General features: G+C 42.8%; 2 protein-coding genes across 3 annotated transcripts; both read right to left on the reverse strand.

Moving 5' to 3' along the window:
* Positions 1 to 4092: 4092 nt before the first annotated feature.
* On the reverse strand, positions 4093 to 24531 carry ISM2 (isthmin 2). Its single transcript, XM_036383160.1, has 6 exons — positions 24364 to 24531; positions 10296 to 10556; positions 9419 to 9794; positions 8491 to 8631; positions 7928 to 8005; positions 4093 to 7469 (listed from the first exon to the last, which is right to left on the reverse strand). The coding sequence occupies exons 1-6, from the start codon at positions 24502 to 24504 to the stop codon at positions 6952 to 6954; spliced, it is 1515 nt and encodes a 504-aa protein (XP_036239053.1). The 5' UTR covers positions 24505 to 24531; the 3' UTR covers positions 4093 to 6951.
* Positions 24532 to 26706: 2175 nt separating this feature from the next.
* Positions 26707 to 104195, reverse strand: SPTLC2 (serine palmitoyltransferase long chain base subunit 2). Of its 2 annotated transcripts, none has more exons than XM_036384208.2 (12): positions 104106 to 104195; positions 92957 to 93151; positions 85953 to 86107; positions 84766 to 84914; positions 84312 to 84436; positions 79559 to 79652; positions 76776 to 76881; positions 75724 to 75943; positions 73762 to 73888; positions 39998 to 40133; positions 37853 to 37982; positions 26707 to 32777 (listed from the first exon to the last, which is right to left on the reverse strand). In XM_036384208.2, the coding sequence occupies exons 1-12, from the start codon at positions 104193 to 104195 to the stop codon at positions 32658 to 32660; spliced, it is 1647 nt and encodes a 548-aa protein (XP_036240101.2). In that variant the 3' UTR covers positions 26707 to 32657. The 2 variants fall into 2 exon arrangements, with proteins under 2 accessions (XP_036240101.2, XP_036240100.1); XM_036384207.2 differs by lacking the exon at positions 104106 to 104195 and adding an exon at positions 103654 to 103674.
* Positions 104196 to 119783: the final 15588 nt, after the last annotated feature.

The raw sequence follows: 119783 nt of genomic DNA on the forward strand, positions 1-119783 counted from the left end.
ACTTCCACCAGTCTGCTCTACAAGAACGACAATCATGCAAACCAGTGCTAGGGAAACTCCCACCCACAGAATGGTTCTAGAAGGTTGTGGGGCCCAGGGCCAGCTACCTCCAAGAGCTTCAGGCCAAAGCAAACTGGTTTTTTCAGAAATAAATCCTGCCTCCATTTAGAGTCTACAGGGTGCAGTTCTTTTTGCTCATCATACTTCAGCTATTGCTTTAACTGGTGAGGAAGAAAAAAAAATGCTTTGTTCTCACCTGTTAATACATTAGTTCCTGGAGCTGTCTTCAAAAGCCATAAACTTGTTTATAGGAGGGGTCAAAATCTGATCAGAAGTGTCAACTTGCTTAACCTTAAGGGTGAGAGAAGTGCTTGGTTTTCTTTTTGAGGCATGAGCTTCTCTTGTATACTTTGTTTTTTCCTAGTGTTTTCTGCAGAGCTCCTCTAGTATGCTAGAAGAGAGTAATGTTATTAGGTGAAATTTACTCGTTTGGGGATTTTTCTTGCTTTTTATTTTTTAAAATCTGAATTGTATGTGGTAACTGTTCCCTTCAAGAGAGGAGACAAGAAAAAAACTTAAGTGGTTGTTTTAAAAAGGACCCTGAATATAGTTGTTGGAGTCTCCTTTTAAACTATAAAGAGCATTCTGCCTGTTCTCACTACTTCAAAGTGCTGAAGTATGAAAAAATCATGATATAGTGTGTACAGACAGACATCAAGAATGCAGCATATACAAAATTCTGTAGTGTGTACTTTTCCCTGAGCTGACCTGTGAGAACAAAGGAAGTTGTACAAAGAGGCAGCTGTAGATATGGTAGAGCTTCCCTCTGCCATGCAGGATTGTCTGCCCTAAAGCATGGCTGGCTGGGAAAATGGATGCAGGTGTTTTGCCAGGATTTTTGTGCACAGATGAATCCTGTACACCCCTGGTAGGCTGTGGGGGGTGGGTAATGTGATGGAGCACACTGATCCCACTGTACAGCCTCTATGCTTGGTTTTCTGCTGGGGAAATCCTGGACAGCAGTGTGGGAAACCTTAAACAGCAGGGCTAGCAAGTGAGTTCACAGCCAAAAATTTGGTAAAAGGAGAGCAAAATTATTTAAACACTGAAAAAAATGAGCTTGTTCTAGGTCAGCTTGAGGCAAAGGTGACAGCTGAGTTATGATGTCTCTGCTGTGCTTTGGCAGCTATGCTGTGGTAGCAGTGCTCGCCTGCTGCAGGCTCTGCTGCCACAGCTGGGCCAGGGCAGCAGAAGGCAGGCCCTGCTAATCACCTGCTGCTGGAAGGTTAGGAAGTGGGACAGGAAGGCAACTGAAGTGGAATTTTAATTGCCTTCCTTTCAGCACAAGCATGGTTTACTTCAGGCATCCTGCTGCTACTCTAATAGGGCACGCTTTGGCCTCGGCCAGCAACCCACATGCGTGGGGCTCATGGACTCAGGGCTTTTCTCAGAGGCCATTTGAGGGCTCTTCCAGCGAACTGACTGCCCTGGGTTATGCTGGTGCTTCCCCAGCTGGCTCCCTGCCCTGCAGGCTGGAAATCACCATCCCCAGGGCAGCAGAAAGGCTGTGTAATGTAGCCATGCCTTGGCTGCCGTTCACACGTGAATCTCTTGGACTGACCCAGCAGTGAAGGAAAGCTTGTGCTAAGGCTGTGCCAGGCTGTGCCAGCTCTTAGAGGGCACAGCAATGGCAATTAAGGCCTTACACCACTTCAGACATTGACTTGGTGAAGGAGATCTGAGCCTTAAGTCATGCTAGAGAAGGTCACTGCACTACATCTGCCTACTGCCAGCAGACACACACTCCTGCAGCTACAGCTGACCTCCAGTGCAGCTGCACGATGCTAATGAGAAAGCCCAGACCTCTGCTTTGCTTGGAATTGCTGGAAAACAGTCACAGTTTAGTAGTCCTTCAGCTATTTGGGGAAGGGAGGGATGTATAAGATTAGGGAGAAAAGCAAGGTTCAGTATACTCTGGCCCAAAGGCTCTTCAGGAATCTGACAGGGAAAAGTCCTGTAAGTTAAAGAAGACAAAGGTTAAAAAACCAGAAAACAGAAGTGAATTTTTCACAGTGATGGAAGTCAGAGGTGGATCCTCACTGACTATGCTGTTATGAGGCACATGGAGATGAGTAAGAAGCAGCCATCAAACAATGACCAAAAGGGGTCTTTGAACCTTTTTAAGACTGTAGGCAATGCTCTATATAACAATTTTATAGTACATAAGGGAAGACCTAATAAACCTGTAATGAATCCAGTACATTTCGGTATAGAAGATAATATACTTGGTAACTTAAAAGTAAAAAAAAATTACATTACCACTGGTGCTGTAAAAGACAAGTTTAGGAGACAAGTCTAGAATAAAAAATTATCTTGACTAAGTGGAAAAGTGAGGTCAGCAGGACTACAGCTGAAAACCTGCAATGTGCTGGGGTTTGGGGTTTTTTTCTGGTCTTCTGCTCCAGAGGTGTGCCACCAGCACAGAAGACCAATGTAGCTACACAGTGAGGTGTGTCCCTTCACAGGCCAGAGAACAGGGGTGTCTGAAAGGTTTATTTCTTCTCTGGAACTACAGTTTTAACTCAAGATCCACAGACCACAACCACACTTTGCTCTTTCCTAGGTTGATACCAGGCATTGCAGTTCAGACCTGCTGCACAGGCTTTGGCTAGACTCTCCTGGCATTATCATTCTCTTTTCTCCTTCCAGAGGAGATCCTTCTGGGCCCAGCTGGGCTTTTTGTGTGCTTTCTAAGAAGCAGATTCCTGGAGCTGGAGCCCTGAAAAAAATCAGGTAATGGGATCTCTGTTGCTGTAAACATGTTCCTACAAAATCTCATGTTCATCCCTGAGAGATGAGCTTTCCTCACCCTACCTGTGCCCCAGCAAAATCTGGGCAGGCTCTTCTGTGTGCAGACAAACACCACTGCACGCTGGGTGCCAGGGGACTGGTCCAGCTCAGCTCCAGTCCAGGCTGGCAGACTGAGACAAAAGCAACCAGTCAGGAAGTTTTGTGCTCAAAGCAGCAGGAAAAAGTGCAGTTTAAGACTGCCACAGACTCACTGTATGATTTCAGGTGACATCTCCAGGTCCTCAGCACCTGCAGAATTAGGGCAGAATTCTCCTGCTTCCATCCTCTGGCTGTGGGATTTCTATACCCCAGAAGTTTCACAGCAGGGTCCATCATCCAACACAGCAAGGACCTTGTTGCAGAGGATAAAAGCACATTAGGCATGTTATATACATAGCAGTAACTGCTGCCTGCTCCTCCAGGGAAAAAGTGACTTTCTCTGAGCAGAGTGGAGCTCAGCCTGCTACCCCTGGCTTGGGCTCCATGCAACAATGGTTTTGATGTTGCAGAAGGCCAGCAGGAAGCCCCTAGCATCCTTCACTGAGAGGAGTCACCTGCTCCCCCAGGCAGGGGCCAGCAATGGTGCCAGGCAGCTGTGAAGCAGAGTCCCATGCTAGAGGAGCAGATTAACCCTTGACAGATGTGCAGCCAGCACAAAGCAAAAGGAGCAAGAGAGGACAGGAAACAGGTGGAAACACCAAAAGCTTGGAAGTGTTTATGATTTACACACTAAAATAACAGCAACAAAAAGTTGTATCCCTAGAAAGCTTTGCAAACCCCCCTGCTATAATTAGCTGCTGGCTCTGGAGGTGGTTTGCCAAATCAGTTTTTTAGCTGGGATGATGCTGGGGTTTTTTTCCCCCTGCTGTGGTGTGCTGGATCATCAGCCAGTACCCAGCTCTGGCCAGGCTGACCATGGAATAAAACCCAAGGTCAGGGCTAGGGCACAGGCAATGCATTTGCTTCTCAGCACTGACCCTGAGGGTCTTCTTGTAGGAGGCTCCCTTCCCTGAAAGCAGAACTTCACATATCCCATGGGCTCCAGATAGTCTTTCTTACCTGTGACTTTTGCAGCCAGACAACTTCAAATGCAAACGTAAAGGGAAGGAAGCAAAGCCACCAGGGCCCCAGCTAGGGCTGGGAACCCAAGAGAGACAGTGTTAAACATAGCATCATCCCTCTCAACCAAAACAAATAGCAACACATGTTTCAGTCACAACTGAATGACATCAGCATGACATATACATATATAAAGTGCTTTATTGCAGCATCAGATTAAAGAATTCTTCTCTGTGAAATTTTGTAGGAATAAAAGACATTTTATATATATATTATATATATAAAAACCCAATAAACTTAAGGAGTGAAAGCTTAGAGATTCATTACTTAAATAGCAGTGGGCTGAACAGAATCTTTGATGGATATAAAAATAAACGCTTGCTTAATGTCTACTTTTCTCACGGTGTTCTGCAGAGCCCCACGGTGAGTAAGGTGCTTGTATGAGGAACAACAGTGCCTGTTTCTCATGCTCCAGTTCGTGCCTGTATTGTCCAAAACACAGAGGCAGTAAAGCAGAACAGCTACTTGGCTCTCAACTAGCTTTTGTGGGGACGTCAGGGAACGGGGGAGTATCAATGCAAGAAAATTTTTTACTTGCCCTTGAACAGGAACTCCAGTTCCTACAGAAATTACAAGTTTTTTTTTCTGGGGGTTAGACTGGTTGACATAGCCAGAGTAAAGAGGAGGGTAAAAATCCTGGATAACACTCTCACTGTAAGAGCACTTCCTTAGAGAGCAGCCAGTCTAACAAACAAATTGGCTGAGCTTTTGCAAGCCTTCTTCAAGAAAGACTGTTTGTAAAAGTCCTGCTTTCATGCTTGGGTCCAATACTGAACACTAGGCATGTTCAACAGGAGGTTCTTTAAAGAAGTCTGCACTGATGGTAAATAAACTCCACTGGGAGTTTGGTGAAGTTAATGATGGTATATGGCATGCAAATGGCAATATGCTCTGCTGAATGACTGCAGCTCACAAGCTCATCCTTCCATGGCTTCAGACACTCATGGCTTCATTTGCTTCCATGTCTCTTGCTGAGGCTCCTTGGCTCCCAGAACCAAGCCACCAGATCACTGTGACCCCTCCTGACCACCTCTGTATGACCTACCTCTTTGCCAGAAACTAGTGAGTGAATGACCATCTTGGCCAGGGAACATGCAGTGATCATGGAAATGTTCCAAGGTCTCCATCCATGATTATTTGGTTCTCTTCCTTCTCACCATTTACAGAGCACTGGTCATCTCAGACTTCATGTCTGTTGGGAAATGGATGATGTCTGCCTGTATTTTGATAGAACCCATATCCAGACTCTAGGGATACAAGGGTGCAATAATAGTTGAGTAAGAATAATTCAGCGATAACTTCATTAATACTTTTGTTTTACCAGCTATGAAGTCTTAGGTATGGATGACCAAGGATGCAATATTCTATCAGTAACCAAGGCAAATGGATCAACATACACACAACAGATACAAAGACACCACCAGAAAGGCTCCCCAAAGAGCTTTCAGACCAAGAATATTCACTGAGGCTGGAGAAAGCTCCTGTAAAAAGGACAGACAGTACAGGATGGTCAACTAAGGACCTCTGCAACCAGTTTTTTCATTCAACAGTGCCCTGCAGAAGTACATGGAGTAGCTAGCAGCCTTGCATGAAACCTCTAGAGTAGAAATGACTCTATTCTTCTTTATGTGTGCTTGACTTTTATTTCCCCTGATGTATAAAATTTCTTAAATAAAAGCTATAAATTTTCTGCCAGTTCAGCAACTGAATGTCCAGGGACAAAGGTGCTCAGCCTAGTTTCTCTGCAGAAAAGCTTCCAAAATATGCTGGGAGACACTGCCATGGACCTGTGAAAAGCTGAATAAAACCCAGGCAAGAGCAGTGTCAAAAGAGTGCATCACGATCCCTGATCTGTGGACACCAGTTATTGACATTATTAGCACATGTGTCTTCCTCCTCTGGAGCCACACTTATGAGCGAGCCCGAGGGGTCCATGGCTCAGTTTGTCTGGGCTGCCTCCAGGTGGGGGACCTGAGCAGACACAGACTGGAGCAGCTGGGGACATGGGCAGACTCAGCACAGAGCAGGGCTAGCTTGGCTCAGTGCTTTTTGCTCCTCACCAGCAATGGCATGAGCAGTGGCCGAGGTGCCTCCTGCCCCTGGCAGGGCTGTGAGTGGGAAACACAGGACTTTCTTTTGGGCTGTGTCACAGGTGCTCCTGAGACCCTCTGGGGACTGCCAAGGGGCCAAAGCCTGGCAGAGGGCTAGTGCTGTGACTTGCACAGATGCTACCACCCTGTTCCTCCAAGAACCACAGCAGAGGGGCTGAAATGCACACAAGGTGGTGTCTCCATGCTGACCTCCTCTGAGGTCCACCCATGTGTAGCTTTGGCAGCCAAAACCCTGGTGCCTAGGCAATCTTGCCAAGCAAGCCCAGGCAGCCAGTGCCCCTCCAGCCCACTTCCCCAGACCCACAGACCCATAATCCTTTCCCTGTTCCTTCCCAACCATGCATGCACAAACCCAAGGATGGGGGGCCTGGCTCTGTATGCCTGGCTGGAACAGCCCTGCACTCTCTAGGAAGACCTATCCCCAGTTTCAGACGTAAAACAGGGCAGGTGTACAGACCAGAGCAGGCAGCGATGCCTGCAGCAGCTCCTCAGGTGTGGTCTGAAGCCAGCAGGAGCTGAGCCCTCTTCAGCCTGTGCTCAGCTTTCAGGCTGCATTGGAAGGTCATAGAGAACAAAAGCAGACAGGAGCAGCCCCTTGTTCCCTTTATACCTCCCAGCCTCTGCTGCTTTCCACATGCCAGGCCAGGAGCCCTGGACTGCAGGACTGCCCTGGGTGGCACGGCAGGGCTGCACCACAATAACCTCCAGCATCCTCAGAAATCGGAGGAGACTCCTCTGAGGGGATGAGACAGGCGGCGCATCCTCCCCGTTTTGCCTGGCACCACTGAGGAGCCCACGAGCAGGGCAGGGTTGGCCAGGCTGCGCAGGGACACAGCCAGTGGCAGTGGTGGCCCCTTTGAGAGCGGCTGTGCTAGTACTCCTTGGCCTCCTGCAGCTGGGACAAGTACTCCTCCTCGGCGGGGTTGTCGGCACAGCGCTGGCCATTGTTGGGGGGCCGGACGGCGTGATAGCGGCTCCAGTCCCCCTTGCAGAGGATCCAGGGCAGCATGTCCACCTTGTAGTGCAGCTCCGGAGAGAACTCGGTGCTGATGAGGTTGGGGACACCGGCGCCCTTGCCGCGGGTGATGAGGCGGGTGTGCTCGTCGTAGCAGCAGTGCTGGGCAGCCAGCGTGGTGCTGTCCAGGGAGAGCATGGAGCGCAGGCAGAACCGCGCCGTGGGCTTGTAGATGTCCAGGCGCTCCTTGGGCCCGCTGGCGTCCCGCCATCGGAAGCTCTTGCCCCGCTGCTCATCGCGCAGGTTGACGGCGCTGTAGACGGCCTCCAGCGGGTAGGAGCAGGGGCAGCTGGGCAGGTCCGTCAGCACCTTGCTCAGGTACTTGGTGAGGAAGTCGCTCTTGCAGTTCAGCCACTTCTCACAGCTGTCCACCTCTGGGGAGGGTACCAAAAGGGTGAGGGCATGCACGCTCTGCACCCCACTTTACCCGGCAGCCATTCGCCTGAAGCCATGCCAACACTGCCAGCAGAGCCTGCAACCCACAGGCAGGAGCAGCCAGGATCCTGGGACGAGCTGGAGCCAGCACCACCCCCAAGGCAGTGACAGAGGAAAGGGGTTTTGTGCTGGCAACATTCCCCTATGGGAGAGGGCACGTGGCAGGCTGGCTTTAGCCACTGAACCTCCAAGCTGTGTCATAGCAGGGCTGCAGGAGCAACTGGGTTTCCCAGCATGACCACTGAAGCCTGCACATGGCAGTGGTTTGGGTGACTTAGGTCTGGACACCAGACACAGGACCCCTTGGCTGAACCCTGAACCCTCCCCACCAGCCAGCTACAACCTTCCCAAGGTCTGTCACTGAAGCCCCCAGTGCAAAGCAGAGGCAGAGGCTGACCTGAGTTGAACAGCTCTGTGGTGTTGTCGCTTTTGAAAGGTGTCTCCTCTGTGGGGAAGACCATCTCTCCTTCTGCTCCTTGAGACAAAAACAAAACAAAACAAAGAACCTGGCTGAACACGGGAAGAAAGGTGATTTTTCTCTCTGTATGTGCACCAGACACCACTCATCTCCCAGCCCCTCTCCTGCCACTTTGGTAACATGACCCTGTGACTGGAAGGAAGGGCCAGCAGCAAGACTGGCCCAGCAGAGGCTGTTAGTTATGTAAATCCCAGTGGATAGAGCTGGCTCTCAACATGCCTCTCAGGAGAGGTTTTCAAGCTCCCAGTATGAGAGAGGTGCAAGAAGTCACACACCAAACTTAATGGCAGCCCACACAACTGCCCATGGAGCCATGAAACCCAATCATAGCTTCTCTGGGGAAACAAAGCCCCCTGGTCATTAGCCATGACCACATTAAACATAACTAATTCTTGAAGCATGAGCAATGCCCAGCCTCCAGCAGTGGGCCAGCCCACATCAAAGTCAGACAGTAGCCAAGGACTGTTCTGGCAGGGGCTCACCAGGGCAGTGTGTCAGATCACAGGTCCTCGACTCTGTCGCTGTGCAGGCATAGCCACAGGAGCGGGTCCTCTTCTGGTTGCCACTGCCACAGGTGATGCTGCAAGGGGACCATGGGCTCCACTCCTCCTCATCTTCATAATCTGTGCACAGCAGGCAAGAGGCAGAGAGTGGCAGATCTCAGCAAACCTTTAGCAGCAGGGGAGACAGCAGCCACCTGGGACCTCCCTCAGCTCTGCCTCCATCCCTGAACAGGGACAGGTGCTGCCTGGGGCACACGGAGGTGCCCAGCCAAGCAGTGCCAAGGGCCAACCCCATCCTCACTGCCAACCCCAGGCAGGCAGCCCTGAGCAAAGGCTCTCATTCTCACAGCTTTGCTCCCAGTCATACCAACACAAACAGGTATTGCTGCCCACCCCCACATGGCCTAGCACACTGGTCATGATGCTGAACACCGATATTAGCAAGGCTGACTGGTTTTGGGGTCACAGGCCAGGAAGCTGCAGGCAGGAGCTGCTGTGGTGCCCCAACCCATCTGCCCACTAGAATCTGCCATCTCTGCAGCTCCTCTCCTGGGGGGAACCCAGGTCTGTGGAAAAGGCTGCTGGCACTGATGTCACTACAGGACCTGAGTCAATGGCAGCAGCACTTGCCATTAAACATTTATACTGTATGTCTGATCTGAGCATGCCTTCGCTAGAGCCCATGCTCCAGTGTGACTACATGCAAGGACAATTCCTGCTGGGACACTGGCATGTCTGACTGCTGGCAGCCCCAGCGAGTGTGCTGGCCTTTATCCTTGGCATGCCTGCTTATTTTGTAAGTAGGAGCTGAGCACCAGTGATCCCTGGTGCAGGGCTGCAGGCCAGGCAGGACAGTGCAGACCTGCATTGCTGGTCTGCAGGGCAACTGCATGTGCCAAGAACTCACCGTAATTGTATTTTTCCTTATATATCCAGTTTTTCTGCCCCGGCCATCGCTGGTCCCAGTTACCACCTACTCCACTAAGCATGGACTCCTCCTCCTCATAATCTGTTGTGTAATCTTCCTCTTCATCATCATCCTCTTCTTCTTCTTCCCTGTCCCCTACATCCAGGTTGTCATCCTCTTCCTCCTCTTCCTCCTCCTCTTCATCTTCCTCCTCCTCCTCCCCCTCAGCAGGGTCAGTGTATTCCCAGAAGAGGGGCCAGAATAGGTCCTTGTGAGACAGCCACTCAGAGGATGTCAGAGACCAGTCATTGCTTGTCTCCTTCAACAAGTCCATCTCCATCTCAGCCTGAGGATCATCCACCACTTCAATGGTTACCTGGTGGGCAGATATGAGGCAAGGCAGTGGGCTGGGGCACAGCCCTTGACAGACCCACCAGACCACGCCCTGGCTCCCAGCCCAAGCAGCCACAGACACTCAGGGCTGCAGGACTGTATGAGGAGCACAAATGGCATCTTCTCACCCAGAGGGACTGAGCAGGGACAGAGTGGGAAGCACAGGGTGGCTGGTAGTCACCCACAGGGGCCAACGCCACCCTCAGAAATTGAGAGGTCCCCCATGTAAGGATGGTTTACTCCTGCTCTATGAAGAGGGGGTGGGAAGGCCAGGGGAAAGGCTCTGAGCAAATTCCTCAGTCGAGGAGCTTCTCCATGCCAGCTATCTGCAGCAGGTAGTCACCAAGAAAACAGATGACAGCGGCCACACAGACCCTGCTCATGAGATCTTTTCTCTTAAGGAACCAAATGAGGCTGGAGAGCACCACTTTCACCACAGCACTCACCCACATCCCCCCGTGGCCCTCCCAGACCCACTCCCCACCTGGATGTTGGGGTTCTGGGCACTCAGGTCCACGTTGGCCAGCCCTGGCAAGTTCTGCAGGTCCAGCATGAAGGGCAGGCTCTCCTCCTGGCCAGCAGCACTGGGCTGGGGCAGCACAGGGCTCCTGGCAGCCTGCTGAGCCAGCCCTCTGCGCCTGTGCCGGCGCGGGCCAGCCTGCCCGCTGCGCCGCAGCCCCCGCGCCCTGCCCGAGGGGGACAGCTCCTCGTCCCCTGCTGAGCGCGGGCTGGATGACGCTGACACCTGCACAGGGAAGAGTCACAGAGAACAGCTCTTGATGGTGCTGGTGCAGGGCAGGGAGCAAACCACCACCCAGCAAAGACAGATCTGGTCTCCTGCCCCAAACAGTTCCTCCACTCCCATCTTACTGCAGCATCAGGAGAGCAATTAATACGTTAATCAATCAAGTTGATGCCAAGTGCCCTGTGCTGTGCCAAGGCTCAGTTCTGCTGCACCTGAACCTACAGGTCTATTCAGACTGGTACTTCCCAACCTCATGACCACCCTCCCTGCACCCCTCTGCTGTCCCATTGCCCATCTTGTCTGGCTTTCCACTTCTCACTCTCCCTTTTTAGCTATTTCTCAGTCCCTGGAAATGGGTTAACAGTGAGGGTTGCTTCTGGTCACAGAGTTACCTCAGATCATGTTTAATACTTTTATACATTTATATAAAAAGTTTACGACCAGGGCTTTATGACAAAGGGGAACACCTCACCCAAATACGTTGTTCTGTGGTACTGGTATTAGGGCAGATGACTTCAAGCAGCACAGGTTTAATTGAAATTTCTGATGGTACCCAAAGGCAACCACAAAGACGGAAAGAAACTGCTGGCAGATATAACCCAGCTACCTTTAGCTCTTTGGTAAAGGGAAGATTCTCAGCCAAACAAGTCAACAAAACCCACTTGTGAGTGCTGCCAGTGGCTCTCAGTGCTGCTGCTGCCACTCCAGGGGCACATGGCTAGCCCTGCAGTCCCAGGAGGAGCAGGGCTAGCAGACAGGGAGCCCTGCCCGAGAGGCAGCACCAGCCAAGGACTGCGCTTGCCCCAGTCCCACGTTCCCCGTCCTGCACTGGCAGCACAGAGCAGCGTGACTCCAGGGGCCAGCAGGCTCCAGTGTGCCCACGAAACCCGAGATGGGAACAACTGGCAAAGCCCCCCCGAGGCACGGGCGTCCTTGGGAAGGTCTGCAGGGCCCCGCAGCTCAAGGCTGAGAGCAGAGGTGCCCGAACTTCCAGCATCTCCGTCAGTGTCTGCCTTTTCTGGCTGCCCAGCTGAAACCCCCCTTTGTTCCCAAGCTCTCACCCTTCGCACCAGCCCGGCCGAGAGCTGTGGGATTAACGAAGAGCACGGAGTGCCCCCTCCCCACAGCCGGGCGGGGGGGACGCAGAGAGGCATTTCTACCTGCAATTAGAGCCAGATGGTTTGGGGAAGGACTCCCCTCCCTTTCATCCTGATCACTGGAGCACTTCAAAGGCAGCTGGAGCCTAGCCAGACTCTCATGAGCGCACACAGCCCGTCCCCAGCCCTGTCCCTCTACATCAAAGCCCACGATCCCTCCATCCCCGGGGGAGGGAAAAGAGCAGCAGGGACGCTGCTGGTCCCTTGGCTGCTGCCCAGGGCAGGCTGAACGCAGGGAAGGGCCGGTGACAGACTCCACCAGATGGGCCCTGAGCAGAGAGGGCTGCAGAGAGGACAGAATCTGTGCTGCCCAGAGTCCTCCCTGGCCTGGAGGACTCCTGTGGCACTGCTGGTAGCAAACCTGAGCAGAAAGACCCCTCTGCACACACCTTTCCCTCCCAGCTCCCCCTCTGTCCCCATCCAAACCACAGTGGTCTGGGGAAGAATTCATGGGAATGATGCCTGGCTCTCTCTCAGCCTAGTTCCCAGTACCTTAGCCCCTTGCTAGGCCTACTGTCATGTCCCAGGAATCCTTGACAAGAAGCAAGGAGCCCAGGTGGAACAAAAACAGCAAAGGGGGCTGAGCAGACAAACATAGCCATGTCCCAGTGCTGGCTGCACAACACTGCCTGCTGTGCGGGGTTTGCTGCCAGCTGCACATGCCCAACACAACCCCTGCACAAGAGACTGGCAACAGCCAGGAAAGGCTGGCTTTCCTGCCTAATTTGCAAAGAGCTTATTGGGCTGGGTGAGGTCGTGTCACACACAGCCCAAATTTAATACACATGGAAAGTGAGGTCTCCTCTAGCAACAAGATCTGAGCTCACCCAAGGACACCAGAGCAAGCAAGCCAGGAACAGACTCAAAGTCTCCAAATTTACACTCAGTGCCTAATTCAGATTTTACGCCCAAACAAGCTCAAGAAATTCAGAGTACTGTTCCCACAGGGAAAATGTAAAACTGCTCCAGAAGAACTGGCTGCAAAAACATTGCAGGGCAAACAGAACTCCCTCAGCTCCCAGATACTCTGGAGGCATAAGAATGACAGGGGTGGCCACCCGGGATGGCCAAGAGCCTTTCAGCAATGGTCACTACAACGTACCACCCAAAACTTCCCTCCCGTTGGCATCTGCATCACTCTAAAGGCTTGCTGGGTTAAAATCTCTCCCTGCATCAGATGTCCCTCCTGTCTAAGGCTCAGTGCCCTGCCCCAGACAGTCAATCAATGGATTTAACAAGCTCTTAGAAGGCCCAGGACTCCCTCCAGGTGAGAACATCCATGGCATGAGATGTGTCTTCTCCAAGTCATCAAGGGTCCCCTGACAGCCACACGAGCACCACCTGAAGTTTGCACCCCTGCTGCATGACACCCACCCTCTCCTCTGCACTGTCCAAGGAGTAACTGGATAAAGCCACCAAGGATGGAGCTCAGCCACTGCAGTGGGCTAAGGGAAGAGAAGACTTTGCTTGTCCAGAGGGAACACTCTATTCCCTGCTCTCTGTAGAGCACAGGAGAAAGCCTGCAAACCATTGGAGAGCTCGTCATCATCAGCAGCTCCCTTCTCCTTCCACCCCCATGGAAGCAGAGTGCAGCGCTGGGGAGCCATCAGTGTCTTCCAGCTGACTTCCAACCTTCTCCTGCAACCAGCCAGCACCAAGCAAAGGAAAAAGCTGAACAAGGAATTGCCACAGCTGTTCCTGCTTACACTTGGCATATCCTACCTGGCTGGAATAAGGGCAGGAACCTGAGAGAAACTCTGGGGCAGCACTCAGGAAAGAGCATGGAATTTCCCTTTGTGAAGATCATGTTTTGACTGAAGGCTGTAAGCAGGATCATACCTGCCTACCTACCAGCCCAGGAGCCCTTCCCACATAATTCAGGCTGTCCCACATGTAGGATTGACCACTGAAACACCTTGAGGCACAAGCTTAGAAGAGAAGTTTGGAAGGGGAAATAACTCATTAGCAATTCACCCCAGTGTCATGCCTACTTTGTACATAACATGGGCAACAAGATGTGTGGAAAAGGTGTGGGAAAAGGCCATACATCATTGCTCTAGAGGCCAAAAGCTGACATTTTTCCATTTCTAGTCCATACACCTCTGTAAGAATTGCTCAAAAATCTGGAGATGATGAAGAGAACAGCCACAAAAACATTTCAAGGGATGGAAAGTCTTGTACAAGTCTTGTACAAGTCTTTTCCAGTGAAAGACTTGTACAATTCAATTTGTTTCTCATGCTGAAAAAAGAAAGCAATGACTCAGTTTGCCAGTTCTTTAAGGCAGTAATCCATCAGGCACCAGAGACTATAATCCAGAACAGAAACACATAATAGGAAGCAATGTGCCCAAGTCAAAGCCAAAAAAATTTAACTGAGGAATAAGGATCATGCTTTTAATGCCATAGGTAATTAACCACAGGAACAATTAAAAAGAAAAGTGACAATTTTTCTTGTGGAGACTGCCAAACCCACATGACTGGGCTCAACACATGAGTACTGCAACTGCACTAGGGAAGAAATTCAAGGCTCTAGTAATTTCTTCTGCTCTTAAAATTTGTGATTTTGCTAGAAATGTCCGTAAGGCTTTGAACTAAATCTGGATTAAGGAAACAAATGACCAATGTTCATGTGCTGCAGCTCTTACTATTAGAGACATGACATTTCAGTTTAAAACCTGGAAACATCATCAGACTAGTTCCTGTGCTGTACTGCACTTTGGCAACCAGGGACACCACCACCCTGCCACTTACACAAGCACAGGTACTTGTCCCTGCAGCACGTTCCTCAGCCTCCCTGCAGGAGCTGCAAGCTGCCAGAGCACCCAACAGCAGTGCTCTTTGTAACTACACAGACTGCTGAGCAGAGCTGCCCCTCATCATGGGGTTACACCAATCCAAGCACATTTGAGAGAACCCCCCTGGCAGTGAAGCACTGCTAGAGCATCAGCAGCCAGTGGAGCAAGCAAGTCACCAGCACAGGACAAGCTCAGAGGATGCAGCTTCTACCCGCACCTATCCCAAGCCAATTATCGAGCACATAAACTCATTCAACTTGAACCAAGGAAACCTGTGCCCACGGCAGCCAGATCAGAGGCAACATTGAGGCTGTGCTTTGGGCTTGTTAACACTGCAGTGAAGAAAATGACGTATTTGCTAAAGGCCGGTATCACACTGAGCTATAATTATAAGGAATGAGGGCTTTTGTTGCTTAATCATTACTGCTTGTGTTAGGTTTCCTTTGAACAGTTTTACCATGCTGTATTGAAACAAGAAACCACCAGAAGAACTATTGATCTTTTCCTGAATAGACCTTCCTTCCCTTTCCCCAAAGCTTTCCAACATTATTTTAAAATCTGTCTGTTGCAAACTTGCCCACTTATGAATTAGTCAAGTACAATTTTTTTTAACCGTAAAACTTTTCTTTTTGTATTTACCTAAATGAGCTGCAAGGATCTGGAGAAAGTATTAAAAAATTATCTTTGGACTGAAACTGGGTAGGAACAACTCCAGAGTAGGATTTTACTATAAAGCCATACTATAAAGCTATGGAAGTAGAGAAGGCTGGTTGGTTGCATTAGAAGGAAGCCCAGCATGTCTGGGGTTAGCTCTGGGGCTGAAGTTTGCAGAAAGGCCCACGACAGTTTTTGCTGGTGGGATGGGGAGAAAGGGAGGTTTTTCTAATGCTAACAGGTAACACTGCTGTCTCTTTAAAATAAAGTAAGGTTGAACAGCAGGGTGATCACCAGGAACAAATGCAGTGTGCCATGATGCCTCCCTCCCATAGAACCTGCTTCTCCTCTATGAGGCACTGCCCAAATAAAGGGCTTTTTTAGCCCAGCCAGCAGAAACCCCCATGGCCTCCTGAGGGCTGTAGTTTGATCCTCCTGGCTCATAAGCCATCTACCAGCACATAACCTGTCTACTGGCAGGCTTTCAGCCAGATGGAAAATCCATGGGACGCACATTAGGCAAGTGACCTCTGCCATCCATCAGCTCATCACCCACTTAAGGGATTTCCCAGAGCCCTGTCAGAGCACAGCATCTTCTAGAGGTGACAAGAGCTGGGTGGGTACCTACCAGATAACAGGGAAGGCAAACAGGCCGCTCAGCTCCTGCTACTGTCTGTAAGACCTTCTGAGCCACAGTCCCAGCCATCAGATCCAACACGTTTAGACTTACAGGCAGGGGGCTTAGCAGGAGCTGTCACTCAGGATTTTGACATGTGAGCTCTGGAAGATCTGCCAGAGGTAATTTAAAGAAGTTAAGATCTCCAATTGCCTCCCTCTTCTTGTGCTCTGGGTTACACTCCTGCCCACAAAGGGGCTGTGGCACAGGTGGAGAGTAGAACTGAGACTTCCCAAACACTGTACTATATCCCCTCCACCTCAGGATCAGCTTACATGGGTGTTGGGAGGGGTGTTATTGGTGTTTGGTTTTGTTGGTTTGTTCTTTTCTTTTAATAAAGACTCCCTTTAGGTTTTAGGAGAGTTCTACAAGGCTCAAGAACAGACAAGGCACTTGATTATCATGCTTACGTGGGCAGATCCTGTTTATGACAGACCAGCAGGAGCCAGCAGCAAACTGTGGGCTGCACAGATAATTATTATGCCCTCATGATTATAATTTTCATTCAGTTATCAAAATACTTCAGATCATATGGTATCACTTTCTTTTCTAACTAGCTTCATTCCAACTGTCTTGGGTAGGGAGCTGCAGGAGGCAGCATCAAAGGCTTCCTCATGTTTCACATTTATTTTCATGTCTCACAGTTGCAACAACTGTAATCTCAGAACTCTTTCCAAGGTCGGTGACTCAGTTGCCCCTGAGGCACAGCCAGCCCTGGAGCAGAAGACACCACAGCACAGCACGGAGAAGCAGCAGCACGCAGCACCATGAGGAGCAAGGACACAGCATAGCTGACTTTGTGCAAGACCAAAAATGAGGAGGTCGTCCAGGCTACTGAGAATGCTCCTCACCATGGATCCCACTGGCACAGCCCAGCCCCTCTCACCAGTCGGCTCTCCTGTGGGTGTGCTCATGAGTAACCTGCCCAGGGAGTCCTCGCTCCCCTGTCACCTGTGACACAAGGAGGAAAAGCAGCAGCCTCGTGGCCTTTCGCCTCACCATGCCAAGCTGCTGACCTCCTCACGCAGATCATGGTAGTTTCACCGGCAGATGTTTCTCTACCATAAACATCTTCTCCTGTTCAACACTGAGAAAAATTTCTTTGTCTGCAAGGCTCCCATCTTGCAGACAAAGAAATGACACACTCCTCGGGTGGCCTGTGGCCAGGCCAGGTATACAAGGGGGTCTGCCATGCTGTACTCAGAGAAGCTCTCAAGAAGGTTCACCACAGCTCAGCTCCTTCTCCCCTCCTGCCCCCAAGGGGAACTGGTCTCCTTTCTACACAGATGAACCAACCACACAGGCCTTGGAGTGGAGGAGCTGGAGCATATCCTTGGCAGTGCTGATACATCCCAGCACAGCAGATGGGGCTGTCCTCGCACCAGAGACCCTGCCCAAGCACACAGGTCCCAGGGGACAATTCTTGATGGGTGGTGCCTGCTGCAAGGACACAGCTGGTGGCAGGGCACCCACTACCTGAAGATCCTGAGACTTTGGCTCAGTCATGGGTACAGGAGCAAGGCCTCCACAGAGATTGCATGGAGAGGTCCCCAGAGAGATGAACAGACACATCCACATCCTCTGGTGCTCTCTGGCAAATGCTCCTGCTAGGGCACGTGGTTTCTGCTAAGATAGTTCAGCAGTAATACACATAAGCTCCCAGTGCATCAGAGGGAGTCTAGAACAAGCTGCTAACTTGTTCCAGCTCTAAACCCCATGTACTTCAGTAACCATTAACTTGTTCCAGCTAAAGATCTGCATTTGCTAGTCTGCACACCATAACTCTCCCATTGCTCCAGCTGCTGCTTCCTTGCCTGTCACAGCCCAGGCAGAACTGCAAAAGGAAGAAAACCCCAAATAGTGCAAAGCAGGTGGAGAAACTGACAGGACCCGATCAACACCAGCCTCCCCCTGCCGGCTAGAAGAGGTGGGGAGGGAATCACAGGCAGGAGGGAGTGCAGGGGACCCCTGCTCCCCTTGTCCCACAAAGGGTGCACAGACTGCCCCCTCCATGCAAGCAGTGGGGCAAGGAATGCAGCCAACCAAACAAATGCAAATCCACCTGGGATCCCTTCAACAGCAGACAAAATGGGCACCTGGGCTCACAAAATGAGCCAGACTTGGAGTATCAGTATGCCCTGCACAGGAAGGGATCCAGGCAGGGATGCTGCATCTCGTCCGCCTGAAGGGGCAAAGCTGGGATGACTCCAAGCCAGCAGTCCCTGCCCCAGGTGCTTGGCTGCAGCTCCCCAGCCTGGGGTCAAGCTCAACTCCCCTCCCAGGCAGCTTTGATTTTAAGGAGCCAGCAGCCTTAGCATGTAATAAAACCACATTGTCTGCAAGGGGAAGGTGTTGGGAACTGCATATGAAGATATCTGTACAACATCTTGTTTCAATGGAGGTGCTCATGGTATGGCACAGTGCAGCTGGAATTCCCTGTGATTTTGGCTGCTGTGGGAATGGCTGCAGGTGAAGGGGAGGGCAGGGAGGATAGCAGGAGGAAGTGCCAAAGTGTTAAGGAAGAGATGACATCCCAGGGGAGGCAAAGAGAGGTTGATTTTCCACATGGGGCACTCCCACAGCACCTCCAGGCCACCCAGCAAACACTGCCTCCTCAGCCAGCAGCACCTGGGGCTCAGGGGCTGGGAAAGAGCCGGGGCTGCCTTGCTCACCCTAGGCCAGAGCTGCAAGCTGGGGTGGAAGGGGCTCACCTGAAGGCCATGCCATGTGCCAGCCTCCTCTCTTGGTTTGGGACATGTTCCCACACATGCCTTGCAGCCCGAGTCCTGAGTGCTAGATAAGAGCCTGAAAGACCAGGCCAAGCACCAGCTCCTAATCCAAGACGAACCCATGCATCACCACCTCTTCCCTGCATCAGGGATGCTTCCTGGCCATCTGCAGCCAGGTCTCTCCCCTGTGCCTGTCTTGTGGTGCCAGGGGAGAGCAGAAGGCAGCAATTGACTGCATTTTGTTCCTTTGAAGTTCTATCTTTGCCCTAGAGACTAAACCAACCTGAACCCCAAGAGGCATTGGTGCCCTTCGTGCCAAGGCCCACCTAGGACTCAGAGCCAGGCAGGTCACCATAGTTTTGGTGTCTTCATCTCATAAGTCCTGAGATGAAAGTACATCTCAAAGAACTTCTCAGAAAAGCCCCCAGAGTCCCTACACTGAAGGAACATGGAGACACTGAATTGCTTGGAAGCAACACCATGCAGCCACATAAAAGCATCAGGCTGCCCAATGAAGGTTCCTTGAAAAAACATTCTACCAAAACAAACAAACAAACAAAAAATAGTCCTTACACTGCATTTTTGCAAGCTTCTGTCTGAAACAAATCCGATCTAACACTGAAATATGCTGCAATCTCTTCCTTGCTCCAGTATACTCTACAAAACCTGAGCCTCTGGCTGATAAATTTGCTTTGAAGGAGCTGGACAGCACAGGTACACCTTGGTGGCCTGTCTGCAGCTCAGACTGTCCTCAGGCTCCCCTAAGGGAACTATCAGGCTCCCTGTTTTGAGGATTATTCTGAGAGGAAGAGTACTTACTGCTAATGTGGACCAGTTTTCACTCCCTACCCCTGAAACACTGACAAGAGCAAAGCAGGAATTACTCTCTAGCACGCTCCCTCTATCACCCCACCGGGAGGATCATGGCTGGAGGCAGGATGAGTTCCCCAGTTTGACTGTCTTTGAGGAAAGGGTCTGCACGAGTTGGACAATTTTGGGAACCCAGAGGGAGTGTAGGGCAATACCCTGTGGGGCGATTTGTGGCTAATCTCTTCCCCTTATATGTGCCTTTTACAGGAACCCCTTTGATTGGAACAATGGGAACGCAGCAGACCTATTTGTGCAGTAAAAATGGAAGAAGCCCCCTTGTTGGGCAGCTTCCCTACACCCGGCTCTCCTTTGTTTCTGCTGCTGTCTCAGCCCCAGGGCGGGAGGGTTTTCAACTGTGTTGACTAAGATAATTTGGCACTTCTCAAAAGGAAATTTGCTACAAAGGGCGAAGTACCTCCCCGCGCACAAAGAGCCCCTTTCAGAGCGGAAGGATGCTTCAGTGAACGTTTTGTACCCACAAATCCGACCTCCGCCAAGGACAAAGCCAGGGACAAGAACGCTTAATTGCTGAAGAAATGAAAAGGTAAAAAGCACATCCTCAGGCAAAATGACTCTGCTACTGACACAGCCCGCAGTGGCGGCGGGGATCTGGCTGTGCAGGCAGCCAGCACCGAGGCAGCTGCTCGCTCCCGAGCAGCCCGGCAGGAGCTCCCCGCAGGGCACACACGGGGGACACAGGCTGGAGATCCACAGCAGGCGAGACGGCTCCGGGGACACCGAGATGCTCCTCTTGGCCAGAGCCCCGGAGGAGTCAGGACGGAGCAAGAGCTGGGCGGGAGGCATGGGGCAGCCCCCGCAGACCTCTGTGCCTGTGCAGCCCATCACCCCCGTGCTCTCCCCAAACCAATGTGTCTAGGCTACATTAGGGCTCCCGAATGACAGGGCTACCCCGACTTACAGCCTCCTGACAAACTCCACTCAAGCCCAGCTGAGATTCTTTAACACTTTTTTAATCTAGGACAGCCACACCACATCACCTTGGAGCTCCTTCACCTTCTGTCTGCTGGTATCTCAGGCCAGGCATCACATCACTGCTATACAATTAATTCTTAAATGATTTTTAATCAGGTGTAGACCTTTAGTTTTACAAGTAGCTTCCTACTGCTTTTGTCACTGCCTGGTTTAACCAGTAAATAATGTGTAGTGTTGTTACTTGTTTCCTTATTTCTCAGGGGCCAGGAGCCAGTCATATCAGGTGCTGCACAAACCCACAGATTTGCAGCCAACTCAGCCTTTATGCTACGCTTGATATTTCTTTTGTTGCCTTCCTTTATCTCTTATCGCAGATGCCAGATTTGCTTTGCTTACAGTCTCAGACCAGGGGAAATCCAATAGCAAGTTCCAGCCTGGATCTGCCCCCTATCCCAGCCCTGCAGTAACATTTGGAGAGTTTGCTGACATTGCTCTTGGGCTGCTCTCTCAAGAGTGGCTCCCTCCTGCAAAAGAGCACTCACCAAGCCCACCAGAGCTGGACTGGGTGGCCTGGACCCTCCATAAAACACTGCTAGCTTGCTCACCCCATCAGCGCTGAGATGCTCCAACACACCATTCCTGCAAGCACGGTTATTCCAGTGCACAACTACTGAAACTCTTGTGCCAGTTCACACAGATTTAATCACTCTGAACATTTACATTTGTAGCATGACAGTACTGTGGCTGTTTTCTGTTTACCAGAAGAGCACTGTAACTGATTTGTATCAGCTGGAAAGAATCCAAACATCTATTAACAATGTTCAGGGCCAATATTTTGAAATCCAGTCAGTTTATCAAAACATATTTTTCATTTATAGCTCTTGACTTCATAAATAAATGAACCATTAAGTGATGTGATGAGCAGCACCTTGTCTCCACAAGGGACACAACCTTTTTCAAATATTGTTACCCAAATCTGAATAGCCACTTAACTCAGTGCTCCATCCTGCCACATTTCTGCTCACATCAAAGTATGACACATCCAACCTGCAAAAGTGCTTCTTATACCCTGCTGTATACTTGTCTGCTGTTTCTGAACCCGCCTGCCTTCCCAGGCATCACCAACAAACCTCCAGAGGAGCAGGTACCTTCTCTTGTTAGAGTCAAGTCACAGTTTGGAAAGAAAACTGCCTTTCAATTTTTCCATCCTGACTTTTCAACTTCTAGTCAAATAGGCTGAAGAAAGACCAAAATATTCTCACTACATCTGTTGTTTATGCTGAGCACAGTATAATTTGGGCAAAACTTTGCTGGCCTGTGTCATTGCTAAGACAGTGTAAATACAAGTACTTGCTCCTTTGGTAATGGCTGAAAATACTGGATCCTGACTGAGGTACAGGACTTCAGACATACTCATAAGGCTAAGGCCCAAAAATAAAGCATGTGTTCCCTACATCCTTCCTACAATAATAAGAACACTTTCTATCTCAAAAAAATTACTGAAAAACTTATTTGTTTGATTTTTCTAACCTGTTTTAGTATAGAAGTGCAGCTCTAAGGCTCAGCGCAGATTACAAAAAAACCCATTCAGGTTCTAAACCTAAGGAAATATGTTATTTGATTTAAACAAAGCCATTAAATTTTAAAAAGTCTAAGTTATGTAATTGCTTAATGGTTTTGATTGTCTATCTGCTCTGCCCTGTCATTTCTATTTTTCTTCTCACAGCCCCCTTCATTCTACCCACATCTGTAGGGCATTACCCATAGTGTAACCAATACTCCAGCTGTGGCTGCCCTGCTGCCATAGAGACAGGACGGATCAGTGCTGCAACAGGAACCATCTGTATGTATGACCCAAAATCACTCTGGATTTTTTTTAACCACCATGCTGCTGTGCTTGTGCTCTCTGCTTTAGTTCAAACAGCTGGGCATGACTACTCTCAATTGTCTCCTGCATGCACCAGAAACAGAAGATTTCATCCCAAAACGCAGCCAGCAGACACATGCCAATACCTACTGCTTCCTCCCTGCCATGGGAACTGTGCCCCTAGTACTCTGAGGGATGCAGGGTGCACAACAGACTGCCAGAGGAATCCATTCTTCAGCTTCCTCCTTGCTGCTAACCTCCACCCTCAAACCCTTGCCTGTACCCTTCTCGCATGTTTGTCTTTCTGCAAGAAGCAAAGGTCCCGGGGACAGAGGCGGCGCTGTGTAAGTGCCGTGTGTGATCCTTGGCTGGCCGCACAACGCTCCCCATTCACAGCCATTCACAAACCGCGGCTCACAGCAGCTCACACGCTCTCCCATGGATTTCAGATGTCAGATAAAAAGGAGCCTGAGACTTCACTGCAGGGTCCCGTGGTGAGGGCATGCACAACTTCCTAACAGACAGCTTCTCCCTATCCTTGGTCCCTGCCACAGGGCTGCAATACCTTCCTGGATTTCAAGGGTAAATCTCTACTCCTTCTGCAACTGGAGTCTGAGGTCACTCTGCCTGACATTTGTCTGGCAATTGAACCAGCATGTACATCTATAGTTGAAGTTTCGGTAGCAAAGTACAGCACCAACATGATATTACCAGCAGTACAGCACATCATCCCCAGCAGTTCTCTTTGCATCTGCTCAGTCCACACTCCACTCAAAACCATCACCAGGCTTGACTAGTGGTACTTGGCTGGATGCAGCCTGTGCCCTCTCTTGCCCCTTAGCCAAGCATTCATGTGGCAGATTCCCTCCTCACACTTGTGCCCTGGACTTCCTGCTGGAATGGAGTTTAGTGCATCCAACTGGAGCTGCCAGCATGACTCCTCCACAGAACAGACCCCGTTTTGGCATTAATCTGCAATACGGTGTATTCCCATCACTTTGCACCTCCTCTCCCAGTCTGACTGACACTGGAGATCAAATCTGCTGCTTTCTGTACTGCTGCGTATCGCCAGCGAGGACTGAGCTGCTCGAACTGTCCGGCTCAAAATCCTCCTATCATCACTTTTCTCAATCATTCATTTCACCTACTTTTAGCAGCAGTATTCTTTCAAAGAGTACTTTTTGAACACAGCTCTACTCCTGAATGACTTTTCCTCCAGAGAACAATTTCAAGATGAAAAACAACTTCTTTTAACCACCCAATAGTCTTCCTTACTTCCATCTCTCCCGATGGTTTCTTTTCCATTCCGTTCCTGTCATCCCCATCAGGCCCCACCAGCTGGTTCCCAGTCTGACCAGTCCCTCATCCCCTGCCACGATCCGCTCTCGGCACTGAGCGCGGGCCAGGATCCGGCGCTCAGAGAGCGAGAGGCGCAGCCCCGGGACATCCCCTCCTCCCGGCCCAGGGGTTCCCAAGGACGCCTGTCCCGGGGGACACTGCCAGGGCCAGGGTGCCGGGACGAGAAGGGAGCATGGCCGCTCCGGAACCTGCCCCAGGAGCAGGTTTCGGAGGGGAAGGGAGGGGAGATGGTGGCTGAAATCTGTCGTGTTTCTGGTAGAAGAGATATGGCATTCCTGGCAGGGCACCAGCTGCTAATTTGACTGCAGCCGGACCCCTCTCCCCCACCTGGGATGTTTGCCACCGGAGGCAACGAATCTTCCCGGGCACTGTGTCACGGCACTCGGCCCCGAATTCAGGAAGCCTAAAGCATCCCCTTTCCTTCAGCCTCTGTGCAGAGCAAAGACCTGAGGCTTCCCGAGAATCCTGCAGGCCAGGAATGGGCTCTGTCCCTCAGCGAGTGAGGAAACAGCCATCGATAAGGGGGATGGGGGGCCCTGCTTCTCCCCGCTGCTGCTTCTCTGCCCGGAGCTCTGGGCGGCCGAGCCGCGGGACACGTGTTGGATGCTGCTCCCGTCCGAGATGCACAACTGCCTCCGAGGGAGGGAGCCCCAGGTGCCCGGCTGGCCCCCTCAGCTTTCCCGGGCACGGGAAGGGGTGCAGAGGCTGAGGAAGAGTTCGCCCCAGCACTCTCCCACCTCTCCGTATTTCCCCAAAGATCGCCCTACCTCCGCTAGCTTGGAGCTCCTCTCCTTCGGGGTATTGCTGCGCGGTTTCCCCCTCACGGGTAGCCCTCTCACCGCAGCCAGGAAAGTTGTCAGGAAGACGAATCCGAGGATGAGCACGACTTTCCCTCTAATCAGAGGCATCTCTCCCTTCCTCTCTCCCCACCTCGCACGTCCAGGGCAGGCGGTCCGGCAGCACGCCCGCCCTTAATGCTCCAAATCCTGTCCTCCGAGAGGAGCAGTAAAAACGTAAAAAAAATATGTATTTTATATATATAAGCCAGCGGAGCCGGGAAATGCAGTGTTCCCCGGGCAGGGGCCGGGGAAGGGTCCGCCGGCCCGGGCCACTCCGCTCCCTCTGATCGCTCTTGCAGTTTGCCGAGCACCTTCCTCTGTCGCGGCTCCCCCGGGTCGCCTGCCGGTACTGATGCTGAAGGGTAACTCTGAAAAGCTTCACAAATGTGTGCCGGGAGGGAGGGAGGGAGGGAGAGAGCTTCGGCTCCCCACCCCACTTCCTAATCCTTTCGGCAATCCGATTTCTTTTCCTCCTCTTCTCCTCCCCTCTCCGAGTCACTCCCCGGTGCTGCCGCCGCTCTGCAGGCAGCGCCGGGCACCGGCGGGCGGACGGGAGGCCGCTCGGCGGGGAGAGGCTCCCGCTCGCATGAAGCGCGGTCCAGCCCCTCACGGGCGCCCGCCGCGGCTGCCTGCCCCGGGCACGGCCCCGCCGCGCCCCTGCCCCGCTCGGAGGCTGCCGGCACTGCCAGACCTCCCCCCTCTCCCTCCGGGCGCTGCCCCCTCCGGGGCGCCACCGCCCGCTCCGCTCCTCCCCTCCCGGCAGCTGCATGGCCGGGGCCCGTGGCCGCCGCCCTTCGCCCGGCGGTGCCCTCGGCGCGCTGCCCCCGCGGCGGGCCCGGCCCGGCCCGGGGCTCTTTGTTCCGCGCCTCGGCGGCGCCGGCCTCGCACGAGCCCCGCGGCACCGGGCGCTTCCCGCCGGGGCAGCCCCGCCGTCGCAGCGCCCTCCCGGCGGGGCGGGGCGGCCGCGGCCCCGGCGGCTCCGGCCCGGCCGCACGAGGCGGGGAGGACGGAGGCGCCCTGGTCCGAGGGGCGGGAGCGGGGACGCGGCCGGGCAGGGGGCTCAGAGCCTCCCGCCGCGGCCCCGGGGAAAAGAGCTTGCAAAAGCCGCTCCTTTTACCCCTTCTCCGAGCGCCGGGGCTGGGGCCGCTCTGCGGGAAGGGGGGACGGGCCCCCCCTATCCGGAGCCGGCCCGCGACGGGCAGAAGCGGGGCTCTGTGCTCCCCGGTGAAAGCCTCGGCTGTTCCTGAATTGCGGGAGAAAGTTTCTACCACTCAAAAGAAGTCTTTATTTCATGATCTGCTGTCTTCTGCACCGGCAGCATCTTATCCAGCCCTCAAAACCTGTTGGAAACATGGAGTGGCTGTTTATTTGGGGTGTAAAGAGAATCTTTTCCAGCATTTCCACAGGCGTTCATAAGCCTATGAAGGAAATTAGGGAAAGGACTATGAAAAAATTATTAGGGAATGACACTGAAAGGAGGTTTTGCAGCCTACTGAGTAGAATTGCCAGTGCTGGCACGGTCTCAGAAAGGGAGACCTAGAAGGGAAAACCCAACATTTCTACAGCAGCCTTAGCACAAAGCTGCAAATCACCTGGGCCCATTTGTGTACCCACAGCTAAAATCAGGACCTGCACCTCCTTTTCAAATACTGACATCTGGTTTATGCAGACTTAGGGCTGAGATGAATGGAAGGAAATGTTTAAAACAAGACACAAACTGCAAGACAGATGTGAGGTCAAGAATCCCATGCGAGATGTATCAAGAAGCCCTTTCAAACATCTCATTAGCAGCACAGCAGCTGAGAGCAGCCTGACACTCTTAACAGCACCCAAGGGTAGCAGCCTAGCTTTCAAGCACAGCAGCTTTTTGGGGCCAGCACCGAGCTAGAGCAGGCACTCATCGTGGGAGTGCTGCACATCAGGAACAGCAGCTACGACTGCAGGCGTCTTTCCACAACAGAAGCGGCTTTTCTAGACTGCACATCAAAGCTCCTGCTGTACGATGGACCAGAGACTGCCAAAAAGCAGATAAGCATCCATCTCTCATGCAAGGTTTCCTGGCTCTAGAGTACAAGGCTAGAGGGGAACAATGATCTGAGCTCTCAAACAGGCGATGGTGTTACCCAGTCATTCCAGTATAAAACTCATGTGTTGAATTTTTTTGAGGTTTTTATTTTGGTGGTGGGTGGGAAAAGGACTGGGAAAGAAGAGAGTTCAGTCTCCTTAATAGGGAAAAGCCTAATTAAGGAAAAAAGTGCCAAAATCACGATATAGCGTTTTTTTTAAAGTCTTTATTATGCAGAACAGAATATATTTGAATGAATTTTTTCCCCAAGCATTTTTTTCTCCAGTGTTTTTTTTAAACATGCATTGTTACCTTTTTAAAGCCAATGTACCATCCATTTATCTTTTTCCCCTGCCCACAAAGCATCCATATTCATGTTAATCACAAGTGTAAAAAAAATTAGACATCTGGCATAAAATATTTTTTTTGGGGGGGCCCATTTAAAAATTTTATCTAAAATGTCTTATCTACAAAAAAATCCAATATATATGTACATTATAGCAACACAGAGGCATAAGAATACAGTGCAATTTAAGATGAAGTGCTGTGACTTGGTAATTCTGCCCAGGGCTTGTGGAAATGTGGGCCACCATTGGCTTTGGGGCTGCTTGCCTAAAGCCTCAGGCTCCAGCATTCCTCAGTTCTCTCTCAAGTGGGTCTGAGGTTAAGATTGGGAGGCTAGAGATGCATTAAGCTTAATAAACCATTAGGGGGTAGCAGAAATACTGCCTGAATAGGGTGAGCTTTGGCAAAAAAAAAAAAAAAAGAATCTTTACAAAGGTCAGATGGCTTGGTGCATGTTTCACCTCACTGTGGGTATTTTTGGAATGGCACCAAGCCTCGGAATATTCACGTGAGACCTGTTCACCTACTGCTGAGGAAATGAATTTGCTAGCTGCCACTGGTTCTGAAGTCCCTGACTGTCTCAGTAAGTCTCCCACTTTGAGCAGCCCAGGAACAAATTCCTGATGGGAGTACACAGAACTATGTAAGCTGCACAGGAACATCGATGCAGAGAACTGCACTATTTTGGCTCCATGTACAGACATCCCCTTAAACAGCTGCTAGCCAGGATCACACACAAACTGAGTTTTAAACCTCTCCCTCCCGAGAAAACAGCAGTACAAACTGCTTAACTAAGAGCACCAAGTATTCTTGCGTGGGGTAAAATCCACTGCATTCCTCAAGGTCAGGCTTAATTTTAATTCTTCATACCAAGAATCACAGTTTAAGGCCTTCAACACACACCACAGTCATCATCTGCTTCACCCAGCCCCATTCGGGGATATAAGCACAACAGCTCCAATGTCTGCAAAAAATGCTTCTCTTTTCAGTGAAAGGTAAAGCACAATACTTCACACAAACACTTTATGTTTGTGCTCTAGTATTACATCTGAATCCTTGAACAGGTGAACAACTGCAAGGCTGGGAATGTTTACAGGAATACAAAGCCATCAGAATGGCTTTGGAGATTTTTTTTTTCTTTTAAAACCATGTTCAGGTTATGCAGGTCAAATGACTCGCTTTTCCCAAATAGTGGTCCAATGCCACCTGGGTGTCAGGTCCAGCACCAAAGCCACCAATGCACCTGCCAAGGGGTCATACTAAGCACTCCTGAACAGCTCAGCACTTCACTAGTGCTAAAACAGAACAGACTGCAGGTGCCTCAAATCTCCATGCAGAAGATGCCATCCACACAGATCCCAGCATGCTTGACACTTTCATAGGCTGAATATAAAGTGTAAAAATAATATATTTAAACTGCATACATTCTGACTGAGCACTGGATATTGGGATACATTTCCACAAGTTTCTTTCTCTGTGATGCAGCAAGGGGGCTCATGCATAGTGCTCCAGATCCAGTGCTGCAAGGTTTTCTCTTAGATGAAATGAAGAGTCATGTTCATGCTTTCTTCCAACCTCTCCTATGACCTCCCTGAATGGATAACATGGCTTCTGAACAAGCAAACAGCTGTAGGTCAATGTTTTTCAGAGGAAAACAAATCAAAATTTGCACAGAAGGAGAAGAAGTACTCACTTGGTGTGGAAAAGTTTTAGAGGAGTGTCCATTCAGGCACTGAAAACTGCACTCCTGATTTAGGGATACTTGTTCAAGTACACATGAAGATCCCTGTACAGCTGAAAATAAGCAATATTTGACTACCCCTTTTCTTCATCTCTGCAGTATCAGTCCTTCATCCACACAGCACAGAATTGCTGATTTTATGGGCACATTTCCCTTGCCTATTCTTTGTGAAGGTGCAGCTCTGATAGTGAGTATCACATCTGCACTCTTTGAGGAAACAGCAAGGGGAGGGTGGGTAATGCAATCCCTTCAGATGTTTGGTCAGCTTGCTCCTGAGTCTTTTGCCTAAAGCAGAAGCATACTGCTACACCCATAACTCAAGAACCAGAACTGTTCATTAAGGATGCTACTTAGAAGGGAAAAGATAGAGCAACTAGAGAGCTAAATAAACCATATACATACTATACAAAAATTTGCGTCATGTAAAAAACAAAAGTGAAGGCCCTGAATATTCTGACACAAAAAAAAATGGTTTCTTTTCTGCCAAAGAACTAAAGGAAAACTATGAATCAGGTTCCTTAAGACAAAGATCTACTTGGGAAAGCCAGTTTCTAACAAGAAGCAGATCTCCCACTCTTTGCTGATGCTCGGTAATAGGAGCTTCTCGATTTTCTTACGAGTGAAAGAATATAGCCATTAGCCTTAAAACAGTAATGGTTCTAAACTCTTCACTCTGCTCAAGAGAGGCAAAAACTTGCTTGCTTAGTTCTTCAGAGAGGTACTGGGAAGGTAACTATTCTATATTTATGAGTAAGTTTAGCCAATATACAGTACTGAGCAAAATCCTTTGTTCAAAAGCAGCCTTCATTTTCTTTTCAATTTTGCATCTCTTAAGAAATACCAGGAGTCATTTTCAATTAGAATGTCTCTGAAAAGTTGGCAGGGACTGAAGTTTTATTTCTTAAGCAGCTTTTCCTCCTTTGTGATCTCTCAAGATTGGTTCTTTCATTCATTTCTACTGCCAGGAGAAAAAGGAGACAGATTTCTGGTCAGTACATAAATATCAAAGCAGCAATCCATCCTACACATACTGTGACAGCATACATACTGTAGATTTGCCTAGCACAAACCCTTACTGGAGTTTTTTCAGTAGATGCAAAAAGGTTTTCTTGGCTTTCAAGCTCAGTGAATTACTGAATTAAAAGTGTGAAATCTTGGGCTTAACTCTTACTTTTTCAGAAGCAGTTTCAAGAGGTTTCATAGTTTTTACCAAACTTTGGCAAAACAGCTTCTCTTGAACAAAAGGCCTCAGAGAGGAGTGGGGGGGGTTTGCTTTCCAAAAAGGATATGGCAAGACTGAAATGTAACCAAGTACTTTGCAAATGCTAACTGCCAGAATTATTTCTGAGGTGCCTTTGCAACTCAAAATTCAAAGTTATATGCAGACAGCGTGCCACAGCAGACAGATACTAAAAGGCAGAAGCTTGAACATAATTTCCTCGACAAGTGCAACTAGAAACCAAATGGACACTAGTAATTTTTGAATACTATTTCAGAAGTATTACTATCTTAGGATTTATCTATATTGTGAATATTTTTCCAGATACTTTTCTCCCTTCCAAAGAAAAGCTGCTCTAAAACTGATTCCCAGAGACAAGGTTGAGATTCAACACTTGTAGAATCTATGATAACCCACTTCTAAACTAATACTTCCCAGTTTCTAAACTGAGTTGGCTATGCAGCAGACAAACACACTGTGCATTTGTGAATGCTTAAAACCAGCTACCTACTGATCCAAGCCTTTAAATTGATCAGTTTGTCTGCTCTTAAACTATTGCATGATCAAGTTAATAGGATCAGGGCTCACGTCAGGGCTTCCTGTACTAACCTCCTCTTGTTCCCTAGTACAATCCAGAGAGAAAAAAAAAAATCAGTAAAGCTTCTTGAAGTCAGAAAGCAGGTAATCTGCTGGAATGTTAGAGCTAGTCCTGGGCAGAACATGGGTGAGAAAGTAAGCTCAGCTAACTGCTGTTTATTAACTCTGCCTGAACACATGAGACTATTTCATAGCTATCCAAGCTGCACATACAGACTTCTCAGATTCTGCACTCACTCAGCTCCAGAAGAAGAGCCAACCAACATTAATGGACTTAGACAGAAACAGTTAACTGGACCTATTTTCAAACAGTCAATTTCAGTTCTTCTCATATAATGAAATTTCTGAAATTCAATGGTAAACCAGTGTTTTGAAGTTCCATTACATTAAAATGTAACAAGATCTATAAATGCATGAAGTTAGATAGTCTATAAAATAGAAACCAATTCTCCTTTAACTCACCACATGTATTTGCAGGACTGCTTGGTTCTAGTGGCCAAAACACTCCCTCCCTGTTAGTTGCAGAGTGAACATTAAAGAACTTTAAAAGAATTTTTTTTTCAGCACCACACAAAGAGCCTTGAGTTGCTCTCTGCTTTAGTATTATGATGATCAGTCTGTTTCTAAAACGCTAGTAACCTGCAAAAAGTATTTTGCCAACCCAAACTGAAGAGCTGGCCCAACCCAACTGACACAATGTTAACATTTTACTATATTTGCAGAAATCATGTATGTCTAAATATAAAATACAGAAACAAACTATACTGCAATTGACTAATTTAAAACTTTTGGTACCTTTTTGTTGATCCATTCTGTTCACTGAAAGAATTCAAGATGTAAAGACTAAGTAGCAGACCAGTTCTAAGGTGTGTTAGAGCAAAGGCATCTATTTGAAACAGAGGGACAGTATGAAACTTGCAAATAAAGACTCCAAACAGCAACTGGCTCAGAGAACACTCATTTGAGCAGTGTTGATCAGAAAGTAACAGAAGCACAAAAGAATAAAGATATCAAACTAAATGCAATTGTGAGGACATTCTCTCTCTTCAGGGAAGACCTACAGATATGCAGCAGCTGCCAATGGGGACTTTGCTGGCCAGCCAAAATGCAATATATGACTGCAAGATTCAAGCTATCCATATGCCTAAGAGGGCCAGTGAAGAACACCTCACAGATGACACGAAACAGAGAGCTAGCATAGCAAAGGGCAGCAGTCTTTCACAATCTGCATGAAATAGATGGTTCTCCTAATCATCACCCCTTGTATAGGCCTGCTTATTGAGGAGGCTTCGTCTTAAGACTAACCATGAGACTTGCTCTAGTTTGTTTAAACCCAAAGGCTCCCTTCTAGGACTTGGCGACTTCTTCATGACTTTATGATAATTCCAAAGCAAGAGAAACTAACCTGAAGATGAGAAAGCAACACATATACAACCCATATTTTTTCTTTTTTTTTTTAACAGAAGTATTAAAAACAAACCAAAACAAACCCCTCTCCATCACTTACCCTCTATCAAAAGGACAATTAGTGTCAAAACCAGGAGACAATCTGGTATCCATTCTGGGAAGGAAAAGAGGCTACAGTTCCAGAAGTCCTTCTGCCCGTGGCTTACAAAACTAAATAATGTTTGGGAACAATGGTCCTGTCAGCGACATGTCAACAACACATTTATTTTAAAAAGGCTAAATTCAAGTTTTAAACATAAGTAACTGCAAATGAAAAAAAAAAAACAACTTTGGTTGATTATCCATCTTGTTAAATATGTCAAAGTTAGCAATCAACAGTTTCTCTAGGAAGTCTCCAGAAACAGACAGGTCAGCTCATTCCTAATTGGGAAGATCAGACACCTAGCAGTGACACTGAAAATGCTGCCATGCCAGCGTCACACATGCTCACAACATCTCAGCCAGCATTCGGGAGGCTAATGGTGCATACAAAGTCTGAACTAATCAGCCACAGCCAACTTAGATTGCTGTGAACTCATTGAGACAAATAAATAAAAAAAAAGCAACAAGAAAAAAATAAAGCCAAGCACCTCTAGGGCCAGACCCTGAAGACACAGAAATCAAAGAATTTTTTTCTCCTCTCCCTATTTACAAAATGCCATTTAGAGCTGATGTGGCCACTTCAGTATTGTGAGGAAATGTCTCTTATACTAAGCAGTCATAAGTGTGTTGTTCACGGATGCTGTGGCCTGTGTGCCACGGAGTGTCCCCTGGGGTGTGTCCCTCCCTCTGAGGCACATGGAGGGAGCTCAGTCTTCTGTTTCTTCATATGTGGTCTCATCAAACGGCCGGTCCAAGAGCGGTACCAAACGGCGACGGGAATATTTCAGTTGCAAAAGGTCCCCAACTTCATTGATTTCTTTTAAAGCCTGACAAAGAGATCACAGTAGATCAGCAGAGGAGACAGATGCAAGTTATCCACACATGTTCCTTTATGCATGCCTATGCAGACTACTCTGGCAGCCATTTTACTTGAGATTTTACTCTGCTAGAAGCCGGTACCTTCAGAAGTGCATAGGATTTTTTTTTTTCATTTTAGAATTCAGAAATTTTGAGACCACATAAACAGCATTGGTCACTTAACTGAGAGTGCCTGTGCATCCACCTGACTACTCCAGCTCCAGAACAGGATTATAATATCCAGCAAACCCCATGACTATTTGTAGATAGAAAAACAGAATAATGTTCTTCCCTTCCTGGAGGTAATGAAGCTAAAATAGAAAAAAAAATTTACATTTTGTTTGAGGTTTGACTCCTCCTTGTGTATCATTCAATTTGAAAGCAACCTTTGTTACCAAAACTGATCTGTATTTTTCAAATTGCAAAATAGGAAAGACAAACTATTGGAAACTATAATAGTGAACTAACAAGTTCAATAGATGCATTTGTTATATCTACATTTGGTTAATTTTCATTGTCCATATACAACTACAGATGAAAGCTGTGTGTCATAAACAACAGGAGATTTTTGCCAGACAATCCAAGGAAAGAAAAATAAAAAGTTATTCTGGGCAGGGCCCTAAGCATTTTCTCCTTGGAAAGCAAGTCCCACTGAAGTTGCCACAAATGCTGCATTCAAGCAACCGATGGCCCAGAACATTCTACTGAATTAGCACAGCCTTTCACCATTTTGACCTGAACTCAAATATTATGAAGTTTACCAGAGATCAAACATCTGCTTGCGTAAGAAATGAGGGAAGTCCCAGCTCAGTTAATCATACTTCCATTATGTTGCAATCTCTGATAAGACATCTGTCCACACACAATAGGTCTGTTAAAAGCCAAATCCTAAACTTCATTTCTCTACAGAACACTCCTAGAGCAAACTACAAAATAAATCAGTTGCTGCAGACAAATCTGTGATAGCACATGATGCTAGTTATTTTATATAGGCAAATGACAAAAATTGATTCAGAAGATCACTTTCAAGTCCAATATGATTTTTTTTTAATTCAAAGGTTGGCATTCTTTGCTGCCTTGAATTGTAAATGTATTGAGATAGGTACATTCAGCATTGCTTCAGAATGTCACTAATTCAACACTGATGCTCCAATCTGCGTCAAATGCTTGTCTCTTGAGGACAGTTGGAAGATGGGGGTTAATAGCTCTACATGTTTTTTCTTCCTAGATGGATAGTTCAAGTTTTTGTTTCTTTAAACAATGGCCCTTCATGCTTGTTATATCTGGCAGCAAAAACCTCTGCACTCTAAAATCTGGGGGAATGACAAACCCAGAAGCTGGACCTCGGTAAAAACAAAACAAAACAAAACAAAGTGTGGGCACAGTCTGCCAGAGCCTTAAGTAAAGATCCCATATGGAAGCAATTTAAAGCCGAATTTCTGTTGAAAGAGTATGTTAACTGTTATTCTTGAATGCAGATTTAGGATTTTATTAATTTAAAACAAAAAGGACCATGTGACCAGCAAAGACTACAAAGGAAATGGCATTGGTGTACTCTGACTTTAGGAGAGTGTAATATATTTTTCATCACTGAAAAGAAAGCACAGCCCACAGCGATGCAGGTTATGAGGGACTCCACTCTGATCCTAAGCCAAATATTTTTAGGCAAGGAAGTTTTATTTACATAAAACAGTTAAAATTTTAACTAAGTACTGTTCCTCATTGTGTGGGTGTATTTAATAAGAACAAGGAAGCATTACAAATATTATTATTTGCAAGAGAAGCCTCTCTTCGCTATGCTTCAAACCTGGTTAAGTTTTGTTTAAAAAAATACCACAAGAGCCCTAGTTAGCATCCATGAATACACAGATGGGATACCAAGTTGTCTCCTCTGTTGGTGACTTGAAGAAGCTGTCTGCCAGCTCTCCCCCAAGTCCATTCATTTTAGTTCTTCCTCCTCCTGGATATTGCTGCCACAGTTAGCAAGGGGGATTAGACCTGAGGTCTGCCTTAATGATTAGCTGCCTGAAATCAATCCCTTTTCACTGCATCACAAGAAAACACTGCACAAAGTCACTGACACAAAGACTTGCTCCTTATTAACTCTTCTTGCCAACGTTCTGGGTTTTGAGCATGCAGCTATTTTGAACCATAAAGGGGGTTATGCTAACTTGGAAAAAAGCCTCCACATACTGAGCTAAATCAGGATTTCTTCATTCACTTCAAAATTCACACCTCATTTTGCTCTGGATTAATTTTCTTAGCAGACAAGCTCTAATATATTGAACAAGCATTTCCTCAATTTAGCACATTTAACACTTACAGAGGTACTCTAGCAATGAATCTTACGTTAAGTGCACAAAATTTAAAACATTTTTTTGGAAAATGCAGAAGGAATTGACAGGAAAAGAGGTTTTTAAAGCAGAGTAATAAAAGTTACAGATAGATTTTGGAAGAGCGCAAATGTGGTATTTATACAGACCCTACAAAAGCAGCTTATTATGGCAAAGGCCCCAGCTAGTCACTAAAAGAGAAGACCAAGAACCTAACCAACTGTAAAATTGCACAACTGCTCAGGTAGTGCCTGCACATCAAGTTTGTACAGTTTCAGTTTTAGAAAGAGTATGCCAATTATGCAATATTATTTAGAAAGAGTATGTCAATTTGCAGCAGTATTATTTCAGACTTCAGTTTCCTTTATTTTCCTTCCTCCCATCTCTTAACCATTCATCCCCACTCCACGCCCACCTGTCCCAGAAGTTACTGCTCCCTCATTTGTGTCAATGAACTCAGGTCTATTACCACACTATGAGCCAAGTCTAATACTATTTATTTTATACAGGGCAAAAGGAAGCAAAGGAGAGGTCTTCTCTGAAAGTACTGGTTCCAAACCTTTATTTGGAAAAGAAACAACTAAATAGAGGTATTTTAGAGAAGAGTAGCAGGACAAGTAGCTGGGAAGGAATTCCTTAAGCAGTCTCTTGTTGGAGTGTTAGGGAATCTCTCACAAGCAGAAACAACTCAGGAGCAGCAAGTACAGCACTGCAGATACACGGCAGGGTGATACTACTCAATGACACTACACATAGATTACAAAACTGCTCACACCACACACTACCTTACTATTTTTTAACAGAAATTAAATTTAAAAAGTTTCTAATTTTAAGCTGTTGATTTGTATGTAAGTTCTGTAGCAATCAAGTGTGAAAAGGCGGAGTCTTTTTTCTTATAAGACATTAGTAAATATCTGTTAGATATTCTATTTGCTGTTCACATATTGAAGTGTTACCACCTGATCATATTTGGACATGGGGCATGATTTCCCCTTCCTTACTCTGTGACTACTCCCAATCACCTTGTCCACAAAATGTTCAAAAATAGTTTCAAGATTTTTTTCTCTACAATCTTCTCAAGATAAAGGCAAGGCTTTTCAACCTGCAGTTCCTTACACTTTTTTGCCCTTCTTCAAGAAGAAGGTGACATTGGCTGTCTTCCAGTTCTCAGGAGCCATCCCCAGCCACCATGAACTCTTTCTCCAAAGATGATAATCAAGAATGGCTTTGCAGTGACAGCCAACTCCCTCAACACTTGTGGACGTAGCTCATCAGGTCCCATGGACTGGTGCATGTTGATTTTGTTTAAATGTTCCCTTACTGGAGCCTCCTTCACACCAAAGGAAAGTCTTTACTGCTCCATACTTTTCCACTAATCTCATGATCTCAGGATTCCTAAGTCTCACCAGGAGACTGAGACAACAAAGGCACTGAGTACCCTTGCCTCTTGCATGCATTTCTCACCTGATTTTCCTGTGCCATTCAGCATCAGTCCTCCACATTTTCTCTACTCTTTCTCTTGCTACTAATGCCCCATAAAAGCTCTGCCTGCTGCATTTGATGTCCTTTGACAGACTGACTTCCAGGTGAGCTTTGGTTTTCCTGACCCCATCCCTGGTCACCTGTCTGTGCCTGCATGTCTTACACACTTTCATGATATATTTTTCTTGGTTTGTTCATCCATGCAGTCTTCCCACCACATTTCCTCTCCTTTAAATCAGGATAGATCGTTCTTCAGGGAAGGAGTGGGGAGGAAAAATCAATTAACTGTCCTGGACACCTCTGCTCTTTGAGACTGTATCCTATGGGATTCTTTCAAGTAGGTCTCTGAACAAGATAGAGTCTACTCTCATGAAGTCCAAATTCATGACTCAACTTAGTTTATATTCTGAGTCACAGACCCTAAAAGTGGGGAAAAAAGTGCAATGCAGAACTTTGGCAGTGCCTAAGACTGCCTATATACACAGGTCCATGAAAAAAGATTATTCAGAAGACTCAAAATTGAATGTAGCTACCACAGCAAGACATACTAAGAACAGTGAGACTTATTCATATAATCCTCTTTCAAATCTGTTAGAGAGTAACCACCATCCTTACTTTTTGAAGGCAGCATCTCCCAGCTGTGATGCTGGCCTCCTTCGAGGGGACCTCCATTCCCCCTGCAAGTGCCACTAAGGGTAAGTAAGGCACTGCATGTGGTACAGACTCACTAGGGCAGGGTCATTTAAGATACAGTGCTCTGAAGCCTTAAACAAGAACAGGAATAGTAATCTCTGGAATAAAAATTCTCACTAGTAATCATGTGCTTCCTTTTGAGAGGAATATAAATGTTTTGGAGATTCTCAGGCCTTTTTTTTTTTTTTTCCTTACCATTAACATCTAGGGTCAGAAGATGCAAAATGTTTCCTTCTAACCCCTTCAATGCAAGGTATAGCCTTTAAAGAGGGTAAAAAGCATTGTCTCACAGGAATGAGACTGTCTTCTTTTAAAATAGGACAAGAAAAGTCCTGAGATTTACCCTAAACAGGCATTCCACACTGTTAAAGCAAGGAAAGAGATGGAGTCATTGCCACCTCTATTGCAAAGGGCTTTGAAGGTTAGGTTCAACCATGCTGTGTACCAAACACTGAACCAGTGCACAAAACCCAGACAATTGTTGTATCTGTTTATTAGCAGGCACGAACAGAAGGAAGACAAGATGAGACACTTACTGTATCAAGCATCTCTTTGGTATGAGCTGCAGACAAACAGAACCTGGCTCTGGACTCGATGATGGGGGTGGCAGGGAAGCCCACAACCACAACACCGATGTTCCGCTTCAGCATCTCACGGCCAAACGCGCTGCCAGGGAGAAGGAGACAGTCACAGTCATTCCAGTGCTGGCAAAGCAGGAGCTGAAGGGCTCAGTATGGTAACCCATACAGGCCTCTGCTGCAGCAAGGCTGTCACACCACGGTTTGGAGCTTCCAGTGCTTTCTTTTTAGAGGCAGAAAGGCCTGCTCACAAAAGCCTTTTTAAAATTCAATCCCAAGGTGGTCCTTCTCAAAAGGTTCCAGTGTATTAAGTTCTAACAAAGATGAAAGATTATATGTGGCAGAGACTGGTCTTTTAGCAGGCTGTTTCTAAATGGATCTGTAACCTAAGCTTGGAAATCTTTCCAAAAGGAAAGAGTGATTTTGGCTCAGAAGTTTGACTATACAAGGAACCCCTCATGCTGCAATGCCCCAAAGCAGACGTTTCTGCAATTTCAAGATATTTTGTTTTCATGAATTTAATTTTATTAAAGTACATTACTGCATCAGAGAATGCACCACTTTATAAGTATCATGGGAACCAGTGAATCACCACAGTAAACTGAGATAATCTAATATGATACCTAATATTTTTAAGGAAGGTGCAAAAATATCATTCAACTGTCACTCATTATCTTCAACAAAACAAATTCTTAAGGAGACTAAAGAAAGTAGTGGCTGTGATTTATACAATGAGAGGGACAAAGATCTCGATCGGATCTGTAATGGCAGTACAGTTGGGGGTGTTTCTACAGGCCAAAGGAAATGGTTAATCCTTTTTAACAGACCTTGTTGTGAGAAGTAGCAATGAACTTAAGAGGTTTATAAGAACGTATAAAATAACATTCTTTTACTAGGTTCTGCCACAACTGTTTTCCTTATAAATAGGTGCATCCTGATACACTTCATTTTGTATCCATTTATTACTCTCAAACTATTTTAAAAACAGGCTACAAGGGACAAAGAAAAGATCAAGCAAATCCAATGCAGATCCTAAGGGCCAACTCTCATCAGAGTTCTCTGTTCTTGCTCATTTTAAGTAAGATACTGGCCCAACTACTCAGCTAATAAATATTTCCATGAACACTTCCAAGGAAAAGATTTTATTGACTGGTAGAGAAGCTGGGCAGTGGAAACAGCTGCCTTTGTGTGCTGACATGTAATCTGCAGCACCCATAAAGCTAACAGGCCTTTTAAAACTCTGTTACACTGAGAAGGGTGGAGAATGAGGGTATCTAACTTCATAAAAAGTGCCAGACTGAAGCCTGAGCTAGTCAAGTACCAGAGATGCTGAGTACAGCATAAAATGAAATTATGTTTTCCAAATTTGAAAGTGTTGATGGAGCACTGCATTATACAGACCCTGAAAAGTAGTGATCAAAGCTAAGCTGTCCTTGAAATCAGGTTTTTGTTTATTTTGAAAAATTTTTCAATATACACTTTATGTATCCTCCTTGAAGAATTTTAGCCTTAATTATCCACACAGCACCCCACAAATCTGCAAGAATTTATAAACCTAAGTGCTACAGTTGTTTTAGTATTTACAATACCAATGCCTGAGTGATTATATCTAGACCTCTTAAAACCTAGGAATTTATTAAATATATGTTGTTGCGTCCCATTATGTTCCATCCCCACTGTTTTTCCTTTTCTAATTTTCAAAGTTCATAAATGAAAATGTTGGCTCCTTCTGATCCTGAGAAGCTAGCTGAAAGACTTCCCCCAATTACTTTTAATTTTAATTTCCATTCAATTTCAGCTCCTCTTTAGTGTATTTATACACTTTACATAGAAATATAATGGAAACACACAACCCAGCCTTTAAAACGTGACACCCAGAGGCAAAATTGCTTGCCTGAAGTGCTTTCTTGATGCCCCCCAAGCTACAAGCCTCAATTTTCTCAAGATCACTTAGAGAAGTTTCCATATTTTACAGGACTCAGTAATGATCATAAAAGCAAAAATCAAACAAATTTTTTCTTGTATTTAGAAAGCTCTTCATACATATTCTTATCCAACCTAGCTTTAAAGAAGATGAGCAAGAAGTTATGCAGTCAAACATACCCAATTTTTGCTGGCATGTACAGCATCAGAGGCACAACAGGGGAATCTTCATTTCCATAGATGATAAAGCCCATCTCTTTCAGTCGTCTCCTGAAATATCTCGTGTTCTCTGCTAGCTGCTGCACACGTGCTCTCCCTAGAAAAGAATTGAAGGTGGGACTGAACTCAGTTGCCATAACTCACATCCATAACTCCAATGCAAGACCTCAAACTAAAGTACAAGATATTAACGTCCTGCTTGTGCTTACAGAAGCGTTAAAAATAAATGCAAATTGGGATTTGTACTTTCTTCTCCTTCATGTAACCAAGATCAATCATACATTTTCTGACTAGTCTGAATAGACCAGGAAAGGCACAACTATCAAGTCCAAGTACTGCCTAGTTTTTCCATATCAGACTTTCTTTCAATCAAGAGGTACCTGGCAAAAAAAAAGGCAGTTACCCACTGTTAAACAAGATTCAAAGTTTTCTCAGAATTCACTAGTAAGTGCATCTTGAAGAAGAGTTTGCTTACACTATGAATAATTAATGGAAAATCTATTGAATCAGCTGGTGTTGCTCACCGTGTTTTATCCTTCTTGCCTGCATTATTGTAAATTACTACTTTCCTCTTTAGATCTCTTTGCTGAACTATCACGTGGCTGCTCCCTAACCTTTTTCAGTTAAAATGAGCTGGGTTTAAATTAAACCGATTACTTCTGATAATCCAGCTCAGTTCAGTTAAGTGGCAGCAGCCAATTTATCATGTATTCAGCCATTTCTGTAGGGATTCTTTGATATTTGTCAAAATTAGTAGATATTAGACAGCTAGTACAATTTAAATATTTCAAATGTTCAGATATATGTATAGAACAACCCATTTATCAGCTAATTAAATTCTGGCCTACCACACTGTGTTATGTTCCTCTATTGCCCAGAAAAAGGTTCACATCATCTCACTTAAGCAGATCATAATATATTTCTGATCAACTAATATTCTAATTTGCTTATGAGATTAAGCACTGTGCCTTTGATGAGACTATAATAAGAGAGACATTTACTTGTCTCTGGTCCACAAAGTATATTTCTGGATAATTGATTACCCAAACACTGCCTTTCCCAGGCAGGTGATTGATAAACTGAACCATTAAATGTACAGCATGCAGATCTGTGCCACACAGTGAAGATGGCTGCTAGACATTCATTGTCTTCCTTTAAAGTTGTAGATAACATAAGGTGATTAACTAACAGGAATGCCAGGTCTCAAAGAAACATCCAACACCCACACAGCTCTGCTCCAGGCCAGAAGAAACATAACTTTAAGAACCTATATAGTATATGTTGCCAAGAGTATCAGATATTCCACCCACAACCATGCAATCAAAAGCAAAACCCCATTAAAGGCATAGCATAAGGAAAAAAGGTGAAACCTGTTAAGTTTGCAAAACTTGGCCTATCATTAGTAGGTAGAAGCTGGTATTTTTAATAGCACTGACTGCCACTTAAGACATGTCTTCTTCTCCATTAACAGTATTATTTCTTAATTTTTTCTCTCCCAGAGTTTCTCCAGAAGCTTAGTTCCTCTTCCCCAAAAAGCAGTAAGATTTCAGTAAAACACAAAGGCTTCTTGAACTTATAAAACTACATTTTTAATTTATTCACATCAGATCCTCTGCTGCAGACCCAGCTTTCTCTTATGTTTTCAGACCAATTATTTGGTCATTTTAAATAACCCAGACTGCAAAATGAAGTTCAGAAGAAGAAACAAACTCAATAAAATTAAAAGAACCAAGCTAACTGCAAGATACTGAAAATAGTGGGCCTAAAGCCACTACTTGCATTTCTAATATTGAGGCAATCAATAAATACACAAGTGTCCACAGCAAACTACATACAGAAAAAAAGCTATTTTGGCATCTTCTGAGAAAGCTGCATCTGCACATCTCCTACACAGTAATGCAACAATTTCCGATATGTCAGGTCAGTGATGTGCAATTGCATCAAAATACAAATCAGATTTCACAAGTAGTAAGGTATCATACACAGCTGCTGTGATCAGCCCCTCTCCCAGGACAAGGAATGCAGCCTTTGCCATACACACATCTCTCCTCCGTGTTCCCATAAAACATGGAGTTTACAGTGTTGAAGCTGAAGGAATTTCATCACCTGTATGGTTTTCCCCTCTACACATTCACACCCTTTCCCATGTTGTTGGAAGCCTTCCAGACTAAAGATTAAAGAGCAATCTTAATTTGTAGTTGGCAACTGCTTCACAGTCTTCCCCAAACTCCTACCAACAAAACCAGGTTATGATTCTAGATTTGTCCTTATAGATTGAAGACTGCTTTGCGATGTAAACAAGTCTCAAGAACCAGTCTTTCAGTTCTCTACAGAGATATAATCACCTCTTAAAAGCAACTGACAGATCTGGAAGATGTCGCTTTCTTTAGGTTTGTGGGTCTCAAAAGTCTATCAGCTTTTACCTCACCCTAGAGCCATGGAGTAATTTAATGAAATTGTTACTCATTTAAAAACTTGTGGCTACGATAATATTACCAAGAACTTGAAAATATATTCAGTGGCATCTCTACCCAGTGGCTCACTACCCATCACATGTCATTACCATCTGAAGAGAACTGTAGTTGTGGTGAAGCAAAGAACCAGGAATCAAACAAAAATTGAGCACAGGTTCTTTGTCCTCTGCTTGCCTTTCTCCCTGCATTCTGTGCAAGTACTCTTCTCTGTACTTCAACTTGTTTAGTCTCCTACTCCACTATAAAATCCTACACTTGGAAGAGTGATTCCACATGCTAATTGAATAGGGTTTGTTGTAGTATGCAACAAGCATATATCCAGTGTTTGGATCTACCAACATTTGCTGGTTCAGCCCCATTGGTACCCCCAGGTGTAGCAGGCTGTTAACTGCTAGTACAGTTCCCCATGTTTTCTCGTGGAAAGACAAAGACAAACCAAGCAGTGCTAGAAACAGCAGTGAGTAGGTATCATTGCTAATCCCACTCACAACCCAAACAGTGCTTGAACACTCAAACAGGACCTCTAAATCCCTTCCCAGCCCAAGCATCTCCTGAAGGTTAGAGCTTTTTCCACAACTGTAGGCCTAGAAAAATTGTCAGGACTGCATAAACTCTCCAGTAACTGGATTTTTTGGCAGTATGCAGCTGCATTTTTAAGACCACGTATAAAGGCCAGATCAGACACCACCCTGCCAACTGTTCTTGCATAGAAGTTGTGCAATGATTTTGGTAACATCCTTTCATCTAGGAAACTGGAATGTGATGACCTTCAGCAAAGGAAGGAAAGGAGGGGAAAAAGGGATGATTACTGGAACTGAGTTCTTCAAAAGGTTAAAAAAATTAGAACTGTTTATCAGATCAACTTATCTCAAGTCCCTCATGGGTCCTGTAAATGGCTTAAACTAGCTTCTGACAGAACAACACTGAAATGAGGGTAACTAATAACTTTCCTGTACTTCTATACCCTTTTGCAAATTTACTAGAGTCATATCAAGATTGCTCTTACAATTTAGTAAAACACTTCCTTGGTTGTAGTAGCCTGGGCATCATTTAGTCTCAAGTGCACATGTGTCTCCTAAAGAACATGCTGCCATTGTATCAGAAGTAAAGGCCACATACCATCTAAAGGGGAAGAAACACTCTCCTGTCACAAATAAACAATGTAAGAAGTATTCTTGAAAAAATGCAGCTAGCATGCACCTTAGGAAAAAAATTAAGTCCAACACCCTAGAGAAAGTACTCCACAATGAAAGCACATGAGATGCATATTCCTTGCAACCACTGAAAGTAAATTAGTGTCTTTGCCAGAACAGGTTCCCACAGGCTAAAACAATGACCCTGAAATTAGCTCAGATGATTAGAGCATGGTGCCAATAACACCATGGTTGTGGGACCATCCAATATCTGTATGTATTCATGTAAGAGTTGGACTTCACGATCCTTGTGGGTCCCTTCCAGCTCAGGATATACAGTGGTTCTGTGAATAATTCATCACTTGTGAAGGTGTCTGCTTTAGAGGTCATAATGCTCAGAAAGGCAGAAGTTATAGTGAAAACAGGAAACAGAGAAGGTGGAGTTACTGAATGCCTTCTTTTCATCGGTTTTCACTGACAAGACCATACCTCAGGAATCTCTGACCCTGGTCTGAAGACCAGGAAGGGTAAAGGAGTATTGTAAAGATGACTCTCCCCTGGTGAAGGAGGATTGGGTTAGAAAAAACCTAAGCAGACCTGACATCCACAAGTCCATGGGCCCTGACAGGATGCATCCACAACTGTGGAGAGAGCTGGTGGACACCACAGCAAGGCAGCTCATGATCGTCTTTGAAAGGTCCTGGTGATCAGGAGAGGTGCCTGAAGACTGGAAGAAAGCAAATGTCCCCCTGGTCTTCAAAAAGGCAAGAAGAAGAGCCCAGGAAACTACCAGCTAGTCAGCCTCACCTCCATCCCAGGAAAGGTGAGGGAGCACCTCATCCTGGAGACCATCTCCATCCACATGGATGACCAGAAGGTGATCAGGAATAGTCAGTATGGATTCACTAAAGGTAAATCACTTCTGACGAACCTGATTGACTTCTGTGATGAATCAACTACCTGGATGCATGTGGGGAGAGAAAGGATATTGTCTACCTAAACTTCAGCAAGACTTTTGACACCATCTCTCACAGCATCCTCACAGGCAAATTCAAGAAGTGTGGAATGCATGAGTGGACAGTGAGGTGGATTGAGAACTGGCTGAACAGCAGACCCCAGAGGGTTGTAATTGGTGGCAGAAGGTCTAGTTGGATACCTGTCACTAGTGGTGTCCCCCAAGGTCCAGTACTGGGCACAGTATTGTTTAACTCGTCATCGGTGACTTGGATGGAAGACATAAGATACCTCATCAGCAAGTTCCCTGATGACATGAAAGAGTGGCCAATACCACAGAGGGCTGTGGAGCCCTTCAGAAGGACCTCAAGATGTTGGAGAGATGGCCAGAGAAGAACTGTCTGAAAGGCAAATGCAGAGTCCTGCATCTGAGGAAGAATAACCCCATGAGAAGAAATTCTTTATTGTGCAGATGTCTGAGCACTGTAACGGATTGCCCAGAGAGGCTGTGGATTCTCCCTCACCGGTATCACAGAAGGAACTAGGTTGGAAAAGACCTTTGAGATCATCAAGTCCAACCTATGACCTAACACCTCCCCATCAACTAAACCATGGCACTGAGTGCCATGTCCAGTCTTATTTTGAACACATCCAGGGATGGTGACTCCACCACCTCCCTGGGCAGATGATTCCAGTGCCTAATCACTCTCCCAGTTAAGATTTTTTTCTGACGTCTAACCTGAACTTCCTCTGGTGCAGCTCAAGACTGTGTCCTTTTGTTCTGTCAGTGCTTGCCTGAGAGAAGAGACCAACCCCCACCTGCCTACAGCCACCCTTCAGGTAGTTGTAGAGAATGACAAGGTCTTGCCTGAGCCTCCTTTTTTCCAGGCTAAACAACGCCAAATCCCTCAGCTGCTCCTCACAGGGCTTATGTTCCAGACCCTTCACCAGCCTTGTTGCCCTCCTCTGGATGCATTTGAGCATCTCAATATTCTTCCTAAACTGAGGGGCCCAGATATTAAGGAAACGTCAGGATACAATCCTGTGCAAAGTGTTCAAGGGTAACCCTGCTTGAGCAGGATGGTTGGACGAATGACCCATGGTGGACCCTTCCAACCTTACCCAGTGTGTGATTCTGTTAGCACATAAGAGATATTTAAGCACATTTCTTCTTGAAGTAGAAATTGAGTTGATATTGACTATAATTATCAGCAGGATAAAAAGGGAACTGCACATCCCACCACAGTACATCTAAATTCCTTTTGCGATGGCTTTACCAATGACACATATCAACAGAGAAAGTCACCTGCATTTAACCTTATTCTCTCATAAAAGCTCATGCTTAAACTAATAGTCCAGATACTTGGGGATTCTCATACAACCCATATTTGCAAGATTATGTTTATTAATAAACAAACAACAATTGCTCAGCAATTTAAAATTTTTGCAAGGCCAGGATGAACTTAGCCTTTGAAAAAAAAAAATAAGACAGCTGAGCTAATGTCCATGTAACTTTTCAATTCCATGTTAAAAAAAAAAATCATCTCTGCAAGAATTTTGTGGAAGAACCTCTCTCCAAGAATTTGTGGAAGTTACTCTCTCACAAAAATCTAATATTTAAAACATTTCTGTCATCTATTAAGGTTGATAAATAAGTTATCATAGATGGTATTGGACAGCAAAGAAAATTCAGTTCAACCAGGATGTACTTGTTTCCCTCCCCCTGCCTTGATCTCTATGCAGTAGTTGGAGAGCAATCACAAATCTCTTCTAAACAGTGCAACACTTCATCAGCATGGCTTTTTGAGAAATAAAAAGCATGTTGTATTATACACAGAGAGACTGCCCTCTGACACTGAACTCAGAGGGGCAAACCAACTTCAGATAGGCAAAACCACACACAGGCAGGATTTTATCTGCTTGTCACACTAGGGATCACTGCCTCCTGGACCTAAAACAAAGATACTTACTGCAATATAAAGGAAGCTTTACATTTTTAATTAGTTCTTACAAAGACTTCAAGGCAAAATTGTAGGACACATCTTGAAAAATGACTCCTCATCAGTGAAACTGTAAGTTGTATGCAGAAGCTCTTGTTGGTCAACAAATACCAGTTCACATTAGGCAGCTATGATGAAGCTACTCTATATTCTTTCATTAACCAATCTTGTAGATGCTCAACACTAATATTAGAGTTTTATTATTGCAGCCTTAATTTAACCCATTTACTTTGTTGTCAACATGGAAAGAGAGGCTAAACTAAGCAATTTCATGCCTTTGCCTTACGTACAGATTGAAAACGAACATATTTGTTTTTAAGGATGAAATGAAAAATGTAGAATAAAAAAAAAGACCCTTGATACAAATAGATTGGAATTCAGTACATGCAGAATCATTCCACTTGTGATACATATTTACTGGCCCAATTACTCAGTCCCTCAATAAAAGCTCATGCTGTAACGCAATCAAACACCTTCGAGGTTCAGTTTCCATTATGTGACCAAGGAAATTAAAATATTTATTAGCAGAGATTTCTGAGAATTCTGTACGAACTGTCAAGATATAGTCTGACAGTAGCACACGACCTCTGGTAAGACTCAGTATGTGTTTAAAAAGAAATAGGTTTTGTTAACAAGATTGTCAGGAGGATATTAAAGATGTTTTAAAGCACTCAAAGAAAATTATAGTTAATATCAGACCCATAAGTCACCTTTAAGATGAAAATACTCTATTAATTCTTTGTGGAAAAGTTGCTTTCAGTCTCTATTGTAACTCACTTCAAATTGTTTTTCAAGCTGGTTCCATCTTAGGAATTCTTGTCAGGTGTTGGAGGTTAGAAGCATTACATTAACTACTGGTAGATGTGCCATCCTTAATTTGTGGCAGAATCATTTACCTTAGTAGAGCTTATTTAAGTCAAGGAAGGGATGCATCCAGCAATCAGTTTAACCTGCCAAATACCACTTTACTGATGTTAGCATGACCTCTGTTAACATCAGTAGCTGATGCACTTTGCTAGGAGGGCTATGAATTTTATAGGACTGCTTATCTCGGCAGGTTTCTTGTCTTCTCCTTTCCTGATAGCCACAATCCAGAGAATATAATAAAACTTTTCCTTCTTTGTACAAATGCTTTCCCAGAACTAAACAAGTTTTGGTCTTTCTTAGAACTAAAAATAAAAATCAAGCTAACTAAAAGAAGGTATTTGGCCAACTAAATGCTTATGAGGATTATGGCAGCTCTGAGTGCATGTATACACAGAATGGGTAAGGAAGGGACCAAGGTGGGTCATTCTGTCAAACCTCCCTGCTCAAACAGGGTCAGCCCAGAGCACTTGGCACAGGATTGTATTCAGACATTTCTGTAGCATCTCCAGTAAGGGAGACACCACAACCTCTTGGGCAATCTGTTACAGTGCTCAGTCATCTGCACAATAAAGAATTTCTCCTCATATTCAGGTGGAAGTTCCTGTGCATCAGTTTCTGCCCATTGCACCTTTCCTTGTTCCTTGGCTCCACCAAGAGAAGCCTGGATCCTTCCTCTTGGCACCCTCCCTTCAGATAGATATCTGTGTACACTGACAAGGTCCCCTCTCAGTTGTCTCTTCTCAAGGCTGAACAGGCCCGGCTCCTTGAGTCTTTCCTCATGAGTGAAGTGGTCCAGCCCCTTAATCATCTTTGTTGCTCTCCACTGGACCTCTGTCAGGAGCTCCAAGTCTCTCTTGGCCTGAGGAGCCCAGAGCTGGACAGAGCACTCCAGCTGTGGCCTCACCAGGGCTGAGCAGAGGGGCAGGATCACCTCCCTTGACCTGCTGGCAGTGCTCTTCCTGAGCATTGCACCCAGGACACCACTGGCCTTCCTGGTCACAAGGAAGGGCACACTGCTGGCTCTTGGACAACTTCTCCACCAGGACCCCCAGGTCCTCCTCCACAGAGCTGCTGCCCAGCAGGTCAGCCCTGATGGAAAGCAGCATGCATATGGTGTGAAAGGAGATCAAAGCAGCAGATCTCAAATCTCAACCTACTTTTTCAGGAAATAATGCTGAAAGGCATTTTATAACCTAAGCATTAATGTTTACTGACTGTTTTGTGGAAAAAAAAGAGTTTATGTAAAGGGTAGGTTCTGTAGGTTCAATCCACCATTGTTCCCAAAGTAAATGACCAACCTATAACCCAATTTTACAGAAATCCTGGACCATGTAAGCTTACTACAATTTTTAGCAGACATGTATACAATTAAAAGTCCTTCATCACAGACAACAAAGAAACAAAAGAAAGAGAAGGAAATCCCAATGCACTTCAATGGCACAGAGAACACTGTGATGCCACTGTGTCTTGTTTCCCCAAACAGACCATGGCTACATACAACCTACACAGCAAGAATATGGACCAGGCTGCAATACTCTGTGGTTGCTTTCCTGAGAGCACCAGCATCAATGACAGAGAAGATAAAGCACAATTCCATTAACATGGATAGTGCTTTTTCTGCATATACCATGCTATCTATGGGCCAAACAAAAGAAAATAAGATAAAATTTCTTTTTCAAAAAGTCTGTATTTTCAGACATTGGGAAGTGCTTAAATCAAAGTAAACTGGCAAGGAAAACTCAGTTATATATATCATTCTCTAAAAGTTTGTTTCTTCAAGTCAGAGCGATGCTATTATACAATCAAGCTTGTAAATTTTTCCACATTAAAACCCCCTTGTTTTTGCAAAGGTTTATACTTTCATTCTGTTTATTATTCCTGCATTTCCATCTTTTGGTTGGCTGTTTCAGTGAAAGACATAATTCAGCATATTCTGTTTTGGAAACAAGCATTTTTCAAATCTCAACCAGGAATTCAATATTCTTCTGCTGATCTAACAGATTCTCCACTAAGCTTTCAGAAGCTAAGTTGCCTCCCAAGGGCTTATGAAAATCTTTTGCAATGTTAACATAATAAGACAAGCTGTTTTCTGGACATTACACTTGTAAATACCTCAACATTAAAAAAAAACCAACACAACAGCCGCCTTTTTTTTTGAGAAGACATAATAGCACTACTACCCTTTTACTGTCATGAACATGTTTTTCATAGAAGATATAGAAAACTCTCCTCTTGAAGGCCTCTCCTGAAAAGCACAAGTCAAGCATGACTTCTAATAATATATGCATGATGAAAAAAAAAGGCATAATGTTTTTGGATTTTCCAACTAGCAGAAAGGACAAGCACAACTTATGAATATCTGACTGGAAGCAAGGGTCAGATTAGAAACAAAGAAGTACCTATTAGAGGCTACAGTGAGTAACTTAAAACCAGAGAAAGTAGAGTGAGATTTTAAACCAAGAAAGAATATTAAACAAAATTCTACTTCAACAGTGATTAAATGCCAAAACTTTTACGTTTTAAGGAAAAGCTGCACTAAGAGACAGGAAGAGCACAATGTTGGTAAAAATTCTGTAATGGATGTTTAAGGACCAAGCATGTGCTGATTTTGAGCTGATTTAAGACACTAGTAACATCATCTGTCAGAAAGCAGATTCATGACATGAACTCACACCCCAAGGCAGAAAGAGGGATCAACAGTGATTCACCTGCACAACCCACCCAAAGGCATCACTCATCCACACAGTAAGGGAGAGCAGCCTATTCTGTCAGCCTGAAAAAAGTCATTTACAACAGCTCATAAACAAGATGGAGATATAAAGCAAAGTTTTGCTGGTTTCTTCTGAGAGATCACTCTAAAAAGATAATAAGTAAAATTTTATTGTACATTACCTACACATTTCTTATCTTTCAGAATACTTTTCCTATCTCATTGTTTCCTATCTCAAGTTCCAGCAACAAGGTAACCCCCCATGTTTCAGTCTGCTTCCTCCAAGTTTGCTCATGTGAACACTGCATCACTGCCAATATTTGCAGTAAGAATTTTACATCCTCCCCTTCAAATGCTGTCTGCAGATTTTCATTATAGATCTTCAGAAAAGTATTATATACAATTACACAATGTAACCTGAGATTGCACAGAGAGATATTAAAATGTATGGGCCAGAATACTGTATTACCCCAGTTTTATATTAGAAAGAATCAGCTCACATCAGCAAATGCCAAGAGAACCTCCAAGCACAATGGGAAACCTAAAGAAAGGAATTAGAATAATTCCTTAACTCGGTGCTGTTATATTACTGTTTAATAGCTCAAACTGCAGTATTCAGCAAACCAGGCTGAAGACAGAATCAACTCAATGGGTTTTTTCACAGGGCTGATGGGGAATCCAAGTTTAGAGCAAATTTGGGAATGGGAAGGGTCTTTGGCTATATGTCTCAAGGCTGAGGTCACCAGAAGGAGCGGGCACCTTCCACCAGAGGCCAGTGCTGCACTCGGGAGTCCCAGCCCATACCTGCCACAGCCTGTGCTCCCTGCCACAGGCTGCACTGTAGCAGGGAAGGCCGGCCTTCATTCACACAGGAGATGCTAACGGGACAGCTGAGTCAAGTTATTTATTCTTCTGACATACTTGCATGCTTCCTGAGTTCACCACTCAGGAGAGAAGCTACAAATAACATGGGGGGAGAAGACTGGTTTGAGAGTCAGCGCACTTGAAAGCATGGATGAGGAAATCAAAAGACGGCTGCGAGCTCATGTTCATTGGCCACATGGCAGCAGCATAAGCAACAATTTATTTTAGGAGAAGCAGTGAAGGGCTAGGCTTGTGACCATTCTGAGTTAACTCTGGCTTTTAACAACACTGTATGCAGGGGATCTACCTGGATTATGTGGCTACTCAGTATGGAGCCACTGTAGAGGTGATGGTAAAAATGCTCAGCACTTTAAAGGAGAGAGGAAAACAGCTAAATCTGATTTTAAAAATTGGCAACGGTAAAGCCAAAGAGAATCAGAAACGGAAAAAGGAGGAAAGAAAAATTATGGCTGATATTTTTGGCATTAAAATGTCTCAGAGAAACAAAATTTATGCTAATATTAAGTATCCATCAGTGCATTTGCTATCAAACTAAATAGTTCCAGTGGAGTCTAAAGGCATGCCAAAAAACAGCTGGGTGCATGTACTGTGTATTCACTGAGTTTATATATACTGGTGAGATTGAAGCCTTTGGCATATTCTAGAGCCCAGAGGAGTATTTTTATATTTGCACTTTCTGATTTTGTTTGCAACTACCAGCTGCATTTAGAGAACTGCAAGGCAGCCTGGTCTCCTCATGAACTTAATCATAAAAAGATGCAGCTCTCATCAAGAAGAGATCACGTTGCTTGATGTGACTGGAAAGATACAATTTGTTAGAACTGTTTCACAGAACAGTTTGGGTTGAAAGGGATATTAAAGATCATCTAGTTCCAACACCATTGCCATAAGCAGGGACACCTAACACTACACCAGGTTGCTCAGATCCTCATCCAGCCTGGCCTGGAATGATTCCATGGATGGGGCATCCACCAGTTCTCTGGAGCACCTGGTGTTCCACCCTTACAAAAAAATTTCTTTCTTATATCTAGTCTGAATTTACCTTCTTTTAGTTTAAAAACAGCTCTCTTGTCCTACTGCAACAGGTCCTACCAAAATATTTGTCCCCATCTTTCGCATAAGCTCTCTTTAACTACAGAAAGACCACAATAGAGGCACATTGCCATATGATCCTACTAATTGTTCAAAATCACATGTTTCACAGTTTATTATTCTATTAGTAGAATATCTCTGTTGGTGACCACGAAAGAACTTGAAGGATATGGCTGCATATGCACTTCAAATCTCACAGTAGTAGCATTGCCCAACCTTGCTGTAGCCAATGAAGGAGTATCTGCAAGCCTGATTTCTTCATACTGCCCTGCTCTCTGTATCATTTAAACTTCTTTGGAGCAGTGACAATATGCATACAGCAGTGAGCACAACAGTCTTAGCTCGTGTCAAAGGGTTTCTGCAGTATGGGGACACAAAGATGTTACAAAATGACATTGTAATAAAATCGGCTAAAATGGCTGATCCTCTGTGCACAACCATGACAGTATTATCATTATTTGATTAGTCATAATTTGCCTCAAACAGCAGGCTTCATCAAGTGAGCAGAAAGACTTTGAAATAGGATACATGTGCTAAGGAGACCAGCATGAATAAACATTAAGGACTTAGTAAAGGCAGTATTAAAACCAATTGATTTAAACTGAGCCAATGTTTATCAAACTGCAGGAGTCAGCTTTTCTACAACAAAAATACTTTTTATAAGATCCTGAAAATTCAAGCTTTAAAGAGAAAGAGATTAAACCAGTAGCATTCTACTTATCCTACAGAAAAAACCCCACAAACAAGTAAACAGTTCATCCTGCCTCAAATCTGGCCAACCTTGGTTCCTAAAACAAACACACACACAACATTTAGTAATAGCTGCAAATACATAAAATGAGTAAATTCTATTGGAAATATTGATAGCTGAAACTTAGAAATTCTTAATCTATAGTAATTAAAGTAGAAAGGAAATCGTCCAAGTGCACATACGTACGTCATTAGTAATTAAGCCAGAAATGGGTCCAAGTCTTTTAAAACACATATTAATAGAGGGCTACTTTATTAAATGTAGCATCACCATCACCTGCTGTACCAGTGGCAGGAATTCTGATGAAGCCATGACTGAAATGTAAGACTGATGGACCTGCAGGTGTCTGAAAGACATTTTTAAGTTATAATGGGCTATGTTAGAATATTTTAGCAGAGCATACTTCCACTACTAGAGAAGATTTCTGTAACCAATCCTAATAGTTTGTGGAGTGACTGCAGTCAGTGATAAACCGATGCCTTTAAGAAGACTTGACTGCTCTCTATAATTGGAAGTTTCAGTCCTGAAGTACAAAGCTTAAATAAATCAAAAATGCAAGAAGATTTGGATGAAGGTCAATTATTAGGAAGAAAAACTAAAAAAAAACCAACAAAACCCTAAAAGCTGTCAGTCAATCCTTTGCAGCAAGATCACCAAAACAATAATCCTCAGAGAAGAAAGAGAAACTAACTGTGACCCTCATGAGGCGTGTAAATATAGCAGGAATGCAAGTTGGCATTTGCCTTAGAGAAGTTTTTTACTGAAGGAAACACCTGTATTGGACTGCTTTGGTACTTCAGGACTACAAGGTGACAAAGAGTCATTTCTCTACAAATAGAGAAAATGACATCTCAAAGATGTAAGTGGTCAAGGCAGATGCAAGAAACCTATCTAAACAACGGGTAAATTTGAAAGACAGTAATCAAACAGCTGCTCCAGAAATGCTGAGCAAGGGACATGCAACAGCTCATACATGGCACAAAACAGCCTACTTGGCATGGTAAGAATGTCCCTTTGGCTCTTGCCTGCTTACCAATTAGAACATCCTTTCTAAGTGTGACAGTGTTCTACACATGGACATCACTCAACTCCAGACAGAGGTTCCAAATGCTTTGATGATCTCCTGATGTGATTTTGCTCAATCAGATCTGAGAGTACATAATATATCTAGGGTCTGTCCAAGAAATGAGATGCTAGAATTATCCTCACCTGGCCAAGTCTAGTAGGATGGGCTAACTGACATGTTGTATTGGCTTATCAAAGATCATCAGAAGGAATCTCATCAGAGGACAAGTTAGCTTCTCTGACCATAGGTTGGAACTGGTCATAAGCAAACATAAATCACCTATGAAGCATCAGGAACTGGTATCATTACAAGTGTCAATACAATGAGGTCATTTTAGGATGCATCTTGCATAGACAATGACTCTGGAAACATCTATTCTGCACCTTTCCTACGCCCTGAAAAAGGCTTTGGTGGAATGTAAAAGAAGCTCTGCAGATTTATTCTTCTCTGTGTAAAAATAGAAATGTCCCAAGTGGTGAAAAAAGCAGTTACTGACACGGAACGCACCACTTTCACTTTGCACAAATTCTTTAGGTTGGAATAGATGTCTTGAAATCAGTCAATCCAATCTGTCTGCTAAAGAACAATCACCTAGAGTAAGACGTAGGTGTACAGGTTGTAGGAGGCAGGTTGAGCGAGTAGGTTGCCCAGAACTGTGTCTAGTTGGGGCTTTGGCTGTCTTCACAGATGTAGACTCTACAACCTCCATGAACAGCATTTTCCAATGCTTGAGCACCCTCATAGTTTGCATTTTCAGGAACTCTTTCCCTCTTTGGTAAATCCTAGAATTATCAAAGACTCACAATTTACCAGGTGCAGAAAACATTACACACATTAATACTACAATTACATACGCTTAGTTCTACCTTGTACTTTAAGCTGTCTTCCACAACAGAGGATAAAATTTCAAGTCCATTGGTTTGAGAGACTAATAATAATGAGCTCTTTGTAACTTTTGCTCATCCACAGACTGTGCATATTAGATATGAGGCATTAGCCTAAACAGCTTGAAGCCGCTGAGGCATTTTGCCCACCAAAGGTGAAGGTCTGTGCTGCCAAACCCCAGAATAATACACATCCGCTTCTTATGTACCCTGGCAGCCAAACAGGGAGTCAAACTTGCCAGGGCACTTTGCTCATTATACATAGAATTCTTGACTGAATTTTAGTAACAACTCAACGTGGCTTTAGAGTTATTTTAACCTGTGGCCAATCCCCACATGCATGTCCAAACTGCCTAGCCACAGAAATAACAAGCATAGCAATGTCAGGTTCAAAGTGTTTCCTCCTTACATCTAAATCTAAGGAAAATGTTCATGCCACATTGTGCAAATATAACTGCAAGGATCCAACTCCAAAACCAGCAGCAGTAGGAAAGGAAGAACGTGTAATGAGCGGTATTACTGCTACCTCAGCCCAAATAAAAGAGACTGAAATGCTTTGCAGAGTTAGTTGATGACTCTGCAGCAACTAGCCTCACAAAAGATACCAGAAGAATTTGTCAAGAATAAGCTTCATCATAGTGTGCTGTGATTTTGTTTTTAAAACAAATAAAAACAACAAATGGAAGACATTTCTAAACCCTAAGCAGTAATGTGTGGCAGGAGAATTTAAAATTATGTTCTGAAATAGTCTGGAAGGAGGTACCAGCCAACATTCTCCACAAATCAGACCTCTAGGAAGTGACATGCAGTAGGTTTTACCAAACATTTAAACCTGTCTTACAGATCTAATTCAGGCATTATGAGAACAAAATCTGCCTCTATCCTCCCAAGATTCCTGCAGACATTTCTGTTTAATAATAACCATTGGCTCAGATGTTTATTTTTGACAGGACACAAGAACTGAGCTTGAATGAATCATATAATTAAATGGTATCATAAAATTAAACAAGTTAGAAGAAGAAATAATAGTTTGGCTAGGACATCAAGAAAAAGAAGTAGCTGCCAGGAGAACAAATTCACTAGCAAACTACCTAACAGCACTCTGAACTTTTACTTATAGATGTGAACTGACTACTTGGCAAGCTTTCAAAAAATAACCTACCTCCCTGAAGCTACAGCAACAAACAAGTTTAAGTACAAGCAGTTCTCGAGAAAAACCCTTTAATAATCTGCACTGTTCTTACTGCTAGGTGAGAACTACACTAACAGTCCTTGGGTGGTAAAGTAAAATAAATGGTGCCAATTGCATGTGAAATACTCAAGATTTCCATCATCCTTTTTTCAAGTTCTCCCTCAAGAGATTAGTGGAATTTACCTTGCAGCAAGAATTAGTTCCTAAAAAATCCTATATATCACCTTGCTTTCTGAAATCTTCCTTCAAGAGATACATCTAAAAGACATTAAAAAACCCGAAAACCTTAGTGACTCATTGAAGGTTAAACCATGACACCAAACACAGGGAAGTGTGTCATTTATATAAACTTTATACAATCTTTATTTCTTATTTTCTACCATCTGGACATAAAGCTTTTACGCCACCCATTGGTACCAAAAAGCTGCAGCCTTGCCAGGACCATGTAATTTATCACAACCAGATGGTGTGCTGTCAATAAAGGAGGGGCTGCTATCATTCCAGGGCAGAATAATTACCTTTCCTTTGAACCAAGGACAATGTTTTCAATAAAAACCCAAAGCTGTTTAATGCAACTTCCAGTCTGTCAAGACTCCCACTGTGCAGCTCCAGGATTCATTAGACTCACAGAAGTGAAGGAGACCATTTGTTAAAAACACAGCAGAAGTGTCTCAGAGGACATTGATGACACACAATTTAAAAATCTCCCAAACAGTAAAGACATTTTGAATCTTCTTTAAAAGCTTTTTGCATAGACTCTTTTCATCACAAATTTTACAGCAAAAGTAGCTGTATTGCATTAAAATGCCACCTCTGTCCCAGGGCTTTTAGGTAACCTATGGAAGACATTCATTGCTCTGCTATGCACCTCTTCTGCTTTGCATTTTTGCATCACAAAAGTTGGAGTAGCAACATTTATTCTGGGAAGAAAGGCTGTAAAGCACAGAGAATAAAAATTAACTAGCAAGCAATGGTAAAGAATGGCTGTGTCTCACACACCAAAACACTACTAGATTGACACTCCTCTGACATCTGGAAACACATGGCAATCATACTGGAGTAATTCAGAGGACTGGACCTTGCAGGATAATTAAACAAGTTACAATGCAACCAAACAGTACCTTCACTTTAAGCAATGCAAGAAACTGGATGAATTTCACTGCACACTAAATCTCCCCTTGGGTTTCAATCCTCGCCAAATAAAAAGCAGTAATTATTTGAACACTCATAGCATTTTCTGAGCCTACTTCTACGCCAAAAACTGACTTTGAACTTGTCCTTCTTTCAACAGTACATATTTAATGAAGTGGTTAAGAAACACATCCTTTTTTCATAACACCAGAACATTTTATTCACCTCGAAAAAGTAGAATAACTGTCTAGCTTGGGAAATTAAACATGAGCTGGAAGCCCAAGTGTGACCATTTCCAGGAATTACATCTAGCAGAATAGAACAGAAATATTCCTGCAGTTTCAGTTCCACAGCGGTAACAAATGTATTAAAAGATGTCTTAGCTCAGTTCACTTTTGATTGACCCTCTCTCTAGCTAAGATCAAATCAGTATATTCTTCTCTTGATGTAGCAGTTACCTAAAGGATGCTATTATAGATTCTAATATATTTTACATGTGATTTACAGCCTTAGAAGCAAAATACATTGAAGCAAAACATGATAGGAGACCAAACCACCACAACAATTAAACAGCATTTAAGACTTTACAAAAATTTCAGCTGACAAATTTCTGCTCATCACCTCCAGAAGCCGCAGTAAGTAGCTGATGACTTACCATCCAGAAGACCACAACTCATTAAAAAAGGGTAGAAAATAAAGCATGATTCTCCAGTTCTCCCAAGAAGCACAGATACATGCATTAATAAAAAGTTTCACAGAGAAAGAATAAGTTGTCTGAATGAGCAAGGGTGGCTCTTACCTTAGGAAACCAGTATCACTGGAAAACCTCTTTGTTATTCACTCTAAATAAGCACATACAGTGGGGGCATAACACAGTGGAGACAGCAACTGATAAACTTCCACAGACATGCAGATAGAGATCTATTTTTACTAAGCATTTCTTGCACCTATGCAGTAGCCTTAAAGGAGATTTTGTAGGCTTTTCCAAAGCCCAGCACAGGTGTGCAGCAACTCACAGTCAGTGTGCAAAGACACACACAAGAAAAAGCTCAATGCTCTTTCCAAGTTGGAGGCTTTTGTTTGTTTTCCAACAGACAACAATTAGTCTCACCTTGCTAACAAAACATTTTTACTGTAGTTTTGTACAATACTGTTATCTCCAACTCTGCCATATTACACAGAGAGTATACTACAAAATCATCTTTTTTGAGATTCCGACAGCTATAAAGCATTAATGTTGCCACTACCATTAAAGCAATGTTAATGAAAAAGTAGAGCAAACAGAAACCAGTCAATCCCAAATCAAGCTAAAGGCAACTGAAGACATTCATCTTTACATGAAGAAAATACATTCAGAACTACCAATATCAACTGATGCACAGTATTTGGAAAAAATAGAGCCAAAGAACAGAGGCTACACCACAGCACAGAGGATCAGCTGCTAATTATGTGAGTAGTTATACCAAGGCAGAACCAGACTGCAGCATGTTCAGAATCTTCCTCTTTATCAATCTCCTGCTCCAGCAAGTGACTGAAGAAGTGATATCACCTTCTAATTAATACCATATTAAAATAATGTAATACAACTCTAAGGACCAACATGTCTGAACAGTTTTCATGTAGGTTTTATTATGACTCTTTCTTCTAGTTTGCAATTTAGATTTACTAATTAATCCAGATTTTCTAGAGCCAGGAACTGAATTTTTTATTAACTGAAACATCTTGGTCCCTCTTGACACCCAGAATGAACTGATATCTACACTCAGATGTAATTAAATGAAACAGGAGGACACACCCTAGAAAACCCCAAAACTAACAAAAAACACAGGGCACCAATGATCAATTTTGCTGAACTTTGTGTGAGCTGTAAGAAACTGAATTTCAGTGCAGTTCTAGGGAGTACAGATTTTTAAAGGCTCCACTGGTATGCAACATCACAGCTTGCATACTGACTAGCATTTTTTAAAATACCAGATATTTTTAGCATTCTGATAAAAATACAGCCAATAGAACACACCAACTATTTCAACGGATGAACTTTCAAATCCCTCTGTTTAAAATATTGCTCCACAACAGGAACAACACACAACTCTTTGCTACATCCAAAAGACAGGATTATTTGTAATTTAATATGGAAACATTTCAGCTGTCTTAATACCAGCATAATTCCTACACAAGTCTGGCATTTGAGACATGCTACATATTTGTCACTGAAGTGTGTGAGGTTTTGTGCTGCTATGTGAGGTTCATCAGTTGATGCCTTGGCCATAACAATACCGTCTCCCACACATTCAGGTTGCTGAAATCAGCTCTCTGAACCTGGAGCTTTTTCATCTTACCATTTATTTGTTCTATAAGGCACATCCAGCCCTCAAGAATTCACAGCTAAGGGATACCAAGAGCCTCATCTGGCTGTAATTCAACAAAATGCACGTGTTTACATTTGTCAACCTTTAAAAGAGATCTTAAGAACTACCGAGCTTGTAGCAGCAACCTTCACAAGGTTTACCACTTGAGCCGCAGTGCTTTTTACCCAATTTTAAAAACTGCCCTTTCCCTCTGTATAGATAAGAAAATGACACCCAACAGGGATATGGAGTCATTACCATCTCAGACTCCCTGTGTGATAATCAGAGGAAATGATCTGCTGACCTCAAGCAGTCTTTGAAGTCTGCACAAACATTACCTAAAGAAGAGGGAAGGACTATTGAGCAGGACATAGATCCCCCTAGGCCTGCCTCTCCAAAAGCTCTGCTGGACTAGTGGTTCTCTCTAAACCTAAAAAAAATCTGGGCTGCCAGAAAACTTATGGTTATAGAGCATGTTCAAAGACTACTGTGAAACAGACTTTGTATATCAATGTTTTATTTAAGCCTAACTTGCAAAAACTGTCATGCAGCAAGCATTGATTTCTTTAGGTCTGAATTACTAATAAGTTAGCATCAGGGAAAAAACAAAACAAGCCAACCACAAAAAATCCAATCTCCTCCAAAACCAGGCCCCAAATACAATCACAATGCTGATTTACATTTATGCAGGCTTTTATCTTATGCAAGATAGCATGCAAAGTAAAATGAAATTGCTGCCATTGTTTAGCTTCAGCAGTGCCTTGATTTTAAAGATAGAGAAATTATAAAATAGTGAATCCATGTTGTATAAATTATCTACTGGAGTTATCATGTAAGAGACAACCACGCCCTCAAACATAATGCCAACCTGTAATTAATCGTAATAACTCAGTTTCAAGAGATGGGAAGTCATAATACCATCTCTTGCCACTTCTCTTCAGACAATATGCACTTTGAATTACAGAAACCTGCTTTTTTTAACACTTAGAAAAGTCTAAAAAGACTGCTGGTTGCTGGTACCAGTCGATTCCTTTACGACTACTAGAATCACGTGTATCTGGTAATTTGCTTTTAAATTTTTTCCCTCAGTACTAACACAATGGTATACCAGACACTGCAGAAACAGCAACTGTCTCTACTTTAAAGTTCACACCACACAGAACAAAAGATCCCATGCTCTCCTTTTGTGTTTAGTGTGACTCTTCATAGGAAATCCACCTAGAGAGAAGCAGATTTGACATCTTTGATGAAAAGTGGATCTTGTCCAAGGCAACAACAACAAACAAAACCAAACCAAAACACTGCCTCCTGTCAGAAGGCTGTCAGAAACACACAAGCCCTTTCCACTTAAAGGAGAATTCAAGATAATGCCTGGCTGATTAAGTTGATAAAATTATCCCTGACCTCTATGTTACCATAAAAAAAAAGAACAATAAAGCAATAGCATGTGCCTGTGTATCTAAATATTAGTAAGACTGGCTGAACACAAAATTATTTCATATGCAAAGAATTGCATAGGATCAGCAGTTACATTTCATGGTCATATCGCACTCATCTCCTCTGATATGTTTCAAGTCCTATTGCAGTGAGAGACTAGGCTCATGAGACCCAGAAGGGTTCCCTAACTCCAACTTTACATGTACCACTGTATTTTTTCACATAGAACTTCTCTAGAGGCTGAATTTCTACTGAGCAGTTTAAGTTCTCTCTAGAGTTATGACAGCTAAACAGGTTACCCATACAAACAAAATCTACTGTGATAGAAAGTGAGAACAAAAGCACCAATTACCAGCCAACTTCACTCTGACACTAGCTGAAGGATCTGCTGAAGAATAGCAGTACTGCATGCAACAATTCCCCCCTGGCCCCCCTAGGCAATCCAGAAAGCAATTTCTGAAATGTAACTCACAATAGCTGTTCCTGTTTGTTTATACCTTGCTCACTGTATCTGGTTGCGCTGTTGTCATACGACTAAAATGCCCTGCAGCCGAACAAGTATGATTTACAGACTTTGAACTTAAAAAACATTGGTTCAAATCAACAGGTAATTTTAAAGAATGTGATTAGGGCCATCCCTCCAGAACAAAGACTAAGTTTGTGTTGCCTGGGTAAATGTATTATCTAACTGTACATATTAATCACTGGGAGGATTTGTGGGATTGTATTAACACTACTTACACATTAGCTCATACAGATTTTGTAATATCACAACTACAGTCATCATAATAGCATTCATAATCATTAAAAAGTCAGATGTACATATCCTGTTTGACAGCTATTCTTGTGTCTTGCTGAGAAGAAAGAAATGTGAGCTTGTCAAGCCATTCTTCTGAACTAGTTATAGTACCCTCACTATAAAGTCAGAACCATGAAAAAAATTATATAGTTTCAATGAAACTTACCTTGCCAAGTTAACTGAATTGTTGAAAAAAAGCAAGCATTTAAAACCAATATTTTCTTTTTATTTTGATACCATGGGCACTGAAATTCAAAAATCACATCTTTGCTCTTCTAAATCTCAAGAGAAAGCATCAGTGAAGAAGAGACAAAACAAAAAAAAGACTCGAACCTTTGTACAATACAAAAAGGTTGGCAGGCCTTTATGGCAGATTGAAGCCACAGAGAGTAAAAACATCAGGAACGCATACAAACACCACATTTCTTTAGAGGCTAAGGAATGTGCAAGCTTTGACAAAGCATATTATATTAAGGATGTTTATAATCTACTTCCATGGAGACAGTTCAGTAGCTTTACAACATAGCAACAAAGAGTGTGAACTATATTTTCCATCTGTTTTGTGCAGACTGTTTTTTTACAATGGAAGTCACTATCAAAGCAAACTATTCCTTGGGTTTTTAAACAGCAACACAGAAAAGAGATCTTTCCCTATGCAGTACAAGAGAAGATACAGGATATGAAGGGCTATTAAATATATATACAAAAATATGTGATGAAGATCTCGTTTCAAGCTGGAAGTGATACACATAATGCAGCGGTCACCTAGTTTCAGCTAATATTACTATATTTATTAATTGTAAAATATCATACAGATATAAAAAACCTTACAGAACCAGACAGATTATCACCTCCAGCTGAACATGCGCAATAAGAACAACAAAGCAGCCCCTTTTCACATTTTAAGAGAACTATAATCAAAAATCAAAAGATACAGTCAGTAGAAAACATGAAATCAGCTTTTGGTCAAGCATGAGGAAAACAAAAAGGACAACACTGTAAGTACTTCTTCCAGAGGAAAACAAAAATACCAGCATTGGAATTACTCCTTCCATCTACAAAGTTCATTTACAGTGATAGCACAAAATTTCTTCTGAATCTATCCACGTTAAAACAGATAAAACAAATTTAAAAAGCATCTATTGTACTCATATATTATTAGCACAAGTTCTGCCATTCTGCTGCTGTTAGGCTGGAGTTCACCCTATGTCATATGGCATAGCTGTTCTCTCCATGCACAGACCACAGGAAATAGTGCAGAAAACTGTATTTATTTTCCCAGAACACAAAAAAGCTGCAGTGCACACCAGCTTTTCCAAGAAAAAGCACAATGCTTAAGATTAATAGGTGTGATCTATACAGACAACATTTTAAAAGAAAAGGCACTTGAAACACTCCATGGTACATTACTACTATTATGTTAGAAAAACAAATGTACAGTGTATGGAATATACAGCCCTTGTGGCCACATGTTAGACTACCCTCAAATCTAAAGGGAAGTCATTGAACATTTATACCCTGCATTAGAAAAAATCCTGCTGTGAAAAATATTCCCAAAGTCCCTCATGTGAGCCTTCAGTCTCACTGAACATATCAAACCCAAAACTTAAGGTATTTTATGAAGACCACCACATGGATCCAAGACCATGCCTGGGCAGCAGAAGTGCCTCCCATCACTCCAATAAATGCCATTACAACAGAACTATCAAAACCCCCTACACATCTACTTCCTGGAACCCAGTGTAATTCCCCTTGGTTACCAGGTATTTACAGAGCTTGCATGAAGACAGGGTTATGCAAATCCTTCACTTCATGATTAATTGTGAAAAGAACTAATCCCTACACAAGACAAACACTTGTAGGGGATTTTTTTTTATCTACATAACACTTTCCAAAGGTTTCCCTTGGTACTAAAATTTCCAAGTTAAATAAGTACCAAAATCTATGGACTCAAGCAGGACATTAGGGCGCCATATCCAGAATCAATAGGCCACAAGCTACTAATGCCTTCTTCCTAACGGAAAAAAATCCCACCCAAAAAAAACCCAAAAAACAAACAAACAAAAAAAAAACCAACCAAGAAAAAACAACCAGCCAAAAAAAACCCCATACCAAGACAAAAAAATGCACCCCAAACCAAAAAACAACAACAAAAAAAAACCAACCCAAGAAAAAAGCAAACAAAAAAATCCACAAAAATCACAAAACCAAAACAAACAAAAAACCCCCAAAACAAAACCCCAAAAAGCGCGCAAAAAAACCACAAAAAGACACCAACCAAAACCCCCAAAGTGGCTATGTAGCCTTCTTCTACCCCAAACTGTTCTCACTTCTCTCAAAATATAATGAAGAAAGAAGGTCCAAGTATGAAGTACTATAAAAATGAAAAGTATTAAAATTCTATAAAAATGACTGCATAAAACACAGGCTATAGCCAAAGCTATAGGGTTAGAAAAGATGAAGAGTCTGACAACCATACCCAATGTCACTGAATGACCTATGTTTCCAGGAAACTCCTCCCAAAACCAAACTTGGAAAAGAAGAATTAGCTCTATTGTGTTCAGAAAAAAAGCAAAGCATTTTTCCCCTAAAATTCTCAAATATAAGAATAGTGTTTAGGGAAATGTAGTGAAGTGTAGTCTGTGCAGTTTTATGGTAAAGTTATTATTTATTAATAGTACTAAGTTCTAGTATATTTGTCCTGCCATTAGGCAGATCTCTAAGGAGTTCACAATAGAATCCATAGACTGGACAAGATAACCAAGTACTCAGCTTTAGAGCAGTAATTCAGTAGCTCTTCTGACTGAGCTTTAATGCACTACCTTCCCTACTGAACTCTTGCTAGCTGGTCATAAAAATTAGACTTTTTTTCCTGCATTGTTTTTTGAATTTTACATTCAAAAAACATTAGAAAAACACAATCTATTAATCTATTCTTCTAAAACTCAAAGCCAATTCAGCAAAATAGAGGGATTTGTATGTCACATAAATCACAGGCAATAAGGTAGAATAAGAAACAGTGCAAATTAACTGCAGATGACTAGCAACAGTCTTCTCCCTCATTCCCTGCAGCTGCATTAGCCACATACTGAAGTGTTGCTCTTAAATTTAAAATCAGATAGGAATGCTCAAAGTGCAAGAAACAGTATTCAGCAAAAGTCAGCTGACTGGTCACACTCCATGTCAACACCTTAAAAGCTTCTAACAGCATTGCTGCTAAAGCAGCTGGACTAGTGCTCAAGTTCTAGCACAGCAAGGCTTGTCATCCACTGGAAAAGAAACACCAGCCACCTATAAAGTGTCCACCTTTGGTTAAAAATAGCCAGCTTTGGTTAGAAATAATCAGCTTCATCTAGAAAGCAACAAATAGAGCTAGGGCATCCATTCTCTCACCTGGATAGTGAGGTATCCCTGAGGGGGTACCACCTGAGGGATGGGGTGTGTTTAACTGCTGTACTCTTTGGCAAAGTCCTTTGGGAGGGGCAGCCATAAACACTGAAGTACCATCTTCTGGCCAAACTGAACACAAGGCAGCTCTATAAAGAAATGATGCCAAGAGCGCTATGAAACAGGCTCCATGAACACCAGATAATAATGAGATCCTACACAGAAGCACGCTCTGACCAGTAACTGATACTGTAAGGTACTATGAGAAGTATTTATATCTGTGTTAGTCTGAAAATCCAGAAAAGCAGCCGGGCAGACAGACTACCTTCTACTATGTCTTTTTGTAGAAGAATCTTTTAAGGCTAAAGAAAGTGAACTGAATAGTCCTCAATACCTGCTTTCATCAGTGGTATTAAATGGGACCTTATGGAATGGAGCACATTAATTTCTGAAGTGCTTTCTGTCCTTCAACAGGACCTCCCAATACAATATTCCTACAGATTTCACCTAACACAAGGCACAATGGGAGAGACAGGATGCTGCAAGTGTGTATGTGCTCTTTATTAATGTGTCCTAAAATTGAGAACTTTCACCAAATGAGTTGGTTTAGCTTATTTGGTTTTTGTTTTTGTTTTTTCAAAAGGAAGCTTTTGTATGAAATCATTGAGAAGGCAGCACCTGAATCTTTCTGTGAAGACTTTCATCCATTCAATAAGAGGTCCTTTACAGCATTTCAAGTTTCTCCTTTGACATCAAAGATGCTTCTAGCCAAGTTCAGCTTATGATAAAAACTATAGCCTGCAAATTTCCCACCAAGTCAGAGTTGCCCACATCTGTCTTTATACCTGTTATATAGCCATACTTGTCCTAAAGTGTGCTTTCAGATTTACCCTAAAACTCTGCAATAATTTCAACAGCAAGGGTATTGAGCTTTCCCATGTCAGTAAGTTGTATTTGGCAAGAAGCTTCTGGTATCCTGCCACCTGGAAATGCAGTGAGGTGGGAGAGCAGGCTTTGTGCATGAAAAGGCCTAAACCCTGGGGACCTTGTCTCTCTTTGACATTTACAGACTTGTTTTTCCTGAACAGCTCTGTCTTCCAAGGATCCTGGAAAGATCAAAGCTGTGCATATAAAACTCACAATTGCTAAAAAACCCTCTATGCTGCCACATCCTGAACAAAAAGATACTTGTTAGGAATATAGCTATAATCCTAGAAAAGACAAGCTCTATTTCAGATTGGAGGTACTGAACATTTTGCTTCCAGCTCCTGGCATAGTTATTCCATAGGAGTGACCCATCTGTACAAAGTACTCAGTTCTAGAGATGGTAGTTGCAAGACAAATGAGTTCTCCACCGCCCATTTAGAGCCTGAGTTTGCCAACACACTTATATGATACAACATTAAGCTGACCAGCTGGAAGGCATGCTTGAAAGTCTTGAAAAGTTTCAGAAGTATTGTACTGGCGCCTTTTTTCTTCTTTTTTTTTGCAATCCCAGTGTCCATGGACAAACAGTTAAGAAATCTTAGGAGCTGCTAGCCAACACGAATTTGAGAAGCATGCATACTCTGTAACACATTTTCCCCCATGTAGGCAGTATTGTAACCACAACTTTTCCACTATGCAACAATTAGGCAATAACCTGAGCATTAACAGAAGCTTAGCTTGTTGTGGCAGAAAGAAGCCCTACAGGTTGGTTTATCCTGTCCTTGACAAGTCAATTTGTCTTGATCTAAGCCCCAGTATCAAAATCAAGAATCTGCTCCATCTTATTTAAAGTAATCTCAAATCTCTCCTCTGGCCATGTGCTCTTAAAACGCATTAATTGGCATGCGGGTTTTTCAGACAGCTTCTTCCTTTAAAAATTAAATCTGTACTATCTAAGAAGGTTTATTAATTCCGAAACATTAACAAACATCTGCACTCTAGCAGGACAAAAGTACACACTGTAGATTGTCAAGATTGTCTGTGTTTGGGAATTTGTGGTAGGTCAACTGCATTGATGTGAAATAGCAGGAGTTGACCTTGTGCCAAACATATTTTCCATCAGAACCCACTAAAGTAGGCATGGACAGTAGGCCAGCTGGCCTGCAAGTCCCACATAGCCTAACACAGTCCACAGAAAGGTTTCATTACTGACTACTGCCTGTTTCCAAAGAAGATAAAACAATTATACTATACAGTCTTCCTAGAAGTCTCAGCACTGCAGACACTATTGCAGTACTAGTATTATTTTTTCTATGCAGAAAATTGGTGCAGCTGCCAGGACTGATGATAGGAGGCAGTGCTTCTGTGGGTCATTCAGGTATTTTCTAAAAACTCTGCTCTAGTAAATCATGTAGCGCATCAGGAACCATGAACTCAATTTCACACTAATCCAGAGAAAGCGTGCACATCATCTCGAGTGCGGCTACTGCTGTTGAAATGTTTAATCTTAATGCTTAATTTAGAAGCCTTTTAGTTGTGCTGTTTCTAACAATATATACTATATATATACTAGTAACCTGCTACCAGTATTCTCTCCTTTTCCTGTATAAGCAGCACACCAGCATTCTGTAGAAACCTGGCATCTCATATGCTATTGAGAGTAAAAAGTGAGACACACGTTTTAAATCAATTATAGCATAAGAAATTAAGAAAAATTAAATTACTTCAACAAAACAACATTTCTGGTTTTATTTCTCCTATGAAGAATAGTGTTTAGTCTATGAAGACACAGGATGATAGTTCCTACTGTAACAGAAATAGAAAGACCAGAATGTTACAAGAACAAAGCAGGTGTACACTTATAAAGGTTTATAAGCTCTACACAAACACTACAATGTTGAATAAAGCCAAAAGAAGAGGCACTGAAGAATTCTCGTATTTCAATGTACAACACAAAGGGTACAAATCTGCTAATGTCTGTAAACACTCTTCAAAGCATCAAAGGCTGAAAGATTTCTCCTGTGCAGTCCAGGTTAAAGCAGTTTTTCTGGAAGCTTGCCATGCTCTGTGGGAGGGAGATAGGGGTGCAGCAACAAGCTGGATTTAAAAGATCCTCAGCTGGAAGTACAAATACAGAGAATGATGTTTAAAACTGTTAGACCCCTGGAGAGAAGCAGGAAACTCTCTTTATGACCCCCAGAGTATTTGTTTTTCCAACAGTTTCCCAGCTCAGCTTGAGATTCTCAAGGGCAGCAACAAAAAAAAAAATCACTTTGCTCAAATTAGTTTTGACTGGTCCCCAGGTTCCCAAGGTGATAATTTAACACCTCATTAACAAGTGCATTATTGGAGGAAATTCAAATGAACAGATTTTAATGATAATTGAATGTTTTCAGCCTCAGCCTGCAGAAGAAGTACTTCCTCCTTGGAGTACAACAGCAGTCACTGCTTCCATTTGTGGATTGACTGCTGGCAATGAATGGCAAAGTACTGATTTTATTTATAAATATACCATAAGCTACTTAAAATTCAATTCTAGGTGCTGAAACATGGGCTATTCCTTCGTTACTGCTAATGTCTGCACTTGCATATAATTCTGGTTTGTCTTTGGAAAGAAAAAGGTAATGTTACAAAATGTCCAACTTCAAGATACCTACTGATTAGGCAGATGATTGAACTGCTGAGGTCCTATCTAGACTTGAGGACCTGATTAACCACCTGGAAGTTAAAGTACTAATTGCAGTCTTTTCTCCTCCAGAATTTAAGCAGACCATCTAAGCTTGGTTTGGTTTTTTTTCTCCCCAGCATGCTACTCCCTGGGCATATGAACAGTATAACAATGGTCCTGAATTCTAAACAGCTCAGTTATGCTCAATTCTCTGCCAAGACAGCTGTACATTCTTATTATTCTGGTTATAATTGGTTTAACTGCCTTCTCTGATTTAACTCACTCAATATTGTTGCACATAGCAATGGCAAGAGTAGAAATTTTTTAAAATGTTTTCACTGATGAGATGGAATAAATTACTGGCTCTTCACAACTGAGATGCTGAGACAAATACCAATCTGACTCTGTGCTGCTAACTGACTGACCAGCCTTCAAAGAGCAGTTATTTGTTTCCAGTAGTTCAGCAGCTGGGATGGCCAATGCAACTGCTACCTCCACTGAACTGTGCTGGATAATAATCCTTCATTTCTATACAGTGCTCAAGACAACATTCAGTCAAATTTACGAGTCATCTTGGGCAAGTTCTATCCACAACTTATTCTATACATGCTGTGTATGGCTCTATGATTAGGTATGGGATATTTGCCTCCTAAAATTCACAGGGAAGTCAGTCAAACTTGTTAGAAATGTCAAGAGTTATAATTACTATTACTGAGTTAAGGTCTGTGGAAAGAAATAGCTCATCTCTTTTACAAGCCATTAGTACTGCCAGCTTTAGTTGAAACTTAAAACCACACCTGGGTTTAAGGCTCATCTTCAGTTTTCAATACATAGGAGAGCAAACTAAGTTTCACTTCTGAGGTGGTTAACCAGTCCTTAGACTGGTTTCACTTAGCATGTTTTGATTTGCCTGTATCTCACTTGGGTTACTTATGATTTTCTTCCACTTGCCCCCAGCAGTGTTATCAGGGCAACAAACAGGCTGGGTCCTGAACAGCTACAAGGCTAACAGAACTCCTGTTGCACAGGATGCATCACTGGCTCTTATGTAAATAACAGAAAGGAGCCAGCTGGATTCCCAGTCCTAGTGAAATTGTAGCGGCAAAAAATCTAGCTTTCAACTCAAACCAAATCATTGATGCTGAAAAATTCACCAAGACAGGTCAAGTACTTAACATCATAAATCATAACAATGTCTCATTTACCATGACAAGAACCAAGCTGTCTCATTTTCCCTACAGTCAATTTAAATAACAGCAAGAATCAAGTGGCTTTATGCTACAGCTTTCCAAAACTTCATTCCAAGAATCAATTTGTCATCTTTGTGTATGTATACTATGACCTTGAAAAGTCTGCTTATTGTGTCTTTTTATTATCATTGTTTAAAAAGCTCCTTTATCTACAAAACTATCTGACATTCATTCATTTTGTGGCTGAACACAGCAAGAGCAATATTCACCAAACTGCTGACAAGCATCTGCAACACTTTCTCATTAAAGTTTTCAACCACAGAGACTTTGAATTGGAAAACAGTTCAAAAAATTTGTTTTTGTAGAAAGAAGACTTCTCCATCTCTCCTCATGATCATCTTGCTCCACTATATATATTAAAGCCAAATGTGATGATATACAAGATATTCATGTACATTGTCACCTGAGTTCTGTGAAGAGAGTCTATATGCTCAAGGGGCTCAACACTCTTGAGGATGACTGTTCCTTTGAAGAAATTCTCAAAGGGATCACAGATCAAGTATGTCTTGTTTAAGACCCCAGGATGGTCTTCTAGCCAATTACAGTACAGACAAGTAATGCAAAGTAAAATAGGACAGAGTTTTGATCTGGTAATGTAGAGGAGCTGCAGTACTGGAAGAACCCATAGAGGAACCCACCACTACCAAGAACCCATAAGGTGACTGCCACCTTATTGCTTTAGCTGTTAGCATTGTTTTTGCAATCTGGATGAGGGAACAAGTAATATATTAATATATAACTATACTGCTGTAACTGTCTTCAGGGTGATTGAAGTCTGCTAGTCACTTACATACATACACTTTACAAAGAATTAACAGATTAATTTGAGTAGAAATCAAGACACAAGAAAACTACAGTGCCAACTAAGGCAGCATATCTGCACATAAGCACATGTCTTACATTCTCTGCAGAGAAGCTTTTCATAGCATCTCTATTTTGCCTGTGCTGCCTCTTCCCAATATCCTATTTAGTCACTGGCAACTTGCTGGAAAAATCTGAAAGAAGACATTCACTTTTTTTAGTTATGTAAAGTTTTAGTAATTACAACACCTCATATTGTAAGTTTGGAGTCTTCAGACACTTCTTTAGATTTAGAAATAACCTAGACAATGAACATATTCTTGCAAAATTATTTACAAAAACCCTTTCATCTTCAAAAACTACTTGGTTCCTATTACTTATTCCTCAGCTACAGACTATCTCGATCTGACATGACAACTTCCACAAAGATTTGATGACATGGAGGACAGCAGGTTTTACAAATATCATGGGGTAAACAGAAGCAGGCAGACAAAGAAGCCACAAAGGCTCTTTTCAAAAAAGCACTCTTGAAGCTATTAAAAGATTTAGCTGTGGTCCAAAGCAAAGTTGGGAGCTAGCCATCTACTGTTGGGATTCCAGCTCCAACTCCTGTGCTGCTGTAAAACCACTGCCCTATCTCAGTTTCCTTTACCGATTCATTCAGCTTGACTAACTTAAAAGCAATGAAATTTTTGTAGTACACAGTCAATTCAGAGGTGCTTGCCAGTGACCCCATTTAACACTATTTCTCCACTTGTCTTTCACAGTTAGCAACTATTACCAGTACCCATCTACTCCTTATTTATTCATAGTCGAACCAGCTGCAGGCAGTAGTCCTCCAGAGCCCCACTTGTAATTCCACAGAATCCAAACACAAGTTTTTCAGCCAAAGCCCTTAAACGAAGAAAAAATTTTGTCATCCTATCACTAATCAGCTGCTTAGTTCACCCAACTGAACTTTTGCCAACTTCATCCACATAAAATGTCCACAAAGTAATATTATCTCTAAGGCCTTAAGGCAATTTTAAAAATGCATGACTGGGAAACAGCACACAGCAGAAAATAAATAGAAAAGCACTTTCATGCAAAAATCATCCTGTGAGGTGCTTATCTTAACTCAAAGTTGACTTAGATGCTTAAAAAGCCAGTTAACACTTTCACAAGACCTGCAGCTGAGAAATCCTTTCAGATTTGACAGGGTGCTGGCTATCCATGTGGTACCCATCACTTATGAGAAGTGCTAAAGCTTATATAGAAAGTGGACATACAGAAATTTCTTGGAAATGAGACACCTATAAAAACCAAAACCACTCATTTTCTTGTTAGAATGCCTAGGAATTCTGGTACTTCTTGGCACCAAATTAGCAGGATGTAGCTCAACATGCATTTTAAGCAACATGAGAACAGAAACGATCTTTTGAGTTTCTTTTTTGGCCATATTAGTTCGGATGGATTAGATCGGATGGATCTTGCTGGTATAATGGCAGGAGAACAGTATGGAATGGAAGTTATTTCCTTTCTCCTGGCTTGAACAAATGCCACACAGCAGCCTCAGAAAGAGACAAAAATGCCTGAGTTTAAATACTGCAAACAGAAATCAGTTACACATCCCTTGCTTCCTGCTTCATTAAGCAAAACAGATACTGGAAGAAACCCAAAACAAGCAAAGCACAGATTGTTGGCAAATCGCCAGCTATAAAAACCTCAAACTAAGGTTTAACACTACAGCAAGACAACTTTTTGTGTAGTGTGAAGCTTGCTTAATACCTGTACTGGAGAGCAGGGAGTCAGCTCCTGTAGCTTGGTACAGGTCTCTCCCATGGACCACTCGGAAGCACTCAAAGCTAGCACAGACACAGGCTGCTGCCCAGCTGTACTTGCCTCTCTGCTGAGCAACCACCTACACACACTGCTGGCACTTGAGTCTGTTCTCAGATAATATAAGCAAACCAAAAGAAAACTGTTATAACAGGAAAATTCTCAAGTCATATCTCCACTGAGCTTTTCCACTGTAAGTTATCAAACAGGTTGGCTGGTCAGGCACATGTTCAAAAGCCAATTCACTTCTTCAGGATACACTACCACCACCTCGTGGCCAGATGCCTCAAGCTCCAAGAATTCAATATATACTGCAGTTAGAATTCTAAGAGCCTCCAAACTAAATGACACCAACAGATCCTCAATAAACTACATCAGCAACCTGTGTGAGCTACTCACAACTTTTAATTACCTGTGAAGAGGGGAAAGTAACCTACATGCAAACTGTACCATTTCAGCTTCAAGGCAGCTTAAAGGGCTACTTGTTTCATGCTGTAACTGAAGGAGGCTGCTACCCATAGGCAAATGAGACACAAGAATCTGTCATTACGACTTTAAATACCCAGAGAATAGTACAAATTTTCCCTTTTTTACCTCTATAATGAAATAGGAAAACTAAGACAATAAAGACAAATATGTTGAATTTATTCTCCTAGTCCATTAAGTTCAGATTTTGAAAAATGCCTCCAGCTCCCCAAGTAAAAAGGGATTTCAGAAACATTTCCACATTCACTTTAATTGAAATGAAAATTGAAAGCACTGTGCCTGCACTAAACCAGCACACAACTATAAAAGATATAACAGCAAAATACTCTGAAAGCAATGTTTAAAGTGGGGCAAATAACAAAGGACAGACAATGGAAAGAAAAAGAAGCTAGCTAGAATAGCTTGACAGAAAACAAAAATCAGTACAAGAAAACAGTGTGTCTTAGGCAAGACTAAGATGACTTACCTGTAGCTGAAAACTTTTTATGCTGTTTTTAGGCTGATCTGCCAAGCAGAATTGTAAATGGTTTATTGACCCAGAAATTTCAACTGCAGATTTACTAATGGATAACTATCAAAGTGTCCACTGAATGTGTTATCTGTCAAAGTGATAGAGGCTCTTTCTGGCTTCCCCTTTCTACATGCTTACTGCTAGAAAGACTCACCAATAGTTGTACCATCTTCACCCATAATGCACTTCACGGAGGTGATGATTTGCTCCACAACAGGAGGCGACATTGATGTTGCATACGCAGCACTGTGAGAGTATGTCCTGAGGTAATCAATCAGCTCCTAGCAAAACACAAGAGGCATCAGACATAGCCTTCCTAGCACTCAGAGAAATACTTCTGTCATACCTTCAATCACAATAAAACAGGGCACCACCAAAAAAACCTCTTTCAGAATGCCCCATTAGAGAACAAGCATCTCAAGGATTAATTTTACAGTACAAGAAACAGCAGGGACATGACAACTTGTAATAATGTCACAGTGCAGGAACGTGTGTTGATCAGAGACAAATGTCTATGACAGACTTGTTTAGCTAACACCATCAACAGTGGATTGCAACAAAGGTTTGCATTATGCTTGCATTACTTGAGCTGTGTCCAGGGTGAGTTTCCAAAGTGTTTATTATTACAGTGTGAATATAAAGAAAATGAAATAGTGGGGAGCAGGATCCATAGGTGTTTATGGATCATGCTCAATATACTTTTTTTCCCCACAAAAAACACCAAACAAGGGGACAGGTCACAAAATCTCTCTCGTTCATGAGCACAATATAAATAAAGCAGTAGGTGTCATTTGAGAATGCACAAACCTCAGCCTAATCTTTCCGCACTTCCCACTTAAACACATCCTATTTCTCTTAGAGGGCAAAAGCAGCTCATATAGGAACAAAGGACCAACACACCTTACATCTAGACTGCTTGTTAACTGTACCAAAACCATGCTAAAATATAAACATCAGTATGAATGCCAGGAGAGATTCTGTCTTTTGCTACCACAAAATGAATAATGACCTCTGTAGCTATCACAAGCTGCAAATGCATTATAAAAACCTCCAGAAGTGTTCTGCTGCCATCTGCCTAGGGTCAGAGTTGAGGAAAGGAAGTCATAAAGGGACTTTGAAATAAACTAGGTAAGAAGATTTAAAGCCTCTTACCTATGCAGCAATCCCTCAATCAGTAGCTAAAACAGTTGTAAAGGCCTCTTAGCTACTTTACCTTATGCCATGGAGTCAATCCCACTAGCTTACTACCTTTGTAAAAAGATTTATATGATTTTTTTTTCTGGGGAAGTTGTTGAAGTAATTTTAATCTAACTGTAGTAAACACCCTCCAAGGAATATCTCCAAGTTCCATCTCCACTTATTGGTGGAAGTAATTATCACAATTGATACATAAGAAATTATTGTCCTGGTAGGAAAATGGTAGAATTTTACCCTCCAATAAAGCTTAGAAGCCTAATCTGTGAGATCAGAAATTTTATGATATGAGAAAGGTGACACAGAGAATTGTCTACACCATCCCTCTGAGAATTAGAGGTTGGCAAGTGCAACACTTTTTAAGCTGTATTTTCCAATAGAAGGAGACAGTAGCCAAAAAAATATCCTCAAAAACCTCAAACAAATAAAATACCAAAACAAAGAAACAAAAACCAAAACAATCAACCAGCCAAAAAAGAAAAAGGGAAAAAGAGTCATTTCAACCTGCTTGTGCCCAGGGGAAATCAATTCTACCAGACTAACCTAAGAGGATTTTCCTCCAAACGGGTTGAAAAACTTGAACTTTTTGCATTTTTCCTTCAAGTCTCATTAAAAGTACCATCAAGAAATCCCTGCTTCCTGGCTCCTGGCCCTTCCTAGAAGAGTATTGCATCACTACTGTTCATTCTGCAAACTCAGATCATCACTGACCATGTGAGAACTACACAATTACAACGTATTTTACTAGACTAGACTCTTCTGCACTGTAGACTTCCACAGTATTAGACAGCATGTAAAATTATGAAACAAATGGACAATAGGGTACTTGAGGAATAAATTAAATTTGAAATGCTTAACCAAGAATTCCACCACCTGCCTGAAATCGACTTTACCACCAGCCATGATATTCCCAGCTTTTTACCTTCTTGCCCCCAATGTATCCTCCTGCAGCTCCAAAGCTTTTCGTGAATGTTCCCATCATAACATCCACATCTTCAGGATTGAGTCCAAAATAATCCACTACACCCCGGCCACTGGGACCCAGGGCACCTATACTATGAGCTTCATCAAGGTACAGATAGGATTTGTACTTCTTCTTAAGGGCAATCACTTCAGGCAAACGGACTATGGATCCCTCCATACTGTTGAGAAACAAAAATTCAGTATGAGTTGACTTAATTGTTGGGGACCACCTCATAGAGACTAAAATCACTAAGCTTTAATTTCTTCACTGTTTCAGTAATTACAAACACTTAAAATTTGCTAGACTCATCAGTGTCTGCAGAGATGCACCTCTCCTCCTTGCACCTGGGGCCCAGATCTCTCCTTTCTACCTGTTCAGCATCTCTGGGATGCTGACACACAGACTAAACAGTAGCAGCAACCAGAAGTTAGGGCACAGGAATGTGTTCAGTGATAATTCATTAATAAAATTATCTCAGTTTTACTTCCACTCTAATGTCAGTATTCTGACTTAACATCTACTTACCTGATGTTTCTAAGAACTGACTAGGCTTTCATTAGTAACACTTCAAAACACCACATTTTGTACTGAAAGTCACTAGGATTTAAATGCCTAACACAGCTATGCCTACTGCTCCTACTCACTCTTAGCAAAAAAATTAAATTTGTACAATTCCGTTCACACTAAAATAATCTAGTAAGCACAGAAAGAATGGAATGGACAAGCAACTTAAGACCTCAGCTCTGATATAAGCAATCAGTTTTGATTAATTAATTTCTACAATATAATCAGGATGTGGGAAACATTGTGATAACACCAGCTGCAGCTACAGTTCTAGCAACAGAAAGCCCAGGATGTGAGACATACACAGTGTAATGTAATTAGCAGATGAGACCAATGAAATAACTATGAACTGACAATATTCATCGTTTGATTTGGCAAAGAAACCCAAACACTAAGCATTTAGATCTCATGTGGAGGGTCTTAGGATTAGAAAGAATAGTTTGTACCTGTATATTCCTTCCACCAAGATAAGAATTTTTTTCCAGGGCCTCCGTGTACGAGGTTGCCCATGCACAATAGCATCTTTGAGCAGCTTCTCCAGGCTTTGCATATCTGCACCAGAAATTACTGTTAAATGGTACCAAAACAGCTACTAGCTTGAACTTTGACGTGACTAAAGACAGCAATATTCCAAAAAGGCACAAATTGCACCAGCATGGAGGACAGACCATATACAAGTCAATAAGCACAGGCTTCATCTCCCTACAGGACCATGGATGAAACTGAAAGGAATAGGTGACTGTGTGAACTCCAAGGAAGAGTTTCATCATTCTAAACTAAAAGCACAAGTTAGAGCATTAGGCACAAACAAAGAAAGGGCGGCGGGGGGAGGGGCTTATAAAAAAAGGAAGGTATCTCATTCTGATGAAAAGAGAAGGCAATTTAGTAGTACAAATGTCCTTGTGGATAGAAATAATTCAGAACAGAACAACAGAATAGAGCTAGAACACAACAGGTTCAAGGATAATGAATTAAAGATAAGAAGAAGATAGACCAAAGTGCAGGAAAATAAGCAGGGCAAGTGTACTTTTTTATTTCTTTGTTTAAAATTGAAGGGATTGGAAGTGAGAACAGGAAGCCTCTAAACCAAAGGAGAAAAGGAAAAAAGAGAACCACCAGTGCAGAAAAAAGGATAATGTTCAGCATATCAGAAACTAGACAGATGAAACTGTTAGTAGAAGCATATTCTGAAATCTTACAAGCTTTGATTACAAATACTTGATGTGATCCTTAGAGACCTAACTAATGTGAACAAATGCATACATATGGAATCAGTCCTGAAAAAAAACTTCAAGGAAAGGAGTGAAGATGGGATTAATCAAAGCATAAAAGCCAAGTTCTGAGCAAGAGATAGATATAAACACTAGGGTGTGAAAAAGAGAACAAATTAATCATGGAAAGAGAACTGGTAGACTAGTGCAATTGTAGCAGCAAGAGGAGCTTGTGAATTAGATCTAGAATAAAACTAAACAGCACAGTAGGTCAGTTAATGTACTGTTAAAAGACAGCTAAGGTTCAGAAAGTCAATGATGAAGAAATCAGCAGTGTAGTCCCTGTCTCCAACAGGTCTCTCAATGAAGGAAAGACAAGGTTAGTGCGATTAGAGAGAACAATGGAAAATAAACTTCTACTCTAATTTTTCAAGAAGAAGGGGAAGATAAGTCTGAACTTAATGAAAAGAACAAACTACAGAATAAAGCAGGAAAAAAACCACCATTTTACAAGGAATTTCAGGGGAAGCTTTCATTCCCCCCCCAGTTTCTAAAAATCTGATTATGAATGAAGCCATTAACATCTTAAGAAAATCACATTAAAAAGGCAGCATAGAGTATAACAAGAGTAGGACTGAGAACACATACAGAAATACGAACTGAACATCATCTTGATAACCAAGACCATTGTTTGCATTTTGCCTTGATTCTAATATGCCACTACATTCTCTTCCACAAAAACCCACCATCTAAAATGTTTCTAGAATATCCCACAATTTCACCAGGGGAAAGCACATTCCCACAAATCATCTATTGTAGCCATTCCCACAAATCATCTATTTTTCACCACAGCAGCTTCTAAGTCCTTCTCCCCATAGCCAGAACTATGTTTGTCACCAATGTTCTTTGAAATTCTGCAACTGATGCAATGTTCAGAAGTATGTCCATATAAATGCAAGAAATTGAATGAAAAGCTTTTGTGATCTTGCCCAGCAACCAAAATTTATGAAGAATTAAAAAGAAAAAATGAATGTTACCAAATGCTCTACTTTTTTGTAAAACAAATTATTCAAATGATAGAAAACAAGAAAGAGCGAACACAAAAGAAACAGTAAGCACAGCAGAGAGAATCCACACTATCAAGTAGGACAAAGAAAGAAAAATAATTGCAGTCACCCAAGTTTTGCTGTTACCACTACACACTTCAAAGAGAGCAAGAGTCATCTTGACCTCAGAGACTGACACTATAAAGAGTATTAGGAGTACCTGAAGAACGAAGGTAGTTCTTACTAATCAAGAACAACCACATGCCTCTTTCATCAAGAGTAAGGGAAGGAAATCCTAGGTAGTTTTAATCTGAAAGTTATTATAAATACCTCCTTTGGAGGAAGATGAAACTAGGAAATTTAAAAATCTGTGTATTTTGGAAACAATTACTTAAATACTTAAAGCAAGTAATTCATTAAACTTAATCTATGCTTCTTGTCCCAAAAATTGGTTTAGTACTACATTGTGCCAATTCATGACTTTCTAGTTTAGCTAGGACATCTGTAATTCTAAGCTTTTGTTACTGTAGGAGCATGTTAGCATCTAGTTCTAAAATTAAACTTTCTTATCCCCCAAACTGTAACCTAGACCACTACCAGATTGCATCATTATGTGACACACTGTTAGAATAATTTAACCATGCTGAGCTACTCAAGCATGATAGGACAAGAAACAATGTTAAAACACCAGTGTCCCTAGACTTGCCAAAGGGTGGCATGTTCTCCTCCATATGCAGAAGATGTAGGCCAGAACAGCTTCAGAATAAAAGTGTTATTAGTTGGGACTGAATACATAAAAAAAAATCTGATTCAGGATGATTCAACTTCCAGTAGCAGCAGTCTTCTGACCTTTTACATAACTAGCATTGATTTCCTTGCATGAAATTGGACTTTCAGTTACTAGAAGATAGAAAATATTGCATCTGATCTATAGCATCTGCAGAAAAGCAAAGTTCACCATCTGATACTTACTGTTGTGCTTAAAGATTCGAATAGTTGCTCCTGACAGTCTTGCTCCAAGCACTAGTGATGCATGATTCAGCTCATCACTCAGAATCAGACAGCCCTGAATTAGAAGGGGAAAGAAGAATATATTAAAAGGTTATGTTTCACAGCCAAGCATGTAAAACCTTTCAGCTCTGCAGTGCTTCAAGATCATTTAAGAAAAAAAAATTCCAACATAAATGCAGGCAACTCCAACTACTTGCAAATTCCAACTAGTCCAGGCAAGACTGGATAAGATCCAATTTGCAGCCTTAGTATGGCAAATAAAAATACAGAACTGCTCTTAACTGAAAGAAACACTAAAATTTCACTTTTCCTGGAAGTCCTGCAGCTGAATCTCTGAATATCTCATGCTGTTGATGAGTACTCATCCTCCTATGCAGTCAGGTAAAACAGGGAGCAGAGCAGCTTGCCACAGTTGACTCAGCAAGTCGACAGTGCTGCTAAGAAACAGGACACCAAAGACCTAGGTTAAAGGCCTTCTCAGTGTTGCACTATTACTTTCATTAGGAGGCAACCACTGACTAAACCCACATGTAGATGGAGGTAATATACAAGAGACAGAAAGTGGAAAACAGAATTGCATGATGAACTGGAGAAATTTTTTGAAGCCATTAAACATGATACTAAATTAATCTGCTTTTTCAAGAAAAGCCCAGAAGGTAAATCCTTGGACAAACATTAAAACAGGATATGTATGTTTTGAGAGCAGTGATGATTACAGGTCAATAACTGATATGCTGAACATTCAGTCACAGTATTATCACTGTGGGCTACAGGAATGTATGTATATTGGGGGATTAATACATAAGGAAGCAACAGTATTTCTAAATAACCTTGGCCCACTCCAATTACTATGCAAACATGCTGCAATTTTAGAAGTAACTTTGCTCAGTTAAAAATCTAGAAAGGGTGTCAAGATGCTGAAGATCTAACACTGAAGCATGTTCATTCCATGCTTCTCTAATAACAGCTTAATGAGGGAGGAATCAAGAGGATTTCTCTGCATTGGGAATTACTAGAAAGGACTGTCAAAAGCATTGCTTATAGTTATACCAGGAGTGTCCCAGACAACAGGAGTACTTTGTTCTAGAGTTAACCTTATTTCTCTCTAGTGCAGAGTCTCAAAGTCTCTGCACTAGAACTGTGATGCCCCTTGAAACATTCTACGTTCTGAGAAAGCCAGAGACTGGTTTTCCCCAGAAAATGCCACAAATGCCATGTGTTCATACTGCTGCTACAAACATTCACATTACATGTTTCATAGACTTTGGCATATGAAGTATGGAAATTTCCAACTAGTGTTTGCTCTTTAGAACTACTACATCAGACAGAGTATGTATATATCAGAGGACATTGCTGTTAAACACTACTGTATCAAGAAAATTGAATATAATAATCCAGTACTAGTATCCTTCTTGAATGGTAGAAAGCAGGAAAAGTGATAGTTAAAAAAAAAAAGAAGAAAAGAAGAGATTCATTGCCTAGAAAAAGGACAAAAGCTTGTCCATAAAAACAAGGACAAGCTTTTGGTGGAGAAAGTAGATTTAACATACTGATGAGCAGCAGCCTCTTTTCACCCTCTGCTAAAAGGACATTCAATTAGAAACAAATTAATTTGAAACTGAAGAAGTAGTAACTAGTCTAGTACTGTCTGCTACTAGAAAGAGGGCAATGGATCACATAAGGCACTGGCACAGAACAGCCATCACTGATGATTATATGTAAAACTGAGTGATGCTACTACAGTGATAAGACTTCAGTTGCATTTATCAGCAAATTTACATCTGAGAAAGCATTCAGGACAAGGCTAACAGGAACTGGAGATAACACAACTTGGGCTCTAGAAAAATATGTCAGTGAAGAACAAGAACAGGCTTACCACCACATCCTGCAAGGCCCACTGAAGTGAATGCCACATTTTACTACAGAGTGCTATCTATGTGAATCGTGTAATTCAGTCCTGAGCACTTAATTTTACAACTCACCTATATGTGGAAATTAATGTGCTTTCTTATAACCAAAAAAAATCCTTCAAGCATCACTGTTCTAACTCAATTGTATAGTCTCTCTCCATCCAGAGCTATGATGAAAAGCTCTGTGCTAAAGGCAGTACAGAACAGTGCTATTACCTAGTTATACTGATTATATTAATGGTACTTAATCTAAAACAGGTAAGTTTGAGAGTCTAGCTTAGCCTCAAATGGTCTAACAACCTCTGACGAAGTAACCCTCAAATGTCCCATTATCTGTGGTCTAGACTCAGCATACTTGGCAGTGAGTGTATCAGGGACCTGACAAACTGGCTGTGAACAGAGGGCCTCTACTGCTGAAAACCACCAGGTGCAGAAACACCTGATTTTAGTGATGCTTTAACAGTGCTGAAATACAGCTTTCAGTCTACACCAACTATACTTATTTTCAGCATGTGCTTAGTAGAGGCTGCTGTTAGCAAGGCAAAGTGAATAAAGATCAACTAAATAATGATGAAGCTTTTGAATTCCTTTTGCTGACTAATACTGATCAAATTATGGCATAGAGATGGATCCAGTCACTGTATATGTTGTCATTAAAATAAGATTCAGTAGGAACACAAACTAAGTGCTTCAGGATTCCACAGAGCAGAAAAAGAACAGGTGGTCCAGTATATGTGAGCAACTATACTCAGCAGCTTGTTTTTAGCTAATCAAGTAATAATACAGGAGCCCAGAATAACTTGGAAGATACCTTGTGTTCCAAGCAGCTTTACAGTTGAAAATGCAAGTAGGACATGCAAAAAGACACAAACAGTTATTAAAAAAAACAGCCCAAGAGTTTAATCAAGCATGAGAATCTCTGAGCTTTACTGAGGACTATCAAAGCATTGCCAAACAGGTAGTGCACACTCAATTAATTGTGTACTGGGTGGTGCCAAAATTCAGAATTTATGTGTCCTTATTTGCAGACAATGAAGAAATCAAATGTGCAGTGAGAAGCAACTTCAGGCAGCCAAAAAAAACATTCAGTGAACATTCTGAACAGCAAAATGGTTCATCTGACAAGAACTCTCTTCTTTACCAGAGTGCAATTTCTGTTTGGAATATTCACTTGAGTATAAGGACACCTGTATTGTTATGAGGCAAAAGCTTCTTACTACTTTATTTCAAGTGTACAAGAAACTAAGTATCCTCATGACTAACGCAGCAGGCATTCCTGTACCATTTATGACAAGAGTTGGTTTACTAGAGTGAGCTGCATAAAAAAGGTATGTTACATGCCCTGAAATTTACTGTTCAGATTCCCTTAATGGTTGTAAAACCTGCTGAAGTTCAAAGGTGAAAACTCAGGATCTGAGTAAGGTGTCTCAAGAGTATTCTCATAAGGTATTGAAGATATAGAGGGCTCCACATGGAAAAAAAAGATTGAGTAAGTTTGCAGGAATGAGTCATTTGTAGTGACAACAATGAGCAATCTACTTCAGTACCTGACAGTGTGTACTGAATCTGAAAGGTCTCACAGAAATTATGAATAATTTTTCTGTTGAACATAAAACCGGAGAGATGTGGAAAGACAAAGAACCAAAACATGCAGGTAAAAGACATTTCAGAAGCAACATATGTTGCTCAGATTCATAGCACTGCAGAAGTATTTGACTCCAGAAAGATTAGATTTGAAGCACTGAATTTCTCTCTAGCATCAGACTCAAAGAAGTTTTTTTTTTAATATGCAAAGCATTTGATACTTAAAACAGACCAAAAGAAAAGGCCCATTATGTAGACAGTGCTACTTCCTTGTTAAAAAAAAAAAAAGAAAAAAAAAGAAAAAAGCATACAGGAAGACACTGCAGCTAATGCAAAAGAAAATCAATCACCGGGAAAAGCTGTCAGGAAGAACAAGGCAGCAAATTTATGATCTGTAGATATCAGACATGGAAGATTTAGGAAGTAATCTCAGGAAGTGAAAAAAAATAAATTAAATAAAAGGAAAATAATTCAAAACAATTCAGTAGACAGGAGCAAAGAATTCCAATAGACTAGCAGTATTAGGCTGACAATGAATCATTTGCCAAAAAAAATCCAACCTGTTCCAGTACTTGCACTATTTTACTCTAAGTAGGAGCTAAGAGAACATGTATTTTGCATCAGAAGAAGCAAAGAAAAATTTCATTTTTATCTGATTTTCCAATAACTAAAATAGCAGTGGTGGAGAATACTGGACACTCAGACTAATTGTCTCCTGTTTTATGGGGCACACAATAAACATCATGAGTCTTTACAGTTAACCTTATTTCCCTGAAACAACCTTTCTGCTTCTTCCAAGGAAGGATTTTTTAGCTGTCACTCAAAGATAATAAATTCTCCATGTACCAATATGCAACTCAGCTTATCTGTGTAGTTGACACAGTCGGTTTAGTGTTTCAAAAGCACCAAAATACCTTCAGCCAATCAGTCTGTTAATCAGCCACCATCTCACACACCAAGGAATAGCCTGAGGAAGCAAGCCTTAACATGCCAGGCTTTCTTCCAAAGAGAAAGTTCTATGCTGCTACTGGTGCCATGGATGCTGTTTCCCAAAGAGATTTTTGCAATGGTTAGAGATGCATTCTGTGACCTACAGTTTCCATAGAGAATATCTGCAGGGGCTGCCACTGAGGAAAAACAAAAGCAAACAAGTAGCTTTTACAAAAATTAACCACTAAAATCTTTGCTAGGTGAGCTTTTGTCGACGACTTAAGCCATACCTTGCCAACTAAAGCAGGAATGTTCATAGAGTTGGTTGCAAATCCCATTCCATAGGCCATTGCAGATTCCACACCTAGGAACCTGGCAACTAGCTTTTCCAGCTCCTCATGCTTGTCCAAGTTTCCTGCACATAAAATGAATGGGAAATTCAGAGTAAGGAGAAGCTTTCACTACTGCTAAATTCTACAAAGAGATTTTCCACCAACCAAGCTGTGCTTTATTTAAAGGCCCATAAGGGAACACTGAAAAAACTCCATATATGAAAACGTAAGTAAAACAACTGCTGTGCAACATAAACTAAATCCAAGAAGTCAATTTGTCTTCACTGAAGTAAAAGCTGCTTTATCAGTTACACTAAAGTTCAATGCTGAAACAACTAATGTTTTAAAGACCTGCAATCAGATAGACTTAGAAATAAACATTCAGGGAACACACTATCATCCTCCAACTTACCCATCTCCTGCCGGGTGCTGCACACCCCAGCTCCATACTGGGACAGAACTTTAGAAGCTGCTTCTTGGCAAGCCCCAGTCTTCTGTGCAAACCCAAGGTAGTTGTAGGAACCCATATTTATGATGTCTTTTATCACTCTCCCTGTGTATCTGTGTTTTAAAAACAGCACAAGTTAGGACACCCAAAATTTTAAAAATTATCTTAACCAGAAGATTATTACTTCACTTTCCTAGACTATACACTGAAATGTTAAAACTCAATAGAACCAAACATTAAATTATTTCACTACTGCCTCTCATCATCAAACTGCAACAATCAGTTAAAAAGATTCTCTCCCTATCTTACAATCTCAAATTAATTCCCAGAAGAGTTTACAGTTACAGGTGAACTTGCTATCACACATGAAATTGCTTGAGGCTTCTCAAACCACCTGTTGCTGTGGCATGTTCCTCCCTCCATCCCAGAAACATACAACTTTTCTTTCAATTACAAAATAACATCTCTAGATCAATTAACTTGGCAGCCTCTCAAGCGGGATATCCTCTAACCACAGAAAGGAAACACATCTGGCACTTTTGTGCTAACAATACGTGACAAGGAAAATAAGGAAGAAGTTCAGCAGAAAAAAATCAATTTTAATTCTTTTGCCCTTGAAAGCCAAGAAGAGATATAACTAGTTTCACTAAGCACTGTGCTGCAAACCTCTTCACATCAAACCTGTGATACGTCATTTCCAATTTGTAAAAATCCTTTCTTGTATTTCTTATTTTGTTTCTACAGACTACTTCAGTTCTGACTCAAAACAATCATGTCAAATTCAGTTCAGACAGCAGCATTTACTTAAAGTGGCAGAACTTCTTCTCAATCAACACAAAGTCACAAGCAGCAGTGCAATCCAATATATCCACAGCAGGTATTAATATTATATGCACAAAGGTATTAATTTTATTACAGGTGTATGTCCAGGAAATCTTAATACAGTAAGGTAGCCAAAAGATTGTATCACCTTGGTGGCTAAATCTATTTCAAAAGAGCAAAATTCATTGATTCAAGCTGCTAGAAAGCTCAAACTTTCATAATAAAGTTCATAATTCACTGCTCCTTTGACCTCACACCCTACAACTAGCTCTTAGAGACCCTATATTTTAAGGCAGCTCTTGCAAGTGTTTTCTTCAGTTTTGACTCACGTGAATGTCCAGTTATAGTCATGGGAAACTCTCTCCATCATGTCCACTTTGGCCCCTGGCACACTGCAGATTGGACGGTTCCAGCTGTCCCGAATGCGCATGTAGAGGTTTCTGTTGTAGAAATTTTCAAAGTCCTGGTACAATGGGACAAAGTCCTGAAAACACATCAAAAGCACTCAAAGTGAAAGGAAAATATATATGACAATAAAATAGGAGTAGCATGAATAATTCTTATCTGTCATTCTGGCATAAAGAAAAAACTCAGGAAAACACAAAATATAAAATAACCGCCTTCATTAAATCATGGGCATATAATCTTTGCAGGAGAGCTACAGTCAGCCTCTGAGTTAAGCAGAGCAAGGGAACATGCAATGGCTTTTTGGCACCAAACATTGCTGTACTGAATACACAAAGACTTTGGAAAACTAAGGTGCTCTACCATATTTTATTCTGTGCATAAGGAATGCATTTAATATAGCACCACTAGCATTATTCTACACATTACCATAAGAACCTTCCACAATTTTTTGTTTTCAATAGAAGCTAATAAGCTGCATTATGGTACCTCTCTTCTGCACAGCTTATCAACACTGAAGTCCCACATGATTTTTATGAATGAGCCTTTCCTGAATTTTAGCTTCCCTTCCAATGTTTTCCAGGAAAAGTAAGTCACTGCCTTGAATGGATAACACAAGAATGTCAAACTAACCGTGGCAGCAAGGACATCTGAGCCCTCAAGAACATTTTTTTCTTGCCCTAAAGTCACAAGATTTCCTTTTTACTATTTAATTAAAGAAAGTTTGACATTTAGTAGAGATAAGAATGCATAATTCATTAGCTTCTGTTGGGGGGGGAAAAAAATCACCACCTTTTTAATCATCTACAGAAGGAAAAAGTAGAATTTATTACAGAGGTATGAGCCAGCCGAGCATTTCTTCCTGTTTTTCACAAGAAAAATGCAAACATTGTGATGGGAATTTTATTTTTGGTGACAGTATGAGAAAGGCAGAGTATCTCACCAAGTACTGTAGCGTCAGACATTTGTACCACTAAGCAAAACTGAGAGCATTTATGGCAGATTTTTAATAAAAACACAAACAGGCACTTACAAGCTCTTACTTACAATGCTTGCCTGTAGGAGTACTTTTTTCATTACCTTCCTATTTTAATGATTTAACAACCTTGCCCTTGCAGTTTGGAGTAAAAGAACATTTAGGTCCACACCTTTGCATCCTCCTACCAGCAGCTGCACAGAAAAGACCAAGCCCAAAAGTGCCAACTTCTAAGCAGATACAGCTGCACCTAAACCCATTTCTGATCTACCTGTGTCAAAAAGGCACAAAGATATTCATTTCCATCATTTCAACTGTGGAAACACAGCCCAAATTTAGCTAGCAATCACTCTTTCAGAGAATCACAAGTATGTCCTTTCTCAAAGGGACAGTGGGAATAAAATTTCTAGGTCCTAAGATGCACAGAAGGGCAATTGTTTCTTCCATGTTCCTGTCCCAATTCATGACACAAAATCAAAATAATTACCTGCAATTGTTTCAAACCCCCTGCTATGTTACTTCTAGAGGGGTGGGGGAAGTGAGACCAAAAAGAAACAGTGGCGCATTAGAAGATCAATACTTGAGAGATTTGTTAAATCTAATTAAAATCTACTGAGATGCTTCTCAGTATCTTCACCTCCTCTTAACCATCAACACACAAGATTTAAGCTTTGCACAGCTATCCAAGCACACCAACTGTGTGAGTTGAGAAACAATTGGTATTTTAACCAAGGTTCTTGGCTGGAAGGGGGAGGCTGGAAATGAGTCATCTTACCAACTCAAGCAGGTATGCCTGGGTCCATACAGCCCAGTCTCACTTCAGATTACTCATCAGGTGAGTTTTCTTTTGAAACCCAAGCTGACAAAGCCAGAACAGTAACAAGCTCAACTGGTGACTTAAGGACAACCATCCACAACAGGCTGGCACCATCAGTATAGGTAACACAAGCATTTTCTTTTAAGAAAAAGCCAGCATTATAACTAAGTTTAAAGTTACTGCGTGGTAGAGAAGTTCTCTGAACCTACTGAATTATGATAAAGAAAAAATATGTTTTAAAAGTCAACAAGAATTCCAGGAATAAATTATGGGTAAGGGAATGAAGGTTTAATATGGGACACTAGCTTTAGTTTTTTGGAGTACCAAGTTGTAGGATTGTAGTAAAGGGCTTTAAGTATAGGTGTCAGCACACTGTCAACTCCTTTGTTATCTATACATGTACTGCTCCCTCCAACAAACCATCCTCACATAGGCCTCATGAGAAAGTTCCTTGGAAGAGAGCAAGCAGGATATGTTATTTTGGCATAATGCAAAAACGGATTGTCTATTTCCTCAGTGATCCTAACCCCACTGAGGGGTTCTAACGACCCACACATCTGAGAATGTAAAAAACAAAGGGTAAGGATATTGTGCCTTTATAAACTGATACTGACTTTTGGAGTTTCAAAGCCCTCTTTTGGAGCTGGCATACAGGAGCAGATGGTCTGCTGGTTGGTTTGGGGGCTGGTTTGTTTGTTTGTTTACCTCCTCCATCCTTCTACAGTGTGGCATTCCAGATGAAGAGTAGATAGTACAACAAAAAGACCACTTGAATTCCTCGTGCTAATTTAATGTTTTCAATCTTTGAACTAAAAAAATTAAACACCTGGGGAGGAAGGGAAGGATGAACTCTATCAATCCATACTTTTCACCCAGAGGGCACTGGAAGAGACTCCCAAGGGGAAGTGGTCACAGCACCAAGCCTGACAGAGATCGAGAAGTTTGGAAACCCTCTCAGGCACATGGTGTAACTCTTTGGGATGTCCTGTGCAGGCCTCAGTGGCATTGTGGGTGCCTTCCAACTTAGCATATTCCGTTATTTAAAATTTTTGACACATGCAACCACAGTGCTCAGCTGCAACAGCATCCTAGAGCTGGAAGTAACCACTATCACCTTTAAATCTTGTTATTGTCATCTTCAGATCTTGTTATTTTTCTATGAAGTTCTGTCATCTTATTTCAGATCCAACACTCTTCCTAGCTGTAAGGGTCCCTAAGAATATCAGTCTGAGATTAAACACTTTCATTCAGAGGAAAAATATTCTAGGAATTGCTTCTTTGAGCAATCTTCTGAGCAAACAGTCAAACAACTGCAACACTGGACCCAAAACAGGGAGCAAAAGCAGCAAGTTCTTTCATTTATGGAGCTAAAAAAACCCTAAACAGCTCTATTCCTGCCAATTTCAGCCTAGAACACATCCTCTATTGAGGGGATGCCTGATGAAGAAATTGAAGTACTAGTGGTCTCCCAGAAGCCTCAAAAGCATAGCAATTTCAATGAAAAGCACAGCCAGTCAAGGGAAGAACAAAATTCTCCCTTGGGGTACAACACCTTAGCATAGGTGATTTGGGAATTTATTATTTCATCATACTCTAAATGAATATTGCAACAAGTGAAGGTCATAATGAGAGCTTTGTAGCCTCTAGCTCAGGGCACAGGGACATGCAAATGCAGTGATTATGCTACTTTCAGAGCCAAGTTTTCACAGCATTGCACCTAAGCTAACAAATGGTGCCATGAGCACCAGCAGGCTTATCTGCAATTCACATAACATGCTCTCTGATAACACACACAGAACTGACTCTAAACAGAAATCCAGAAGACAATTGCAACAAATTCCAGGCCTCTAAAAGGAAGCAGAAAGACTAGTTTCACCTTGCTGTTGTGTGAGTCAAGGAAAGTGGAGCAATAACTGTGGGTAGCCTTTGTATCATCAGGAGGCCCCTGATGAGCTACACAGATGCTAAGACAACACTGAACAAACAATTCCAGTTTACTGCCCCTGAAATATCCCTACAGCTGGACTCCTGTGAACACGTGTTTGAAAATCCCAAATGCTAGCAACATGTTCTAGCAGGGCAAGCTACAGAGCATGAACTAGAATATTAGAGAGTTACCAGGCCCATTCAGAGTCACTTCCAAACACAAAACATGGAAGGTAATCAACAGGCAAATCAGGCTGGAGGAAAGGTTAAAGTGATTTTCATCCTGCCTGTAAAATCCTGGAAGCATTTTGCAGATTTAACTATATTTTTTGACTAGACAGCACACTAAATTGGTATGCATGAATTGATTCCAGGGTAATTGAGAATTGTTAATCTTGCCATTTACCCATGCCTAAAACAGACCAGTAATGCTTCAGAGAGGATGTGCTACACAACACTGGTTTCCAGGAAAAGCTCAGCTGGATGTATTTTAAACAAAGCCAAAACCCATGAAACTATTTCCTGGAAATCAGTACTAGCAAAGTCTGCCCCTTTTCACCCTTTGGTGTTTCAACACTGAGTGAATATTAGGCTTTCTTAGAATCATTCATATCAATGCATGGCTCTAATAAATTCCAAGGAATTTACCTGCCATCAGAAACAGCTGTAATTCAAACCTGTTCAAAATTCTGCTCTGCTTTTTAAATTTGCAGTTTTCTAGTTGTAATGCAGAGTAAGATTATACTATTAAGTGACAATTTAAGGAAGAACTTGCTCTACTGAAATAAACTGCCCTCCATAACATAGAAAAACTGAGTCTTTTCCTTGTATTTGTTTTTAATACTATTTTGGACCTAAGTTTATGTTATGCTTTTAAATGTAAGCACCTTCAGAAACACACCACAGAAAATCCACATACTTCAATTCCATGATTTTCAGAACAAGTTCATTCAGCCCGTTACAAAATACTTCCTCACACTACATAATTTTGTAATTTTTTACCTATGGAATTATGAATTATTTCGAAGAGGTAAGGCTAATCCTTTTGCTTGATACTTAAGAAAATCATAATAACCGTGTTGGCTCTTGAGAATTTCAGTAATAAAAAATGTTAATTTCCACACAGAGGAAAGATTCCCACAAATCTGCCAGAAAGCACTCCAGTGTAATCACAGGGGTTCTCTAATTTGCACATATTAATAACAATAAAAAGTTGAGTTTTGAACCTTTTTTACACACTAGTACCTGTATTCCCTTACCAAAAGGTGACTGGGCTGTCATCCAGCAGAGAGACTCAAATATTGGAGAAAAGAACTTCAAAACAAGTAATTGAGCACACACATCTCCCTCCACCTCCTGCACCAAAATAACCCCTGGCTCCCACACTAGACATGCTGCAACGTGCTCTCGTCAATTCATTGGCAAGCAAACAAAGCTTAAAGCAGCAAAGGGTGAGGATAAGTACTGTATGTTCTAGACCTCACGTGACTGCTTTTCTATTTGTCTGATATCAGAAGCAGCTATTACAATCTAAGTGCTAGAGACATGATTTGGGGAAGTACACTAGGCTGAGGTTTCTCCAACACGAAAATTTCTTTAAACAGGATTTCCTATTTTTCATTCTTACGGAGTATTCACTGGCACTTCTTATTAGCTCCATCCACAGACATCCTATGTGCAAAACAAAACCAGAATACATGCATCTCCTCATGGGACCCGTAACCAAGACAGAAACTGAAAGAGTTTCAATTCTTTCAGGGTAAGATGAAATGCTGAGTTAATTTATAAAAAAATTCAAGGCCACATTTCTTTTAGGACTAGGATAACCTGTTGCTAACAACCTCTGTGCTTCAAGGTCCTCTGTGGCAATCTCTACTGAGAGCCTAATATCAATAATGTGTTACTGAATTACACCTACTACCTCCTTTTTTCACTCACTCAGATGTCAGTTTTAGCAATAGTGTAAATTTAAACTCCTGTACTTTTAACCAATATGAAACGCTTTTTACTCATTAAACTCCTGTAAGAATGTTTTGGAATTTAGTGCCCTACTATGAATCTGCTTAATTCTACCTCACAGTGTGCACAGAAAGAAGCTACTGTGAGGTCATTTTAGGCACTGGTCCTTAGCTACTGTAAAAAGATATGAACTTTATTCCAGTGCTGTCTCCAAAAAAAGGCTCCAAAGAAGCCTTCCCTTTTTTAGTTCTTTCCTGCCACCCTTGATTATTTGTTTGCCTTACTGAGATACCTTTTCTGCCCCCTGCTATTTTCTGCTAGCCAACTGCTTGTGTGGCTGCACAGAGAACCAGAAACCAGCAACTGGAAAAGGAACTCCCTTAACATTTTAGAAGCCACATTAGCTCTCTAAAGCAGTTGAGAAAAATAGTTTGAGAGAACCCAAATCAGCAAGAATAAGACCTTTGGAGACAGCTCACTGGTAGTCGCACTCTTCTAAGAGGGGTCACATAAGAAGTTAGCAAAAATATACCTTGTGAACTTCATGTTTCAGCAGTAGCTTCCTAAAAACAAGTAACTCCAGTAGGGAATAAAGATCCCTAAAAATAATTTACAAGGAGTGAAAATCAGAATTATCCATTCCAGGCTAACTGCTGAAGCAGGCAAGACCTTTCACCTGGTAACAGAAGCTTTTGTGAGTAGGTCGTAACATGAATTAATTCTTTCTAATCACTATCAGTGAGGCACAAGTCAGTACCTCAAATTACTCATCACCTAACCCGCTTGTGTTCTGGACTCCAAAAGAATTTAAAATTGTATAGCTTGTGCTCTGGATCTGACCCACAAGCTTCTCTTTGCAACTGCTTCAGATAAAGAGAATTAATAACATTTCTAAATCAAAACTCAGCCACCAGATCAGCATCAGAAAGCCTCCCATTGGTGTGAAACTAAAACCAGAGCCTTTCTTTAAGTACTGATGCTGGAATATGCAGTCTCTCTTTCCCAAACTCTTGTTTCTACAGCTGTATGTTCATGTAACTGTTGATGCAGCTTTGCACTGAGACAGATGAGGAAACTATTCTGAGGAAAAATAACTCAAAAGAAACATTATTTTTTTTATAACACAGCACTACTTGTATAGCAATTGGGGCATCCAGAAGACAAGGAAAACAGCAGAAAACTTTGAACACCACTTCTCTCCAAAGAAACACTCAAGCCTCAGCCCATGAACATTATTTCCCAGTGGTTACCTTCTGTTCTTCTCTTTCTGTTGCATTTTGACACTTCTCAATCTTCCACTGCCGCATGAAATCTCGCAGGTATCCAAAGAGAGTGAGAACACCATAGCCTACATAGGTCAGCACAGCAACCAGCATTGGTGTTTCTTCAAAAGCTTCATTGAAAGGCTTTTTGTATAATCCTCCATTGTGCACAATATGATTTATCTATAGTAAAAATTTAAAGAGAGGCAGTTGAGGTATTAATTGAAAAAAAGGCAGACATTACAGAGCAGTCCCCACCTCCGCATCCCCCACCACTCAGCAAAAACTGCTTCCAGCTAAGTTCAGCCATTACTGATAAACACTGCCAGCCTCCATTTATGAAGTTGCCAAATTGCTGATATAACCCAAGTCACAGTTACCAATCTAGGGTAGTTTAATCTAACATCTCATTAAAACTATTTAGTTTGCAAAGCTACATACAGAGCATTGCTTACACCTAGGCAAACCAAAATTAAAAAAGTGCCTCCACCAAGAGAGCACAAGTAACAGAACAGCGATGCGTCCCAGGTTTACTACAGAGAAAAACAAAATAGAAACTAATAGTTTTATTGATCTAAACAATATATTCTCAGACTTGGAAGCCTGTATTAGTGTAACAAAACAATCATAATCCACGTATCTCTGTAGCTGTTAGCCTAAAGACGCTGACATAAACACTGTACTCATCCATGAGGCGGACATGACACCACAGACAAAAAAGTCATTGTATACAGGGTCTCAACACAGCATATATGTCAGCATACAGAACAAAGAATGGCTTTCTGCATAAAATCCACAGTGAAAGTCATATTGCTACTTACATGTCATCTGAAGGTAGGAGATTTACTAGCTGCCTAGTGTATATAGCAGGTCTGTCTCAAGCACAATTACTAGAATATGCAATATTTGTGACTATTACAGAAAAACTTCACAGCTACAGGGCAAATGCTCACCCAATATTAACACTGGGGGGAAAGATCATGGTTTTAACTAGACTACTTTTTCAAATTGTTAAGTTAAAGATCAGATCTCATAAGTTAATGAATGAAAACATAGAAATCTAGCCATTAGATGCAAATGGATATCTTGGCTAAGTTTTAGAATGGCTGCACGATAACAGAATAGCTACATATGAAAGAACATTCTATAAGACATAAATCCCCTTTGTGTGGCATCAAATATATATAAAAGTAAGAAATGTATTTCTTAAAACGTACTAATCAGAAAAACCTCAACACCTAGGAAAGAGATTGAACCTAAATTCATCAAAAAAAGACAACGGCAAATAATTCCGGAGGGGTGTGGGCCAGCAGATAGAATAAAACCAGTTATTCACCTAGGTCACTCATACTATCATATGGGAAAGTAAGGTAGAATCATACTAACCTCTACAACAGTTGAGGAATCAATAAGGCACACATACTTGCTGGCATCACCAGACACTGAATTATTTGGAAAGTGATACCTGTTCATCTCATGTGCTGGAGCAAGTCTGTATTTTATGTTTGTCACTAATATCATGAAAGCAATTTTTCAGAAGCAAGGGGCTGTTCTTAGGAATACAATTATGCTATAGCAGTGCAGTCACCAAGTATAAACTGCAACAGCACCTTCCCTTCTGACAGTCATTTCTACCTCTTCCCTTCCTCTGACACGGTTTTTAGCAAAGCAAATCCTTGATTTGGACACAATAGTTGTGGGGACTTATGAATAGGTCAATGTATGGAAACAAAATAGCAAAGACAGAGCAGGAACTTCTCTTTTAGCAGCAGTACTTTAAGACAGATGCAGGTAACCAACTTGCAGTGCTTTGAGGCCAGGTTAAATACTGAAGTATTATCTTAAAAACACACTGCATACAGCAGTGGCTTAAGGTAGAAAATTACCATGGCTTTGGCAGAAGTGTAGGAACACTTGCTTACCACATTGCAGCTCAAGCGCTGGCAATTTAAGGCTTTAGTGCAGGCCAAAGGTTCACACACTATTCTCTTCATGAACACACCAGCCGAAGAAACTGCCCCTGCCCCACTGACTCCCACTTTGAGTCATCTGCACCAGCCTCCAGCTAGTACAACTAAAGCAACTAAATCTGATTATCAGCATAGCATCCCTTCAACACTGAACTGATCCATGTTGGAAATATAATTGTCTGCAGAAGGTTATTCATTAGACCTTAACAGTCTTTACAGCACTGCTCCACAAAGTCATTTGATAGAGCTCAGCAAACAAGAGGCAGCAGCTTTTGGAGAGAGAGGAAGGGCATCAGCACCATGACAATCACAGAATCAGTGAGCCAACAATGCAAAGGAAAAACTGCGAGAGCCACCTACCTCTTCTCTATTACTCTCAGAATTGCTTAACTGTATCACTGTGGCTCCTGTACACAAAACTATCGAATTTTGTTGCATCCAGGTACAAGGAAGATGACACACTGAAGCTTCAACCAGCACACAGTTTCACAGCTTGGGGAATTACAAGTAGAAGTTTGCATCCTCACATTGTCAGATCAGGTTGTGAAGGAGCAGGCACATTACATACCTGCCACCTGTGCCTGCCTACCAGCAGCTGATTTCTGGATAAGCAGACAGAAAACTGGTAGTGACTACTTTGCAAATAACCTAGATTGAATAACTAGAGATCACATCAAAGCTTATCAGGTTACCAAGCACCAAAAAGTAGTTACTGAAAAAAACAAACTAAGAGACCCAAATCTATGTGCAAACTTAATCAAAATAAAAACATACCATTTTTCCCAGGTCTTTGGAAGTGCCTGTACTTGTAACAAATACTAAAACTAAAAAAACTATTCAATATGGTCAATCCCAATATGTCACTAAGAAAGGCTTTTTAGGAATACCTGTATTGATCCAACCCATACTCCAATCAATTTCACCTCTCATTTTTCTTCCACCAGTACTAATACATCCTTAAATTTGCATGTCAGCTATGATATCAGCTAAGCAGCTTGTGTTATCCTAGCTGAATCAAAAAAAATTAAAGACTGAATGCAATTCCACAAACTCTTCATGAAGTATATGACTGTAAAAAATCTCTAGAATTTGACTACAGAAGAGACATTTGTAGTCACATTAAATACAAGCCTATTTGTTTTTCAAGCATGTAAGCCTTCAAATGAAGGCTTACATGCTGCAAGCTCCAAAGCTGCTGCAAAAGAACAGCAATTTTAGTTCCAGAGACCAAGAAAGAAGGTGGCTACAGTTCAGTGCCTAATTTCCTTTTATCGGGAAGAGAAAAAAGGTGTGGAAGATTAAGACTTTTATGATTTCAACATGCTTTATGATCATAAAGTGAGCCATGACCTTTGAAGTAGAATACACAGCATATCCAAGTACAAAGAACAGTCAGAGTTCACTTAAACACATGGATCAAAAAATGATGTGTATGCTCACCTACAACTCTCTTTCCTGTACTGTGCAGAGTACCTGTATGCAGAAGAGCACCATCACATTAAGGAACTCAGCTGCAGGAGAATCAGAGAGCACAACTCAGCTGCTTACAGAAGGCAGCAAAGAACCAGCCACGGGTAATGCCTGTGTTGGGTCAAACTCTTGGCAAAACAAAGCACATGAAACAGTATTGTAGCAGTTACTGAGCTGCAGCAGCATCAAACAGCTACTACTACAAAGGACTACACTGGTCTAAGCAGAACACATGAGAGTCTGATGATAATCACAGAATTTACTGAGTTGGACCCACAAGGACCATCGAGTCCAACTCCTGGCCCTGCACAGCACAACTCCAAGAGTCACACCACCAATTTGAGGGAGCTGTCCAAGAGCTTCTTGAATTCTGTCAGGCTGTGACCACTTCCCTGGGTAACTGTTCCCAGGTAAAGAACATTTTCCTAATATCCCACCTAAACCTGGCCCAGTACACCCTCATGCCCTTCCTTTGGGTAGTCACTGATGACTAGAATGAAGAGATGAGTGCCTGCCCCTCCTCTTCTCCTGTTGAGGATGTTGTAACTGTAATGAGGTGTGCCCTCAGCCTCCTCCAGGCTGAACAGACCAAGTGATCTCAGTGACTCTTCACAAAGCTTTCCTTCTAGATCCTTTCACCATCTCTGTAGCCCTCCTTTGGACACTCTCTGTATCCTTTGTGGGTGAGAAGACAAAAGCTGTGCACAAACACAGGAACTTTTGCAGATGCTACTGTAGACAACACACAGGATTTACCAAGGACTCTGGGTACACACCTTTCATGGCAGGCATGTACTTTAGGAAGAGAAGATGCTACAAGTGCAATACATGCTGCACAAGTACGAGAGCAGTACAGGGTAACTGCTTATTGCTGCTACCCCAGGAAAGGACCAGCACCCTGCATTAAAGAGGCCATTTCATTTCATTTCATGCTGACAGAAAGAACAAATTCACATGAACCTGGCAGACGTAATGTAAACACATTAAAAAGATTATTTATGCTGGGACACAACTTTGCTAAATTCTTATTAAAATTTAGTAGCTTCTCACTGCCACATACCACACATACTGCAGAAATTTTACTAACAGGTTTGCTGCTTCTATTTTTAGAAACACACTGTGAAAGACCGCATCCATGAGTGTGCCTCCGTATGCAAAAGTGGCCACAGTCATTACAAAGTATTGAGGAAATCAGCACTAGAGAAATCACAGCAGTGAGAATTCCATGAAAGGAGTTGCTCTAAAATGTTAGATACCTTATGGTAATTTTACTGTCACCTCTGGCCCTTTTCCTTGCACTGCTTTGCTTAGACTTTCAATCTCAGATTGTTGCACAGGTAAGAAGACAAAGTGTTTACTGCCAAAGTTAGAATTAACTGGTTTGAATCACATTTTAAGCTTTAAAAAAAAAAACCCACAGGAGATAAACTTGTTTTATAAAACAGACTTTAAGAGTATATTTTTAATTAAAGATTTGTTCTTCTTGACAGGTATTATCAAAAATTTTTATTTACAATTAGTTAGGCACAACAAATTTGACAGTACTTGTATAAGATGCACTTACCACATCTACAAAAACAGTGTAAATCTTCGTAACATTTAAAAGTTGTTTGGGCTTGGGTTCTCCCCTGCCCTCCATTAGCAAGTAAAGGATGCAATAAAACTTGGTGCTTTTTGCTAACTACATATTGGTGACAATTTGAATTCTACTGAGAATATACTATTTTTCTTCATTTTTTTTAATCTAAGAAAAGATTTAATTTTAAAAATTTTTAAATTAAAATAATTTTTAAATTCTTTACCTTAAATGACCTTAAACCTTACATGTAACTTTATCTATTATGTTTAGTAGGTTTCAGGCACACAGAATACTAAATATGATTTACAATAAAGATTTCCAAAGACAGACCAAGTCTGCAGTGCTTCTGCAACAAGTCAATCTCCAGGCTCTCAGATACCTCTGAAAGTATTTCCTGACATATTCTAGAATCTGCTCTCATTTTTATAGACATGAAAGCCTATTACTTCCTAAACTTTTCAACCCTAAGTATTCTTCAAAACTATACTTTTGAATTAAAAACAGTTCTTTTTCTAGGATTCATTTCTTAATGATGGCAAAACAAAAAACTGGAAACCTCACTGAAGAGGGGCCAATGCTTTACGTTCCACCTGGCGAAACTGAAGTCAATAGATAAATAAAGCTTTTATCCCCCCCAACAAATCGAACACATGAAATATAGAAAAAAAATTGGTTTTGTTGTACAATTAAGACAGAAAAATACAACATATCACTCAAGTAAATATAGTAAAAATAAATTAACTTGTATACATCTATAACAATTTCTGAAGAGCATTTAAGGCTTATCACCAGCTGAATTTGAACTGGCAATCCAAATAAATCAACAGATTTTAACACTTCAACCAAACTAATTTTTCAGTAGCACATAATGAAATCTAAGAGAAGCCCATAATATCAGCAGCTATCACAGGCATTTGTTTTCATACCAGCACAGACACACAGATTGTCAACAAGCACAACACTGGCACTACACCTACTAATTTAATATGATGACCTCAAATATTCATTTTGCCAGGGAAAATGCTGAGTAGCTGTTCCTTCCACAAAGGCTTACAGTCTTTGATAACTGAATTTGGTAGTAGAAAAAGATTGTTGTGCACAGGTACACTTTTTCAAAAATAGAGGAGTTTTGTCAATTAAATTATCTGAACAAGGTTGCAGTCTTTTCTAGGTCACACAACTTTCTTCTCACTTCAGTTTTACGTTACTGACACAATAAATACAGTCAATCATCAAACCAAGCAAGAGTTGGAAAGCAGTAATTCCTTTCCTCAGGTCTGATGTAAGCCTCAGAGTATAAGCTATAAGCCCTACAGCACACATCTTCACAGGGGTTTGGGGATTACATGCTAATGTCCAAACCTGGACAAGCTCCCCTGCAGTCCATGAGCTCACCTCTGTAACCACGGAATAACTAAGGTTGGAAGGGACCTCCATTGTATCCAAGCCCCAACTCAAAGCAGGGCTAATTACAACAGGTTGCCACGGGCCACGTCCAACCGTCTTGAACTTCTTGAACCCCTTCATGGATGGAGATTCCACAACCTCTTTGGACAACTTCTTCCAGTATTTTACCACGCTTGTGGGAAAAATTATTTTCCTTATGTGCAATCAAAATTTCCTGTTCCTCCAAATGACATGAGTTGCCTCTCCTACTATTGCCACATGCTTCCAACAGTCTGGCTCCATTTCCTCTATATCCTGCAGCCAGCTAGTTAAGCCTTCTCTCTTCCTAAGGTTGAGCAAACCCAGCTCTCACAGCCTCTTCGTTTCTTGGGGACCCTCCACTGGATTCACAGACTGATGTGGTTCTGTCAGGATCTTTCTGAGAAGCTCAAAACTGGATACCATTTGCAAGATGCCATCTCCCAAATGGTGAGTAAGGGGGAACAACCACTTCTTCAAGAAGAAGTTAATGAGATTTAGATTCTCAGGATCTTTTTTTTTCCATCAGAAATACTTAAATTTTAAATTTGTACACAGATGTGAAAAAACCTCATAATTCTGGACTCCAATTCCTTTTTACACCAGTGGATAGGGTAGTTATTTATCTTATCCTAACTTTCATCGAAACATGATTCACGTCACTAAACCACTTGTAGCAAGAAGAACTTGCAGTATCTGCTGCAGTCATCTTAAGTGTGCTCTCCAAAAGAAACTACACTAACCTGAATTCCAGCAAAAGCATCTTAGAAATCAGGATGAAGCCATTGTTCCCCTGCATCCTGCAGCAATCCCACAAGATGAACCTTTAAGCAAATTGTGCTATTTAAGAAGAGCAAGCACAAATCACAAGACTACACAAACGGTTTTCTGTATATTCACACCAAAACTTCCAGGAAAGAAATATCTATGCTGGCCGTTTTAATAGCTGCTAGAATTCAGGACTTGTAACAGTCTGAAAGGAATGCAAATCCCACAGTCCTCCCACTTTTATCAACCAAACTATAAACTTGTCTTCCTGAGGAAGCAGTACAAGGCATTGTTTACAAAGGCATGTATGTTATCTGGAAGTTGCTATAGGATGGTGTTTGAAAACCTTCTAGAAACACCAGGGAAATTAAAATTTGTTTATATAATTCCAGCTCCTATCTAACACACTCGGAGATACTGCACACAACAGAAATTAAGAAATTAAGAACTTGATCTCTAAAACCTATATTCCAATTTTATTTTTTTTAGGTTGAGACTACTTCTTCTTTAAGTTCTAGAAGCATAACAGAACCATTCTAATGTGAGAAGCTCAATTAAGGAGTAAAAAAAAAATCACAATACTAAGAATTTGGTAACAATAATAGGTGGATTCAAATCAATTATCTTGGAAAATAAGGGCATCTTCTCCCATTAAAGATGTCCCAATCTCCCTACTCTAAGCAAGAAAAAAATCTTTTCAGATGCAGCATTGGAAAACTATTAGTCATTTGCAAAACATTCCAATGGAGAAATACGTTCCAGTTTAAAATTGCACTGCAGAAAGAAAAAGCAATTTCCCCCCATTTATTATTCCCACAAGTGTCTTGATAGCTCCTAAACACCATTTTTATATTGAACTCAACACTCTCCCCAAAACAGCAGAAGGGCATAAAAAGCAGAATCATGCACAACTTGAAGAGGTAACTTCACATCTCTCTTACTAAGATTTGTTCTCTTTCTCCTTTCTATGTTCAACTCCTCACATCATGACAATACCCTTTGAGATGTCAGGCTTTTATCTGACATACTGCAGTATTACACCAGAGCTCTCAATCAATTTTTAGTCCATCCATAAATTACTATACTTTCTAACCATTAACTCCCTTAACTGTATACAATCAGAAAAAAGTCACTTTTCTCCAACATTACATAATTTTAAATTTCTATATGGTTCTTCAACCATTAAGGTGTTTTTTAAGTAATTAAGGTGTTCATAATGAGATTGAAATTCAGTGAATGCAACAATCTCTAAACAGATCACCTTCAAGCAGGAGCCAAGTGATTTGAACACAAGACACCTCAGGAAAGCCAAGAGCTGTTATTTATCTTAGTACTTCAGCAAAATATTTTTACTATGCTTGAACCCTAACTTCAAATGGTCACTTTCCCAGTCACTGATGATATTTCATTAATCTCCAAGGTAGCCAGAGTCTGTTACTGCACAGTTTTAGTAGGCAGCAAGTTTCTCCTCTCCTCTTACCAAAGAGGTTTAGCAGTTCAGAAGGAGACAAATACAATCTCTTTGAAAATTAAGTAAACAATTTCACCCTCTTCTGTGCATGCTGGAGTAAAGAACATACTCTATGTCAAATACCACCCTTAGAGAAGGAAGTATCATAGGGAAACATCTGAATTTAAGCTTTATTTTTTTTATGATAAAAACCCCCAAAATAACATAAACAAACAAATCAATAATTAAAAACCCCTCCAACTTACATAGATAACCTGAGCAGAAACATCCTAGGTAGAAGAGGACTCCTTTTTTTCAATCAGTTCAAAGTGGGTAAAGCTTTCCTGCACTATCAAGCCCTACTGGGGGACATGGTAAGGCACTACCCTGTCTCTAAACTCTCCCCTCAGAAACTCCATGGTTTTCCAGATAAATTGTCAACGACTGCAACATTTCTTTAAACTGACCATTTTCCTTTCCCTGCCTCTTCCCATCATCTCAGCTAGATCTCATTTTACCTCTTATTTCTTGCACAAAACCTGTGAAAGGCCTTCTTGAAAAGTTATTTTCCTCATCCTTACTTGTCTGTTTGGTTTTTTTTCCTACTAAGTAACAATCACATTCTTTTGTGCTAGCTGCCTTGTTTTTGGTACTTGCTTACAGTTGCAGATTTTCAAGTACTCTACGTGGTAAGTATGTAGTATATACATACACAGCAAATATATTCAATACAAAGTGAGCATTCACATGTTTCCCTTCTTCTGTAGAAAGGCCCAAAAAACAAAACTGAAAAGGCAAAAGACCAATCAAGTAGCCAGTGATATCAGAATCTCTGATATATCAGCAAACACATCTTTTGGCAGCTTACCACCAGGGATGCTATCTAAGAAAGATGGACATAATTAGCTCCCCTAAGCAATTGCTTATTCCAGTCCAGTTCTAACATGCGGACCCTCACTTTGAGAGTTAGCATAAAGCTAGCCCACATAAAATTATGGAGAAAAAATGTAATTATAAATCTGTTTGACCAGCAAGCAGCTGCCAGAAAGGTATCAAACTTTCCTACACTCTTATATCTCACACTGCTGCTGCTACACTTTAGATTTTTGGTAAGATTTCTCATGACCACTTCTCCAGTGAACCCTGACCCACTTTAGAAACAGTTATCTCAAATGTCTCAGGTCTCCAAAACATATCTGAGCATAGTATCATGTGCAAGCTACTAAGTGAATAGAACATCTCATAAACCAGCAAGGTTATTAAAGCTTCCTCAGTTTGAAGTCTAAGTTTTTTTCCCATTCACATGCTGCATCACCCATGTTTTCCAGATATGCAGGTAAACAAAGCCCTTGAGGAAAATGCTTCCCTACCTCACTTTCTGTTCTTCTGAAGTAGAAGAATATAACTTTATTCAGACGTTCTCCTTTAGAAAGCACAGGGTGGGGAAAAACTCTCACAGAACAACACTCTCCAGCACCACACTTTGTCTTATTACAAAGATTTACATGTAAGATTTTATAGCCAGCAGGGCTTGGAGTTTGCAAGGCAAGACTACCAAAGCCACAGCTCCCCGAACCAGCACAAGCTGACACTGCTGCCAGCTGAAGGTCCTGTACCTCCCTCCATTTGTTCACTTCCAGTATTGTGCTGTATCTCTCAAGGGCCAGGGCATGACTGTGAGCATCCATCCACCCAAAGAAACACAGTAAGTATCCTCAGTTAAAGATAACTCAGGGGAAAAAAAGTCTCGTTTTACCCTGCATCAGTTCTCAATCCAGTTCACACAGTGAGTGCACAAGCCTACACTGAAAAAACAGAAGGGACAGCCGAGGACTGAAAAACAGAAGCAGCAGGAGAGATGATGACAGAGGAAGGCTTTTCTGCAGCAGCTTGAGATGTTCGAGGAAACACAACCTTCTACTGAGGCTGAATTCATGACAACCTTTTAAGTTCTCTACACTGTAACACAAAACTTGAGTGTTTTGCACAGAAACAACTCAAGTCTGCAAGCACAAATACACACTTGCATGGCAGGCAGTTGGTACAGCCGGATGGGAAGCGCTGCATCAGCCTCCAGCTCTGCTCTAGGGGAAGTCCCTGCTCGAGGCTACCTGTGCCCACAGCCCCGCGCGTCGCACCTGTAACAGCGAAACAGGGCGAAGGACTGCTGAAACCTTCTCTTCTAAACCACACACCTATGTGCTACAGCGAGGTTTAAGTTCAAAGCTCTGGCACCGGTAAAAGCCGGGCAGTGAAGTTACAGCCATGACCCGAGGGACAGTCATTTCCCACGCCGCCACCAGTACGGTGAGCGAGCATCCCCCGGGCGCTGCCCTCCCGCCCTCCCTAGGCGAGGGCGGACGACACAAACCGCTGGGTTCTGCCGACACCCCTCACAGCCACACCGCGGTGCCTCCCGGGGCCCCACCGCCGCGCCCCCCGCCCGCCCCAGCGCCTCTCGTGCCCCGCGCTCACCTGGGTGCCGGGCGGGCCGCGCACGAAGCCGTTGCGGAGCGCGCCGTGGGCGCCGCAGCCGTTGGCGCGGGGCCGCTCGGGCCGCTCCATCGCGCCGGCCCCGCCGCGCCCGCTCCGCCGCCCCCGCCCGGCCGGGCCGCGCCGCACCGGAAGCGCGGCCCGCGCTGCCCCAATCGGCGGCGCGGGCGTCACGCGAGGGGACGGGCCCCGCCTGGCCGCGCCGACGCGCGTGCGAGGCGGGCGGCCGAGGCCCAATGGCAGCCCGCGCGGCAGCCGGGTGGGAGGGGAGCACGGAGAAGGGAGGGGCTCCCCCAATGGCGAAGCGGAACGCCTGTGGGGAGGCGGAGACAGAGGGTGAGCATTGCCCAATCACTTGGCAGGGATAGGACGGGGAGCCAAGGGGAGGGGAATAACTAGCCAATCACAGCGCGAGCCCGAGGGAGGGGGGCGAGAGAGAAGCAGCGTTCGTCCAATGGCAGAGGGAGGAGTGGGGCGGGGCTGAGGCGGCAGCCAATGGGCGCGCGCGGGTGCGGACAGGGAACGGGCGCGGGGGGCATGGCGCTGGTGGGGTCGCTGGGAGCTGCCCTCCTCGTTCCGCTCTAGAGCGCCCATGAGCGTGGTCCTGCCCGCCATGGGCCGTGGCCAGCGCGGCACGGGTTGGTACTGCCGTCACCGTCACCATCCCCGCCGGGCAACCGGTAGCCCTGACTCGGGCACGCTGGTGGCTGGAGCGGGGAGAGGCCGGGGTGGGTGAGGCCGCGGGCAGCCCCTCGCTGGTTCGTGGTCAGGGAGCTGATGAACGAAACGGTTCCTCCGACACCTGGAGGGCTTCCCAGGACGCCTTGGGCTGTGTCCTCATGGAACTATGCGACGGAGAGCCCTGGGTGAGAGCTCCAGAGAGTGTTTGGGGGATCAGACGTAGTTACTGTAACGCCTTTGCCGCTGCTCGGGAGAGATGTGCCTTGGCTGGACACCGAGGGCCCTTGCAGGGCACCCTGCAGACCAGCCTCGGGCAGAGCTTCATTCCGGCAGGATTTACACCTGGGCTGAAGAATGGCGTGAGCCTGCCCGCCCAGCCGAGCTGTATCGCCCCCGGCAGCTGGAGCTGTTCGCTCTGCCCACAGTTCGGTTTAAAGACCGTACTAGGTTTATATACAAACGTGTTTTCTGACAGGATTTGAAAAGGGGTACTTCGTTCAAAGACCAGGTAAACTAAATGCTAAACTAAATAAATATATTTAGTTCGGGAGTGCGTGTTACCAACTCCATTGCAGTTTGAGTGACCAAGCATCAGGCAGAGGAGGCCAGAAGGAAACCACAAAGTGTCTGTATTTGTGCACTATTAAACAAATACCTGTGTGCATCCTGGTGAGAGAATAGGAGGCGGTTCCCGAGCTGCAGGAGTGTTATTTGGCAGAAAGTAAACAGCCTGACATGTTGAATCACACTGAAAAGATGGAAGAGTGTGACCTTTGATTTCTCCAGTGTAGTTTAGAGGGAAGGGCTGTGGTTCTTCTATTCACTTAGCAACAGGGGAAAAACAAAATGAAGAGTTATCAGGTTCAAGCATATGAATTCAAGAGAATAGTCTCATCCTTTTCTCTCTGATTTGGTACTATTGATAGTTATTTTTATGTATTATAGTCACATCTTGGAGACTTTGTCATGGATCTTATTGCAAATTTGGTATGAATATGCAGTGCCTAACAAGTGAATTAGCTTCTGTGAGAGACAGTAATTTTTCTTCCCTCAGGATGACAGGAAAGCTTCACAGCCTGGTTTCAGCCTATTTGTAGGCAGCAGTGCCTGTCCAGTCTGCTTCATGTCGCCATGTCCCCTTTGGACAAGAGGGCTTTTTATAATGAGGGTGCAAACACAGCCTCAGCGGTAACGAGTGCAGGGTGGGAGTTTGACCTTGTTCCTTTTCTTCTGTCTCTGGCCACTCCCATATCTGGACTACCCCTGAAGCAGGTATGCCCTTGCCTCAGCAGTAAGCTTTCTTCACCCGGTTTTGACGTGCAGTGGAAGAGAGCCACCAGCTCAGATGGGCGGGGCTGTGTTCCATCTCTTGTCTTGCAGGCTGGGACCATGGGGAGACTGGTGTTACTAGGAAGGACCTTGAGATGAAAGCAGCAAACACCCCTGCTTAGCACTGGAGTACTTGTGCAAGTGGACTGGCTTTGGTGTAGGTGCAGTGAGGAGCACTGGTGGGGAAGAGGCACAGGTGATTTATTTCTGGATGAGCGGGGGAGGGCATTTGCAGAGTTGAAGTAATCTATGAGGAAACTAATAAATACAATTTAAAAATAAGTAAGAAAGAGAAGTGTATTAGGGGACCACATACTGTAGACTTCCTGTAGTATTTTTCCCCTGTTGCCATAGTTGGCTATAAGCATTTTCCTCCTGCCTCCTCTCCCTTTGAATAGAACAGATTGAATTGTACTGACCAGTTTTGCCATGGGGTGCAGATGGTCCATCAGTCTGCGCTCACAGGGCATGTGTAGGGCAGCACCCCCCACTCCCTGCCTGCCCACCTGCACAGGGATGAGTTTCACCTGCTAATGCCTTACTTCTAGAGAGGATAAACTTCTTCACCTGCCAGGCACAGAATCTCACTGCTGTGTAATCTGTTAAAGCACAACCCTTTTCACATGTAGGTACCTACAGACTGGTCACTTCATCTGTCCTTGAACCCAAATAATATGAACCCTTAGGATGTGATGGTTTTGGTTTGGAAATGTAAATAGCATTAAAGGACCTACTGGTCAGCTCATGCAGGACTGTACAGTCTTACACAGCAGCTGCAGTGCTCCCCTGCACAGAGGGACCTCACCCTGCCCTGAGCATGGGGCCAGCACAGCCTGGTGTTTTAGGGGCATTGGTCCCTTCCAGCACAGTACAGGGGACATGCTCACACTGGGGCTGTAGTGACAGAAGAGTCCAGGATATCCATGGGGACAAGTCACAGCACAGGGATGCCATCCCAGGGCACAGCTACTGCCACAGGCAGGACCAAACAAATCCCACAGAGCTCCTGGAATCACACCTGCAGGCAACTCTGATATGGCTCTGTGCAGTGTACAAGACACCTGTGTACACAGGTGGCTGCAGCTTGTGCCTCTGGACTAGGAAGTTGCAAAATAGGGAAACCAAAAGAAATCTGAAGAGCAAATTCCAGTTTTAAATTACATTTTAAGTCTCAAGGATACTATTCCAGTGAGCTGGCAGAGCAAACTGCCTTACTCTGCCAACTGAACAACATCAATATCACCCAATATGAGTGTCAAAAAAGGCAGAGATCCTGATCATAGTTTACAACCATGGGACTGTTTTTTGCTGTAGAGGTGGGGGACAAATGAGTCGTCACTTGGCTCATAGAAGCCTCATCGTTATTTGAGGTCAAATTCCTGGCATGTTCATGTTTGAGTTTGAGATGGAGGCATTAGGAATGAATGCACCAGGAAGCCCTGAATACCAGGCATGGATCAGAGAGGTGAGTTGTGAGCTTTGGAGACAGCAGAAGGGCCTGTTCCGGAAGGAGCAATTGGGCAGCAGACTTGAATGTTTGTGAGCTCTGAGAGAGATCCCACTCAGAGCAAGATTGCTGCTCAGAGCCCACTGCAGCCCTGGAGACTTCCAAGGGTCTCACTTAGGACTGCACTTTGTAGGGTCAGAGGAGAGTTGGCTTTAGCCATAGTAATTTTCCATCCTGGCTGCAATTCCAGTTGCTTCTGCTATCAAGCTTTCAAATAAAAAATTCACCTGGGTTGTTATTCAGACAAGAAAAGTAAGTTTCCAAAGCTGTTTGTTGAAAAGCAGGAGCTGATTAGATAGTTCCTAGGAGCAGACAGAGTTTCTGATAAGCTCAAGAGGAGCTGAGCCCAGGTGCTGTTCATCAAGGCTGAGGCCTGACAAGCATTTCTTACACTGAAGTGCATCCAGAGGCGGGGAGGAAGGGAGCATGCACCACCAGACCTTTCTTCAGACCATTCCAAAGAGCTGGTTTTCTCTAGGCTGTAGTCAGGGCTGACTACCAAGATTGTCCTAGCTTTGTTTGGAGCCTCCTATGCTTTAAGTGCTTTTACTTATGTTCCCTGTCCCCAAGACTTCTGTACAAAACAGCACTTACTTAGAAACTGTCATATCTGTTCCCATCCCACCCTTGTCAGTTCAATTTTCTGGATATTTGGCCCTCCTTTGGGCAGTGACTTGTGCAGTGTTTTGGAATGGAGATGGCTGTTTCTCTGCAGTGGAACCAGGCTGTATCTTATAGCCAGCTTAAGACCAGCAGTAACATCCATCCACTTTCACTGCATTTCACCAAGCTGTGCAAAGACGACTGGGGGTAATATCAGAGGAAATGGAGAGGTTATATTCACAGCCTAATAGAGGTTATAACACTACAGAAATTATAGAATAAACCACAGTTGCTACTCCCTGGGTGGAATGTGGTTGGTGTGCTCAAAACCTATTCCACGATGATTCCCCACACCCACAGTCTGCAACCACAGCACCTGCTAAGGGGGATGAAGCAGAGGGTGGAGTGGAGACACCTCATCTGAGCTCTGTTGAAATCCTTGTAGGGAAGGGAACTCAATAGCACTTTGCAGCTGAGAAACTGCATAAAACCTGTCAGCCAAGGGAGACAGGAGATGGCCTGCTGCTGAGCCAACACCTGTGGTGAAATCCTGCTCCTTGGATGAACTTGGTTCATTTTAGCCTAATTGTAACATTAACACACACCTCCATCCCAAAGTACTACCACCTCTCGTTGGGCATGTGCTCTGTATTTTTGACTGTATGTTTAAAAACAAAGTGAGAGAATTTTACACCAATCAGTAACAAAGGTCACAGTAACAAAGCAGTCACCCAAGCTCCACCTAAATGTAGAGAAGTAGTATAGAAGTAAGTTGAGAATGAGGGAAGAGTTGGGGAAGACTCCATCATAACTATCAGTTGATAGGCTGAACCTGTCTTCTCCCCTGTGGAGACACCTGTTGGGCAAGAATCGAACTCTATGCATGCTGAATATTTTCTGGGGATTAGAGCTTGTCTGTGCATTGCTTTGAATATGTTTTTGCTGTCAGATACTGTCACCAGCACTCATCAAACTTTTGCCTGTCACAGTTTTATATTAATAAAGCATTATTGCATAAACTGTGACAGTCCTTTGTGGGCACTGAAAGTTGCCAGCAGCAGCAGATATTGTACTCAAATAAAGAGAAAGACCCACTGGGTGGTCTTCCTTATGCTGTTGGTGGGTGTCCCTGACTAAGTCAGGGGAACCACCCTATGATCCAGCAGGACTGCTCAATGGAGGGTCCCCATAACAGGGCTCTGGCAGATTGCTCAGGAACAAGGATCTTGGCTTCCCTAGGGTGTTGACAGACAAATAAACACTGAAGGTCGAGTAAATCTCTCTACACTAAGGGTTGGGGAAATCTCCCCTTTTCACATGACACTAACTCATTACACCATCTGCTTTTTCTGGAGCCTGAATTTTTGATCTTTGTTTGTGCCATCACCCTGTAACTCTGTGGTTTTGTATCTTTTTAGGTTGCTTACTGGCACTATTGGGCCAACAAAGGCTGTAGCTCCAGGAACCTTGTACTTGCCCCAGAGAGAAGCTGATATAAGTTAACCTTGCCAGAAAAAAAAATCTTTAGTTTGGTCCTACCATGCAATTCACCTTTATCAATGTCAGATACATAGTTTAGTACAGCAGCATTTGGGAGTGGACAGGCATGTTTGGGAATGAATGACTGAAATGTGATCAGTTATTTCATCATTCTTGGCTTATGTTGCCTTTTGTAAATGGAAATATGGCCTGACAGGGTCTGATGTCAAGGTACAGGAGTGCTGGCAGAACAGGGGAGCAGTCAGTGCGTGTTTACTTGGGGCACCAGCTGGAAGCAAGGTAACCTAGCTTCTGATCTCATATTTGGTTACTGTGATGTGTAGTTGATCACCTGTGCTGCTTCAGCTTTCATGTCCTCCATGGACATTCTTTGTTACTCATGCCTGTTTCCTCTCAGGTTGGTGAGTGGAGGAGCAGTGTACTAGAAACTTTAGGTCTTCAGGTTAGTTTCTGATGGTGCATCTAAACAGGCCTCCATGCCCAGTCATCAGGGTTCCCTGGTGCATTCATCCGAAATGCCTCGCTCTCAAACTCAAACACAAACACATCGGGAATTTGACCTCACCAATGGTGAGGTTTCTATAGCCAAGTGATGACTCACTTGTCTCCCCTCTCTGCAGTAAAGCAGTCCCATGGTTGTAAACTATGATGAGGATCTCTGCCTTTTTTGACACCCATGTTGGGTGATATTGAACTAGTGAGTTCATTTTGTTTGTGCCTTGCTTTCTTATTCCATAAAATGAGAATAGTGAGATCATTACTGTCCCTGCCCCCCCTCCCCATCCAGGATAAGTGAAAGGCTGCATCTGTGCGGTATAAACAAAGCCCTAATTTACATGTAAATGCCTGTGATATCGCTGTAGCAGCAGAGTTGCAGCAGTGAAGCCCTCCTTGTGTGCAGGCAGCTTATGTCAGCAGAATGAGGCTCTTTTTTGAGCAGAACTTTACTGAGCGCCATCAGCTATATCAGCAAAAACACTGAATACCAATATAACTACATCCTCATTAGGACCTCAAGGCCCATAGTATTTTAATTTCTAACTACTTTCTAGGTGCTTAAATACTTTCTCGGGTCTATGGAAGTTACCCTCTTTCCATCAGAACCCTGGCAAACAGGTTCAGAGCAGATGTAGTCTCACATTATCAGTGGCTGTGGAGTGCTCATAGAAACTCTGGTAAAGAGCCCAGAGCCCAGCAGGGCATGATCAAACTCCTATGACTGACTTCAAGGGCAACATTGCTGCTGCTTCTGACAGTGCTGTTAGTACTGCAGGAGACTGGACAGGTTCTTCATTATTCACCTCTTCCTGGGAGAAGAACAGAACTAAAAGTGGTGTTCCCTTGAAAATGTCTTTGTTGATAGTTTTCATTTCATCTTGTACTGATGCTACTACAAAGGTGGCACATGAGAAGACAGCATACTGTAGAGAAGGGAGACAGTGAGGACAAGGCTCTAATACCTGAGCAGTGAGCAAACCTTAGCTTGGGGAGGAAGGAAGGAGCAATTTGCCACCTTTCCAGTACCAAGCACAGTTTTGCAGGTTTTTATTTCCTACTTCTCTTTAGGAAAAACTAAGTGAAGGAAGAAGATATACAAGCTGGCAAAACACATGGCTAAAGGAGCTTCTTTTTTTTTTTTTTTTTTTTTTTTTTTTTTTTTTTTTTGTGCTCAACTTTCTACTTGCAGAGAGAGTCAGTTCAACTCATCCAACAGAAAATTATCCCATGGAAAATTTTCTTCAGGCTTGTGAACTGAACTGACTTGGTAGCTGGAGGAAGGTGGCCATAGATTAGACATAAGGGGGAACTACTGCATCTGTGCAGCAAACTGCTTTTGAATTACAAAAGCTAATATTAGGGGTGATGGGAGCACAAAAAGAAGCTGAAGTTCAGTTCAGAGAAAAAGGTCAATACAGGAAAACAGAAGGCTGCTGTCTCTCCTTTTGGCAAGCACAATTATTACAGATAGGAGAGAGATGGAGACTTTGCCATACAGTGAAATGGGGCAAGGGAGAAATTTAACAGAGTCCTTAACTACTCATAACTGGGTAGTTAAAAACTTTCCTTTCAAAGTCAAAGGAAGTAAAAGCCATACTTAACCTGAGGAGATGAAAAATGTTAGAGGCTGTGCACTACCAAGAGGGAAAATCTACCCCAGAACCAGGGACTGATACTTGGCCTTCGATCAGAGAGACAGTGTGATGCTGCAGGCAGGACTGAGCACTCACTGCTCACAGTGTGTGTTGCTCAGCAGCAGCAGCCAGGGCTACAAAGCTCCCTCTGTGCTTGAGCCTCGACTGCAGGGGAGACATGTTTGTGTCCAACAAGTGTGAGAGGAAACCATGGGGAATGTTTCATAGGTATAAATTCATAAATATTCATAGGAAAATCACATCTCCAGTGAAGGTGCTGGCCTGCGTGGTTGCTGTATCGGGCACGGCCATAAGAGGGAAGTGTGTGCTCAGGCATTAGGTGCTTTCTCTGGGCTGGAGCAGCTCCAGCTATGTTGGCTGTGGGCTCTGCAAGCACCATGGATCTGCGCGGCTCACACCTCCTCTGCAGGGCTGAAAACTGAGGCAAGTGAGCTCAGCCACAGCCAAGTGTGCAGGCAGCAATGATGGGGTGAAAGGGGAGCAAGGGTGGGAAAGTGAATTGTCGCTTCCTGCAGATAGGGGAGGATGGGATGTGCAACCCTGAGCAGTCCTGAGAGAACTGGAGATGTCTTGTCCAGAGATGATGGGCAGTCAGGTGAGGAAATCTCATTTTATATTTCTCCTCACACATACACAGATATCTGTTTGTGTTAGCTGGATCATACTCAGATTAGGGCATTCAGGCTTGAGGGTGGTGAGGTGCTTTTAGGAAGGGTAGTGCGCCTCAGAGAGCTGAAGTCAGCAAGCTTGAAAGATTTACAAGGAAGAATAAAGGTCCAAAAGGATATGGTAGGCAGCCCTGCTAGCTCTCTAAGGGAGTCATTTTGCCTGAAGCACTTCTCATAGCATTTTGTTGACCACATGAATAGAGCACACAAGCTGTGTAGCAGTAACAAATGGGTCTTGGTTTGTTAGCAGCTCTGTCAGACTCAGGTGACTGCTACCCTCAGTCATGGGCCACCCCTGACTGCCTGCCTTTGCTACATGCTAGTTAAAACTCACCACTGCACAAGACAGAAAAGGACACCTGCACCATGTAATATGGGAACTGGAGGGAGGCTTCACCACGTCTGTGCCTGCTGACTCCCACAGACCCTATTAGCTGGAGCTGCCATGTGTGTATGGCTGAGGAGTTTCTGCTTGCATCCTGGAGATCCTGCACGGACCCACAGGGTGCTTTGAGAAGAAACAATACTAAGATTGATGTCCTGCAGTTACTTGCCAAGAAATGGGAGCAGCAGGGTCCAGTCAGGAACACCAAATGACCGGATCACCAGCTTCCCATGAGCTGGCTCTGCAGAGAGGCATTCAGGCTTCTCCTTATAGATCTGCTTCTCTGGGACTTTTTTTTTTTCCCCTGAGACAGAAACAGAGGAAAATGAATGGGACAGAGCTGAATTATTTATTCCTTGTTCATGCCACAGCACGAAAACAAAATGCATCTAAGAATTAACTGTACAAGAGCTGTGTGGTGGCAAGGCTGGGGGAGACAGGGTGGGTGCATCTTTTGGTGCATCTTTTGGTGCCTGGCTGAGCATGCGCTGATCTTGTGCTCCCAGAGAGCTCCTGCACATCTTATGTCTGTGCAGTAGGGGGACCTACAGCTGTGGGAGCAGGGACGGGGTGGTTAACGAGAGGCATAGGTGACTTGAGGAGGAGAGAGCTGAAGCAGTGTGAATTGCTGAGCACATACACGTTGTGTATTATCCATGGGCAGCGCTGCTGCCCAGCTGGGATGTGCTGTGTAGCTGTGGGCTGCGGGCAGGGGGTTGCTGTGCTGGGAATGGCTACAAGTAACCACACGGGGTCACTTGGCAGGTAAATGAGGAGAAGAATTGCCATGGTGACTGCACTCCTCTCCCTGACAGAAGCCAGGCTTCCAGGCAATAATATTTGTGCGTGGCTCTAAAGCCCCCAAACTCTCTCTCCCTCTTTTTGGAGAGGGTGAGGACCATGCTGCCCTGTCTCTAGACTGGGAGAGTGATAAACACCAGGATATGGAGTGGTTTCTGCACATTTCAGTAGAAGAGGCCACTGTCTGGGTACCTCCTGCACTGGTCACTACTGCAGTGCATTGGCAGAAGGGCCGTGGTTTCAATTGCTGTGACACAGTGTGGTTCTTGCCCTGTGTGTCCACTTAGTGTCCTCAGGAGCACTGAGGTGTGAGCCAGCTGCCAGCCCTTATGCACAAACTGCATGTGAGCAGAGAGCTGTGTGTTGAGGACATCACACCTGTGCTGCAAGAGGTGCTCCAGGGAGAATCACAGTGAACAGCTCCAATCCTGGTGCCACCAGGAGCTTGGAGCTCAGCAGCAACAGGAACTGCAAGGACAGACAAAAGACACATGTGCACCAGAACATAAGGCCTTTTTGCACCTAGTGTATTCACACTTGCTTTTAGTGCCCACATGGAACATGTTCTCTGTTCTTACTTGGACCAAATCATGTCCTATGCTGTCTTCCTGGCAAAGAAAGTACAGCTGCATCTTTCAAGTACCACTGGTGCTAAGGTGTGTTCCTCAAAGACTTCTATATTTTATCTTCAGAGATCTTACTCCTTTCATCTTCAGAAGCTTTATTTCTTTCATCAGTTCTCTAGTTCTAAGTGGTCTGTGAGGCTATTATAAATCATATTTCTCCTATGTCCTCAGAGGTTTGGGGAGATGGTTACTTTGTGGTCCCTGAGGAAAACTTGAAGGATGAAAGTCTTTATGAACTAAAAATGTTTGGAGATGCTTGGTTTGGGGAGAAACACTGATGCATACTGCACAGCTCCATGTGAAAAATCTGGAAAGAAGAAACCAAGTAGATGGTCATGCTGGTCCTGTAGGCTGAAGTACCACAGGAAACCAGGGAAGTGCTGTAGACCAGCAAGTAAGTCGTGTCACTTCTGCTGCACTGGTATATTGCAGAGATCCAAAACACAGGTCAAGGCAAAGGTCCAGAGTTTCTCCTCACTGATGTGCCCATTGCAGCATCTCCCCTTGAGTACTCATCTTTTCCCTGTAAAGGTTTTTTGTTTTTTAATCACAGAAAAGCATTCTAGACTCTGACAAACAGGTGTTGTCATCTTGCAGAGGGTTGGCAAAAGAACAAATAGCTGCACTTCAGTGGAGGTTCAGCAATCTTTCCACACAGCACAGACTTGATAATTTGCATGGTCATGAGGTCTCATTGGAAAGATATTTTTAAATGAAAAAGCAAGGAAATGATGCAAAATAGATTTGAGCATATTCCAAGAGATAGCTAAATTTTTCATAGTGAAACCCAATAATAGATCAGTCTGTGTGCTATGAACCTCTCATCACAAAAATATATCACAGGAGGCTTCTGCTATCTATTCTGGGCTAAGCACTGACCTTGGCTATTAGATCTCAATTAAGCATGTATGTGACTAATGCTTCTTTCTCTTACACTTTTCTGCTGCAGAAAATAATATTCATGGAATCAAAACACAAAGTACTTGCACAGTCACTCTCCAGATGGGACCCATGTTTTCTCAATAGGTTTCATGCACGTAAAAAGAAAAAGCATTTCTAGTGTGAAATTCAGAGAAAGGAAGTATTAAACATCTGTGGAGCCAAAGATTGCAGCCTTCAGCACTGAGCCCCTCTACTTTTCCAGAATGGTGTGCAGTGATGCTTGCAGCTGCAGGCAGGGTTGAGGAGGCCACAGGGACAGAAAGAACATTCCATATCTTCACTTCTTTATGCTTGCTCACCTGGCATCCTTCTTTCCTTTAATTTCTGCATTATCATTTTGATCTAGGACAAGGGAAGAAATGCTAGTGAATTTGACAGTGGTAGTAATAAGACTATACAAGACTTGCTTGGGTGCTTAAGACTCCTGTGCAAGCCAGGACCTGTCTGCAGACTTGTTCCACTTTCAGCTCAGGTAAATGCTGAACCATCAAAACTGCATGCCAAACACAGATCTGTCCTGGAGCATAATTACACTGTTGGGCCGGGAAGGGCTTGGAGGCAACCATATCCCTACACTCACATTTGACAGGTCAGGTCTGGGGACTACAGAACTGGTGAGCTCACCTTTATGCCTGGGAAGATCATGGAGCAGATCCTCCTAGAAGATATGCTAAGGTACATGCTATGCCAAAAGCAAAAGGGATGCCAATTTTTCACCAGTCTTGTGATGAGGATTTGATGGAGCAATGTCATTGTGAAGAATAGAAGTTCTCCTACAAGGTGGAACAAAAGCCTTGGTTTTGGTTTTCAGCTACGTGGACTGAAAAGAGGCTTATTTGTGTGCAGCATTCAGCAGGGTTTAGAATGGCTGCAGATTATTTGCAGTAGTGTGGCTAAAATCTTCCTGACCTGTCACAGACACCTGACAATCAGTAATTCTCCCAAGTCAGGTTTCGTCATAGCAATGAGAACAAGCTGACAAACTCAAACCCGTCATCACAAGATTTGTGCAGTTCTCTGACAGCCTTTGCAGGTGCTGGTTATATTTAAGGAAAGGTGAGGCTAACATCTGACTCTAATCTTAGAGGAATGTTGTCTGAAAAGGGGGAAAAGGCCAGTGAAAATGAAAATGTAAAATGTACTGACTGGAGTGGCAGAAAGCTGTATCTCAGCTTGGTCTCAGCCACTGGGACCAGATAACATGAAGCCAAATCAATTCTCTATGTTCTAGAAAAGATGGGGCATGCTACTCAACACCTGGTAGAGAGGGTGTGTTAAATTTTAGTGCTTGTCTCATATTCAGTGTCTGTTTTTTCTCCATTTCTCTGCCTGCCCAGGCTGTGGTGAGAAGTGACACTGCCCTTAGAAGAAACTATTTCCAAAATTTTTTTGTTACCATTACCACTAAAAATGTCTTGATGCTCCACTCAGGTTTACTTTTTTCCAGCTCTATTTCATGATTCCTAGCTCTCATAATCTCAGAATTTGTCTAAGAAGTTATTCCATTATGAACCAGTGAGTCTTTCCAAAATTTAAATTCTGTGTGGAAACAAATCTAACTCCAAAGCTTTAGCATCAACCAACACCTCTGCCTGGACTGATTGTTTTCAGCAAGAACAGTGCTTTGAAAGATGAGTCTCCTTTCCAGGCTCTGTGCTCTTTTTTGGCTACTCAATCATTTCCAAATCAATAGCTGTCTCTGGTTTCCCCCCCTCTCCTCTAGATCCTGCTCTTTGCTACTTCATTTTGGTTTTAATTTGCCACAGCAAAATTGCAGTCATTCTTTCCCCACCCTAATTAAGAAACCTATCCGTTAAGGAGAAAGAAAACAAAACCAAAATCTTATCTAAGCCCTTAGCACAGAACAGAGGATGAATGATTGGTGAGATGATCACCTCTAGAAAGCCAAGGCCTTTATTGATTCTTCTGGCCTTCCTCAGTAAATACAGAGTGAGTTTTTTAAATTCACCTACAAGGAAGCTAAAAGTTAATGTAAAATACTGACTTCTCAACATCAGAGGAGAAAGAGGCTGTATGTCTTCTAGGCTGACTCACTTTTTCTTCTCTATACATAGTTCAAGAAGAATATTTTGAGAGTCTTTCATTGTGCCTCACAGATTCATAAAATCACATAAGTTGGAAAATACCTCTAAGATCATCAAGTCCAAGCATAAACCTAACACCTAAACCTAAATCTTGGCTGTAGTGGACAGCCAAGTCCACCACTAAACCATGTCCCTAAGCACCATTTCTACACGTAAGTGTGAATGCCACCTCACGTTACCTCTATTTCAGTTTCCCCACATTTTGTTATAAACTGGCCTTGCTTCTGAACTTCAGGGTCTAATGGTCCTGACCTAGACTTTGGAAGAGCTTTGAGATCATGGAGCAGATGAGAAAAGCTGTACTGTGGGCAGGTGGCAGCAGCACTGAGCTCTTGAATTAAGGAAATAAGAATTGAGTGATGGTGAAGGAGGGCACAACCAGTGCTGAGATGCATGATTACATGGACAAAAAGGGTCAGGCTACACAGAGAAGGTCAGGGGAGAGTCCTCTACACATGGGGATTTTGTGGAAGAGGACATTCAACAGCCCCACAGGAAAAGGTCAGAGACAGAATAATCTCTATGGACTTGGTAAAAAACAAGATGGGAAGTGTCTCCACAAGGTTGAAGCTTTCGCTTCCTCATCCAGAGGAATAAACACCTCTATTCTGAAAAGAGGGAAAGCTGCGACAGGCTTTTCCAGACTTTATCCCCTCTCTCCTCCACTCCTGATCCAGTGGAAGTGGTACTTTCCATGATGCCTATCTGAATACAAGCCCTAGCTTCAAATAAAAATCAGGTCTGACTCCCTGCTGTACTCCAGAGACGTATTTACCACCTTGGAGAGATAAGCATTTAGCTGATTAACCTCAGTCTCTGTGCACTGTCAGTTTCTTCTAAGGGGGGGTGATATAATTGCAGGAACCAGGTGGGGATTGTGCCTGCTGGACTAAAATTACTCTGATATTCCAGATTGTTTCTCTCCTCTCTGGGACATCAAGAGCAGAATCCTTCAGAGCAGGACCTGCTACAGAAGTCCAGATCAGCTTGCATTAAGAGCATGAAAGTATCCTTGAGACTGGTTTCCTAAAGGAAGAAGGCATATGTTCTTATGGGTTGTGCATGTGCTAAACTTAGTGTGTCCTCCCATTCCTTTCCAGTAACTTTGAAACCTGTTGGTCTATTTTAATTAGATTTGATAAATTTCACAGCAAACAAAGTTCCTGCAGGTAGTAGGAAGCCAGTTAGAGGAGAGGGACCCTATAAATATCCTGATTCAGGGAAATGGTGCACTGTGCATGTATTAAACTCTGGGGGCATCATATAGGAAAATATCACATATAAGTACTCATCTGGATGAAAAGCTTCAGTGAGAACTTAATTTTTCAGGAACAGAAGTCCATAGGGGACTATGGTTCATTCATTCTGCACCTCACAAAACTACTACTTTTATTTTGTTATGATGTAGATGGGAGGAAAAAATATTTAATTTGGGAAACACTGTAAAAAAGTGGATCTAGTGCATCTAGCATATTCAGGAACTAGGATTCAGGAGTCAATTTGTTGTTGGCTTTCTGATTGTAACAAAAACCAGCCCTAGGAGAGAGAGTGGTGCAGCATCTGAATCAGACAAGGTTCTGAACAGGGCTAAAGTAAAGAAAGGTGGGGGTTTAGGGCACATATCTGGGGAAATGTTGTGGTTCCTGGGGTCCTTCCATGCAGCTCAGAGTAGACTGAGGGGAGTTGGTCTAAATGTAGACTTCAATTATTTGTAGGAGAGTCACAAAGAGAGTGGAAGCAAACTCCTGGTAGTAATAGATGGTAAGAAAAAGGCAGAGAGAATGGATAGAGGTTGTATCCTTGGAAACTCAGGTGAAATTTCTTCATAAGGTATGACAGCACTAGGCACAAGCTAGTGAAAGAAATGATCGAGTCTCCATCACAGAAGGTTTCTAAGTGTCATGTAGACAACAGCACTAATTCCTAGTGGAGGTTGGACTAGACACCTCCAGAGATCCCTTCAACCACCATTTCTGTGGTCCTTTACCTTCTGTCCAGATGAGGATGCAAGAAAACAGCTTGTATCAGCAAAGCTGGTACTTAGAGTGGCAACTTTTATCTCACCTCAACTTTACCAGAGGACATATGAACACATTCTTAGTCATTGTTCAATTCCTTGTATAGAAAAATGGTTTATTAAGGTATTTGTGATTATTATTTGCTGAGTATAAATAATTAAAATGATTTTGTACTGTGCTAAACTTGTTTTAGACACATCTTGTGCCTCCTTGTACCATCTATAGCATTATGCTATAGACTGTTTTCAACCAGCTTTGGTTGTTACGATTTATGGAGGCATCAGCAGACTGTGGGTAACTGTCACTGGTTTTCTCTAAGTCTCTTCTTCCATAAAGATTATT

The sequence above is a fragment of the Molothrus ater genome, chromosome 6 (genome assembly GCF_012460135.2).
Source record: "Molothrus ater isolate BHLD 08-10-18 breed brown headed cowbird chromosome 6, BPBGC_Mater_1.1, whole genome shotgun sequence".
Taxonomy (NCBI): domain Eukaryota; kingdom Metazoa; phylum Chordata; class Aves; order Passeriformes; family Icteridae; genus Molothrus; species Molothrus ater.

Coding starts and splice junctions, on each gene's coding strand:
- ISM2 (XM_036383160.1), bottom strand. CDS start 24,504: ATGCCTCTGATTAGAGGGAAAGTCGTGCTCATCCTCGGATTCGTCTTC. Junction 8,006..8,490: donor TGATCTGACACACTGCCCTG/GTGAGCCCCTGC, acceptor TTTTGTCTCAAG/GAGCAGAAGGAGAGATGGTC. Junction 7,470..7,927: donor CACAGAGCTGTTCAACTCAG/GTCAGCCTCTGC, acceptor TACCCTCCCCAG/AGGTGGACAGCTGTGAGAAG.
- SPTLC2 (XM_036384208.2), bottom strand. CDS start 104,195: ATGGAGCGGCCCGAGCGGCCCCGCGCCAACGGCTGCGGCGCCCACGGC. Junction 93,152..104,105: donor GCGGCCCGCCCGGCACCCAG/GTGAGCGCGGGG, acceptor TTTTTACTATAG/ATAAATCATATTGTGCACAA. Junction 40,134..73,761: donor TGAAGATGGTACAACTATTG/GTGAGTCTTTCT, acceptor ATTCTTTTCTAG/GGAGAGCACGTGTGCAGCAG.